Consider the following 140,982-nt stretch of genomic DNA (forward strand, 5'->3'; position numbering starts at 1 on the left):
ATTCAGGTTGAATATATTTCATACTTGATGGGAATTTAAGTATAGAACCAAAATTATAACCCAAAGTTACACGTGGAAGCTATCTCCAATTGATACCGCTTGGCAAATTAAACGTAGTTTTCTTCAACCAAGTTTCACTGGTTATACAAACCAGTCCTAAGGACAGACCCCATACCCAGCAGTGGGTAGCTAGCAGAAAACAAACTCTGTGGTATTTTTGGAGTTTCCTTCTCAATGCTTTGTTTGATCATTATTTTTACAGATCTTTTGCATATATGTTACATGCATATATATTGTGTTTTTATGGCGTTTGTGTCGGTGTGAGCACATGTCTCTGCTTCTATATGTGCTTCCTCTGCTTTATCTTTGGATCTTTTTTTTTCCTGTTTGTTTGGTCCTATATCAATCTGTTTGGTTTTATTTTATCTTATTATTATTTTTGTTTAGACTCTTGTTTGTATCCTAATGAGAGAGAAAAAAGAAAGGGGTGAGGAAGTAGTGAAGACCTGGGAGGAGATGGGGAGGGAAGACTGTAATCAGAATATATTGTATGAGAAAATATATTTTCAATAAACTTTAAATTCAAATTTTAGAAGGTGTCATTCACTTTCACTCCAGATCCAAATGACAATGACTGTGGTGTGCAGACCTGATCCCAATGGCCAATGGTATAAACATGTTTTGTTGTTGATAGCCTTCTAAATTTTATTTTCAAAACTATAATTACAAACAATCTTGCCTAATACTACGAAGAATTTAGATTTTGAAATGAAGAACTTGGGGCTGGGGATTTAGCTCAGTGGTAGAATGCTTGCCTAGGAAGCGCAAGGCCCTGGGTTTGGTCCCCAGCTCCGAAAAAAAGAACCAAAAAAAAAAAAAAGAAAAAAGAAAGAAATGAAGAACTTGTCTCTTACATCTGACCTATAAAATGGTTTAGAAATTACAGTTTGAACTATCTGCTTTGATATGATTAAATATATATTTAGTTGACCATTTAAGTTTTGACAAAGATAAGAATATAAGCAATGGTTGGATGTTTATTTTACCTAAGAATGTTACACACACATTGTGTGTGTGTGTGTGTGTGTGTGTGTGTGTGTGTGTGTGAATGCAATTTTTACAAAGATTATTCCATGGAGAAATATGAAAATAATAAAAGGTGCTATTTTTATCATAGAAGAAAATGGATGTTCAATTTTAAACAGATGCAATATTTATGGGCTCATAACTCTTTATACCAGGAACAATTTGGAGAAGCTAAAATGCAAAAGTCAGACATTTATTTTCTTTATAAAATAATCCATTTTGGGGTTTTTTTGTTTGTTTGTTTTGCTTCTTTGAGACAGCAAAACACTGCTGTCACTGTGTTGCCCTGGCTGTCTTGAAGCTCACTATGTAGACCAGGCTAGCCTGGAGCTCACAAAGATCTGCCTGCCTCTGCTTTCTCAGTGTAGGGACTAAAGGCGTGCACTGCACACCTGGCACCCAAATTAATTTTTTAATTAAACTTTTTGTCTCTATCAAAGTTAGTATCTTTTCATTCTATTTAAAAATTTATCTGCAGCACAAATTTCTTTTGCCACATTTGGATTCAGTTTTCAATTTCTTCTCAGATTGAGATGGAGCAAATAAATGAGGCCAATATATGAAAACCTCCGGCAGGGACCTGCTTACACACACACACACACACGCGCACACACACACACACACACACACACGCATGCACACACACACACACGCATGCACACACATAATGTTTTGCATTTTTAAGAATATTTTCATAGCTGGGCACAGTGCTATGTGCACACAGGTGCATGGATAGTCAGAGCTACATAGTAAGACTTCATCTCAAATTTATATGTTTTATATTTCTACTGAAATTCAACATGCTACTGAAGGCTCAAGACAGCCACTCAATGTACACATTGAAGTATGGTCAAATGCCTCTCATAGATCTTTATTTTTGAGTGTGCCTGCTGAGGATACATTAACCTTATTACCTAACCTGTTATCCCTTTATTGGATGAGACATGGTTGGTGGCGAGACGTGGAGATAACAGGAGTCTGTATGTCTCATGCAAAAGCTCAGAGCTAATAGTACTTAATGCCACCGATCTGATGATCCAGAACTGAGTTACTGGGCCATACTCAGCTGCTGAGAATGCTAAGAAACACAGCCTTGATTTGGGGCAGCTGTATATGTTAACCAAATCAAGCTGTGCCTTGGTTAACCTCAGCTGGACCCTCACCCAGGCTAATGTAGTTTCCAGCTACTCAGTTCTGCAACCTGCAAAGGAGAAATGAGCTGGGGCCAAGGACTGTAAGAGAGAAAGCATACGGTCTCCAAGCAGAAGGTGATAGGGATTTTTACAAGAGGGCGTGGTCACCCCTATATGTTAGAAGTGAAGAAGAGGGTAACAAAAATAGATGTCGCATAGGCAAGTATTTACCGAATACTCAGATCTGATCCTTCCTTCTTGTTTTGTTGTTTTGAGTGGCTCTGGATTCTCTCAATTCTGTGAAGTGTTATGTTAAAGAGGGCCCTGTCCCAAACTCCGCTTTGCTCAGGAGTTCTAAAATGCGGCCCGCTTTTATCCTGTCAGGCATCTCAGGGTGCTTCACAAAAGATGTACAATTCCTTACCAACTGTAATGCAATCTGTAGCCCGAGATAAGGACAGAGAGCAGGAGGAAACAAGTGACTCAACACAGCTAGTGGCTTCTATTTCTGATAAGGGTGTAAGGGAACTGCCTGCCTTCGGTCTACCTACTTCCTATGTGACATACACAAAGAATGTAGGTGTGGCTCAGAAGACAGAGGATGCTATTTTCACCCTTGGCTAACGTTTTGTGTGTGTGTGTGTGTGTGTGTGTGTGTGTGTGTGTGTGTGTATGTGGTGGGGAGGGGTGTGTCTGTGTGTGTAGTGTGTGTGTGTCTGTGTGTGTGTATGTGGAGGGGAGGGGTGTGTGTGTGTGTAGTGTGTGTGTGTCTGTGTATGTGTGTATGTGTGTGTGCATGTGTGTGTGTGTGTATGTGTCGGTATGTGGTGGGGAGGGGGGTGTGTGTAGTGTGTGTGTGTCTGTGTGTGTGTGTGTGTGTGTGTGACAGAAGATTTAAATAATAAAAGGTAATCCTATTCTTGCTACAATTCATTCCTGAGTCTCTAAACTCCTATCTATTGTATCATATGAAGCATGAGTGAGTGCCTTTAAATGAACCCCCCACACTCCTTTAGGAGTGTGAGAAATCAAACCCAGGGCCTTGTGGTACATGGTAGGCAAGTGCTCTATCCCTGAGCCATATCCTTTGCCTCTCTTTCAACATTTACATGGATTTTCCCCTGCCAGGGGCCAGAACACTTAGTCATATAATTTCTAATGTGTTTAGATTTCTGGGCTTTGTGTAGTAGTTAAAGGAGTGTTTTTCCAGAAGTGTAGTCTGGTAGGACTTAACAATGGTTATTCTGATCCCTATCTTGATGGCCCACAGCCTCTCTTTGGAACTCATGGTTTGGGGTTTTAGCTCTTGATGTCTTTCAGGAGCATACATAAAACCTGAAGGTTTTGAAAAGATGACTAATAGAATAATAATGTATCTGGGATTTCCAATGGAAATATCCTGGGATGTTTAATTTTCAAACTATGGGTCTCTAGAAGAACCAAACAAATGAATCTGACAATGAAGTCAATGGAAAGAAATCAGAGGAACTTTACTATTGAGCTGAGTGTTTTGTGTATCTGTGTGTGTGTGTGTGTGTGTGTGTGTGTGTGAGAGAGTATGTGAGTGTGTGTATGTGCATGTGTGTGGGTGTGCGGGGGTGTGAGTGAGTGTGTGTATGTGTTGTGTGTGAGTGTGAGTATGTGAGTGTGTGTAGTAAATGTGTGTGTATGTGTGTGAGTGTGAGTGAGTGTGTGTATGTGCATGTGTGTGGGTGTGTGTGAGTATGTGGGGGTGTGTGTGAGTGAGTGTTGTGAGTGTGTGTGAATGAGTGTGTGCAAGAGTGTATGTATGTGTTTATGTGAGTGTGTGTGAGCATATTATATGAGTGTGTGTATATGTGAGTGTGTGTGTGTGTGTGTGTGTGTGTGTGTGTGTGTATTGTCTCATTCTTCTGAGACAGTATCTTTCTATGTAGCTTTGGCTGGCCTGAAACTTTCCATGTAGATCAGACTAGACTCAAAATTGCATCAATTCTCCTGCCTACTAAGTGATTTAAATTCAGGTATGTGTTACCATGTCAGTGTATTCCGCAGATCTCTGACATTATCAATAATTCCTTCTGCAGTAAGATGATCACATGCACTGCTAATTCAATCTTCAGTGCAGCCTAAAAGACAGAAATATTTTCCCTCGGTTTTAAAAGTAAGGTAACTGGATCCCAAGGAGATGAAGAATTGTTCTATGTCCAACAGGCAGGTTGTAGCTGATAGGCAGTCATAGTCAAGAACCTATGGTCTCATTCATCATACGAACCCATCCTCCTTAGCTCAGGAGCTAAGCCACGGATACAGGCAGAAGGCACATTGGAACCACATGGAAATTCTGTAGCTCTAACTCAGTGGCATTTGTGTTTCTGCTTTCTTTTTCATAGCTACCTTCTTCTCCTAATTTTATGCAGATAGCAGGAAGGCCCATTGAACTGTCCCCTCTAGACAAATCTTTTTCATCTACAATGGGCACCAGACTAGAACCCCTAGACCCTACCCAGGATTAATGAAATAGGTTGAGGTTCTGTCTTTAGCCTGGCTAGCTGTTTGAACACAGGAAGTATAAGTGTAGAAGCTGAGCCCCTTTGTATCACATGGACCAAGTGATAGAGTTGGCCTACAAAGAATGGAGCATAGAGCAAACATTTCCAGATAGGGAGCACTATTTTTTGGGCTGCTGGAATACACAGAAGTCCAGATGCATAGCTGACCTCGGCACTTCCACTCCCTGCCTTCCAGATGTGACTTTACCGCTCTTCTCTCCAAATGGAGAGGTCTGAGCAGCATGGTGGTTCAGAGTTGTAACCTCACTACTTGGGAGGCCGAGGCAGAATTACAATGAATTTCAGGTCAGTTTGGGCTAGAGTGAAAGCTTGTCTCAACAAATTAAAAAGGAACTAAAAAAGGAAAGAAACAAACCCTAATATTCTATTGCTTGAATGTGATCTGTCTGTTGTTTTGTTGCTGTTGTTTTTTTCGTTTTGGCAAAAAGAAGGGTTATATCAAGGGTTGGATCGCAAGAAGAATCTTACATTGGGTTGGTTTTCCAATACTGAACTAAAATAGCATTGTAATCCACTAGATGAGGGAAAATGTTGACTTTGGGCTTTGTCCATCCACCGGTGATTGGCCTATTGTTTGGGGACCTGTGGTGAATTTTGATATGGTAAAAGAGCTAAGCAGTCATCTTATGGTTCCTGGAGAGAAGGGGCGGGGTGGGGGTGGGGGCCAAGCGATCTGGGGACAAACCTTCAACACAGGGGCCTTGGAGGGACTCTAGCACACATGTCTACTTTTTCTCTTTGACCCATCTACTCCCTGAAGTGAGGCGTGCTTGGCGTTAGGAGCACTGCTGCTTCCCTGGGAAAAACTATCTTAACAAGTCAATTCTAGCTGGCCTACTAGTTGGCCAATGAGACTAGAAGGCCAGCTGATATCATCCAAGCCCAACCTGAACAAACAAAACTGCCCATCGAAGCCATAGATTTATGTAAACCAGCGAACCGCTGCGATTACAAGGCTGGGCTTTTAGGCAGCGTGTAGCTAACTGACTCGGGTACCTGAAGTGTTCCCAAGAATACTTCCAAAAGCTCGAAGCAGCTGAAAACACCCATGTGCCCGTCAGTTCATAATGCATCTTCTATTTGCCTTGTGTCCCCTTAGTTCAGTTTCTGGTATTTGCAATCTGAAGACTTCTAAGTGACAATAATTCACAGAGCCTGAGAATAACATGGAGACAGTGTTATCCTTACACAGAGTCCCTTAAGAAAAAGCCAGATCTCTAGGACAAGTGGCAAGAGGGAAGGGGAGGGTATTAGGATATAGTTAAGAAAACTAATGAAGTATTTGGGGAAAACTAATTCAAGGATGTGGTTACAAAATAAAAGCTTGGAGAGAAAACGGAAGGAAGGTTGGTAGACAATGAAAAGCGAATGAGCGCTACTCACCGACCAGCTTCACAAGCCTGTGCCTGCCTCTGTGTGGTAGAGACCGTATTCTGACTTTGTACTCAGAGCACTGTACTCTGCTTTGGATCCCCTGATGCGGAGCTGCCCAAGTAGGGACTGGACTTTGACAAAACAGTTCCAGCAGCAAATGTCGTCTTTGCTCCTCAGAGACACTAAGAAACCGGAAGCTGCGGGTGAATCCCCGTCTCTGTCGCTTTCTGCCGTCCAATACCGTGCCAGTATTTGTTAGCAGCCCTACTCAGAAATCCGCTGGCCGAGGAGTCTGAAGCAAGAAACTCTCAGACTTCCAGCCATCTAAGAATTTAGCAAAGCAAAAGGCAGGCGCAAGCAATTCACACAAGGAAGGAAACCGTGAAAGGCCAAGGATCTCGCAGCCAAGCATAAGGAAGCTGAGTGGCCCGTGTTTGTGAAACCTTGAAGGATTAGACAATGAGTAAGTTAGGAGTGCTCTGTATGACCCAGAAACCAGAAGGCCCACTCCTAGAGGTGTGGAAAAATACTGTCCTGGAGTGGGGAAGTGTAAAAAGGATAAACGATCTCTTTTCTCATCCCGGTTAAAGCTAATTCAGAGATTAAACTTTATCCAGAGAACTAAAAGGATGTAGCTTAAAAAAAATCAAAACAAAACAAAACAACAGAAAAAAGCAGATTACTGGAATGAACATTACATAGCCTAAGGGATGGTGGAGTTTCAAACTGCTACAAAGTAAACGGCCTGAGCAATGGCTGCCCCACGACACACAGCTAAGCACACTGACTTCTAAGTTGACCATCCTACGAGGTCACGCTGCGGTCAGAGCTTTGGTACTGAAACCTCCAACAGGCTGGTGGTGTGGGGTCCGTCATCTGTGTGGCAACATGGGTAGATTCTTTTAAATGGAGAGCCCAGCATTTGAGGGCTTTCCTATTGTAGCAACTTAAAAAAATGTAATATTAATGTGAATATATCAAAAGTATGGGAGGAAAAGTCCCCCTGTGCCATCTTCCCTGTAGCCAAAACCCTCCTTAAAGGAAGTAAAATCCAGAGTCAGGTCTTCAGATCTGAGAAGTTTGAACTTGTGCCGGTATTAAAGCTTAGCCAGCTGGAACCTGGATGGGAAACGTCCCAGCTTACCAAGCTGACAATGAGGGAACTGGTTTTTATTTCCGTGTTGCACCTAATGGGTGTATTTTTACTGAAGATTAGTCTTATGATCTGAAAATCATGATTAGTCCATTTAAAACAGCAGTTCTCGACCTTCCTAATGCTCCAGCCCTTTACCACAGCCCCCTCCTGTTGTAGTGACCTCCACTCAAATCATACAATTATTTCGTTGCTACTTTATAACTGTAATTTTGCTACTGTGATGAATCACAATGTGACTATCAGATAGACGGGGTGCCTGAAATGTGACCTCTGTAAAAGTGTTATTTGACCCCCAAAGGGGTCATGACCCACAGGTTGAGAACCACTGATTAAAAAGGCCCAAGCTGATTCCTTCTGAGTTTAAGGTCGTGAAACAGAGAGCCGCACTACTGGAGTGTTTTAGAGGAAAGGACTCCCCCACAGAGAAGGCTACTGTGTGGATGAGTTCGGGGTTCCTTTTGAATGGCAGGTACTATTGCCTTTTGAGGGAAATGTTTTGTTTTGTATGTTAACTTAAGTTCTCCTTGTTCTGAAGATGCCACTTGCTCTCATGAACACAGGATGTGTTTGCTGGCAGGAGACTGAGAATGGAGACCAGAGCGGCCGAAGGAGCTATTTTCTTTGGAGCCATGGCACAAGACAGCCCTTCCTGGAGACCCATGAGATCCTTGGCAACTTCAACAGCACAGTTGTAATTTATAAAAATATATGTAAGAATCAGAGGACTCACCCCAAAGCCTACATGGGCTATTTTCAAGCGCTAGGAGTCAGTGCTTACAGTTCCCCTGCTGCTGTCCCTTTGCTTCTGTGCATGTTCTGGTTGTTCTGTGGTACACATGTATGCATCGCATACCTTTCTTCATAACTAAAAATTATCCTAGGGCCAGGGGCGTGGCTTGACAGCACAGTGCTTGCCTCACATGTGCAAGACTCGGGTTTGATCTCTAGTGTTTCAAATAAATCTATTAATTAACAGATTAACAGGAGAAAGATGAAGACTATGAACTTCATTTCTCTCAAGATCAACCTATTCCTGCTTTAAATTCGGTTCGCTGTTTTCAGAGTGTGTGGAAACATCCCTTGTTCCCTGGAACCTCATGAGTGACAGCATAATTTCCACTCGCTAATGATCTGACTATATCTGAGCAGCGGCGTCCGGGCCGTGTGCTGGTTGTCTGATTGGCAGTGTCTACTTGTCACTACTGGTGTTTGGCCTCACTCTGCTTAGGGATAAAAGAATAGAGCTGTGACCTAAAAGCTTTTAGGTAGAGACACCTGCAGGCACCGTCGTGGCCTGTTGGGTCCTGTTCATTGTAGTCACCAGCCCTCCCAGTTTCTGGAGCTCTCAGAACATTCCAGAAAGAACAAAGAAGGCACCCCTGTGTCTGCCACTTGCTTTGGAAGAAAATATCTACAGGACATTAATTTGGAATCTCTCATTCAAGTATATTTGGGAGGTCTCCTAATATAGACTTACAAAAAGTTTCAATTTTAGATAGATATTATTAGGCCATTTGTGTCAAAAAACAATAAAGTTACAATACTCTGGATTTCTAGTAGGGTAGTGAAAGTCTGAGAGAAGTTAGACTTATTTCAAGTTAGCCATGATTTTTCTCTGTAATTATGAATGTCCTAGTCTTGAATGCTAGAAATGTTTTTCTTATAATTGTAGAATTTATTATTCCCCCACAAAAAAACAAGATTTTTACATTTAAGTAAGTCTGAATGGATGAGAACAGCTAATAAATTTTAAATCTTTGTTCCATCACAGAAATTTTTAAATTTTATTAAGATTTTGAAAATAGTTGTTTGTCCCTTGCAAAATGGTCAGCCCAGAAAACATACACACAAGTAATATTCTATGGACTTATCAGGTTATATTTAAGAACACATATGTGTATATAGAAATGTATATACACACGTATATAGAAATGTATATACACAAGTATATACAAACGTATACACACACACACACACACACACACACACACACACACATATGTATATAAGTGAACCTTGCAGGAAGGATACATAAGAGGGTTTAGAACAATGGTTCTCAATCTTCCTAATGCTGTGACCCTTTAATACAGTTGGTCATGTATTAAATCATGTTTTGATTACCCCAACCATTAAATTATTTTATAACTTCATAATTGTAGTTTTGATACTATATAATATCACAGTGTAAATATCTGATACATGACCCGTGTGAAGAAGTCATTTGACCCTCAAAAGGATCATGACCCACATGTTCAGAACCACTGTTTGGAGGAAGGAGAGAGAAGGGAGAAATGTTGTGATTAAAGTACAGGTTCCCTTGTAGGGGGTAATTCTGATGCTTTGATTGGGAACTTATGTCTGAGAGAAGAGTTTTTGTTGTTGTTGCTTTGTTTTGTTTTGTTTTGTTTAAATTGGATAGAAAAGGAGATTTACAGGGTGATTCTTGTGCCTGTTAAAGATCTGGTTCCCCAATTGGTTCTTGATCAATCAATAGAGATGCTAGCAGCCAATGGCTGGGCAGAAGAGGCAGGGCTTCCCACAGACTGGAGGAGGAGGAAAGAGGATTTGTCAAGCTTTAGAGGGAGAGTCACCAGTCATGTGAGATCTCAGGTGGAGTGGCCATTGGCTAGTTCTCTGACTGGGCCTGGGGTTGCAGGGGGGAGATTAGAAACACAACTAGCTGAGGGCAGACTTAGGGCACTGAGCAAGGAGAAGATCACTGGCAACGGAGCTGAGGGCAGATTTAGAAGTGTTGAGCTGGGAGTGAAGAGAAGGGCTGGCTAGCAGAGGGAGACTTAGAAGAGCCGACCATTGAGCTAAAAGCGTATTAAAAATAAGCTAATGTGTATGACTGTCTTTCTTCTGCGGACCCAAGGGAACCCGGGCTGGGCCGGTAGCATGGTCTGCCCGGGACTTAAAGCTGAACAATAGAAACTACATCCTACATTCTCTGGGTGTGGCGATGAACATCTTCAATCTCAACACTCAGGAGGGAGAAGCAGATCTATCTCTGTGAGGCCAGCCTGGTCTATATAGTGCGTTCCATGATAGCCAAGGCTATACAGAGACTCTATCTCAAGCACCAAGCAAACAAACAAAAAGTTATATTACACATAACGAAATACCACACACACTCCTTTTAAAAGGAATTTTGACAACAGACACTTTTCCAGCCCAGTTCCCAAGTACACTTTTGGAATAAGGCATCTCCCGTGCAGTTACACACCTCAAACACATGGAACGAAGTTACAGACCAACATCAAGCAAAAATAATTTAGTCTTAGAAATATCATTATTAGGGAAAGAACCAAAACTATTTTTAAGGTTTATTTCTTTTTATTTTATGTCTATGGCTTTTGTCTTCAGGTATGTAAATACACCACGTACCTACTTGATACTCAAGGAGACCAGTAAAGGGTGTTGGATCTCATGGAACTCGAGTTAAAGGTGGTTGTAAACCTCCACGTGGGTGCTGAGAACTGAACCTGGGTCCTCTGCAAACATAGCCAATGATTGTAACTGCTTCTCATCTCTCTAGCCTCAAACATTTCCTTTTACTGGTTTAACAATATTAATTTCTTGCAAATGGATGTGATGTAAAATGAACTCAATGGTTATTTTTGTAAACTTTTTGTTTCATTTTGCTTGCTTTTGGTCTTTTGCTTGTCTATTTTGTTTTGTGGGAGGTTTTTTAGTGTGTTTCATGTTTTTGTTTAAAAGGGAGAAAGGGCTCAGAGTTGGGGTTGGGGCGGGGAGGAAGGTTCTAGGAGAAACTGAAAGAGTAGGAAAGAATGGTCAGCATATACTGTGAAATATTATCAACAATTAAAAATTTAAAAGAGCAAAAAAGAAAGAAACATCTTTAAGGAACTGAAGTGGATGTGATGGATGAGTGACAGTAATGAGGTAGTGCTTACAGGCTGCCCTTCCACTCTCTCCTCTGAACTCCTCACCCTACCATTTAAATGGCGGACCGGGTCAGTGAACAGGAATGGTTCAGAAGATCTGGAGTACTGAGTGGGTGGGGAGGACTGGAACAGACTTAGTTTTTTTTTAGATTTAACCCATACTGACACATAAACTAGCATGCTGAATGTGCTCATATTTTCATAAGGAACAGGGGAAGACTGTTGAGTGGGAAGGGAAACATGGATTGGAAGTGCACAGATGAATGTAGACAGGAATCAGGAGAGTCTTTCAACTCTTTCTTCTTTTGCAGGCTCCTGAAGATCCTCCTCCTCCTCTTCCTCCTTCTCTTCCCCCTCCTCCTCCTTCTCTTCCCCCTCCTCCTCCTCCTCTTCCCCCTCCTCTTCCTCCTCTTCCCCCTCCTCTTCCTCCTCTTCTTCCTCCTCTTCCCCCTCTTCCTCCTCCTCTTCCTCCTCTTCCCCTCCTCCTCTTCCTCCTTCTCTTCTTCTTCCTCCTCCCCTTTCCTTCTCACCTTCTTCTTTATCCTCTTCCTCTTTTTCCTCCTTCTCTTCTATTTCTTCTCGCACTTCTTGTTAAGATCAGAATGGTTTCTGTTGCTGGAAAATAACCAAGAGTTTTAACCAATATAGAAACAATGTAATCATTCACCAGAAAAGGTAAGCAGGAACTGGGAAAGGTTAAGTGTATGGTTATTCACAAGCAGTGGACAATCAGAAATGTTCTACACATTCAGCATGACCAGTATAAATTATGCTGCAGGGAAATACTCAACAAAATTATATGTGTACTGATGTATTTAAATGAAAAAAGTTAGGGAAATGTATGTCCAATTATGATCCCATTTGTGTTTTGCATCATATATTGGCACACAGACATATTGGCAATGTCTGAACAGTAAGTGTCTCTGAATGGCAGAACAGGAAAAAAATTTTATTTCCTCATTTTACAAAGTATTTCTGTTATCAGTAAGGAGACTGCACTTCTCTCACATTCAAAAACAAGGAAATTCACACAAGACAAAAACTAAGAGACTGGGTATGATATTTGTAAATACAGAAGCGGAGTAAGCAGATATACAAAACCGAAATATGTGAAAGGTAACAGGAAAGAATTCAGCAGCAGTTAACATCCAATCAGGCCAGACTGTGATAGTCAGAGAACGTAAAACTAGAAAAGTATCCCCTGAAGACGAATTACAGTTTGACTGTCACCACTATATTATGTGGCTAAACAAGAGGCTTACTTGTCACTAAACAAACAACGTGTGGTTTGTAAGCCTCTTACTCTCTGTGGGCGAATGGTCACTATCTCACAGCTCCCTCAGTGACTCAGTGACAGTGACTTTTTAATCCAGAATGTTAATCCCACAGATGATAAACCTACCCCAGAGGGAAGGTGTGGGCTGAAATCAGAGCTCACTGTGAGGAACTGCCATTTATGTTGAAAGCAGAAATTGAAAGATACAAGGGAGAAAATAATAACACTGCACAGGAAAACATTTTTTTTCTTTGCAAAGACAGGTTATCTAAACTGTGACTAATTCGAATATTTTTTAGAATGCAGATGAAACCTCTCTTTGGCTACCTGCTTGGCACCTTAGCCATGCTAACCTACTTTATAGTAAGCAACGTCAATCACAAGATGGGACTGGCAGCATTTCAGAAATGCTTTTCAACAGTACAAAACCTTTTTTTGGAAACTGGGATTAGCTGGCTACAAATATGGGTATGTAAAAGTAGGCACTCGGTTATGCAATATTTATTCAAGTGAAATTCTTCCAATATTTTCTGGAAGAGAGGTGATATTCAATGATGCCATTCTGTGGGTCAACGTCTTAGAGAAAGTGCATAAGGGTGTTCATCTTTTTTTTTTTAATTGGTGGTTTAAGCATTAAAAATGCATAAAGGTGAAAAGCTAGGATAAATGTCAGATTGTATATGTAGTGAGCCATTAAGTTTAATAAAGTTTATTTGAAAATAAGATGAACTATAATTTTCTCCTTTGATATACTTATTACTAACAAACTTATTACTTAGCAGGAAAACTGTCTCCCATGAGTTATGGATGCTACTGGGTGCCTCTCGTCCTGTCTACTGTTTCCATCTCCAACCTCTTTAGTCTAGCCTCTCGATCAGTGTGGAGCTGAATGGCATGTTCTCCTCCACTTACCTCCCATCCCATGCTTCCCTCCATGTTTCCGCTCACCCAGCATCTTCCGTGTCTTTTCATCTTGACTCCTGGAGCCTGACCATTCTCTGAAATTCGATCTAGAGCACACAATCTCTAAAATACTTTGTTGAACTCATATATACTCTCAAGATTTGAACTTCCACTTGACTACCTTATCTTAGCTACAACTGTTTAACTTATCATTAAGCCACAGCCTTATCTAAGATAAAAACCCCCTCACCTCGTTTTCCAACGCTGTTGTCTTTCTTCATTGTTCAGTTACTAAATTGTATCAATTCTTTTAGAGTTGGTCTTTTAAATTCTCTTTGTCTTAGTCACTGTTCTTTTGCTGTTGAAGAGACACCATGGCCAAGGCAGCTCTTATGAAAGAAAGCAGCGTTTGTTAGGGGCTTGCTTACATGTCAGAGGTTTAGCCCGTAATTATAGCAGAGAGCATAGCAGCACACAGGCAGACATAGTGCTGAAGAAGTAGCAGAGAGCTCTATACCTGGGTCCACAGGTACCAGGAAGAGAGGAGAGAGAGAGAGAGAGAGAGAGAGAGAGAGAGAGAGAGAGAGAGAGAGAGAGAGAGAGAGGTTGGCCATGGGCTTTTGAAACACGCTTCCTCCAACAAGGGAGGTTAGAGAGTGACATTAGTAGGAAGTGTGACCTTGTTGGAGTAGGTGTGTCACTGGGTGTGGCTTTAATACCCTGGTCCTAGCTGCCTGGAAGCCAGTCTTCTACAAGACTTCAGATGAAGATGTAGAACTCTCAGCTGTGCCTGCACCATGCCTGCCTAGATGCTGCCGAGCTCCCCCCTTGATTATAATGGACTAAACCTCTGAACCTGTAAGACAGCCCCAATTACATGTTGTCCTTTATAAGACTTGCCTTAGTCACGGTGTCAGTTCACAGAAGTAAAACCCAAACTAAGGTTGGGGATTTAGCTCAGTGGTAGAATGCTTGCCTAGCAAGCACAAGGCCCTGGGTTCGGTCCCCAGCTCCGAAAAAAAAGAAAAAAGAAAAAAAAAACCCAAACTAAGACACCCTCCCTAGTGACTCAGCATTTAAATATATTTAAAATTTAAATATACATATATGATCCTCTGAGGACTATTCTTATTCAAGCTACCACACTTTTCATTCATTATCTTTATAAATAATATCCTTATACTTTTACATATTAATATCCTTACACTTTCATGTAGGGTCTTTTATGTACAATTTCTCCCTACATTTATTTGACATCAAATCTCTCAAAAGAACTGAAACATAGGATTGTATATTGGTGGTTTTTTTGGAAGAGGATGAGTTCAAAGGTATCTTCTGCAATTGGCTATTGTCGATGGAACTTGGTCTTACCAGGATCATATAATGAAGCTTATAGCCACAAAGCTCACCTAGGGGATAAAAAAGGTAAATATCAACTTATAAGTTCTGCTCCCCCTGTTATGTACCTTTATCTGGAGAGCCACAAATGAACATCTTCTCCTGCCAAGATAACACACCATGAACTTGTTACTCTTCTACATCACCTCAGTCTCCTCATAAGTAGTTGACCGCAGGCACATGTAGTACAGGACTGACCCTTGACTGACTTCTAATCTAAAAGGCACATTCTGTACTTTGTTCTTAAATATCTACTTTGTGTCTCTTGTCTACAATAGGATTCTTCTTACGTGGCTTTTGATTATTTGACATTAGTAAAATACTGGACTAGGGGTTGGGAGAATGAGCTCAGCAGTTAGGAGCATTTGTTCTTGCAAAACACCCAGGTTCAATCCCCAGCTAGTACCCATCTGCAGGAAATCTGATGCCTTCCTCTGACCTCTGAGGGTACCAAGCACTTCTGTAGTGCCCATACACACACACATTCAGAACATTCACACACATAAATTAATAAAATCAATCTTAAAAACTGTGTCAGGCATGGTGGCCCATACCTTTAATCCCAGCACTCAAGAGGCAGAGGCAGGTGGATCTCTGAGTTGAAGGCCAGCCTGGTCTATGGAGAGAGTTCCAGGACATCCAGGGCTACACAAAGAAACCCTGTCTCAAAACAAAACAAAAACAAAAACAAAATGCTAAAATAGGTTAGTCCATCGGTCACATTCAGTTTCCTCTAGATGCTAAAAACGTATTATCTTTCAGCTCTGGCTTCTCAATAAATATTAGTTGCATATGCCCATCTCTCTTCTTCAGTCCTACCCCTTACATGTCTATATCCAAATACTTTCTGCCCACTGTTATTAAAGATTGAACTTGCAGTTGTTTTTATTGTAATAGTTATATTTGCTCATGTTAGATAATGGTCCTATTTTCTGGTATTCCTTAAGAGTATAGCACATCATTCAGAACATCTGCCCAGGTTAGCAATACTATTAACTATACATTAATCCTCTTACTCGGCTATACTAAGATTACACAGATGATTTACTTTTTTAAATTTTTTTATTAGATATTAGATATTCTTTACTTACACTTCAAATGTCATTCCCCTTCCCCATTTCCTGTCCATAAGCCCTCATCCCCTCCCCATCCCCTCATACATCCCCCTTACTGCCCCCCCATATTCCCCTGCACTGAGGGTCCAACCTTGGCAGGACCATGAGCTTCCCTTCCACTGGTGCCCCAACAAGGCTATTCTCTGCTACATATGCAGTTATAGTCCTGGAATAGTCTTTCGGTAGTGGTTTAGTCCCTGGAAGCTCTGGTTGGTTGGCATTGTTGTTTTTATGGGGTTGCAAGCTCCTTCAACTCTTTCAATCCTTCCTCTAATTCCCCCCAAGGGGGTCCTCATCTCAGTTCAGTGGTTTGCTGCTAGCATTGACCTCTGTATTGGACATGCTCCGGATGTGTCTCTCAGGAGAGATCTATATCCGGTCCCTTTCAGCATGCATTTTTTAGCTTCATCAATCTTATCTAGTTTTGGTGGCTGTAGTTATGGGCCACATGTGGGGCAGGCTCTGAATGGCCGTTCCTTTCACTGCTCTAAACTTTGCTTTTATATACCCTCCTATGGATATTTTTTCCCCTTTTAAGAAGGAGTGGGAGCATCCGCATTTTGGTCATCCTTCTTCTTGAACTTCCTGTGGTCTATGAATTGCATCTTGGGTAATTCGAGCTTTTTGGCTAATATTCACTTATCAATGAGTGCATACCAAGTGTGTTTTTCTGTGATTGAGTTACCTCACTCAGGATGATATTTTCTAGTTCATTCTATTTGCCTATAAATTTCGTGAAGTCATTGTTTTTGATAGCTGAGTAGTACTCCATTGTGTAGATGTACCACATTTTTTGAACCCATTCCTCTGTTGAAGGGCATCTGGATTCTTTCCAGCTTCTGGCTATTATATATAAGGCTGATATGAACATAGTGAAGCATGTGTCTTTGTTGTATGTTGGAGCACTTTTTGGGTATATGCCCAGGAGAGGTATAGCTGGGTCCTCAGGTAGTGGAATGTCCAATTTTCTAAGGAACCTCTAGACTGATTTCCAGAGTGGTTGTACCAGTTTGCAATCCCACCAACAATGGAGGATTATTCCTCTTTCTCCACATTCTTACCAGCATCTGCTATCACCTGATTAATCTTAGCCATTCTGACTGGTGTGAGGTGGAATCTCCAGGGCTGTTTTGATTTGCATTTCCCTGATGTTGAACTTTTCTTTAGGTGCTTTTTGGCCATTCGATAATTCTCAGCTGAGAATGTTTTGTTTAACTCTGTACCCCATTTTTTAATAGGGTTATTTGGCTCTCTGAAGTCTAACTTCTTGAGTTTTTACACATGATTTTAAATGCCCCTCCTCCCACCCCCCTTGCCCCTGGTTGTTCTGGAACTTGCTTTGTAGACCAGGCTGGCCTTGAAATCAAAGAGATCTGCCTGTCTCTGCATCCAAGTGCTGGGCTTAAAAGAGAGTACCACCATTGCCTGGTGATTTTAAACTCTTTACTCATAGATTAAAGTCAAATTTCTTCAGTAATTTAGGTCGATCCTTCTTGCATTTACTTATATTTACAATGTAGATGAATTTTTTTTTGAATTTTACTTTGTTCCATCCATGTGATTTGCAGCACTTCAAAAATTCCTACTATGTCCAAATCAGATGAAAACACACTCCATATGAAAACTATGTATATGTCATACATGCAAATGGTGATTATTTGTAGAATATTCTGAAAATGAGACAGAGAAAACAAATTCACTTTCTTTATCCTTTGATTAAAATGTAACAGCCAAAAGAATCCGTCAGGTTCCTTACTCTCACTAGAGCGTTTTGTATGTTAAGATAAAGTTACCAGAAAATGTCTCCTAAAGGAAGAAGTTGAAGTTATTTTGACCATAAGCAAACGCCTGTAATGTTTTTAAAAGAATTAGGACAGAAATTAGTGAGTGTGTTTTCATTCAACAAACATCTACTAAGCATTCTGTGTGAAAATGCACTACCAGACTGTGTTCATCGCTTTCTAGAAAATAGATTGTTTTCCTATTTACACAAAATTTGTTTTGTTTTATTTTGGTTTTGAGACACGTTCTTTCTATGTGTTATCCTGGCTATTCTGGAACTCACTATTTAGACCAGGCTGTGGCCACAAACTCACAGATCTCTCTCTCTCTCTCTCTCTCTCTCTCTCTCTCTCTCTCTCTCTCCTCTCTCCTCTCTCTCTCTCTCTCTCTCTCTCTTCTCTCTCTCTCTCCCTCCCTCTCTCTCTCTCTCTCCTCTCTCTCCTCTCTCTCTCTCTCCTCTCTCTCTCTCCTCTCTCTCTCTCTCTCTCTTTCTCTCTCTCTCTCTCTCTCTCTCTCCTCTCTCTCTCTCTCTCTCTTCTCTCTCTCATGCTCAGATTAAAGACAGAACTCACCACACCTGGCTAGTTACACAAAGTTTAGAACATTCTGTAGAGCAAACAGAAAGCTTTGCAAAGAGAAAAGTCAACCAAGTCAACCTTTGATGGAGATAGCTCCTTGGTGCTTTGGACAGAGGCTCTGAGAAAACGTTCTCATAGGAACAGGTTAGGATTCAAAACTTTTCTCTTGATTCACTTACCTTCCCCACTCTTCACTCATGTTATCTACCCCTAAAGTCAACATGTGATACAAATGTTTTTGTGGAGTAGTTCACCAGGTTCATTAAAATCAAACCAAAATAGATTTCTCTAAGGAGCTCACACCCCCATTATGTCTGCTATGAATATGTCATCATGATCTTTTTTTTATTGCTTCTGCTCATAAGATGTTCACCAGTCTTGAATAGTTATTGTATTTACAAGGTGATAACACTTCTGGTGTCTGGAGATGGAACTTAGTGACCCAGGGGAGAGCAAGGCACACTCGTGCTCACAATTGGAAGTCAAGCATGAGGCATAAAACTTGGGGTACACATGGTAGAAAAATATCAGATTCACCTTTTCAAAGGACAGGATTCCAGCTGCTCAGTTAAGATCTCGGTTGTCTTAGTCTTGAATTCTAAAATCAGGCATAAACTGGAATTGGTCATTTCAAAGGTTTTTTGTTTGCTTTGTTTTTTAATTTGAGCACAAGGGACAAGAACAATATGAAAATACCGATTAGTTGGCATTAAGTTACTTTTCTGTGTGAATAAGGATTCAGATGAAGAACTTGCAAACTGGGCATGGTGGCACACGCCTTTGATCCCAAAAAAGGATCAAAGGAAGCCAAATCTCTAGGAGTTCAAGGTCAGCCTGGTATACAGGAGTTCCAAGTCAGTCAAGGCTACATAGTAAGAACTTATCTAAAAAAAACAAAACAAAACAAAAACAAAACAAAACAAACAAACAAAGGAACAGCAGCACAAAAGAAACTACTTGTGCCAGTTGAAAATGTTCTCTCATGGAAATTTGACCTCTGTGTTCTCTGCTTCTGATTTCTCTGCAGGGCAGAGAAACAGGTTAGTTTCAGCTTGGTGGAACTTTCCAGGGGGTGATTCCTTTAGACTTTTAGCCTCATGGGCTCAAGTCTATTTGGAAAAGCTTAGAACAAAACAATGACCTTCTGTGATTACTACCAGTGTCAACCAAAGCCATAAGAATCCTCCCGTCCATTACTCATTTTCCACAGGACAGAACTAATACAATTCACATTACGTAATTATTAAAACTAGGAAGCAAAAACAAGATCAAAAGGATGGAGTGTGTTGTCTACAGTGGGGGGCGAGATGAGGGGGTAACCTTCAGAAAATGTTCTTTGGCTAGTAATTTATATACTGAATATAAATAATTAGCCCATCTTAATATGAAATTTCACCCATTTTATTTATAGTTTAAAAGGTAAGTTCTAACAAATTTATGGGGAAAATACTATTTTGTCAATTCTATCCTTGTACCTGTAGGAATAGAGATTAAAAAAAATATTTTCTATTCCTTTCAGAGAGTAGAGACTGGCCACGGGTTTCTAAGAGTAAGCTCTTTTTGTGGCTAAAGAAATAAAACCAGATATCAGGCTGCAAATAATTTTTATAACAGTTTTAATATGTAATTAAGTCTTTGTTTGCTTGCTTGTTTGTTTGTCTTACTACTTCTGAGCTGACTGATAATTAATAGGTCTGAAGGACCAGGGCTGTTTGAATAGGAATTGCCTTCATGTATTAGAGGCTTAGGGACTCTGACATGTCAGTGAAATTAATCCTTTGATAGATTTGTGATAAGACAGCACTGTGGACAGCAAACAACAGGTAGTAGGGCCATCTTGAAAGAAGTAGGTCACTAGGTTATGTGTCCTTCGGACTAGGTCAGAGAAGATGCTCTGCTGACACATGTCCCTACAATCGCCATTGTCTGCCCAAATACATGGGCCTGAGCGGCCACAAATCAATCCCTCCTCAACCACAAGAAGAGCAAATCTTTCCTCTCCTTAAGTTGACATTTTTCAGGAATTTATCACAGCAACACAGAGTCTAATGAATAACAAAGGGAGAGAAGGAGACACCATTTACTGAAATAAAGATGACAGAGAGTCAGGTGGGGTTTAAAGAAGCAAGGTTTCAGTGTTACCTGTTATAACAGAATTCAACATTGGCCCGGATCCCAGTGTTGCCTGCCTTGGTCCCAGCTCTCACTCTTTCCAGTAACTCAGGAGAAAAGAGACATGCATTCTTCATTCTCTCAAGTCCATAACATCCTTCTAGACTGAGCCTTTAGGAAGGCAGATTAGAGCCCATCAGTGACTCAGCTATCAACACCTCTTCCTGACATCTCCTCTTGTAAATATTTGTCCCAGAGAGACTGAAAGGACCAGTTGTTCAAGTTGAGAGGGCAAAGTTTACACAGTCTTCATTTAAGAAGAAGAAATAAGGTGCCGGGGGAGAAACGATCATGAGACTGAAGGTAATCTCCAGATTCAAGAGCACGCTGACTGGAGAGAGATATGTCAATTCGTTTCAGTTGATTTTCAAACACTTAGAACTAAGTTCCCTGAGTTTTAAGTAACACAGTCCCAATCTTGACACAGGTTACCTTTTCAACATATGCCTTGAAACTGAAACATGGAGTGAGTCGTCACATTTATTTGAATCCTACCACTAAGCACTGTGATCATTCAATCTAATTGACTCCTTAACACTTCAATTATCTTGGCAGTTGAAAAAAAAAAAAGAAGCTTCCTGTCCTGAATTAATTATAGTTGTATTCCCAGGCTGTTGTCTTCTCATCATTGGATTGGCATTCTCTTTCAATGACATCTTAGGGTTCAACTTCTCTCCTAGGAGATAGAGAAAAGAAAATCTGAAGGAAGATTGCTGGAGCAGGGCATGTGGGGCTCAGTGGGTAGAGCGTTTATTACACAAGTATGAGGATCTAAGTTTGGATCACTGGAACCCAAGAAAAAGCTAGGCATAGTAGTGAGTTGATGGCCCTAGAAGTGGGGAAATGCAGACAGAAGGATCCTGGAAATGAACTCCCCAGCCTGCCTAGCCAAAATGATAAAGTCTAAGTATAGTGAGAGACCTTGCCTCATAAAATGAATACATCTGATGTCAATCTCTGGCCTTTACATATGTACACAGGCAAGTGCACCTGAGCACACATCTACATACCCAACACACACACACACACACACACACACACACACACACACACACACACACACCTACCTTATTTTATAATAGCTTCCAATAAACCAGAAACAAATCCCACATCTATAAGTATAGGATTTAAAAGTGATCTTTGTTCTCATGTGCATAGCCAGAACTCTAGTTCTCTATTATGAAATGACTTTATCAAATGAAGATATGGACTGGAGTTAAAATAATCATCATTCATTTAATTGGAAATTGAGATCACTTATGATAAATGTTTCTTAAGGTTGTCAAACTAGTTCTTTCTCTTGCATTTTGTCAGCTGTTTGGCAAGCTAGCTGGAATGCAGGCTGTGTTTTTTGGGGTTTTTTTTTTTTTTTTTATTCAAGTCTACTGAAGGATCAGAGAGAGGATTGAAGGTTTAGAATTTACTTCCTTGGTGGTCTCACTAATTAGGAATTTATGATTCTTCAGGGAATGGCATTAAATATTTTCTTTGGGCAAATCAAAATGGAATTCTCACCATTTAAAATGAAATGAGATTTCCATATCAAGTGACTAAAGTATTTTTTAAATGATTTTCACGGGTTAAGGACATAGCATGACAAAGTACTTGCTTGGCAGACATGAGGCTGTAGGTTTTATACCCAACCTTGGCATTTTTTTTGTAAGACACATATGTATAACTTTAGAAATTTATAAACAATTTTAATACATTTATACCTTTTGCATAATTGTCTAGCAATTACTACTTTAAAAAAGAAAGAGAATCACATTGTTTGCTTTCATTCACAATCATAAGTCTCAAATGAGTTTTTGTTATAAGTAATTGTTTTCCCAAACACAGTGTCTTAGTATCTTAGTGCTGTGAAGAGATACCATGACCAAGGCAACTCTTATAAAGCAAAACACTTAATTGGGGCTGGTTTGCAATTTCAGAGGTTTAGTCCATCATGACAGGAAACATGGCAACATCCAGGCATACACAGTGCTGGAGAAGGAACTGAGAGTTCTACATCTTGATCCTCAGGCAGCCAGGAAGAGACTTCATTTTCACAATGGGTGGAGCTTGAGCATAGGAAACATCAAAGCCCATCCACACAGTGACACACTTCCTCCAACATGGCCACAGCTCCTAATAGTGCCCATCCTTATGGGCCAAGCATTCAAACACACAAGTCTGTGAGAGCCAAACCTATTCAAACCATAACACATAGTAAATTAATCTGGTTATGTTGGCTCATACATCCAAACTCAGTTTTTCAAGGATGAAACAAGAGGATTGCCACAAGTTCCAGGCCTGTATTGAGTACATGATGGGTTAAAGGCCAGGCTTGAGCTACAGAATGAAACCCTGTGTATCTGGAAAAAAAATCAACCAAATAAAAAACAACAAACCCTACAAAATAAACCAGACATTTATCTGTCGAATTTAGACAAAAGATGGCATAGGCAGTTTACATGCTTCAAGGAATTCCATACTTGTTATAAGCAATACAACCTCATTTCCAGGCTATATAAATCAGTTTGCACCTTTGTCCCAAAGTACCCTAAACTAGGTAGCAAATAAAAAATAGAAAATTATTTCTCAAACTCTGGTTGTTGCAAGTTCAAGATTAGGGTGTCAACGTGGTGAGGGTTATCTTAGGGGTTGCAGACATTTCTTAAATCTTCAAATAGTGGAGTGAGTGCTAGCCAGCTTTCTTGTCTGTTCTTTTGAGATAGGTCACTAAACCGTTCATGAAGAATTTACCTCTCAAAGGCTCTATCTTAAAACACTAAATTATGCTGAAAATTAAAAGTTTTAACATATGACTTGCGCAAGGACACAAATGTGCACTCACACGAATCTTCTGACCCATCTTTACCATAATAATATTTTGCTTATTCGGTTCCTCTACAGAGACATGAAAAAGATCCGGCACTCTCAAATAGCAAAAGCCATGTGTGCTGACAAGACACATTGACCCCTGGTGCTCTCCTGGATGGCAAGCATTTATAAATGACTTGCTGAGGGGATGCCGGTGCAAAGATAGAACTCTGTTTCTTCTCTAAGGGTCAAGGAGTCAAACTAAGGAAAGGTGAAAAGCAACCCTTGAATGACACCTCAGAGTGTCTCTCAGGAGAAGCCAGACAACCCAGGAATAACAACCCGGGGTTTCTAGTTTCTACAGAAACTAGAAAGGTAAAGAGAAATCTTAGCAGATGTTAATTTTCTTGCTTTAATTACTTAGGACAACTACAATGGAGTCTAAACCTAAGAATAGTTTAAGTAAGTTAGTTTGGAAAGTTGGACTGGGACTATAACTGAACATGAGCAAATGGTGATGATTTAGAATCTAAAGAGGAGATGTAGATCCGATAAGAGGCAAACTGACTGAGATCTAGCATGTGGGTTGATGTAGAACAAAAACTTCCCCATAATCTCTCAGTTTCTTCAGTATCAATGAAAAGGCTCAATGTTTGAATATCAGAAGCAAAAGCAAGTATTTATGGGGTGCTGTGCTCAGAGCACAGCTCACTGACCTCAAGTTACCCTCGTAACAGTCCACAAATTTTCTCATGAGATTCCATATGGGCACACAGATTGAACTATAGACACTTGAGATTCAACAGATGCAGGAACTCTTCTTTTCAGACCCTCCCTTATCTGAGTAGAGGCAGAAACTCCTAGAAGTAAGGCTGTCATAAATCTTGTTGGAGGGACTTGTACTAGCCAGACACAGAAAAGACCACTGACACCTGTAAAAACAAACAGATCCAAAATTTTGTCTTTCCTTTGTTCCCTTGGCTACTTGCTTGTTTTTCCCAAAGTAGCCATTTCTCTCTCTTCCTCTTCTCTGAAGTAAAGCACGTAAAGTCTCTATCTTTTGCTCTCTAGAGACTCATATTTTGTTCTGTGTTCCTACACAAGAAAATAAACACCTAAATTGTTATCTTGTCTTTTTTCCATTTAAGTTACAACCTCAGAGATAGGGAGATGGCTGTCAGTAAAGTGGGAATAAAGTCTGTACAAGTGTGAATCCGTCTGCACAGGCGGGAGAACCTGAATTCAGAGCCCTAGCTTCCCAGGGGAAATGGTGTCTGGCTGTCATTCCAGTGCTGAACAAGCGTTTCCTTGACTCCTTGGTGTTCATTGACAAGCTGAGCTAGCTAACTTGATAAGCTGAATGTTTAATGAGAGACCCTGCCTTAAAATATAAGGTGGAAAGCAATAGAAAAGTGTATCTGATATTGACCTCTGGCCTCTACACCGTGCAAACCCATGCACACACCCAAACATGCATGCACATGCACACACAGAGACATGCATGCACATGCACACATATAAACATGCATGCAAATTCCCATCTGAACAATGTCATTCAATAAAAAATAATTAATTAGCAATTCCAAAACAGTGATCCTGGGTGTGGAGGAAACTTAGCATGCAAAAGTTTCTGGGTTCAATACCGGTGCAACACCTCTCACCCCTGGAAACACACACACACACACACACACACACACACACACACACACACCTATAACACAAACAAAACCAAGTAGTTCTTACACCTACCATCAGGCATCTCAATTCTGAATGTTTTGTTACATACTAGGGAGGGACACTATTTATTTGGGTGACTGGAAAATTCACCCAAACTATTTAATTTAGAAAAGCAAAGATAAATGAAGCATTTAACTTTATCTCACTTCCTTCAGAAACCGGTTTCTAAGGTTGACATGTGTTCTCACTGGAAAAAAATTCTTTACATGCAACCGAAAACCTGACTCAAGATGAAAGAATTCAGCATGAGTGAGATTCACAGTTTGTCACAAGTCAGTGATGAGGAAGCTTAGCTGAAGATACAAAACACATAGACTAAACTGAGGCCAGAGCTTCCTGGGTATGACCAGGCATCCTCCAGCCTGGAGCTGACTATTCTTAGCTGCTCTAAGGAGGGAACTAGCCAGGGTCATAGAGAGTCAACTGCAGCAAAGAGAAGGATTAAAGGAGGAAGGTCCTAGGGAGGGGTTGGGGATGGAAAATGAGCTACAGGTTCAAAGTTCTGTCTTAGCCTGTGGCACTCTAGAAGAGAATCCCAGAGCTGACATCAGAAGAAGACAGGATATGAGAATAGCGATGTACGTAAGTGCATGTTTGTGAGAACACAGGGACTACTTTGTTTATAAAAGTCCACAACATAGGGCTGGGGATACAGAACAGGGGTAGAGCACTTGCCTAATATAAGTGAGACCCTGGGTTTCATCCCCAACACTGAAAAAGAAAGTGAAAACATTTTCACAAAATGATATACATATTTCCAAAGAGTAGATATAGATGTCTATTTGTGAGTGTATAGTTTTGAATTTTTTGTGGTTGTTATTTTGTTTTGTTTTGTTTTTAAAGCTGGAGAGATACTGTGCATTCAAGTTTTGTCAACATGACAGGAGCTAGAGGTCATCTGGGAAGAGGGAACTTCCCTTGAGAAAATGCCACCATCAGACTGGCCTGTAGACAAGTCGGGCGACTGGGGGCACTTTCTTGATTAATGATTGATGTTGGAGGGGCCCAACCAGTTGTGGGCAGTACCAACCCCAGGGGCAAGAGAACCTTGGTTGTATAGGAAAGTAAGCTGAGGAAGCCATGGGGAGCAAGTCAAACAGCAGCACTCCTCCATGGCCTCTGCTTTAGATTCTGCCTCCAAGTAGCTGCTAGGGTGCCTGCCCTGACTTCTCTTCACGATGGATGGTAAAGCTGTAAGAATGAATAAACCCTTTCCTCTCCAACTTGCTTTTTTTTTTTTTCTTTTTGGTTCTTTTTTTTCAGAGCTGGGGACCAAACCCAGGGCCTTGTGCTTCCTAGGCAAGCGCTCTACCACTGAGCTAAATCCCCACCCCTCCAACTTGCTTTTGATGGTGGTGTTTCTCCTAGCAACAGAAAGCAAAATAGGACAGAGAGCATGGAAATGAAGACCACAAAATGAGAATAATCGGAGGCTATAAATAATTCCCCCGGGCTCGTCATACAAGGAAATCAGACACCATTTTTTAAATTTATGCCAAGCATAAATTATAATGCAAAAGTAAGCAGAGGAGGGTTCCATGTTAAGGGCATTATAATAATAATTAAAAAAGGAACATCTCAGTACGCTCCTGCTGGAGGAGCTAGGGGCAGTAGGCTCATCAGAAGTGGAACTTTTTCTTGTGAGTGGATGGTGTGGGGGTGGTTCTATTTTTGGCTTTCTCATTTTGGTCCTGGGTTTGAAGACAGCAACCATCAACTGAGCACTGACAAGTCTAGGTCGATGATGGACTTCTTCAGGGTCCCTCACTTAGCTGACCAGACTGGCTGCTACAGAGGCTGTGTCACATTGTATTTGCTTGGGAGAGCTGTGCCTTGTCCATTTGAATATCTCGATATACACCAAAGTGATCTTAATGGTCACCAAGGACCAGGACCGCACATGATCAGCAAAGGCTAAATTCATTACTCTTCATTCCTAATGTTTACTCACATAACCTCGTGAGATCCTGAACGGTATAGCAGGAAAATGGTAGTTGCCTTTTCTACAGTCAATACAGTCACCTTCTTCTTTCACAGTTACAGAAACTGAGGCACTAAGAAGGGGACCTTTCCAGACACCACCGATCAACAGTAGGCAGATCTGAGTTCCAAGAATACTTGATCCTAGTCACTGCTGCTCAATCTGCTATACTATGGCCTACAAAAACATCCTCGACCCGACAATGAAAAAAGAGGATGCCATTTGGCCATTTGGACTGCAGGAAAGGTTGAGCAGAAGTCACACCCGGCTACTAAATACCAACGTCTTCCTGCTGGTAAGTTAGAGTGCAGAACTGGCCGCAGCCCTGGGCAAACTGATTTACTTAAAGTTACATGGAAGTTCTGCAGGAAAGTCTGTGAGTCATAGCTTTTGAATTCCCCACAGGGGAGCTTTGGCTTTTGAAAAGAGAGCCTTTCTTCTTTAACTGGTGTGTGTGTGTGTGTGTGTGTGTGTGTGTGTGTGTGTGTGTATCTCTGAAACCTTGAGAATGCCAGGAATGCAAATCCATCACTGGGTTCTATCTCTCCTGACTCTAAGACACACATGGATACAGCTACAACTGATGACAAAGTAAGAGAGTGGGGGCCTTCAGAGCCTCTTACAGAGGTTTCCTTTCAGGGCATCACCCATGGTGCTGGTGACATGCCGCTTTCAGTTTCAGATCTGGGAGATACTAAAAAGAGCCACTCCCTGGGTATTTGAAGAGGTTATAAACAGGCTGACTCTCTTCATGTGTTCATGCAAGTAGCCTAATTTATTTACCTTGCAGATTAAGAGGCTCTAAAAGTATTGTATTTGTCTATGGCTTATGGAGTACAGAACAATAGGGCTACTCTCTCTTTAAAATAAAAAAACAACTTTAAATGGAGATTAAATGGTCGTGTGGTTCTATTTGTTTGTTCTTGAGTTGGGGGTCTTCTTTGCTTAGCCCAAGCAGATCCAGAGTTCAGAATCCTCTCAAACAGAAGCAATGCTTACGATCACAGCTGTGCAGATCCACACAGCCCTAAATTTGAAAATTTTATCTGAAACTTCTAAGTTGTTGGTGAGCGCTCGCTCTCTCTCTCTCTCTCTCTCTCTCTCTCTCTAAAATGTGCTTGTTCTACCACAGAGATGATATCTTTACACAAATTAATTTTTTCATATTTTGATGCTCTAATAGATCTGATCAAGGCTTAGAATAACCTCCTAAATATGGGAGTTTGGGGCACAATGAGCAATCTGTTATGGAAACAGGGTTGTTCTGCAGTCTCCCTATCTGCACGAAGACTTTCCCATCTCCTTGGGAAATCTCACTGTTTAGCTCCAAATAATCCCCATATCAAGACAATGCCTGTGTCCCAGGTTCAGATTCTAGTCTTTTTACAAACTTCTAATTTCTCTCAGTCTTTCTCTACAGCCCCTCAAACACTCTCTACATTCTCTAGTCACCTTACCTTCTAAAAAAAAGTACATAAGTATTTGATTATATTGGCTACTTGCTAATCACATTTCTGTGATTTTTCCTCCTCCTGTAAACCAATAAATATGCACAGCCCCAGGTGTGGTGGCAAGGAATGAGGCCTTAGATTCCCTGATAGGCACACAGATACAGAGAGACCATGAGTAGGTAATAAAGATAGATGTTGATCTTCCAAGATGGTGTCTTCCTCATCCTCCTGACCTGAGAGAGACAAAAGTGGAGGCTTGGAGCCAAGGCCCTGATGTTGTTTCCCCTCCTGCCTGTCACACCCCTGCTGATGGACAGGCTCACCAAGTTCAAGACCAGATCAGGACCTGTGTTCACAGGAGTTGTGGGCCAGCCAGCCATCCCATCTCTTCAAATTGACAAACCCTGAATTGGGGGAAAAGAATCTTCAAAGGTTTTAGAAAACAAGCAAGAAACAACAGCCACAACAAAAACAACTTTCAAAGAGAGGCCAGTCTTAGACTCCCTGAGTTGCCACTCTGCATTGACGAGGGTCTTTTTAAATCTGTGTATGTGTTTATGAAAAGATAAAGCGGGGAGAATATGTTTTGGTGGATGTGTGGTGAGGTATGGGGGAAGGGGGTGCCTCAGTGGGCCCATGCTGAGGCATCCCTTCCCCATGAGGGACCAGCCACACAATGGTATAGTATAGAATAGAGTTTATTCAGGGCATGGGGAAGGAAATTCAGAGAGAGAGAGAGAGAGAGAGAGAGAGAGAGAGAGAGAGGAGGAATAGAGGAATAGAGGAATAGAGGAATAGAGGAATAGAGGAATAGAGGAATAGAGGAATAGAGGAATAGAGGAATAGAGGAATAGAGGCTGGCTTTAAGCACGTGGAGAAAGGGGGAGAAGGGAATGGGGAGAGAGCAGGAACAAGAAGGTAAGAGCAAGAGAGAGCAAGAGAGTGAGGAGGGGGCAGTCAGGCACACCTGGCTGTTGGCAGGTAAATGTGGGTGGAGCTTGGACAAAATGCTAACACTGTGTTTGCAGACTCTGAGACGGCATAAAGTTAGTAACGTGGCATGAGGATGTGAAGCCTTACATTTCTCCTTTCCTGTAACCCTTGGATCACAGGGTTGGTTCAGTGTTGGACAAGTAGTTCATCATGGTTCTTCACGGACAGGCCCTAGACACCATCTGTCCTTTTAACTATACAGCAGGCAGGAAACCCTGACCCGGCTGGTCCATTTCATTCCCAGGGGAAAAGCAGCCCAGTTTCCCAGATTTTCTGAGTTAACTTTGAGATACCCTCTCACCCTTGTTTTTATCCCTTCAATAGGGCCTCACTATATAGCTTAAAGCTCACTGAAGGCTGACTTCGAATTTAGACATCCATCTGCCTCTGCCTCCTGACTACTAGGATTAGAGGTGTAAGCCACCACCCAGCCAATCTTCAAACTTAAGTGTTTTTAAATGGGAAGTTGGTTAAATAAGTCTAACACAGTGGTTCTCAACCTTCCTAATGCTGCGACCCTTTAATACAGCTCCTCATATTGTGGTGACTCCCCACCATAGAATTATTTTTGTTGTTACTTCATAACAGCTAAATTTTGCTACTGTTATGAATCATAATGTAAATATCTGTGTTTTCTGATAGTCTTAGGTGACCCTTGTGAATAGGTTGTTTGACAATCACCCCCACCCCAAAGGGGTCTGGACCCACATGTCGGATGATGTCATTGTGCAAGTGAAGGCAGGTACAAGATAGAACAAGGCCTGTCATTGGAGGAGAAGGAAGGATGGGCAGGAGGAAAGTTTGAGGGAAGAGGAGAAGACTGGGACGGGGAGGAGAGGAGACCACAGAGAGAACATGGAGGCTGATGTTAAGATTCCACTCTGTGTATTTACAGGTTGTCATGAATATTCTTAAGGGGTGGATGCATACAGGGCTATGTATGTTTAGGTGGGAAATTATATCTTATCAATTATATCTTATTATTGTGTTGTATGTTCATTCCTTCTTGTGGCGAATTGAGTTTAGGAGAATGTGTGGCAGCAGAGACACTGGGCCGCCACAGAGTTGGGATGTATATTCCTGGCTTGGTGGCAGCCCACCTTGGGAACTTGGTTAGAGAGATTGCTACCAGGCTCAGAGAGATGCTATCAGCAATGTTAGATGGGATGGAGCAGAGCGGGTGAGACGCTTTGCTGACTGAGATTAAGATATCTATCAGATATCTTGGGGCACTGCGGTGCCAGACCTAGTGGGGGTAAAAGACAGCATTTTGTTTTTTATAATTTTACAGCAGCACCCATGAGTTAAGAAACACTGTAACACATCAATACTTTTGACCCAACATTTATTGTCTGGGAAAGTTCTGCTCAGACAAACTGTAAGGATCTCAGGGAGGAAAATACGACCTCTTCCTGAGGAAAATACTATACTGAGATAAGCTTTGCAATAAAGCTCCGTGTCAGTTATTGCTGCGAGTGTTATGTGACAGAATGGAAAGCGCAAAGGCTGCCTGAGGCCGGGATCAGAGCTATTTGCCCCACAGTTGATTGATCTTTAGGAGATCTACTCAGGATACCGTTTCACAGAAGAAAACTCGGGAAGACAAGATAGCGTCTGACCATGATCCAGCTCTTAGGTAAGCAGATGTACAGCTGTACAGGGTTCATTTCATTGAGGCTCATGGGAAAATCATATTTGAAAAAGGAAACTAAAGAGGAGCAGATGCGGAACACACTGGGGTGTGTCTGAGAGGAGTGGCTACGGGGGAGGTGAGGTGGATGGGATCAATGTGAACGCGTATGAAGTTGTCAAAGAGTAAATAAAAGATTTTTTTTTAAGAGAGAGGAAGCTGTTGTTGTGTTTTATAAAAAGAAAGGAAGGAAGGAATGTGTTTGGTGGAGGCGCAGTACTGTGTAGGGGAAGAGGGTGCCTCTGTGGGCCCGTGCTGAGGCCCCCTTCCTCCTCTGCGGTACCAGCCACAGGACAGTATAGTATAGAATAGAGTTTATCCGGGTCATGGAGGGGAGTAGGGGAATAGAGGGAGTAGAGACAGAGAGGGATGGGGAAAGAGAGAGACAAGGAGGGAGGGAGGGGAGGGAAGAAAGGGATGGAAAGGGGGAGGGGAGGAGAGGGGAGAGGCCCGCCATGAGCACATGGAAGGGGAGAGGGCAGGGAAAGGAACAGAAGCAAGAGGAGAGAGCAAGGGCAAAAGAGTGAGGAGGAGGCAAGCTGCCCCCTTTATAGTGAGTCAAGCACCCCTGGCTGTTACCAGGTAACTGTGGGGCGGAGCCTAGACGAAATGCCAATCATCTGAGTAATGACTCAGAGCTCTGGGAAATGCTCAGGACAGCAGAGATCTGTTACCAGGGGATCTACAGTGGAGGCCAGAACCAATAGCCTGTGGGCCAACTCTTGCCCCCAAACTGCTATAACCTGTAAAATGGTTTTCACATTGTCAATGGATACAACAAAAATCAAAGATGCTCATAGAAGAAGCCACATGTTATCTGTCTATCTGTCCTCAGAAACGTGTCATGCCTGGTGCCCATGTCTAGTCACAACCAATGAAGGTTCTGAAATTTTGTCTTGCAAGCTAACAAGTTAGGCCACTGCAGAGTCATGGGTCTGGCAAGAGACAGGAGAATCTGGGGTCAGAAAATATGGACTAGTTTATAGCAATAGGAGGATAGAATCTACTGCGGTCACATGGGAGGGAACCAGGTGACAGACACCTGCTTGCACAGTAGGAAAGAAATCCTGAGCTCAGAACTCTGAAGCCTTCATAAAGGACCTTAAAGGCACCTGCTCCTACCCAGCAGGGAGCTATTCTCTCAGTCTTCTGGGGCCTTTTACTATACCTTTAAGAAAAGATAGCTTGGCTTACCAGTCAGTGTCTCTGTTTGTGAGATGGGCAGAACCCCACGTGGACACTGAGATATGTAGCTGTTTTCGTTACTTTTCCTATTGCTGTGATTAAAATACCATGGCACAAGCAACTCAAGGGAGAAAGGTTTAATTCAGTTCACAATTTAAGAGTTTACACTGGGGAAGTCAAGACAGTGGGTGTTTGAGGCAGCCATGTCATCATCAGGAGGAGAGAAAGAACATTTTCCAAAGACTGTGATAAAAGTCAGACAATGTAAGAAGGTTTTGATTTTTCGAGATAGAAAAGAAGACTTCTTAATGCCTTAGAAGTAATTATTACTGGGTGACAGTGATGTAAATCTTCGATTCCAGCACTCAGGAGGTAGAGGCAGGCAGATCTCTGTGAGTTTGAGGACAGCATGGTCTGCAGAGAGAAACTTGTCTCAAAAAGAAAAGAAAAAGGAAAAGAAAAAAGAAAGACAAGCGCAAGGCCCTGGGTTCGGTCCCCAGCTCCGAAAAAAAGAAAAGAAAAGAAAAAAAAAAACAAAAAGAAAAAAGAAAGAAAGGAAGGAAGTAACCATCTAAGTTCTAGAAGCAGACCAGCCTAAGATGTCTCCACAAAGCATTATAAATGGAAGAGTGTAAAACTTAAGATAGTTTTAAAAATTCTATAGTTTTTAAAATTCTACAGTTTTTCAAGTCTATGACCAGCATTCGGTTGCATATTTAACAAGTTGTCTTGTTGAAAACACTAAGCCTTGTAAAAGTAGATCGTCTGTAGACAGAGTATGGGGGGACGGTCATAGTACCGGGCACGGTCAGCAGACTTCTCCCATTCTGATAGGAAAGGATCTCACATGAATGTTCTCATGCCGCTAAAGGAACCCTGGAGAAGACCGGTCACTTCGATGCTCACAGCCGACCAAGTCTGACCTATACTTTTCAGTCCCCAATCTGCTGAAACAAAGCGGCAGAATTGGTTTGATGTTTCGCTAGTTAATCTTACTGGGTCATTTGTGAACCACTTTCCAACAGATAGGAAGCCAGAACATAGTAAAAAACTAAGAAAGACGCGCACAGCTGGTGGCTCTCTCTGACCTCTCAGTGTTACTATGTAGATTTGCCCAGTGGGTTTTGGTGGGTTTACTTGACGTCATTTTGCTGAGAACAAAGCAGGGGCAGGGCTCACACGGACTGTTTCACAGAGACTGTTCTTATATCCTAAAATACCCATGCATATATACACTTAAGTGTTTTGCTCAGATTGTATTTCAAGGATCGTACAAAAAATAACAATATAGGATTGTTTTGTTTGTTTTAAGACAGAGTCCCAATAGGCTGGCCCCAGACTTGCTCCAACCCCCCTGCCTCTGTCTTTCAAATGCTGGGATCACAGGTTTGCGCCATCACACTCAACCCTTATTACCAGTTAAGACAAATAAGCTTAGAAAATGCCCAGATGAATCTGCTTAATGTCATTACTGCAAGCCAGTGGTTCACGGCGAAGTCACCCTGTGATACTGTGGCTTCAGTAAGACGAGGGCTGTTGCTTAGAAGGGAGTTGGAGAGAGGGTATCCTTGTGTTTCACCAGATGAGGTTTTTGTGTAATACAACATATCTACCTGTTGGCTTTTTGGGAGACTAAAGGGGAGAGGCAGAAGTAACTTAAATGTTAAATATATTTGTGTTTTGACAATTCAGACTTACAACACTCAAGCATCTGAAGGGGTTTCTTTCTGTTCTAAGAATGCTCTCACAGACTTCGAAAGAGGTAGGGGACAAATTTATAATTCAGTTTGCGTCATTAGTACCCAACACGCGACAGCTCTTGAAATTGGCTTCTAAGCAATTTGAATGCTGTGTGTAACCCCCCCAAAAAAAACCTTAAAAAGAATATTAAGATATACAAGAAAGTTACAAAACAAAATGCAAAACACACTAATGCCAAAATTGGAAAAGTATTTTCCGTAAAAACTAATTAAAAATGACTTTCTTTAATCTACCAGTTTTACAAATCACTAAGGGAAAAAAAATAGAACAACATAATGTTCTGAAAGAAACAATAAGAATGCAGTATAAATGCATTCACAGTGAGTTTGAGGATCTCCACAGTAAAACTGAGAAAATGACGATCCTCTGGAAGTGAAGGAGGGAGAGATATGAGCTTGAGGGGGCGGACTTGGGGGCTTGGGGGCACTGAAAATATATTTCAACACCAGACAGTGACTTAAATGGGTGTTTATTTTATAATTTTAGTCAAAATGCACATACATGTTCTAAACCCTGCTATACTGGCACACTCCTGTAACCTACACACCACGGAGGTAGGACAAGACAATCCAGAGTTCAAGGCTATCCTTGGCTGCTCCGTGAAACCCTGATGCAAAATATAAACAGAACCAAATAAAAATAAAACAAACTAGGACAGAGACAATGGTTCTGTGGCTGAGTGTGTACCTAACTTGTCCAAGGCCTTGGTTCAGGCCCCAACAACACTAAGCAGCTCCCCCAGTAAATCCAAAACAAAACCCCAACAAAATACAAAGAAAAACAAACAAAAACCAAACTACCCACTCCATGAACATTTTACACCATTCGACATTAAACCAAAGGCTTGTAGACTTCTATTCTACAATTCCAAAACATATCTTGTATTGGTGTGCAGAGTCATGCATTAGCTTGTAGGAAGAATGCCAAGGTTTACACATTAATAATCCAAAAATAAAGCATAGAGCGGCTAAATATGGAACTGCGTCTAAATCACCACAGAGAAGACACAGTCCGGTCCCAAGCATAAGTGTTATATTTAGATTAGAAGATAGAATTTCTAATTCCTCTTTCAGGATATACTTTTAATATTCATTCCTAAATTAGATACAAAGCAATCTTTTTCAAGGATATTACATTTCGTGATAAATTTATCTCATAAATTGCCGGGTTCTCTTATTAATCTTCTATTGTGATAATTGTGTTGAACATGGATCGGAACATGTGTTCATAACTGTAAAGTGAAATTATGCAGCTAACATTTTACACCGTGTTGCCCTTATAAAATGAGAACGTGAGTCTGTCAATTTTAAACTTTTCTTCCTTCTCCTTTTCTACCACCAGTACCATATATCTAGCCTGTACCGAAAGGACCTGAAAGCTGAAATGTATGAACAGATGGATCTGGTCCTAGAATCTTCTTAAGAGTCCCAAATTGGAAAAATCATAAATCATAAATTCAAAGTCATTTGCTCTATTTGAGAAGTTCAAGGCCAGCCTAGACAATACAGAGACCCTATCTGAAACTAAAAACCGGCAAACAAAGGACTGGGGACTTAGCAGAACCCTTCCTCACTAGCATGCCTGAGGTCATAGGCTCAACCTGGAGAACACAGAAGAAAAACACACCTATAAAACTGTCTCCTTCTGCAAATACATAAGGTACTGTATATAGTACTCCTGGTCACAAAGGCATGCATGCTCCCATGCACACACTCACTTGCACTCACACACACATACACACACAAACATTTTCCAAAATTTGGGAAATGCGCTCTCTGCTCTCGCTTTACAGTTGTAAGCAGATTTTCAGTTCCACATTCGTCATAATTATCATTTTTAATAGTAAACATTTAAATAATAAAGAAATGTCTCCTAACCCTTTAAAATAGGTTTATACTTACTGGCAGGACTCATCAATATGGGGAATTCCAGAAACCTGTGAGCTTTGCTGCCCTGGGATTGCCAGGTAAGAAGCTTTTGCTCACACAAACACCTCGACAACAACAACAACAACAACCAAAAGACAAAAATCCTACCTTCTATGTAAAGTGCAGAGAGAGAGATTGTTCTCTATTCTCCAGTCCCCCCTCCCCCTTCCCCAGGATTGGAAAACAGCAACAAATGAAGGCTTTCCTTTCTGAGATCCGAGTCTCCTGGTGAAAAGGAGAGGCTTGTTGGGGACAAGGTAAACATGCACCTTTTCTACACATTGAAATCTAAGCTGGAATGACTGTTAGACCAACACATAAAAGCCTGAATACTCAAAATATGTCCCGTGGATTGCTACAGCATTGGCGTGCACTAAAAAAAAGATCACTGTGGTAACAGGGAAAAAATGAGAGCCAACGCATGCTTCAGGTTTTATTTATCTGATCTTGTGACTCGTTTTATTTGTACGATTTTTGACAGCAAAGGATTCTCTAAGCATTCTATTAAAGATAAGAGTCACAGAAAAACACCAAAACACTACTGGGCTCACTAACTACAGGAGGTTAACGGCACGATAGGCAGAAACTACAATGCAAGGCATGACCTAGAGAAAAGGAATTTAAAGTTTGTAGCCACAGTACATTAAGATATATGTGTGAGAGAGAGAGAAGTGGGACGGGGTTGGGGTATGGGAGAGGGAGGGGGATGGAGAGAGGGAGAGGGAGGCATAGATGCTCATTCTTGGTTGCATGCCAGCTCTGCTTAATTCAAAGCAGGGTAAATTGCTGGATGGGAATTGCTACAGGAAAGCCAGGTGCAATGAGGTTGACAAGAGAAGAACTTCCAGAAGGTCTTGTGAGGACAACTGTGAAATCTTCTGAATGCTGTCACCGGAACCAGATGGGTGGTCCCTGGTTGCAGACTGAGATGGAGAGGGAAGGAGAGAGGGAGGGAGAGGGGCTTCTGGGTCTCAGGAGATCTATCTCAAAAGAGAGCGAGGCAGGACTTGCAGAGGGTTAGTCTAAACACAGGAGGATGCTGAAGCCTCAGCCACTCCCACTGGGTGCTCACTGCTGTATCCTTTCACAGTGGCCCAGGCAGCTGAGGCCTTTGTAATCTCTCTCAGCCAGCAGCCCACATTGGACCAGCCCAGGCACAGCAGTTCCCTATCGAGAAGTCGTGAGTTAGGATGAGGTAACAATTACAGCAAATTGACTTCGTGTCTAAGTTTTCAAACTACCACCCAGACTTCAAAACATGACAGAGGCTGGTTGGCACACTTCGGTGATGTGCTCACAATTTGGTTGGGGCTGGCAGGGTTTTAATTTCTTTAATTTAGTTCTTCCAAAACTATACACAGTGGTATCATCCACCCAACCGAATAAGTGGGGAACAAAGCAACTAAACAAGAATAAGAACTAAAAAAGCATTTATAGGTTTGCATCAAAACAGGATGGAAGCCAGACTCTCAGGACATAGCAAATGTCTACTACAGGCATCAGCAGGCACTTCAGAATGTACATACATAACTGCTAAAGGCTGTTCTTTGTGGGAGGCGGGCATAGTTCTGAGGCCTCTGTTGTCCTGAATGGCCTTGAACTCTGAGGATCCCACCTCACCTGAGTAGCTGGGACTGCAGATGCGTACTAGAAAGCACATCCTTAGACCGTTAGTTCTAAAATCTGAAAATTAAAATATCTTCTGCTGATCAAGTCATCACAGGACGAGGAGGGGTTCATCTTCAAAGCTGCAAGGTTAGAAGGAATCAGGAGTCAGACACAATACCAACAGAATCACTTTTCTGAAAAACAGTTTTGCAATGTATGTCAAGTTTTAAAATACACACATTCTGTCACTTTATTTCTAGGGATTTATTTTTAGGAAAAATCAATCAGGGAGAAAGCCATGAAAGCTCAAAGTGGTGTCTGCCTATAGTCAGGATAGTTAGGAGTCTGAGGCAGAAGAATCACTTGAGCCCAGGAGTTTGACACCTGCCTGGCCAACAGAGGCAGGCGTGAAGAAAGGGGCAGCCAGGACATGCACACAAAGACATTAAACGCAACATGACAGATTTAGTGAGTTGTGGTAAATCTAAATGATACAATGTTATGAAGCCAATAGAAAGTGTGGAATTGTAGGCCACCCAGTTTTACTTTATGTGGAAAATGATCATATCATTAATAAGTTTTTAAAACCACAAAACATACAAGAGGTTATTTTTATATCAAAACCAAAAGGTGTTATTTTTAGGTGACACCGTTGCAAGCATCACTTTCCTCTTGTTTTTCTCTATGGCTTTTTAACATCAGTATTGTGAACTAAAGAAATGGTTCAGGGGTAGAGTGATTGCTTACCATGCATGAATTCAGGGGTTCGGTTCCTGCTACTGCAAAACATAAAATGCCTCCCTGTATCTCTTTGATAAGATGATAAGTAATAAGTGCTTAATTACTTGGGATCTTAAATGAAATGTTTGGTATAAAGTCTATAATTTCATATTTTTAGAAACTAACTATAATAAAGGTAGATATTTTTAATGAGGGGTATGAGTCACTCTATATCGCTCAGTGTCTTAGTCCCTGTCCTATTACTATGAAAAGCCACCATGACCAAGGCAAATCTTAGGAAAGAAATCACTTAATTGGGGCTTGCTTATAGTTTCAGAGGCTTAGTGCATTATCATCATGGCAGGGAGCAGACAGTGTGCACCGTACTAGAGCAGCAGTAGCTGAGAGCTACATCCTGGTCTGCAGGCTGAGAGAGAATCAACCTTGGCCTTGGTTTAAGCTCTTAAAACCTCCAAGTCCACTCCCAGTGATAACACATTTCTTCTAGAAGGCCTTGCCTGCGAATCGAATTGTCAAACAATTTTATTTCTTGGTGACTAAGCATTCAAATATCTCATCCTGTGGGGGCCATTCTTATTCAAATTTCTACCCTCAGGCTCATCTAAATGTTACACTCCTTCAGGGTCAGGCTTCCGAAGAACTAGGATTATGCCTGTGTGCCAACACTCCACACACAGCTTGAGTTGGTTATTTTTGTTGTTTTGTTTGAGACAGGCTCTCACACCACAACTAGCTGAGTCTGACCTGGAGCTACATAGTCCAGGCTGGTCTGGTACCTTTGGTAATTCTCCGGTCTTTACTCCCCCAAGTGCTAGAATTATATGTGATTCTTTACGGTCAACTTGCAAAGGGCCTACCAATTGAACGCATTTATACTCAGGGACATATTGGAAGTTAGCTCAGTATAATTTAAAAATTCTGTTTCTTTGTTTTTGCCTTTTGTTTTTATTTTCGTCCACAGAGAAGACTGAACCCAGAGCCTGTGTGTGCTGGGCAAGCCCTTTACCATCAAGCTACAATGTTAACCTAAGAGCCTACTAAAAGAACTTTTGTGTGTGTGTGTGTGTGTGTGTGTGTGTGTGTGTGTTCGAGCACGAGTCATGCCCACACACATGCTGAAGTGAACATATGTAGGTCAGAGAACAAATTGCAAAAGTCAGTGTTCTGTTTCCACTTTATGCAACCTAAGACTTGATCAAGCCATCAGGTTTGGTGGCAAGTGCCCCTGTGAACTATGTCATCTCTCTGTCCATGATAGCTCAATTTTAAAGGAAAACATTACTTGAACTATAAAAGCTTGTTTTTACCCTCATAATCATTAGTGGGATTTGTTTCCTTAATTTTCTTTAAAAAAAACTGTAATATCAAACCTAATAGTTTTGGCTTACATTTAATGAAACATCAAATTACTTGGAAAATACAGAAGAAAGTGATAAAAACCATATGCTTAGAAACTGGGTTCCATAATGACACACTAGGAGAAATAATCCAGAAAATAAAAGTGGAAATTATACTTTTTTGCCATAATCTTTGGTCGGGATAAGAAACAAAAATATGAATTGTTTGTTTATAATAACTTGAGTTGGCTAAAATACTGAAGTGACTTACATATTCGATAATTATGTAAAATTATTTAGTGTGTTACTAAAGAAAAAAATGTCATCTTTACAATGTGTTAAATAGAATTTTTATTTTGTTTTAAGACCAGGTCTTACTATGTAGGTGTCCTGAAACTCACTGTGTAAACCAGGCTGGCCTGGAACTCATAGAGATCTGCTTGTCTCTGCCTCCTGAGTGCTGGGATTAAAGTGTATCCAGCTTAAATCTTTTTGTTTTATATATTGTTTTCGGACATTTTATTTATTGACTATTTTTATGTGTATGGGTGTTTTGCCTGCATACACGTGTGTACCACATCCATGCACAGCGTATACCAGAAGACTGAAGACACAGACAGCTATGAGCTGCCATATTGGTGCTGGGAATTGAGCCTTGGTCCAGTAGAAGAATATTCACGTGCTCTTAACACACTTCTAACACTGCTGAGCCATCTCTCCAGTTTAAATTTTTTTCTTATTTTATTTGTTTGTTTGTTTGTTTGTTTATTTAGGCAGGGTCTCTCTACATAGCCCTGGCTGCCTTGGAACCCCCCATGTATAGAGGGCTGAACCTCTAACTCAACAGAAACCTGTCTGCCTCTGCCTCCCAGCGCTGGGATTAAAGCCTTGTGCCACCACACTCAGCCTTTCCTTTGTTTCTTTTTTAAAGTGCTTACTCACACCCATTTAAGATTCTCTCCCAGGCCTGGAGGTATAGCTCTGTGGTGGAATGCTTGTCTAGCACGGGTCGGGACCTGTGCTTGAGCCCCAGTGGTAAAAAGAAGATACTTTCCTCGTTCATGGCTTTTTGGATTTCAGGCATCTTAAAACATTTATAAAAATACATCTGAATTGTGTTTGTGACTTTTTTTTTTTTGAGGTAAGAAGAGAATCATTGAAGAGTGCACTGGAAGATTCAATCGTTAAAGATTTTTCTTATTCATGGTGAAGGAAACGTGAGTGTGCAGCTTAGTGAGGGATTGCATTAGTGCATTATTGAATATCGCATTGTTCAGCCCGTAAAGCATGGGGGAGGGGCAGAGCCATTATGAAGGGGTGTGTGTTTTAGGGAAGTCGAGGCTTTACCTCTACTGCCTAGTTTTCACAGCACCTCACTCTGCACGCTACTAGAGGAGGATGGTAAGCCCCCTACAACTGCTGTGACCTTCAACTGTGGCTTGCCCGTGAGGTCTCCACGGTGGAAGGAACCAACGACTCTGACTGGATTTAAGGCCCACTCCATGTGGAATCCAGGCCCGACACTGCTAGCGCAGACAAGACTCTGAGACTGGAGCCCAGGGGAAACCCCCAAACGATTCTGCCCCAGGAACCTAGTGTGTGATACAAGGACTCCTAATGACATTGGCTATCCCCATAGATGCGCCTCCCTCAGCCATCATCAGAGAAGCTTGTTCTTGGAGTAGAGGGGAACTATGCAGAGGCCTGCAACTGACAGTGTACAGACAAGAGACCTTGGGGGAGGTCTCCATCAAATCCCTTCCCTCAGGGCTCAACCGAGAGTGAGGAGGCAGAAAGATGGAAAAAGCCAATGGTGGAGCACACCAAGGAAACAGTGCCTTCCAGACACAACAGGACTGAGACCCACATGAAGTCATAGATAGGTAGGTAGGTAAACAGACAGACAGAAAGACAGACAGTTGGTAGCTTTGGGTTGTTTGTTTCAAAAGGGATAACTTATAAGCATGAGTTTAAATATTGTGCAGTGAAAAGGGCTAATAAGGTTTGGATTGATGTTTAGTGCTGACTTGAAAATATTTACAATGTTTTTAATGAAAGGAGAGCATGAATGGGACTTAGGAAAGAAAACAAAATAAGGTTCACGACACGAGAGAGCCAGCTTCTCCAGGGCGACTGTTTTCTTTTTCCCAGGAAAGGATAATCGCTTCATTTCCCAAGGGAAACACCGGTTGACTACATCTGCCTGCCTCATGCCAGTCAGTGAAAACACAAAACCACAGCCAGCTAGGCGGTCAGTCTGTCTAACTGAACTCACTGGCTCAGGGTCGCATGCACGTGTGTTAATTTTAAAGGTTCCACAGGAAGCCAGGCGGAGACTCGTGCTTGTAGCCCTAGCGTTTAGGAGGCAGAGGCAGGAGGATTGCTGCAACTTTGAGGACAGCCTGTCCTATACAGTGAGCTCTAGGCCAGCAGGGGCTATGCTGGTTTCAAAAGCACTGAAGGGTTCTATGCGGGTTTTGTACTTATATACTAATTCTATAGATAGAGAGAAGAGCCCAACCAGCACTTATGCCTCCATGAGGTACCTTCGTGTTCCGGCTTCCTTTCTTCACCAAAAGCAACTTAGGGAGGAAATGGGGTCATTTGATTTGCACTTCCAGGTCACGGTCCACAGAGAGAGGTCAGGGCAGGAACTCAAGGCAGGATTTCAAAAGCAGGGCTGCTTGCTATTGGGGTAGCATTGCCTCCCACCAGGGAAGGAACCTATGGCCAAAAGAAAGTCCTACAGGAACCGCAGAGGATGCTACTTGGTGGCTGACTCATGTAGGCTCATGCTCAGCTAGGATTTCACCTAAGATTTTACAGCCTAGGACTACCCTCCTTGGGATGCTGCTGCTCCCAGTGGGCGGGGCCCTCTTACATCAATCAGGCATCAAGCAATGCCCCACAGACAGGCAGGCCCATAGGCTAATCTGATGTAGGCAGTTCGTCAGGTTCTTTCCCAGGTGACTCTAGGTTGTAAGAAGTGGACAATAAAAGTGACCAGACACATCATTTGTGGTGTGAGAAGTCTGAAATAATAACCTAAGAACCTTCTAGCTCCCCATCTCGGTACAAATTGCTGAGATTGCCCAGAGTGCATTGTGCAGGGCTGGGGCTATGAGCAGAAGGTGGAAACGTAAACAGGTGGGGCAAGGGGCCTCCTCTATTTCACTGAAGAGGAGTCTGTTTTCATGAGGCCCTCAGCTGGCACCTGGCCAACAGGAGGGCCACATGACTGACCGCTACCCAAAGGAGACCTCCTGACAGCAATTCTGCATGTTTCACGTGTGTGTTCTGATTGTTTCTCCTGGAAATACATCCACTCCCATTCCCCTACCCAATACCTCTATGTAATTCAATATATTCAACTCACCTTGGTCCTGCTTCCGAACGGCTTCAGCTGGTTTTCTTCTCATCTTTTGGGTCCCTTCCTCCCCCTCCCCTTTCTGTCTTTTGTCACTGAGTTTTGGAATTACTCATTTTCGTAACTTAAGTTTTTCACATGCAACACGGGTTATGCTGCTCTATTCTTCACAGTACTGTACAATTAGACTGTGATGTAGAGGCTTTAGGCCATTGTCCCAGACATAGATCCTTCTAAAGTGGCCACTACTAATGTTTTCACCCTGGAGTAGACTGACAAAGTCTCAGATCCCATTGTTGACTCTCCCTCTTCCAGCCTTCTAAAGAGGCTGGTCACATGCCCTTCTATATCAGCAGGGATGTAGACAAAAAGGAACATCTCAACTGTCCACTGCTCTTACCTGTCTCTTATGCTTCTAACAAGACTTCAAGGTCACTGGGTCATGTTCTCTCCAGGAAGGCTTTAGTCTACACTGCGTCCCTCCCTGAAATCCATCATGTCTGCAGACACCAAACCCAACACTATTGCTGTGGTCAAGAGGTGCTTGCTGACAGGAACCCTGGTATGGCAGGTCCTGAGGAAGTCCCGCCAGCAATGCAGATGTGGATGCTTGGAGCCAACCATCAGACTGAGCTCAGGGAACCTGGTGAGGGAGTTGGCAGAAGGACTGGAGAAATGGAGGGGGATTACAACCCCATTAGAAGAACAACATAGGCTGGCCTGACTACCCAGTTTCTCCCACAGTCTAGACCACCAACCAAGGAGTGTACCTGGAGGGATCCATGGCTCCAGATACATATGTAGCAGAGAACAGTCTTACCTGATAGCAACAGGAGGGGAGGCCCTCGGTCTCGAGGAGGCTTGATGCTCCAGCGTAGGGAGATGCTGAAGCAGTGGGCGGGAGAGTGTGGGTGGGTGGGGAGCAGTCTCATATAGGTAAAGGGGAGGGCAGATGTGGGATGGGGGGCTGGTGGAGGGGTAACCGGAAAGTGGGATATCATTTGAGATGTAAATGAATGGAATGATTAATAAAAAAGAAATGCTCTGTGAGTTAGTATATTTCTAGGCGTGTTTCAGATGTCTGCTGAAATGTCACTTCCTTCCAAGTGTGACGTCTCTACTTCGTATCCTCTCTTGGAACTTCCGTTTGCAATCATAAGCTTATGCAGGTGATGATTTGCTACTCCTATATGTTTATGTTTAGTTTTGATGTCTCTAAGCTCCTGTTGTTATCTCATTCAAGCCTACTCTTTCCCTCTCACTTCAGAAGCTTCACTATTTATCAATTGCCCGGGCCAGCACCCTTGGGTTTTCACTCTGTATCCGTCTGCAAATGCTACTCTCTCCCTTACCATGACTCATCTAACCACCTACCCCCCTTTCTACTACGCACTACCATGGCCAAAGCCACACTGTCCGATGAGGGCCTGATCTAATACACCTTTACACATTGCTCTTTCTTTGTCTCTGCCACCTCTTTGTCTACAGAAGGTCCATTGGTCCTCTATGTTGGTAACGTAGGGGGACAAATCTGCTGTTTGGTAATACTGAGGGATCACTGTAGGATGTAGGTGCTCAAACCTAAATGGTTCACACCATACCATCCATGGGTTATACTCAGCCTATTTATCCTAGGCAACAAAAATGCACAACATGTCAATGAACAGAACGCCCCAGGCTTAATATAAGGTTGTGTGTGGATCCAAACAGAAAAAGTACAATAAAACAGGGATATAAATTTCTTTCAGCTCCATCATTGACCTTGCATGACAGCTTTCCTGAAGCATCACTAAGTTGGACACACTTTTGTTTTTTTTGGGTTTGGAGACAGGTTTCTCTGTGTAGTCATGGCCATCCTGGATCTTCTACAGACCAGTCTGGCCTTGAACTCACAGAGATCTGCCTGCCTCTGCCTCTTGAATGCAGGGATCAAAGGCATGTGCCGCCATCTGCCAGTCACTGAGCATAATTCTACATGGAAGATGCTCTTCCTGCGGAAGGATCCTGGACTCTTCAATGATTTGACAGCTGCTACGGACCGAATTATGTAGTGTAAACACTCACAGTTTAAGTCGCCTACCTCTGTTTGATTGAATTAGAAAGAAGGTTTTTCAACGGTCACTTCAAGGCCAAGTGAGCTCATAGGGATAAAACAGGGGTCAGCTCAACCGTGCCTTTATGAGGAGTCAAAGAAGCAGCAGAGTGGTGGCGCCCCTGTGGAAGGCCACACTGGTAAGGAAGCTGTCTGTAAGCAGAGTCCTCACCTGCGCCTAAGCCTTCCAGTGCCCTGGATTCAGAGATGCGGAACTGTTATTTTCTGTTGCCTAAGTCATCTGGTCTATACTAGTTTACCGAGGAAGCCTGAACTATCATTCCACACAAAGTAAAAGCCCCAGCAAGAGACTTGACACATCTCCCACATCCTCAAACTCTGACTTTCTGGCCCTCGACTCTTTTCATGTCTTGAGAAGAACCAGTCCAAATGCCTTGCATGCACTTCCACACCAGGCCTGCTCCCATGATGGTGCTTCTGCTTTCTCTACTTACAATAGATTGTTTCAACATATTTGCATAATGTACTCTCTCGCTCAACGGTTGGTCACCTCAGTGATGCCATCCTAAGGAAGATCTACCATTCCAGTCTCACACAACCCCACCCCCACCCTTAGCATCTGCTTCTGACAGATCTCTTTAGTTTATCCATTCTCAGGACACAGGGGAGCTCATAGCAGGTGTTCCGACATTTGCTAGGTAAATTAATGTTGAATTCTCACAGCCACAGATGAGCTGTATGCTGAAAGGCACACAATACAGAGATCTGTGACTAACACAGCAGTTCCCTAGTAGAAAAGCACACAGCTTTAAAAGCACACATCCTTTTTTCCCCTGGCTTCTCCTGATTTTCTGTTAATATTGGGAAAGTTCAAGGTGGGGAAGAGTCAGGGAGGGGTGTATTAGAAGCCTTGGCTGAATGACCCAATATCTGTTCTTTTCCATCTCCATCTTTAAAATACAGAAAATATAGCTGATAAATTATCAAGGGTGATTAAGATCTCCGGTGAACTGGCTGCCCCGCCTCCCCCCAACACCTTTTATTTCTGCAATTCCAGGCTCTTTGATCTTGCTTAAAGTAGTCAACAACAAGTGGTGTTTATTCCAACTATTCTTTAAACATAGAGTGAACGCAGGCATAACAGGCAATGATCAGAGGAAACTACTTGGGGTCACTCACTTTCACTTAGGTTTGGTGAGGCTGATAAAGGGGGATACTGATACTAAGTTGGAAAACAGGTGTTCCTCTATTTCCAGCGAAAACAAGCCCGCAGAGCAGGAGTGGCTTTTTGTGTTAAAATCTGAGGGAGTTCTTCAGGACCACAGCAAAAAGGAAAACTAGCAATTGTTAACACTGGCTGCTGCGGTCCCTGTATTCTAAGAACTGCGTTTCCTAACACTGAAGTTAAAAATGTCATCAAACGTCGAAATGAGGTTCCCTCCTCACCGTTTTTTTTTTTTTTTACCAGCTTTTGAAATAAAGGTGTCACCCAAGTGTTGACACACCCACCGGCATCGCGGCTGGAATTACTCTTTGGTTATGGAAATCTAAAACGCGGGCACGGAGCGGTAGAGCTGGGCGCCCGGTCAGGGTGCGCGCCGGGCTCGCCGGGAGCGAGCGTGGCCAGCGCCTCCGGAAGCGCGCGCGGGCCCAACAGGAAAGCCCCCAGCATCACCCGCAGCCAGAGCGCCGCGGGCCTGGGTACCACGCGCCCTAAGGGAAACCGCCCACAGGCCCCGCAGCATCTCGCGAGATCTCGCCGGCTCGCCCCAAGTACTGCGAGTTTAGAACTTAAAAAAAAAGGGGGAAAGGAAAAAAAAAAAGAAGCGAGAGGAGTCCACAGGGTCCGTGCAGCCGGGAGAGCATCCGCGACAGCCGGTGCGGGAGCCGGGGCTGCCGGCGGGCGGGAGGACGGAGGGAGGACGCGGAGCGGACCGCGGCGGCGGAAGGGGCGGCGGCGCGCAGGTCTGCGCGGAGACGCGTGCGGCCGCGCCTGCTCGCTGCGGTGCGGAGGCCGGCGCTCTCCAGGGTCGGCGCGCGAGGCTGGCCAGCGCAGGGCTCGGGGCGGGCTGAGGGGCGGGCTGAGCGGCCCCGCCTCCCGCGTGCTGCACCGAGCGCCGCGGCCCCGCCGCGCCTTTAAACCGCGGGGCCGGCCGCGCTCGCGGGCACTTGGCGGCTGGCGGCGAGCGTGCCGCGGGTGTGAGGCAGCGGCGCTGCGACTCTCTCTCCCCCGGCTCCTTAGTGGGAGCGCCGGCCAGGGACCCGAGCCGCGCTGTACGCAGCGTCCACCCGCCCGCTCCGCAGGTCCCCGAGCGTCGGGCGGCGATGGAGCCCGGGCCCGCGGCGCCCTCGTCTGGCGCCCCGCGGCCCGCCCGGGATGGGGACGCGCCGCTGACTGCCGCCGGGGTGGACCTGCCCGGCACGGCCGTACTCTCCGGTCGAGAGGATGCTACCGCTGGGAGCCAGGCCGGCGGCGGGGTGCGCGGAGAGGGAACCCCGGCCGCTGGCGATGGGCTGGGCAAACCTCTGGGGCCCACCCCCAGCCAGAGCCGCTTCCAGGTGGACCCGGTTTCCGAGAACGCCGGGCGGGCCGCGGCTGCTGCAGCTGCAGCGGCGGCTGCGGCGGCTGCCGGGGCAGCGGGCAAGGAGACCCCCGCGGCTGGGAAAGCCGGCACTGAGAGCGGCGTGGCCAAGGGCAGCGAGGAAGCCAAGGGCCGCTTCCGCGTGAACTTCGTGGACCCGGCTGCCTCCTCGTCGGCGGACGACAGCCTGTCGGATGCGGCGGGGGTCGGTGGCGACGGGCCCAACGTGAGCTTCCAGAACGGCGGGGACACGGTGCTGAGCGAGGGCAGCAGCCTGCACTCGGGTGGTGGCAGTGGACACCACCAGCAGTACTACTATGACACCCACACCAACACCTACTACCTGCGCACCTTCGGCCACAACACCATGGACGCGGTGCCCAGGATCGACCACTACCGGCACACGGCCGCGCAGCTGGGCGAGAAGCTGCTCCGGCCCAGCCTGGCAGAGCTCCACGATGAGCTGGAAAAGGTGAGCTCGCCCAGACCTTCCTCCCTCCCCATGCCCTGGCGCGTGCTGGCCTCAGGATGCAGCCGCTGACTCTCCCTTGGTGAGGTGGCAGCGCAAGACCCAAGGAACGACTCGCTGGCATCTCTGGATTCAGCTGTCAAGTGTGGAATTGCAGCGGAATGTAACTTAATCCTTCAAAAGTTTGCAGCGGGTTTGGCCGGTTATGTGATACAGCGGAGGCAGCACTTAGCGGCCTCTCCCAATCAGTTATATATCTTGTATACACTGTCTTTTGCACCCAGTGCCACCTCGCTGGGTTACACATGTTAGGGACCAGCGAAGAGAGTGTGGAAGAAGTTTAGAAAAGGCTCTGTTGAGACAGGGTGGAGAGAACCTACTGCCTACCATCTGGGTCCTTTTTAGATTGTAGTGTATGGCTTCTGTATATCCATTAGAGGTCCTGAGTGGAAAGGTTGGTGTTTGAAGGAAAGCTCTAATAGCATGTGTTTGTAGTCTATTAATTATTAAAGCTCAGTTTTTGCAATCCTAAATATGCAGAGGGCTATAGAAATCTTTCTTTGAAGACAGGGTCTTCCTATGTAGCCCAGGCTGTCCTAGAACTTGCTGTGTAGACCAGGCTGGGAACTCACAGAGATCCATCAGCTTCTGCTTCCCAGCCCTGGGGTGGGAAATCCCAAATCTTGTTGTTTTTGTTTGTTTGTAAACTTTTTGCAAAGAGGCATGTATGGAGGGTGGGGGTTGTAGAAAGATGTTTCAGAAGAGCACTTGTTGCGTAGGGGACCAGGAGGGTTCTGTTCCCAGCCCTCACAAGGAGGCTCACGACCACCATCTGTAACTCCGCTTGCAGTTTGACAGGCACGAAGCATGCATGCATATGGTATATACATCCAGGAGGAATGCAGGCAAAACATTCATACACATAAAATAAATCTTTGAAAGAGGGCCGAATTTAAAAAAACAAAACATAACAAAAACTGACAGTGGTGAATCTTTGAGTCTAGAGAAAAAATGAAACACAGGGATTTTATTTTACCCCTCAGGGATGTCCAGAGACATAATCTGGGGTCCCTGTAAAAGCCCTTCTACTTTGTAAATAGAGAACCGTTCTCATGTACTCTTATTGACTTTACTAATTCTGTTTTTTTATGGCCTCATAAGGCTTTTATTTCCTCCGGGTTCAGATAATTATTTGAAGATAACATTGATGCTTTTGAGATCTGATTAATATTTAACTTTTATGAGCTGAATTACTTGACATCTGCCTCAGCGAGTCCATAATGGAATTCTGTGACTTCAGAGTCGGTACCACAGGTTGAGATGATCACTGTGAAGAAGTTTCTGTGATTGGTTTTGGCTGATGTTATGATTTCATAGGGTCATGTCTCATGAGACTGCATTTGTCCCTGTGTTTGACAAAGTAACAGTCATGGTTTGAAGTAAGTGCACAAGTCCTAGCTCTCACAAGCTTAGGGAGTGTAAAAATTGACATCGTTTAGCCTTAGATAATGCTACCATTCTATTGTTGTCCTTTGTCGTATCAGGAGCCAAATACTTCCTGAATCATTTATTTTATTCGTATGTAGTTTTTCACATAGTAATAGAGTTGATAAATGATTCGGGAGCATCTTTAGTATTGGGAATTTCTGTACAGTGCATTTCACTCAGATTTATTTCAGTAAAGCCAAAGTTAGCAGTATGCCTATAAGTTGTAGGATTTAAATAGAAAGGTGTCATCTCAAACCCTTGAAAGTAAGTTTTCGCTATTTTACGTTTTGTCAGTAACAGTGCACTTCAAATCTTGGTTTGTGATTTGGGTTGTGGTTTTGTTCAGTTTTGCACATCTGAAAAATAGGCACATTATTAGTTATTTCTTAGTTGAAAAAGTCACCTGAGTCCTCAAACTCAGCTTCCCCAATTTTCCAGGATTATTTATGGTGAAGATTAAAGAAAATATGCAGTGTAAATAATGGGCCCTGGCCATCCTGAGTGCATGGAATATTATTGCTAAATGTGATTCTTATTTTGATTTTCTTAACATTGGCTCCTCAGAGTATAAGTCTAAACTCTTAAGATTTCAATTTTAGATTCTTTTCATTATATCACTAGATGGAAACAGTTTATCAAATGCTCAATTCAGAGTTCTGTTTGAGCAGTGAGCAGCATCATGAAACCTTCAGCTTTTCCTTACCTTTTCACAGCACATGGTAGATAGGTGCTGTTCCTATAGGTGGACCCCAGCCTCTACCCAGATTCCACATAGCAACCAGAAGGTGCTGGTGTTAGCTAACTCATAAGCAAACTTGAGGATTATTGCAGCAAACGGGTTAAAAACCTGTCGTGTTACATACTACAAACACCGCTAAACACTGCTCAGTGTGGTGGAAGGGTGGGCAGTGGCGGCACACATGGCCATAGTCTCTTGATTGGCATTCCCGAAGTTGTTCCTTATCCATACAGATTGACAGACACTTTTCTAGTACTTTAGCCCTTGTGAAATAATGATACTTAGAATGTCTTTGATTGTCATGTCACTGGACTCCAGTGCCTGAGCGCTTTCCCATCCTCGAGCTAAGTAACAGGTGCAGAGAATGGGAAATCAGAGGCCGTAAAAGGCAAATATGCTCCACAGACTTGTTAGGAAAAGACTAGTGTTGCCTTCTTGTCACCGGCCTTGTCAAGTCTTTCCCTAATGCCTGACTGCAGCAGGGTCAGATTCTTTCTGTGTTCTGCAGCCATTCCAGGAAGAAGGCCGAGATGGCTTTCTAGTTAGCTGTTGACTGGGGAAGGGGCGACTGTGTTGTAACTGTAGGATGATGGGTGATGCAGTGAGTGGCAAGACAGATACCATGCCTGCCTACACAGACACACAGCAAATAATAGTTATTAACATAACAAATAAAGGCAGTGAAAGGAAACATCGGGATATGATGAACCCTCGTTTTGGCTGGGCTTTGGGAAGGGATAAGTGCTGTATTGTGGCTGAGACCTGAAAGATAAGTTGATGGTGAATCAACATTCCAGAACAAAACTGTATTTATAAAGGTAGTGAGGACAGCTCTGTTCAATGGCCAGTTTGTTGTACTGTAAAAGTAGTGGGAAGCCTTCAGCGGTTCTGTGTGACAGAGAACATGATCTATTTTATTTGAACGGCATTGCTGGCCAGACAGGGCTTCTAAGGTGTGGCTGGAAATGCAATCTTAAACTGTTGGTCTGACTTAGACACCGTAAGGATTTCTGCAAAAACAGATTAGATAGATGTGAGAGAGGCTGACTCCCAGGATTTAAACATGAGTAACTGAATAGTTGGATTCTCCTACCAGACTTGGAAAACAACGTAGAGTGAATTTGGAGTGCCAAAGAGCGTTCTAGCTGTATTTTGTGTAAGACACCAAAGAGTCGTGGAGCAGGGCGTATCAGAAAGTAAGTGTGGTCGGGGGCTGGAGACCTCCTACACTTGTGTTGGGGACTTCTAATAGCCTTGAAAGCAGCACCCTAGGAAGACAGGAGTTTTAAAGATGGCAGACAATATGCAGGTATGGGAGGCTGAGGTGGCAGCACCGTTTGGTACTGGGCTAGTCGTGGCTGTTTACATGGTTCCAGGCCAGACTAAGTTATGTAGTGAAACTCTCAAAAGGGTAGACACTCTAAAATTGATGCTTGGAATTGATTTTTTTTTTTAAGTTGCTATGCGCCCCTCTACTTCTCCCCTCAGTCAAAGCAGCAGTTTCTCCTACAGGAAGAAATAGAAAGGGTTGGGGATTTAGCTCAGTGGTAGAGTGCTTGCCTACCAAGTGCAAGGCCCTGGGTTCGGTCCCCAGCTCCGAAAAAAAAAATAAATAAATAAAGAAAAAAAATAGAAAGCAGAGAGTACCAGAAAAGTAAGTATTAACAACTTAAACACTTGTGATTGTGGGCATAATTATTAAATGTGAGGTGGTAAGCAGTCTGCTGCTGCTGGACTTAAAGCACCACCACCACCACCACCACCACCACCACCACTACCACCACCACCACCAGTGACTGTATTTGCTGACTGCAGTTAGAACCACTGTGCTGAAACATTTTCACGTTTGCAGGTACGTGTTGACCTCAGGTGTGCTGTTCATTGGAAACCTTTTACCTTGACTGACCTAGGGTTAGGCTCCCAGATCAGGCTGTGGGCCAGCTCTGGGATTATAAGCATGGGCTAGCACATCCAGCTTTTGTGCTTTACTAAACCATCTCTTCACCCCACCTCTCTTCTTTCAGTGGAGATATACTTCATATCACCTTTGCAGTTGTTCTTAGACCACGACTTAGAATCCTTTTGAAGATGTTATGTTACCAAAGCATTGAATGCCACCTCTCTTTTTTTTTTTTTTTTTTTGGTTCTTTTTTTCGGAGCTGGGGACCGAACCCAGGGCCTTGCGCTTCCTAGGCAAGCGCTCTACCACTGAGCTAAATCCCCAACCCCAAATGCCACCTCTCTTTGTCTTTCTCATTAACAAAAGGGGAAGGGAGTAAAGGAGGCAACAGTATTGTATTGTTTTTTTTTTCTTTTAATTTCTAGGAAGTCAGTCTTTTACCCACTTTACTAGTACTAAAATGATCTTATAGAAACTAAAAATGGCTTACTAGCCATTTTCATTGAAAACTACAGAACTAGAATTCAGACTTGCTTTTCTGTCTGATGCTAGAATATTTTTTCGGGGTCTTTCTCTTATCACGTATTTCTGGCTGTCGCTCAGACCTGCTGTAAGATGCTTGAGCTGCTGAAAGGGAGATTCGCCATCCTCACTTCAGCGTGTTGACATCCTGAGGATAATGAGGAGGAGGATACTTGAGATGATGCAATTGTTAATTAATCCCTCACTAGAATCAGCTTTTGTCTCATTAATTTCCATACAGAGATTAGGTACTTAGTACAGAGCTGTTCACTGAATGTATCAGGGCTGGCAGTTCCTGTCACTTAACAAGGGCTTTAAGTAAAACACTGAACAGTCGCCTCTAACACTGAGCTACTTCTATGCCCTGCTAACAATTATTTCAAGATATAGTTTGGTTCCTTGAAAGTCACCCTGGAAGGACAAGAACAGCTCCCGACTTGGGTGGTATCTGGGAAGTTTCCAGATCAAGTGGGAGCATGAAAAGTAGTTGCATGTAGCAAAGACAAATTGCAGTTTTGCTGGGGCCCCAACCTGCTAAATTCATGTCATTGGCTACTGTAGTCTGGCTTTTGGTTTCTTTATTAATTCTCCAAGGAGATGTAGCAACTGACTACCTGGGTAAAAAGAAGATAAACTTGGGGATCTAAAATGAGGCAAAGGAAAAGATTTGTACATACTAGTCACACTTGTCTCCATATCTCCAGATGTTTATGTTCATGCCTGTCCTGTGAAACTAGAAGCTAAAAGATGTAAGTTGAATCAGTTCTTCGTGGCTAGCATCTTTGTCACAGTGATTTCCCAGTGTTTGGGAAGTCTATAATACCAGTTGAATTAGTTCCTTGCTGAGGGAACTGGGTGTAAATTCAGTTATTCATCAAGTTCTTCCTGAACGTCAACAGCAGCACTATTCTAAGTGTGGCAGATACAGATAGCAGTGAGCACAAAAGCCAGGAGACTTCTAGTAGCAGACAACAGGCAGATGTACCTACTGTGAAGAAGCTAAAACAGGATGAGAAAATGGCAGCTAGGCCACCTAGGAGTAGTTGAAAACTGTCTCAATAAAAGACAGTAGCAGAGAAAGGGCTCACCCCATGCAAATACCAGGATGGATACTCTGGTCTCAGAAGTAGGCAGAATGTCAGGTGGCGGGCAGAACAGAGGTTCAGATCAAGGTGTTTTTAAAGGGAGAATTATGGGTATTTTGCTCTAGTATGGATGAAGTGTGTCTAAGTTAGGGTTTTCCTGCTTCAAATAGACACCATGACCAAGGCAACTCTCAGAAAGACATTTAACTGGGGCTGCCTACAGGTTCAGAGATTGAGTCATTATCATCGAGGTGGGAACATGGCAGTTTCCAGGCAGACGCCGGGCTGGAGGAGCTTGTTCCACCCCTTATTCAGAAGACTGGCTTCCAGGCAACTAGGAGGAAAGTATTTTTATGGAATTCTTTTTTTTTTTTTTTTTTTTCGGAGCTGGGGACCGAACCCAGGGCCTTCTGCTTGCTAGGCAAGCGCTCTACCACTGAGCTAAATCCCCAACCCTTTAGGAGGAAAGTATTAAAGCCCATGCCCACAGTGACACACCTACTCCAACAAGGCCACACCTCCTAATAGAGCCATTCCCTTGGCCAAGCATAGGCAAACCATCACAAAATGTATGGAATAGAAATGTAATGGTTCTTTAGAATGGCATTGCTATTTGTGGAGGTAGGCAGGACCTGGGAAGGGCATGGTTAGGTGGAGTCGGTGGGATATAATTCTGTAAATCAGTTTTACAGTGAGGCAAACCCTAGAAGATTGCAGCTACTAATTAATGAGAACTTGAACAGTTTCACATTGTAGCAGTTTGTAAGACTCTTCCTTTGTAGGATAGGTGATTGAAACAAGATCTTACAAAGTAACTAAGGTTCTAGGATTTTTACTGTGAGTATGGCTAGTGGTACCTGCTCTATCTACTAGGTACATTGAATTTATTCAGTTAAAATACTGTAATCTTAAGACAGAATACCTCCTTAGTGCCTTTGCCATTGTCATGTACTGTAAACTCAATAGTACATTGCAGTACTGTTCTTAACAGTCACACAGCTTTATTAAAATTAAGACCAGAATAATGTCTATTGTTTTTCAACTTTTAGAAATGTATTCTTCCACCTAATGTTGCTTTCCTTCCTTAAGAACATCTTGCAATAGAAGCAAGGTACCGTGACATACTGTTTTTATAAGATGTCCTTATTTCAGACTTGACAGTTCTGCAGGTTCTCTTTTAGCCCTTTGAGTACACTGTCCCAGGGTCTGACCTCAGTTGCTGCTGAAAGTCCGGATGGGTAACTCCTCTAGGACTGCAGATTTTCTCATGTTCGCTTCCAGGCGTTTGTAGCTACAGGTGCTTTCCTTTGTGTCTTGCCTGGGAGTTTGATTTCTTGCAACTGTAAATTAGTTATTTTATCTACTGCTTTTCTGTCATTTCCAGTCTGAACTGAAATCCTTTCAGTGACTTTATCATTCTAAATATTGTGCTTTTCTTTAAAATCTTGTACCAAAGTCTCAAATTTCTGAAGTTTAAAATGCAGCCTTCATTTCTTTATCAGATTCCTGTTGGTACTCAGACTTACTGTTAACTTCCTTAATAGTCCTTAATATTTTCCTAATATTCTTTAATAGTTTTAAATATTTGCATCCTGACGAGAACATTAAGTCCCTACCACAAACATTTGAATGAGAAATATTTTCTCATCTATTTATACATTTATTAGTATGAGGAGGGGAGAAATCAATATGTAGATAATACATGTAGTGACCCTGAATTTTTATTTTTAATATTCTGCAATGTATTTTCCTTTCTTATTTGAGACAGTGCCTTACTATATATTTTACCCTGACCTGGAATGCACTGTGTGACTCAGGCTAGGATTACAGCCGTGTGCCACCTTGCTAGGCTCAGGCATCACAGAATGTCTCTGTTCTGTGCCTGTCTCTGCCGACACCCACTGCTGGGCTCCCAGAACGCTCTTCTACTGTTCTTCATTTGGGGCCAGGTGATGTATGGGGATTTACTCTTACTCCTATTCTCCTTTTTCTCGAAAAATCAAATGAATTTTCTATTTCCACTGATCATTTTGAGGTCTGTTCCGTTATTTCAGACTGATCTGGCTTCTCAACTTTGTTTGCCACAAACTTCTAGAAGACTTTGAAAAAGCAGCAAACTCATGCTCTCAGGTACAGGAATCTGTTTCCCCTCTGTTCTGTGCCTCCCCCCATCCCCCAACACACTCACACACACACTTTCCCTGGGTTCTTTTCCATGCGCAAATAGTTGGGCTGTCAGTTGACAATTCTCGAGCATTAAATGGTCATTTAAATTCTAGACCATTCCATTTAATGCATTTTCCAAAGAAGGATATGGCATCTTTGATTCTGATGAACTGAAAATGAGAAAGACGACAGAAGATAGCATCTGTTGCTGTAAGAATCACATGAAGCATCCAGTGCTGTGACAGCCATGGGGTTCCCTACATAGTGCTTTCCAGGGCTGGCTTAGTTTTGATACTGCCTGTCCGTTGTTTCCTAACTTTTAGTCTTCCTTGTAAACAATTAGAGATAAAAGTTACACATGCCACTGCTTCTCGTTTCAGAAGGTGTATGCTTCCTGCGAATTCTGTTTAATGTTTTAAGCTCCTAGTTGACATTAGCAAGTTGTGTGGGATTGAAGTGATGCTTGTGTTATTATTTGTGAAACAGTCTTTTGTAGCTCAGTCTTGAAGTTTTGGTAAAGAACATGCAGAGCAGTTCCAGTACTGAATTCTTTGACTTGGATCAGCAGTTCTGACTTGGTTCATTGTGAAGTCACATGGTCACACTGTCCACTTTTATCTGTGGCACTTGAGTTTTGAGCTTTGCATTAATGCCACTGGATATTAATAGAGCATTGTTAACCAAAGCAAGTTGGATTTGTGTAAAACAATACTCTGTTTTGAAAGCATAGTCTGTATGGGGAACATTACACTGAATACACCAATCACCGACAGCTCGGACAGGAAGTGTTGGTAGCTTTGGGATGATATAATTAGCTAGTACTTGCTAAAAAATCAGGACAGTTATTAGAATAAGCCCCCGACTTTGACATCTAAATTTGCATGTGTGTCCATATGTTTTAACTGCTAAGTAAGCTATTTTATTAACATTTTGGCTTAGACTAAAACAGATGCTGTTAAATTGTATGAGTAATTTTGATGTTTTAAGGATTTTTATCAGTATTGTAACCCCCAAAATATTTTAAGATGTAAATAGTTTTTTGATGTATGAACCTTTACATTTTTGATGTATTATTTTGGATTTATTTAAAGTAATAATAACCAGTACTCGGAGACTGAGTTCAAGGCTAGCCCAAGCTTTTATGATGAAATTCTGAGACATACAACTTAAAATGCCAACTTTTCTCTCTTGAAACTCTTTAATAGCTGGTATGAGAAACTTTGTTATATAAAACTATCATTTTTTTTAAATTTTGTCTTCTCAAACAGTATGTGAAAGTACCCCATCTCACAGTGTTCAAAGTCAGCTTTTAGGGGCTGAGTTCTACAGACAGTGAGTGTTAGGACTGGGATCTGAGGAGAACTGACGTGGGAGCTGACGCTTTTCACCATGTCGTTTCAGAGTATTATTTAGAAAACAGGCTAATCATAAAGCTCAGTGTTAATTCACTGTATTTTAGTACAACTGACAGGAAACGTCTCTATTTCAGACATTCTGTTTTAATTCAGTCTGGACAAGTCGAGGTGAGCGCTTGAACTATAAAACCTGAGTACTGTCTACAAAAAGGGCCACAGCATGTGATGTGTGCTACAAAGGAACTACGAGAGCATTAGAAAGTTATGTGACCACCCAGTTACGGAGGCGAGGTTCAAGCTGGGATTTGGTTGAGGTGGTGCTACGTCCCTTTAAGAGAAAGGCAGAAGGAGCTCAAGCTGAAGGTCCCCAGGAGAAAATAGTTTAAAACCAATTTTTAGGTTGAGAGTGGCATATGCCTTTGATCCCTGCACTCCAGGTACAGATGAGCCTGGTCTACAAAGTGAGAGTTTATCTTAGTTACCAAAACAAAAATTCAGCTTTTCAGCTAAAGTCAAATTGCACCAGTTAAATACTTGATTTGAACTTGTAGTAATTTCTCAATTGGAAGCATAAGAATTGGAGGGGAGGAGTTTCAAAGAAAGTTAGTAGATAGAGAAGTCTCTTTAAAAAGTTATAGAAACTTTCTTGGCTCTGTAAGTGTCATGTATATGTCATATTTCATGTACATTTCTGCTTGTCTCATTGAGCAGTAAACTCCTCTAAGACACTGGAAAAATATAAAGTCATGATTTTGTAGATTTGACTAGAGAAGTCTCAACGTTAGAATTTCTTTCATTCCTAAAAAGGAAGTATGCTTTTCTTTAGAAAAAGTGTGAGAATTTCCCTTCTGTTAACTGTCTAATGTTTATCTTTAAACATGTCAGATACTATTTATTTAAAAAAATTGATGACAAATTCAAGGAATAATTTATTGAAAGAAAAAAAACTTGCATTTTCCCAGCCTTCTTGAAAAAGCATGGACACTTTGGGCCTGGGGGCAGGCTTACGATGGGAAAGTGTACAAGGGAGTGTGAAAGCTGCGTAGGACTGGGAGCATTGATGAAAAGGAGACTCAAGTGTGAGGGGCTCCCTTACAACACAGATACTGAGTGACTGGCCAGTTAGACTGATATCTACCTGTCAAAATGGCCTCCAAAGTTAACACACATCTGTTTCCTGTTACACATTTATATGCCTTTCTGGAGGGATTATATCTATGGATAGCGATTCCTTCTCTGAAAGTGGTGTGGCTCGATCTATAGTTATTCTGTCTTCTTTCCTGTTAGTAAAAACCTATGTCTTGCCGTGTTGGCACAGAAGAATCTGGGGATTACTGCAGTAAACCTGGGTTGATTTGGAATGGAGTCTCTGCCAGGATCCCCTTCCACAATTTTGAAAAGCCAGGTTATTCCCCAGTCTAGAGACCAGTTCTTGTGGCTATTAACGTTTTTGTAGCAGTAATGGGGAGAAGAGCTCTTTCCTGTTGCATTTTCAAAGGACTTGAGTTGAAGGCAGCTGTGGAGGCCCCCAGCAACTGTGGTGGGTGTGAGCCTCTGGAAGGCGGCTTGAGTCACTACTTTGGCTTTTCCATTTTGTTTTTCCGTAGTGTACATGTTGTAATTTGTGTTATTATTTAAAACTCAACTTGGGCTGGAGAGGTCGCTCAGCAGTTAAGATCACTGACTTCCAGAGGTCCTGAGTTCAATTCCCAGCAACCACATGGTGGCTCACAACCATCTGTCATGGGATCCGATGCCCTCTTCTGGTGTGTCTGATGTTAGCAACAGTGTACTCATGTACATAAAATAAATAAATCTTTAAACAACAACAACAAAACAACTCAACTCAGAAAAGGGTTGTTTTATTTATGTGTATTCCTCTTTTTTAGATTTTTGTCTCTTTTGGTGACTTGCAGTTGTCTGAAGTGATTAGAATTTACACAGAATAATTTGCAAAGGGATAACCTGAATAAAAGTCTGGCTCTGACTGCTAAATTTCCTGTTTTCCTCTAATGTAGCTATTATCCTGTATTCACCCCATCTTCTGAGTATTCTCTTCACCATTTTTGTCCTGTTCAAGTTTCTTTGCTGTCCCTTTAGGTTATTATTTATAAGATTTGATATACCATATAAAAGATACAACAATAAAATTGTGACCAGAATCAAGACTTTTATTTCACAGATAAAGTATGAGAAAGGCTTTCAGTGTAATAATCCTTTGCTGCCTTTTATCATGGAAAGGAGTATTGAGCCTATCTTGCCATGTCAGGAGAGTATACTATATGCTTTCCAGGACATATAATCTGACTACTGAAACCAAAAAGCTTTTATTTGCAACTCTCCGATTATTGTTCTTTAGTAAATAGCAATCCTCGTGTATTCATTAGATGAATGCCTTTTATTGTCTTCTATTCATGTGTAAGGTATATTAGTCCACAATTCAGGGTTTTTTTAAATAGGTGATGCTGAAAGGAAAATGTATTCTTTTAAATATCTCCTTGCCCAAAAGCAGGATTGTTCTTTGTCCACACAACCCATGGAGAGTTGATCCATGTATATTCAGCTGTGATCATTTGCAAGAGGAGTTAAGAGTAGTGAGGGGTCTGCTCTTAATCTACCCTTACTGGGATAGGTCAGAGCTTCTAAGCAGGCACAGCAGGAGCAGAATTGACCAGGATCAATACATGTTATAGTTCAGGGAAGCTGCTACCCTTACTCACATAGGATCAGCTGGATGAATTTTTCTCTTCCTGAAGAGTAGCCAGGAATTAAAAAGCCAAGTCACCTAAGGACTACTGTCCTGTTAAAATGCTGATCTCAAAATCATTGAAATGCCTAGCTATAGATTTGACTGTCACAATTGAACTGTGGCATTACTTAAATTTCATAATTATGGTATGTCAGTTCAATAACCCAAAGCTGGACATCTCACCCACTTCATATATGTCTGTTGTATTATGTAAAGAGCCTAATTAATGCCTTCCAGGATGTGGTATTGGTGGATAGGGATTATTACCTCCATTTAGATGAGGAAACCAGATGCTTTAATATAAAAAGGAAATCAAAAGTTGTATAGCCTTTGATAGGGCTAACTATTTACCGGAGGCTGCATTGAATATGGAGGAGCTCTCCAGTGATGGTAAAGACTTGCCTTCTCCCCTCAACTCTAGTTGGGAAGGAAAAAAAAAATCACCCTGTAAGAGGGTGGGGAAGTCCCAGCACGGTGGCCGATAGCATTGCTACCTCTGTGTCTAAAGAATGAGTGAAAGGGTATGGTTGTCATTTATGCCCAGAAACCACAAAAGCGGGGATGACGGTCAGCACCACTTTGGACTCTTGCTGCATATTGGCACCATTAAGGGGTTGGCCCATTTCCCTACTTAAAAGGTATTGATATTTGGATGGCCGTAAATTACTCTAAAGACTGTGTCCTGAACCCTAAAGAGACTCTTTACTACAGCTTTGCCCCACTGATCTTTAAAATGAAAGACAACCCAAGCATCTTCCTTCCTCCCAGGTTGAAAATGGTACGTCTTCATTATGCCTAAAGTCACCGAGTAAAGATTCTTTTTACAAAAAGCAGGATGACGTTTCCACTAAAACTGAATTTATGTTAGTAAGCATTGCCCAAAGTCTACTTTAATAGTGTTTCTGCCGTTCCTTGGGGCTGCACTCCTTAGTCTTAATGCCTTTCCTGGTGGGTGATAGGGACATGTGATAAAATCATTTTGGTAGGTGAATACGGTGGTTCATCTCTATAATCCAGCATATCCAGCATGTGAGAGGCTGTGTAGTAAAAGGATGGTTGAGTGTGAGACCAGCTGGGACCACATGGCCAGACCCTATCACAAGAAACCAAAAGCATCCCTGGTGTCTGCACTGTCATCATTGCTTGGTATTAATCTCTTTGTCCAGAGTTGACTAATTCTTTCGTGTACTTGAGGAGAAAACTCTTTGGACTTTATAACTGGGAGGCCCACAGAAGAGCTGCAAGCATAAGAAGAAGTAGCATCAGCATGGGGGGATAGGCCTGTGATTCCTGCTCTCCAGAGGCTGGGGAGAAGGAACAGGAGGTCAAGGCTACCTAACATGTAGGACACCTCCACTCAAAAGTACGAAAGGAGCTCTGTGGTGTGTAGATGAGTGTGCATGCATTAGCAACAGCATACATGGAAGACAGCCTTCCCTTTGTTGTATGTTACAGCTCTAATTAAAGTGCCATTAAGGTTTTTCATTGTAATTAAGGGGGAAAAAACCCTTGGGAAAATATTTGTCCTTAGGTACAGTTTTATTCATGATTTTTTTTTTAATCTGGCTTCATTGTAGACTGTCTAAAGTACATAATGCTACTTTAGTGTTAGGAAGAATTAGCTCAATTTGTAGGAACTTTTTGCTATGTATTTTGTGAATACTGTGTGATAAATTGTATACTATATATAGATTGGAGCATTTTCTGTTATATGATGGGAAAAAAATCACTAAGTCTAGTTGGTGCCTTAATAAGGAATATTTTCTTTCAGAGCCAACAGAATCAAAATATACATTGGTAAAACAAGTGACAAGTTGGTATTAGTAGAGTTTTTGTTTCTAAGATGTATATATCCAAGAATAAGTCTAAAATGTATTTATATCTCAGGCATTTTAAAAATTTCAATTTGGGGGCTAAGAAGCTGGCTCTGTGGGTAGCTCACCTTTGACCTTGAAGACGCGAGTCCCCATACAAAACAGGCATGTTAACGTGTGTCTGTGATGCCAGTGTTCCTTACTTCGATGAGATGAGAGGCAGAGACAGAATCCCTGCAGCCTGTGAGCCAGCTAGCCTGTCCTGTGAAGCAGCAAACAAAAAGACCCCGCCTCAAACAAGGTGAAAGGCAAAGATACGGACCCATCTACATACCCCATTTTGGCTTGGTTGAAGGAGACCTTTGAATGGACAAGAAACAAACCAACAAAAAAACAAACACACAATCCCCAAAACCAAAACCCATCTAGTCTAAACAAACAAAAGCTTTTTCAAATTCCTGCAAAGAAATAATAACCATGAAAGCTAGGGTTCTTCCATTCTTGTAATTTCTATATGCTTAGAAGAACACTCATCTGCCCATGCTTTCTCTCTGTATGTTCCTCTCATTCTGTTCCCATGTATACATTCATCTACTGGCTCTTCTGGCCCCTCTTCTACATTCCATTCATGAATTTTTAAGGTGCCTGATAGACTTTTGTCTCCTGGTCTACACACTCCACTTTTGTCTTTTTCTAACTTTCTTTTAAATAGTCCAGGCTGACTGTAGACTAATAATCCTCTTGTAATCCGAGTGCTAGAACTATAAGCATGCCTGCATATTCTTTTTTAGTTTAATATGCATATACTTTGATGTGAAATTCTGATAAGCACCCACAGCAAACATTTTGGGATGCCTGCATACTTAGACATTGTTCAAGACACCCACATTGCTACTTAGCTTTGGGAAGAGTAGCTGATTAGGGATGCACATATTCAGTTTTCTATGGCAGAGATGGAAAGAGATGCCTTCTTTGTGTATATTACAGACTTTATATTCCAGAGTGAAAACTGGAAGAAAAAAAGTTACTAAATTTCCAGGAAGCACTGTGTTTTGTGGTTTTATTTGAATAATTGAGCAGCTGAGGGGGTTGGTGAAGTTGAGTAATCAGCATTGACCCTCTGCTGTCTGGGAAGCATTTGACAGCGGTGTAAAGCCCAGCTGGGATTGTGACTCTGATGCACTAACATCTGGTCGCCTTACAGAAAAGGTATTTCTATCATTTCTGTTAGGGTTAATGGTGACTACCTGGCTGCCACGTTCACCCCAGATTCTGTGTAAGGAGAAGGACAGTAAGACTAATGCAAGGGAAATTCACTTAGTGATGTTGAAGCACTAAAGTCAGTTTCACAAATCGGATTCTGTACATACAAAGCATCGATGTTGAAGGTAACAGCTGTGCTTTGTTATCTGGTGTTGAATTAAGAACCACAGTGATGGTGAGAAGGTTGTAACTTTAGACTAGCGCCTGTGTTCCAAACCGTTTCCCGTTTCCCACCATGTTCTCATGAGTCTTTGTAATAATAGTTTGGAGATGTCAGGCCTGCGCCCCACTAAGGACTGAACAGATAGAACACCGAGAGGGGAGGTAGACTAAGAAACTAAGAGCTACAGAATTAGAAGAAAAGTGAGACTGTACTCTGATTTGTAGAAAGTGTATAGAACTGATGATGACTTAGAGCAGGTAGGGTCAGCTCAGCGTGAGGTGGCTCTGAATAGATCTGTGAATCTTAGAATCTTCTGTATTGGTGGAAGAATTTTATTCAGGGAGGTGGATGCACTTGCCTTTAATCCCATGACTTGGGGGGAGGGGAGCACAGGCAGACGGGTCTCTGAGTTCAAGGCCAGTTTGCTCTAGAGCAAGTTCCAGGACAGCCAGGGCTACACAGAGACCCTATCTTGAAAAACAAAAACAAACAAGCATATATACCCAAAAACAAAACAAAAACCCCAAACAAAAAGAACTTTACATTGTTAATGTTGATATTTCAGATGCGGGAAAGGGTATGACAGCTAGGTGAAAGAAGTTTGTGGTAAAGAGTCAAGGCCTGACTCTGTTTACCATCTGTCCATCTGTGTGTCTATCTGTATGTCCATTTGTCTGTCTGTCTATGTTGAGTTCTTACTGCATAGTCCAAGATTACCTAGAACTGGGACAGGCTGTCCTTGGAGTGTTGGGGTTCAGGACAACCCCACCGTGACCCCTAGCAGCAAGCAGGCAGCCACTGCACTCTAGACACCAAGTGTAAGACATTCATTTTGTTATTTTCATTATTAAGTCAGACTGGACCATGCATGTTGCCTAAGGTGATACCCGGATTTTGAGCTCAAACAGTCATCCAGTTTCTGCTTTCTGAGTGCTAGGATATGGTTTCTACCACTAGGCCCATTTTAAAAGCTGGAGTCATTAAAGTAGGCTTACTTCATAGGAACGCTTAAATTTTATGTTTCCTTTTACTTTGTTGCTTTGGTCTTTCTCAGGTAAAGTATTGTCTTTATACATGGAAATGCCTGAGCCAGGCTATTTAGGAAGGAAAGTTTATTTGACTCACAGTTGTGATTGCTGAAAGCCCAGACAGCATGTTGTAGGCTTTGGAAAGAGCTTCCCCTTGACTATGACACCTTATAGTGCGGTACAACAGCAGGCGCATGTGCAAACGTGAGCATTACATCACCCACATCCAGGAACATACACATATACATGTTATATATGTTTTTGTCAAGTGATTCAATGTTACATCTAATTCGTTTTAAAAATTGTTTATGTGAGCTGGTGTGAGGGTGTAAGGGTGTCCGCTCCCTTGGACCTGGAGTTATAGGGTTGTGAGCCGCCGTGTGGGTGCTGGGAACTGAACTGGGTCCTTTGAAGACAGACAGTGCTCTTAACCACGGAGCCACTTCCCCAGTCCCTATATCTAATTCTTATTCTGCATTCTTATTTCTTTCTGTCACCAGGAACCTTTTGAGGATGGCTTTGCGAATGGAGAAGAAAGTACTCCAACCAGAGATGCTGTGGTCACATACACTGCCGAAAGTAAAGGAGTTGTAAAGTTTGGCTGGATCAAGGGTGTATTAGTATGTATGCACACATTCAGTTTGCTTACAGTCCTTCTGTTGATATCCTCAAGAGAATTATGTTTTACTGCTTTAACAATTTGCTTGTGAGTACTATGGAAGGCCCAGTTAATACCTCGTGTGTTTCTTTTGTTTTAAGGAGAGAAATGTTAATTAATTATACACATCATCTGGATGAAAATTGTAAAGTCACAAATTTTATTTTTGGTGGAATGAGTCTTGCTATATAGCCCCAATTGGTCTAGAATTTGCAAAGTACACTGGACAGGCCTTGAACTTTGTGATCAGTGTTTTATCTCTGCTTCCTAAGTGTTGAACCAGTTGTAACAATACACAAACAGGAACTCAGAATAAAAAATTAACATATTCCAAATTGTGCGAGTATCATACTCAATTTAAAGTTTTCAAAAACGATGTGACCCATTGACGTTTGTGTTGGTGTGTATGCAGTATTAACTCTGCCTTAACTGTTTATGACAGATATTATGAATACACATGCAAAATTTACACAACAAAGGAAGATTACTGAGGTCTTATCTCATCCTGGTGGCATAGGCCTTTAATCCCAGCAGTTGGAAGCAGAGGCAGAGGGATGTCAGAGTTTAAGGCTAATCTGGTCTCTGTAGTGAATTTCAGGACAGCCAGGCTACACAGAAAAATCCTGTCTGGAAAATAAAAATAAAGTGTTGAAACCTTAAACAGTTGTGCTTCTGACACTTCTGGTGGGCACATTTATTTGTAAACATGTTTACATTGCACTTTCTTACATCAGCTGACAGACAGTGAGCTTTCAGTGAGCCCCTTGGACAGACTTGAAGATATTAGATTTCAAAGCTTCCACGGTTTCAAGTGCATTCTAGTTTTTGGCTTGTTTTCTCTTTATTGTTGTATCATGTTTTAGTTGCATTGTTTATCTGTGGTGTGACCTCTCTTCTCTCCCAGGTACGATGTATGTTGAACATTTGGGGTGTGATGCTCTTTATTCGATTGTCATGGATTGTGGGTCAGGCTGGAATAGGTGAGTGAAGCTTTATACTACTTGGTCTTTGTGTTAAAATAGCTGTGTGCCTTTCTACAATTGCTGACTGAACTATGGTGCTCTTTAGGTAGATTGCTGTCTTAATTGACTTCTATAATTTTGATTTTCTCAAAACTGAGATGAAAATTAGGTAATTTATGGCCTGTGCCTTAGTTACTTATCTATTTCTGTAAAAAAATATATCATGACCAAGGCAGCTAATAAAAGAAAGCATTTAATTGAGGGCTCGCTTTATAGTATCAGAAGGTGAGCCTTTATGGTGGGCTTTATGATCTACTGGTGGGGATACATGGCCGCAGGCATGACCCTGGAGCAGTAGCCGAGCTTACATGATTCTCATGCAGAATGCAGAGAGGGTGAGAAAGCCTGCTGTAGGCTTTTAAGACCTCAAAGCCCACCCCCAGTGACACACTTCCTCCAACAGTCTTCCCGCATGGTCCACCAACTAGAAAGCAAACATTCAGATATGCGAGCCTATGGGGGCTTTTCTCATCCAAAACACCAGTCCATGTTATTTCAGTGTTTAGCCCAGCCAGTTCTCGGAAATGACAAGCCTAAGAGGATAAGGTTCTTAGTTGTTTTTGCTTTTTCTCCTTTAAAGGTCTCTCCGTTCTTGTAATAGCAATGGCCACTGTTGTGACAACCATCACAGGATTGTCTACTTCAGCAATAGCTACCAATGGATTCGTGAGAGGAGGTGAGACTATCTGGCACAGGCCCTACCTGAAAGACGTGTTCATGCCTTTTAAGTTACTGCATCTTCCTTAGTGCCCAGAACCTTGTCCTGTTCTGTAAATCCCATCTGTGTTCTCGAGAGCTTGTGCTTGGCAGACTTTGCTGGGGTCCTGAGGATTCTGCCCTTGAATAATACTGCTTCTCAGTCCCATCACTCAGACCTGCATTCTTGCATTGCACAGACCAGCCTCTTCCTGTCTTCAGCTGAGTCCAGACTACAAAAGTAGCTGACATCCACAGGCACCCTTTAAAGATGACCACTGTAAATTCTAGCACTTGGCCATTCTGTGAGGCAGATGAAATGTGTTGTACTTATACTTCAGCCAGTCAGGAAATTGTTGAGCCCCTTTTGGCACATGCTGGATTTGCACAGGGTCAAGCAGGGTTCAGTATTGTAAGGACGTACAGTCATGTAGCAATAGTAGCCACTGTTGAGACATAAAGGCTGGGAGTGGTACCGTGGTTTTGACATACGTGGTCTTAATCCATCATTGCTACTTACTTTCATTATTTATATGACTAATGAGACCAGAAAGGAAACAGTCACATTCCTATCCTAGCAGAATTTAATCTGGAAGAAGATTGTGCTGCTTGGTCTCAAATGTCTAAAAGAAAAAAAAATTTTTTTTCTGAAATAATTGGAAGCCTCTTCATTTGGGTATCAGCAAAGCCAAAACACAGAAATTGAGGAAAAGTAAACATTTGGCTACGTGTGACAAAGTACTGCATTAGTAAAGTCAGTTTGGTCTTTAACTCCATTGTTTAGCTGTGGATTACTAGTGTTACCAGGCGAAGAGTGCCAGAGTTCTTTTCTATGATAGGGAAGTTCCTTCTCAGGGTAGCTGTCAGGTCAACGCAAGCTTTGTGTAAGTTACGGAAGGCAGGTCTCACGTTCTGCTTTATTAAGGCAGTTTTCCCTGCAATGCTTCCTGCAAACACAGCATCTCAGGAACCAGGCTTCTGGTGCATTTCTTTCTGAAAATACATTCACCTAACTTGGTGAATCTGTCTTGTGAACTCCTTGGTACAATTAAAAGAGTTATTGGCATTAAAACCCTAACTTGTTTTCAATCTTTTTCTTAGGAGGAGCATACTATTTAATCTCTAGAAGTCTAGGGCCAGAATTTGGCGGTGCGATTGGCTTGATCTTCGCTTTTGCCAATGCAGTGGCAGTTGCTATGTATGTTGTTGGATTCGCAGAGACTGTAGTGGAGCTGCTTAAGGTAATCTGGCCATTTGCCAAATCCTCACTGGGATGGTACACACATGCACACACCTAAGCCTGTATGTGAGCTTTAAAACATGCTGTCTAGGGCTGGGGATTTAGCTCAGTGGTAGAGCGCTTGCCTAGCAAGCGCAAGGCCCTGGGTTCGGTCCCCAGCTCCGAAAAAAAGAAAAAAGAAAAAGAAAAAGAAAAGAAAAAAAAAAAACATGCTGTCTACATTGTTACCTCTTAAAAGTAATTTTGCTTATGGAGTAGGAACTGTGGGGTTTTGACAATAGCATGAGGATTTATTCTTTATCCCTATCCCTCTTGTAGGGATCATTAAAGCATGAGTTCATTAATTATACCAAACATAGAATGCATTTGTGGTAATGCCACTTCCTAAAACCTAACAGAATCAGTCAGACTATAATTTTTTTGGTTAGTAATTCCTTTTCTGATTAATTGGTTTCATATTAGATATACCAGTAATAGTAATTTATTAAGACATTAGATATCTAAGATATTAGTTGAATGAAACTAGTAGTAATTAGTATTCTTTTCTTTTTTTTCTCTTGTTTTTGAGAGAGGATCTTGCAATGGGGCTGGCTAGGAACTTGTGGTATAAACCAGGCTAGCCCTGCCTCTCACTTCTAAGTCCTGGGAATGCAAGCATCATCACCTACCTCTGTCCATGGCTTTAATAAGCACTGCTGTGGTGTCTGTATGTAAGGAGCTGTGCATTGTGTCTCTCCTCTGTAGGAACATTCCATACTTATGATAGATGAAATCAATGACATCCGAATTATTGGAGCCATTACAGTGGTGGTTCTTCTGGGCATCTCAGTGGCCGGAATGGAGTGGGAAGCAAAGGTGAGCTGAGACAGAGATAGATCTGTCATCATTTAGTCCACACAGCAGTGTTCTAGGAAACTCAGACTGATGTGTTCAGACTCTAGTGGAAACGTGGCCATTTTTATAGAAGTTTACGATATGTAAGAGTTGGCATTTACAATGATAGATTTGAGGATGACACATTTAAAGCTCAGACAGAGGCTGCTTTCCTCTTTGTACTCTTGGTTTTGAGTGCTTGAGAGCCCACGGCCCCTTGTGTGCTAGGTGTGATGTCTACCATCGAGTGTATCCCAGTCTTTCATTTATTTATAACTGTAAGAATTGAATTTATTGAAAAAGGTTATAATTTCATCCCTCTTGGGCCATAATTAATGTGTAAGAAAGAAGTTCCTTCTGGACTAGCAAGACATATCAGCGGATAAAGTGCTTGCTATAGAGGGAAACCCTGTGGTCTGAGCTCTAGCTGACTTCCTAGATTGTCCTCTGAGCTCCACACATGCTATGGCACGTGGTTCCCTTTCCGTAATAATCATATTTTTAAGTGCTGTTTAAAAATGTTATTTGCACAGATGACAGTATTTACCCAGACTTTGAGAAGCCAAAGTTGTTGATGATAAGTTTCAGGCTGTCTCCTCTCTGGTGCCTTTACCTGAGGTCCTCATTGACATTACTTTCTCCTTTTCCTTCTTTCTTAGAACAGTTGCAGACAGATACAGCATTATGTTTGAACCTGATACAAATCTTGTGTTGGCAACAAACATAGTCTTTACCATCCCACGATGATAGTCAGGGCAGGGAGGTGGGAAGAGTTGTATAGAATGGGAAGCCTGTGGCTTAGGTGTCTTTGCCTGTCTTTAGGCCTTGTTTTAGAAATGGGTGACATTATTCTATCTGTAATTGAATGTTCTCAGTTTTCCCTGAGGCAGGGTCTCACTAATAATTCAGAGCTGGGACTAGTCACAGACTCATGACCCTTCTGTCTGCATATTATCTGACAAGGGGAAGCTTCAGGCTCACGACACTGCATCTAGCTTTAATACAGTTCTTTAGGAGCTGTTATTCATGTAACAGCATTTATTGAGTACCTACTGAATACTTTGCATTCTTTAAGACATTTGGCAGAAAGACAAAATAAGACAAATTATCTGTGTAATGGAAGTGAGGACAAGAGACAAGGTTGTGATTTTCAGTGTGTAAAACCACAGGCTCAGATCGTCCTTCTGGTGATTCTTCTTCTGGCCATCGCTGACTTCGTCATAGGAACATTTATCTCACTGGACAGCAAGAAGCCCAAGGGTTTCTTTGGCTATAAATGTAAGTAAAAAGATTGAATACTTTCTTCAGTGCAAATTACAGCATTCTGCTGATAACTAAATTTAGTACATTTTAGGTAATTTATCCTGTAATTATGTTTGGTCTGCTGATTCACACTAATTAATGACTCAGGTTTTGCCCTCTTTATATAGTCTGTACAATTAGAGTAAAATCACTTTCATTTTTATCTTTTGTGTTTGAATATTAACAGCAGCAGGTGGTAGAGAGTAGAGAAGCCAGTTTTACTGAGGAGAAGGTGCCAGCATGTCTCCCATGTGTCCAGTTTGTGTTTCTTGTAATGGGACTATGAAACATGTATCTTTAGGTGATCTTATTGTTGCATACATGCTAGGGTTTACTTACTCTAAAATGTCGGTGATGCTGTCAGACTGGATAAAGTTACAGAACCTGTTACTTATCTGTCATTAACCAGAATTTTACTTGGCATGTGACTTTTTAAACATAAGAGTTTAAAAGTGCTCTGGATTGTAAAAGCAGACAGGAGTTGTAAAAATCATGACTTTTAGTCTCTAAATTCGTCACCTCCTATCTACTAAGGAAAATGGCAGTTTAGGAAATGTACCTTTGGTCAGATGCATGGATGATGCACAAGTGTTTCTCAGTCTTCATGGGCCTCCAGGGTCAGTTGCATTGAGTTGGTTGCCTTTTTCACAACAAAGCCAAAGCATGACTCACTATGTGATCTTCGGTCTCATTAAACTTGGTCTTCCAAATGATGACAGTTCTTGTTTATCTGTGCGGTCATTTCTCCAGGTGTTTTGTTTATATTAGCTTGTAAGTGATGTGTCCTCAGCACCCAGAATAAGGTCCTGATCTGGTCTCCCCACTGCTATGTTAATTTTTATCCTTTTGTTGATGTGATGACTGAGAGGCTTCCCTTTTGGGAAGTTGCCATTTAATACGTGATACTTTGAGACAGTGCATAGCCTTGTCTCCATCTGACTATAATCAGATAGTGTGATTAGTAATCCTTGAGCGGGCTTCCGTTAAGCCACACTGACATAGAACAGCATAGATGGTTGTCTCCTCCTTTCTGAGTCGCATCCTTCTCCTCTGTGAAAGGCTTTCCTCGGCTGTGAGCCTGCTGCTCTGCTCTCAGCGGTGGTTGCCGAGTCCATCACCTCTCTCACCCTGTCCTAGTTAGGATTACTGCTGCTATGGGCAAGCACCATGACCAGAAAGCAAGCTGGACAGGAAAGGGTTTCTGGCTTAAACTTTTATATGCTGTAAGTGGACAGAACGACATGTGTACTGTAAATAGAGGGAAAGATGGAGATGTCATTTAGTAGTAGGAGGAGTCTGAGACTGAGAAGAGAGGAGAGAAGGATGGTAAGCAGAGATGCGGGCCAGGAGCTCTGCTACAGGCACATCCAGGATGGTCTTCTGGAAACCAGAAAACCATTAGGTGATTAGGCCTTAGGGTTACAGCTGCTGGGATGAAATACCATGACCAAATGTAGCTTGGGGAGGAGAGGCTTTATTTGGCTCCATATTCCTGTTCATCATCCTAGGAGGTCAGAACAAGGCAGGAACCTGGAGGCAGAGCTGATTCAGAGGCCATGGAGGGGTGCTGATTACTGATACAACCCAGGACCACCAGCTTAGTGATGCACTACCCACAATGCACTGGGGCCTCCCCAATGAATCAGCAATTAAGAAACTGTCCTACGGGCTTGCATGCAGCTGGGTCTTGTGGAGGAGGCAGTGTCTTAATTAGGGTTCCCTTCTCTGGCGTGAGCATAGCTTTCGTCAAGGTGACGAGATAACTACCCACCACACTCTTCCTTCCTTTCAGGGCACACTTGCATTTGTCTTGGTCCTGGCCTGCCAACTGTATTTTCTCTCTTGGTGTCTTCATAGTTCAAACTAACTTCAGGAGATTGTTGTATTTTAATTTTTAATTGCTCCTGTAGACTGTTTATTTTAGTTTTTAGCCAAAAATATCTGGTCAGGAAATAGGGAAAGCTATGTTAAAAATAGTTGGGAGTGGCAGTGGGCAGTGGAGAGTGGGGCAGACTGGCTACAGGTATCCCCCGCCTCCTTTCTTGGGAGATGCTTGTGGTTCTGGTTTTGTTTGTTTTGTTTGGTGGAGAGTGGGTTAGTGATCTATACTTGTGATTTCTGTTTGAGTTAGTGTTAACAATTAAGTTTAGAATTTCTTTAAATTACTGGTAAGAGGTAGCCAAAAAGTAGGATATAACAAAGATTAGGTCAGCTTTTGATTTCCTTCACACCAGAAAACAGGAGCACTGATAACTGAATTATCATTAACTAAGGATGAGCAGTTGTGTGGAGACCATATATACGGATTACTCTTAACCTAAATTATTTTGGTCTTATTTGCTGTCTAGTAATTTCCAAAATATTTTATCTTCTGTAGCTGAAATATTTAGTGAGAACTTTGGACCGGATTTTCGAGAAGAAGAGACTTTCTTTTCTGTATTCGCCATCTTTTTTCCTGCTGCAACTGGTATTCTAGCTGGGGCGAACATCTCGGGTGACCTTGCAGTAAGTGTTGTGAAGAACTGTATCATTACTGATGTGAAACAGAATGACATGTGTGCATTTACTTTTAGAGATAGACTAAAAATGTCTTCTTGTCTTTCAGGATCCTCAGTCAGCCATACCCAAAGGAACGCTCTTAGCCATTTTGATTACGACAGTGGTTTACATAGGAATCGCAGTGTCTGTAGGTAAATAGCCTTGGTTTATTTATCTCAGGAATTGACCGAGTTTCTAGCGTAAGTGGTACTACATCATTTTCCACCTTTGCTATTCCAGTAGTGTTGGTGAAAAGTCAGAGAGTTCGTTGCTTTGTTAAATTAGTTATTGTTCTTAATCTTTAATATTAAATACAGTCTTCAAGGATCGGGACCCTGTTCTACATGCATCTATTCATTCTCAAACAAAATTATAAGCTCTGGATTTATTAATTTCATGGTAAGAGGTTTCCATGTATAATTAGTAAGAATAATGTAATTTTACCACATTTAAAAGTTATTTTGTTCAAAAGTAGCAACAGAACTCTATTTTCAAATCTCATAGCTATCTCTTAGTGTAATTTTGAAATTTAACTGAACAAAAGTTAGAAATGCTAACTGATGGGCCAAATTGCCTTTTAAAAATGATTTTGGATATAATATATTCTTAATACATAATTCTGAAGTTTGTTTGGGAAAACAACTATACGTTTAAGCATACTCATTTAACACAATTTATGCTTCCCTAAAACTTGCAAAAGTGCTTATATTATGTAGTTGAGCTAAATTAAATTTGTTTTTAATTTAATTGAGGGAGTAACTGCTTACGTTCCAACCTTTAAAGTAATGAGTTGCCAAGGACACATCTCCGACATGTCTGTCCCTCCTCGGTTGCTGGACCTCATGGTCACTTCATTCCATCTGTGCTACGTAAGCAGTGGCCGCCCCTGGGTGCTCAGGAGGGGCCAGTGACTAGTTCAGAGCAACAGAACCTTCCTTTATCACCCAAAATGTCAGGTGTGGTGTAATGGCACTGTGGGATCCATCCTCTTGCTCAGGACACAGAGGCAGGGCTCTCCCTTCAGTGTGCCTAGCCTAGCATAGACAGTGACTGTCTTCCAAAGAAACAGGCACAGGACATGGAAGCATGACTGCTTGCAAGCTGATTGGAGATACAGGGCTCTTGTCTGTCCTGTATCCTGTAAGGTCTCAAGTGTATGTAGAGGGAAAGGTGCTTTTGCCAACATGGTTGAAAGGTAGAGGGAAACAGAAGCAGCCAAGTGCTCTGTAGTCCATCTAGGGATTGAAATATTTATATAAGGGTTTCCTGCATTTGTGGAAACACACTTTTTTTTTTTTTTAAATAGAAGGCTCAGTTCATTACTTAGATTTTAGTCACCCCAAAACTTGTCTGACTTCATTCAGAGTCAAGCTGTGTGTAAATGCAGTAATGCTGTTATAAGTGTCGCCTATACAGCACTGCAATCTCTTCGGGAGTGGAGGGGTAGTTTTAGGAGGAATGCAGACGTGACTGACTCTCACTGTCACTTGTGCTTTAGGTTCTTGTGTTGTCCGGGATGCCACTGGGAACGTTAATGACACCATTACAACAGAGCTAACTAACTGTACTTCTGCAGCCTGCAAATTAAACTTTGACTTTTCCTACTGTGAAAGCAACACCTGTTCTTATGGGCTAATGAACAACTTTCAGGTGAGCATTGAGCTAATATGATGTAGACATTCTGTATTTATCTAGGGTTTAGACCACCTGAAATCTGGCCATTCAGAATGTCCCTGTCCATTAGGGAAGACGGTTGTTACTTTCTGCCTTCTACTTACTGTAATTTCTGCCCTTACTACTAAACCCTGTCATCATTAACCAGGCAAAAGGGGAAAGTAAACTCTAGTGTACAGTGTGTATACCTGTAGCACATGGGTATCCTATTTTATACTATTTCAGAAGACCATGAAACAAGCATCTTTCATAAAAGTCATTTCGTCTCGTCTGTTTCTGGTTTCTGTCTGCTCTGTTCCATTGAGCTTTGGGTGTATTTGTTCATCGGTGTCAGTCCTGATTCACGTTGTGTGTGTGTGTGTGTGTGTGTGTGTGTGTGTGTGTGTGTGTGTGTATGTGTGAATGTATGTATATATATATAGTAAGTCTTGAAGTCAGATTAACTTCTTCCAAAATAGTTCTAGCAATTTTAGCTTCTTAGTAATTAGTAGTACCTTTATTGTTTATGTATAAATAAACTATTAAGATATACTGATCAATAGAGCTGGGCATGTAGCTTGTTGGGAGGTGCTTGTCTAGCCTTCACAAAGCCCTGGTCTCAGTCCTTAGCACCACACAAACTGGGTGAAATGTCACATGCTTGTAATCCCAGCGTTTGGGAAGTAGAATGGGTCATTGTCATTGTGGTGAAGATCTGGGTGGCACGCAGGCAGGCATGTTGCTAGAGAAGTAGCTGAGAGATTTAATTCCTGATCTTCAGGTAGCAGGCAGAGAGAGACAGACACTGGGCCTAGGGTAGACTTTTGAAACCTAAAAGCCCACCCCAACAACTCATGGCTTCCAACAAGGACACACTTCCTAATCCTTCCAAACATTCTGTAAGTCAAAGCTCCTAACACCTGAGCTCTTACACTTCTGTCTGTCCTGGACTTGGTCCTGTGTTTACGCACGTTTCGGCAGTCAGGCTAGCGTTCCTTACTTCCGTTCAGCGCTTCATTTGGACAGCTGTCTTGCCTGTCATCTTTGCTGCTGTATGTGGTGGACAACAGTGATGGAGCCCCTATTTTCAGTCAGTGTCACTACGTCCTTTCTACTCCTATTCACCATTAAATTTTAGAAGTGCTGAGGGAAAACATAAACTGGAAAGTCAGAAGTCCTACTTGACTTTTCCTACAGTATTTTCTGATACTAAGCATAGGATACTGATGTGTTTGTGCAAAGGACAGTGCTTCTGAGAATTGAGCCTGAAGTTTTCATGTCTAACTCTTGAGTGTGGGAGGAGTGCACATGCATGTGCAGAAATGTTTGGGCACAATGCACAGGGGAAGCAATATACTGCATGTACATGTAACCTTCGTCACTTATCAGGGTGTGACTAATTGTCTTTTGCTTGTAACTTCCTGTATCCCAGGTATTTAGAAGCAGAATAGAATTTGTATCATAATCTTTTTGGCTTGGCATTTTTACCTTTAACTGTTATGTACTTAAAAAACTTCATACCTACATTACTTTTACAGCCCGTACAAATAAACCCTCTTGATGTATGAGTACACTTTCATAAGAGCTTACCTCAGTCTGACTTACTGGCTAGATCTAACCATCAGTGTTCTAGAACCTAGATGAGAGAAATGAGTTACATAATAGAGAGATAGAGTCAGCACATCACAGGATATAGGATAGGAGCTCCAGAGTGTGGCAGGAAAAACAATTAGAAAAATTCAACAGTATGACCATATATTACAAATATTGAAAACCACATTACCCAAATAACAGCAGACATTTTTGAGAGCTGTTTAAAACAAACAAACCTGTCTTGAAATGACCAAGAAAATGGGGTAGTTGGGGTAGTTTGATTGCTGACAACATAGGGATACTGTGAAGAAAAGTTCAGATAACTAAGCTGACTAATGGCTGTAGTTAGACTTTTCAAAAAGTCTTCGCCTCTTAAGAGATACAGACTGATCCTTCATGCATTAAAAAGCCAGGAGTCTTTGGAACGTGGTGTGGGATTGGCCCACGTTGTGTTTGGTTGAGACCTGGTGTTGTGTAGTTGGTAGTTCGTTACCCACAGTTTCCGTCATTTGTGCATTTGAAAATTTATGAGGAAAGGGTTTTTAAGTCAGAGACCTATTTTAATAATTTGTAATTTACTTCTCATTGCTATTACCAGATTCCTATCAGATTATTTCTAGTATTAGTTTTCTTTATTAGAAACCTCAAGTTGTGAGTATTTACTCTGTTCTGTCATTTATTCAAGGTGATGAGCATGGTGTCAGGATTTGCACCCCTGATCTCTGCGGGTATCTTTTCAGCCACACTCTCATCAGCACTGGCATCTCTTGTGAGTGCTCCCAAAATATTTCAGGTAAATATTTTCATATTATTGTTATTGAAGATGTTAAAATAATATTTCAAATTCAGATAAATTACCTTATCAATCTCATGTGTTTGTTTGCATATACATATATCAAGATTGGTGTAAATTTTATTTACATAAATGCTGTGTAGATCCCTAAAAACATTTGTGCATTTTCCTACTGTCAAGGTACAGCCTTGAAATGTCTTTAGGAAGGATGATTGGAGGGTCTGGAGAGATGGCTCAGCAGTACAGGTTCACACAGAGAATCCAGATTCAGTTTCCAGTATGTGCACTGGGTGTACATAATCAGCTGTAACTCCAGACACATAGATAATTGAAAATGATAAAATAAATATTTTAGGGATTAAAAATATTTTAGGGATTAGGTGGGTTTTGTTTTTGGCATACTTAGCATTAAAGTTTAGGATGGTTGTCAAGTTAGGAGTGCAGCGTAAGACTCTAAATCAGAACTGTAAATAGTGGTTTCAGTTAACATGATGCCAACTTGACTATCTTATGTGGCTCATAGTGCAGCGACTGTAGTAGAGGCCGTGATAGCTAGGATGAGTGTTGCTTCCTATGGTGGTCATTAAGCATCTGACAGTGATAAGTGTTGACTTTCTAGCCTTGCTCTTAATACTGTATTTGTAGCAAGAAGTATAGCAGTGTTGTCTAATAGGACTTTTAAGACAATATCTGTTAGGATTGGGAGAAAAGTAGTTCAACTTTATACTTCGGGTTTTTAATCATTTTCATTTCAGATTTGGAGTTGGTTTTCTTAAAGCCTTAGGTACACTGTATCATAATGCCAACTTTTAGGGTTTTTCATTGTACTTTGTTTGAATGACTGCTTCTCCGATTCTTCATAAATAGAGTTTTAACATGGGATGGAGCAAGACAAACAAAATCTTTAGCAGTGTTAGGAACCATCTAGCCTTCAGCTGTCTGAACTGTTCACTTGTCCTTTATAGTCTGTCGGTGCAGCACCGAGAGACAGGAAACATAGTATCGGAAAGGAGAGACTTGGACTTCATTCTTGGTTAACATACTTTAACTGTTTGCAGATTTGCACATCGTAAGTTTTATGTGTTTTGTTTTAATGTTTGTATTTTTTTTCCCTTGGGTTAGGCTCTATGTAAGGACAATATCTACCCAGCTTTCCAGATGTTTGCGAAAGGTTATGGAAAAAATAATGAACCTCTTCGTGGTTACATCTTAACATTCTTAATTGCACTTGGATTCATCTTAATTGGTTAGTTCTATGAATGGTATATTATGTAGGTTTTGGTATGTTTTGATATAGTGTTATCTGTAATCATGAATATTAAGTTATTAATGTATATTAATTAGTTTCTAATCAAAGTAAAATATTGCAAATAGTAGTACCTGATATTACTTATTAAACTTAATTCCATTGTGCAAAATTAGGGTAAAAGGAATATTATATTCTTTCTTTTTTTGTCCCTATTCTTTCTTTCCTGCCTCCCCCCCACCCCTTTTTTTTAAGATTCACGTAGCCCAGCCTGGCTATTGCAGCCATAGATAATCTTGAATTCCTGATGGTCCTGCCTCTATTTTGTAAGGACTAGGGTTATGGGCATGCACCTTTTCCTGAAATCCATGCAATGACAGTGTAAAGGAGAGGTTGCTGGTGTCCCCAAGAACGATAATGCCTCTGACATACGTACAGCTATGGACCCCTCACTGCTAACACAGCATGGACTCTAAAGAGTTTTGTGTAGCCAGGCAGATTAGTTGACTGAAAGTCCAATTATGCCATCAGTTGTGATACAAGATCTAAGTTTCAATTTGTGGTAGATTTAAGGGTGCTTATGATGCTGTTTAAAAACTAGAAATATTTCAAAATTTGAAGTCTTCAATACCATTAAATTTCTTCTTTTTCTTTTTTTGCAGCTGAATTGAATGTCATTGCTCCAATTATCTCTAATTTCTTTCTCGCATCATACGCCTTAATCAACTTTTCTGTATTCCATGCGTCACTTGCAAAGTCTCCAGGTGATTTTACATTTTAAGAATTTGAATGTATTAGTAGCTTTTATTTCAGAGGAAACAATTTTCACAATTCTAAAACTTGGTTTGTGTGAGTTTAGTTCATTAAAGTGTTTTCTTTTTGTCACATCAAATTCAAGGTCTCTACCCTGAAGTGCACTGATGACAAGCTCCTCCTTCCTTCACTGTTACTTCCTTCAGAACATTGACAACGGCATTTGTCATACTAAATAATTATTCCCTATTTTTAAAATGTCTTTACTATTTGTGTACCTGATTCAGTTCTTAGAGCATTGTCCTTATTTAATAACCCTCTAAAATTTTTTCCGCCTGGTGCTTCATGCCTGATAAGCACATAGTTTACCACTGAACCCTAAGTGCCAGCCTCCAATGTATTTTTAACAATGAGTTCTGTGGAATTCTCACATAAGGGTCTTTATTAACTTAAAAAGGACCATGCGGGGGCCTTTGTTACGAACAGACAAGGGTTGAAAATCAGTGAATGTGTGGAAAGTACCGAAGCACTTAAGTTTATCAGAACAGGCTAAATCACGTGGGGTTCTTAGAAGAAGGAAGTGTGAACATACATGCTTGAGCCTCAGCTTTACTTTCAAAATAAAAATTTATTGATGTAATTAAAAATATTTTTAGCTGTTAGTGACAAGTTAGAACATCATCTTTTAACATCTTACGAGTAGTTTAAGTTCATTAACACCAATGGACAGGTATGAGTGAGCTCACATCTAGAGTTGGTTCGATGGGTAGGTTTCTTGAAATGTTTCATCGAGCTATTAGAGCGCGAGTGTGTCATGCTGAGGGTCAGAGAGGGTCAGGGTGAGGCCTTTCCTGTGTACACCATTTCTCTAGTTTTCACTGTGGTAGGTTGATTTACATTTTAAAAGATTGTTTTGACTAAAGGACTGAGAAGATGTAGTAATAGGAAAATATTGCCTTGTCGTTAAAAATTATCAAAACCAATTGTGATCGATAACAGTCGTTGACTTTACTGTTTAGGGATTATGCTTGCATTTAATACTTGAGGTCATCTGAGTGTGGCAGCCATAAAGAAAGCTATTTTTTTTTTTTTTTTGTGGTTCTTTTTTTCGGAGCTGGGGACCGAACCCAGGGCCTTGTGCTTCCTAGGCAAGCGCTCTACCACTGAGCTAAATCCCCAGCCCCAAAGAAAGCTATTTTATACACAATTACGCACCACTGTATAAAGCAGAGAGAGATCTGAGCGATGTCTTCTTCCTGTCCTCGTTAGGGTGGCGTCCTGCGTTCAAGTACTACAACATGTGGATCTCCCTTACTGGAGCGATTCTCTGCTGCATAGTGATGTTCGTCATTAACTGGTGGGCTGCACTGCTCACGTATGTGATAGTTCTTGGACTGTACATTTATGTCACTTACAAAAAGCCAGGTCAGTAGACTTTGGTTTTAGTATTTTAAACTAGAAAATGTTGACAAGTTTTTATGTAACTTTTCTTATTCAAGCATCTTTCGTATATTTGAAAAAGTGTCACATGTAAAATTTAAAATACCCCCTTTCTAAGTAAGGATTTTTTTTTTCTTTTTGAACTACATTTAGTGTCAACAAACTATTTTAAGATGTTTTATTCCTATAGAATTTCATTCTCACCCATTAATTATGACTAACCTTATTTTAAGAAAAAATACACTAACATTCTGTTGCACTTAGCATGTTCTAAAATTGTTCTTTGAAAGTTCCAGATTCGCAGCACTGTTGTGGCTACTAGCTGTGTGTGTGTGTGTGTGTGTGTGTGTGTGTGTATGTTGCCTCTTTTTGTTTTAGAACTGCTATGTAGCATGGAATTCAAATGTTGGAAAGATATACAGATAGATATTTTCCAAAATATGTAAATATAATTGTTCTTAAACTGAGAGTCAGCGATTACCATTTTCTACATTTATGAGGGTTGAGTGCTATTAGGATTGGTTCAGAACACCAAAAAAAGATCTGTCAGAAAAAGTTAGGGAAGTTTGGTCCACCGGTTAAAGCGGAAGATGAACAGTTAAAGCACGGTCGTTTTAAACAGTGGTGAAGCTATTTAACCTGCATGTGAAATGAGGAGCTTCTGGGTTCAAATGGAGGCTCCAGAAATGGATGGGCAAAGGCGCTGTTTCTAACTCTTAGAGTCAGACATTTCCTCTGAAATGTCCCAGGAGCACACTTCCAGTGTTTAAAGTCATTTAAGGCCCAAGCCTTTTATTCAACGGGAAAGGACATCGTCATGTTCAAGTAGCTTGACCATGTTTACTGTACTTAAAGCCGCCCTCCCTTCAGGCTGCAGTTGTTAAGGGATTGTTTGGAGTTGTGCTCCTTTGCAGTGCTGTCCTCAAGCCTTTCGTACGTTAAGCCTTTCCTCAAGTGTAACAGCAGGCATGACGATAGCCTTACTGTGCTGTGTCCCGGAACTGTGTGAGGTTCTAGAGGAGTAGTTCATTTTACATTTTTAACATGAAAATTTGCTGTCAGTCTCCTGGGTTTGAATCCTTTGCCTTTGGTGTTACTCTATATGATGCTGTTTCCCCACAGATGTGAACTGGGGATCCTCCACACAAGCGCTGACTTACCTCAGCGCACTGCAGCATTCAATCCGTCTTTCCGGGGTGGAGGACCATGTGAAAAACTTCAGGTAGGTGCTGGGTACCATTCTCTGCCCGCTAAGTCAGCCATCCTTACACCCTTCATTCTTCAGTAATGTTCTGTGTGGAGGAGTACACAATACTCTGGGTGGTCTTGAGCAGTTAATTACTCAAAACCAAATTACATAAAGGTTACCTTCTTTTGAAAAAGATTTTGTAAGTTTTGGAACTGTCATTTGAAGACAGTTTTTTCTCTTTGTGACCGTTCATATTGTATATCTATTTATAAGTTTCTGTAAGAGTGTTTATGTGTAGATGTTGGCCTGCATGTGTGTCTGTGCAGCATGTGCGTGCCTGGTGCCTGCAGGGGCCAGAGGAAGAGGTTTGTTTGTTTGTGACAGGGTTTCGCTGTATAACTCTGACTGACTGGGAACTCCCTTTGCGTAGACCAGGCTAACTCAGATCTGTCTGCCTCTGTTACCTGAGTGCTGGGATGCCTAGGATAGGACTGTTTTGGTGTGTCTGTTCTTGTAGTTTTATTAAGACTAAAGATCGGTTGCTCCCGGTGCTGCTGTGTGGGCGCCTGCTCACCTATGGTGCCTTTGTCTAGAGTGAAGAGTCCCTAGACTTCACAGCTTTGCCTGTGACGGGCTGGGGAGGAAGAAGTGCAAACCCTGTCAGCAGTCTTTAATGTTAGCATATTCTGGGCAGTTGATGTCAAGTATGACAAAAAATAGAAATTACTCTCTTGTAAGTTGTGTAACATAAATGAAGATATGAACGAAAGTCACAATTAATTTTAAACCAGCAAAAACTCATGTGTACTTATAAATGGATTTTTTGAAGTTCTTTTTTTATTCCCAGTTTGCTTTTTGCAGTTTACTTATTTGTCTATGCAGCCCAACTGTCCCATAACTCAAGGACTCTGGCTATACCCACCCCCAAGTCCTGAGGTTATAGGCGTGTGAACTTTAGTTCTTATTGAAGTTTTAATAACATAGCACAGAGAGGAGATCTGGGAGACTTCATAGAGCTGTGTTTTTTGCCGTGTGTTCCCATGCTTGTTTAGCTGTCATTGTCCCTCTCTCTGGTCATAGCACATGGGTATGCTCTTTTTATACTTCCAATATATTTTATGGTGTTACTGTGATATAATTCATATGTAACATTTATGTTTTTATGACTTTAAACAAGGTGGACACAGTGTAAATTTCTTGCTTTTTTTTTGGCTTTTTTGTTTTATTAGAACTAATCACCCTCTGCCTTTTTGTTTTGTTTTGGTTTTTGGTTTTTGGTTTTGGCTTTTGAATCTACCTCTGCCCTCATCAGTATTCCCAAACATAGGTTACTTGAAGTTTCTTTCTCACTGTCCCTTTTTCTCTAGCTTGGTTCTTGGATTCATCTGAAGTGCAGCTCTTCGCTTCCTCGTCTGGGCATTGGTGCTGAGGTCTGCCAGTCAGGTCCTTAACACAGATTAATGTGGCTTTGCTCATTCCTTGGGGAATTTAAGATATCTTAAAGGCTTTCTTTTTGATCTGATTAGATTTCTCAGAAATGAATATTTTAAGCTGTTTGTGTGTCCTTGTTACCAGAATTCTGAGAGCCAGGTAGGGGAAGGAGGTGCAGGTCTCAGAGTTTTTGCCCATGAACAACTTTCTGAGTCCTCTCCTTTTAGACCGCCGAGCCTGCCCTTCTACCTCAGGGTCTGGCCCACAGAGGCCTCTTTAGCTGAGGAGACGCAGGCAGCTGTCACAGAGTGATGGAGGGGCCTGGGCACTGCCCGCTTGCTTCTTCTGTGCACACGAGACCAGGGCTCTTGGTTTCGGTGTCTCTGATTCAGCTTCAATACAGTTGGCAGAGATATTTGGAGACGCCCGGCTGCTGGCAATTCATGCTGCCGCCTTTGAGGGTTAGAATCAGTAGCTTCACAGTGTTAGGTTTTCATTTAGTGTCTCAGTTTGTTCCTTCACCATTCTGCTTCTTTATTATAGCTTTCAGTGTTTTGGTGCTGTATTCTCTGGTGTTTATTTCATGAGTTTTGTGATTTTATAACTTTAACAGAATCGTTAAGAGGAGACTCTAAATCACCCCACTAGGAAGCTTTTTAAAACGCAACAGTTGAGTAAGAAAGGCACTGGTAGATGTCCAGGCATGGATGGTTCATGGCAGGCAGGCAGGCAGATTGACTACATCCGTGATCTAGCTTATGAGGAAGAATACAGGAAGAACTACTTTTAAGTAGTGAGGCCTGGAAAAGGAGCACCTTTCAGGTTGTAAGTTACTCACAGTTATTTTATTCTAGGAAGGTGTGTGTGTGTGTGTGTATGTGTGTGTGTGGGTGTGGGTGTGCGCGCGCGTGTGTTGGGGGGGTGTTACCCTCTAGAAAATCACGCCACCCGCAGAAGCTGCAAAGCTAAACAGATAGAAGAGGGCACTGAGCAGTCTGGGCCATGATGTTACATTTGATTACTCCAAAACAACCTTCTCAGACAGACTTGATATGTAACCTACTTTACTAAAATGCCAAATAAGTCAGTATTTTTTTTTTTTTTTCGTAGCTGGGGACCGAACCCAGGGCCTTGTGCTTGCTAGGCAAGCACTCTACCACTGAGCTAAATCCCCAACCCTATAAGTCAGTATTTTTAAAAGTCTTCGTTAATGTTTTTATTATTAGGGACTACTATAAAAGTTAGTATCTAAGTTAGAATTAATTTTAAAAAGACTTATTTAGTTTTATTTTATGTATATGTATATTTTTTTACGTATATGTCTATCTGTGAATCAGAAGAGGGCATCAAATCCTCTAAAATGATGAACTGTGTTTAATCACCTATTTTATTTTATTTTATTTTATTTTTATTTTTTTTTTCGGAGCTGGGGACCGAACCCAGGGCCTTGCGCTTCCTAGGCAAGAGCTCTACCGCTGAGCTAAATCCCCAACCTTACCAATTTTAAATTTACAGTCTGAAAGGTTTTTCCTTTTCCAAGCCTTGGTGCTGGAAACCCTGCATGGTTCTCTGTAAGAAAAGGAAGTGCTCCTACCTGCTGAGCTTTTCTCCAAGCTCTTACCATCGGAGCTCTAGTCGTTCTTTGCTTTTGTCTGATTATAGAGGTGGCAAATTTAAGGAACTTCACTAGTCATATTTGGTGGATAAAGTGGATACTGACTATTATATAAACAAGATTGATTTCCTCTAGTTAGTAAAATCTATTTTTTTTCAAGTCAGGGTTTCCTTCTCTAGTCCTGACTGTCTTGGAATTTGGTATCTAGACAAGGTTGGCCTCAAAGTCAGAGATCTGCCTGCCTGTGCCTCCTGTGTGCTGAGATGAAAGGCGTGCACCACCACGCCCAACCAAAAAGACAATGGTTTAAGACATAAATATCTTGTCAACTTTCATGTTTATATAGATAATTGAGTGCAGTTTTGGCATTTGCCATTCATTATTAGCTAGAATTAAAAGATTTTAGCCCAGTAGAACTAACTGAACTAGACAGATCAAACTGCTGTATTTGATTTTACTTGTCCAACACTCTGAAGAGGAAGCTTGACTAGATGGATGGTTGATTTTTAAGTCTATGTCATCATGGAACTTACCTGTTACTATTATGGGTTAGTTGTGCTCAGTAAGTTTTGCAGGATCTATGAAGTGACTGGGACAGTTTGTTATTCCATTTAAACACGGTAATGTCTATAGTATTCCCAGAGACACAGTAGAATTGCTTGTTATTGTAGAGGTATATATCTGGTAACATATTTGTTGTAAGGCTTCTTTGTTGTTGTTTATTTTTATTTTGAGAGACCATCTTAGCAGAACCATTTGGGTGGTTTGCATTTTCTAAACCTTTGCTTATATGTATGTGTATTTGTGCATGTGCCCCTCTGTGGGGCCCTTAATGGCCAGCTGGAGTTATAAGCAGTTGTAGCCCCTGACTTGGCTTCTAAGAACTGAACTTGGGTTCTTTGGAAGGATTAAAGATGAATTTTTAAAGTTCTTGTGTAGCCTTAGATCTTAGAGAAACTACATAAAAATTTCAAACTGTTCTAATTTTTTTTTTTAATTTTAAATTAGGCCACAGTGTCTTGTAATGACAGGTTCTCCAAACTCACGGCCTGCTTTACTGCATCTTGTTCATGACTTCACGAAAAATGTTGGTTTAATGATCTGTGGCCATGTGCATATGGTATGTATCAGTCTTGTTTTTTATAGTGAAACGCCTTTGACTCCTCAATCGGACTGTGATTAATAGACCTTCTAGATTAGAAATCATTAGGAAAATCTGTAGGATTTTTCCTTCTCTTTTTCTTTCTTTCTTTCTTTCTTTCTTTCTTTCTTTCTTTCTTTCTTTCTTTTTTTTGAGATGTTTTCTTCAAAACTCCCTTTTCTTTAAACAGTTACAAAATAACATTTTTAAAAAGACCTGGATATTTTGAACTATAGTTATTTTAACGAGGAGTAAGTAAAATGTCTAAAATAATATGTTTTCACCCCAAAGGGGTAGTGCATTTTTTCTCTTAAATCATTCTCAATATTGAAAATAATTGTGAATCTATGACACACCTGTTCTGCATAAGAAACTAAGGTGACTCTTTTGCGGCACCTCCTGATCAGTTGTGTTCAGTTGAAGCTGACCATCTCCTTCCTGATTGGCTGTTGGGGATTCGCTGATGCGAGCTACAGACTTGGTGCTCTGTGTGAGGAGCACATGGTTATGAGGTAGCTGCCAGTGCTGTGGCAGGGTTTTGTGGTGCGGCTCATTGGTGGGAAGCCAGGAGTCTTGATGCACAGCAGGGGGTGCCTGCTGCTGAGTAGGCAGCACTCCTGTGACAGGCCACGGAGAGCTTCGAAGGGCTCACGCCTGTTGGAGAGACTTTGTTGGATGCCAGTCTGAGCGCTCTCAACTTGGTTACAAGATGGAGGCAGGGGGATTCCTAGAGGAGAACTACTCAGAACCGGAAGACATTTGGGTTTCTAAAGATGATGGCATCTGCCAGTGTCTTAGCAGAAACCACCAAACAAAGATGGAGGGAAGCCCAGGCCAGCGCACCCAAGATTCAGCATGTTACTGCTCCCGTCCTGTGACACAAGGGCCCATGTGCTGCTTTGAAGAAACAACACTAAGAAAATGAGGAGGCTGCAGAATTTATTAAATAACCATTTGGCCAAGAGAATGAAGGGAAGCCAAAGAAAAATGTGAGGAACAGATTGCCAGGAAATGTCGACTGTCTTCACTGTTTCTAAATCTGAGCCCAATTAAAAATACACCTTTAAGAGTAACAAATAAATGATAGGCCATGGGCAGGGGATGAGGGGGTGTACAAAAAAGAAAAACTAGAGCGCCATTTTCCTCAGATTCTGCCCACTCATTTAGGTGCCAGGAATGTGTTGTGCACTGTTTTGCACCACCTGCGACAGTTGCTCTTATTGCATAGCCCAGGCCACAAGCATCGGTGCGCACACGGGCTTGTGTAGAGAGCCCTTGGTTAGATGTATGGTTAGGGTGTGTAGAGTTTTCCAGTCTGTCTCTAGCTCATTCCTTGAAGCTAGTGCTTGAGCCCAAGATGTTATAAAAAAGGCAACATACTTAGGAAAGATTGTATTTTTCTCTACGTAGTTATTTTGAAGATAAATACTTTTAAGTACTTTGAAAAATTTGTATTAATATTTGTGCCTAACAAGTTTTATATGTTGCATAAAAGGATGAAAATGGAATCCTTGGTTAGCAAAGCTCATTTGCTTCAGCTAGAATATGTTTTCCTTCGATTTTCAATGATATTCTCATGTCACTGTGATTTAGTAACCCAGACACTTAGACCAAAGAAGAAGCAAACTAGTAAACTTTCTATAGAGGAATAGAAGGCCTTTTATTTTGCTTTGTGTAATCTTTTCCATTTTTGTAATTGCAGATTTCTCTCATTAATTTAGGATTGAGATACTTGCTTTAAAATCTTGTTTGCGGCCTCTCTTCCCCGGCAGCAGCAGTGCTGTATAACCTTCCGTATTAGAGTCCCTTCCCGGGAGACCATGAGGCGCTACTGCTCCTCATCCCAGCACTTAACAGCACATTCCTGCACACTGCTGTGAGAGGGTGGCCTCTGTACGTGGATTTGGATAAAATGGATTGTATTTTAAATAAAAATCTTGATAATTTAATTTAAAGGGTCCCCGAAGACAAGCTATGAAAGAGATGTCCATTGATCAAGCCAAATATCAGCGATGGCTCATTAAAAACAAAATGAAGGCTTTCTACGCTCCGGTTCACGCAGATGACTTGCGGGAAGGTGCACAGTACCTGATGCAGGTGATGGTCTTTGATGGGCGCATGTGACTAAAGCTCCTACGTTCTCTCTAGTTCTTTTTTTTTTTTTTTCTTTTTTTCTTTTTTTCGGAGCTGGGGACCGAACCCAGGGCCTTGCACTTGCTAGGCAAGCGCTCTACCACTGAGCTAAATCCCCAACCCCTCCCCTTCGTGGTAATGTAAATGTAGATCATTTGAAGATAGCTCTCAATCGCTATTTTTGTTTTATAGTTTAGAAATCTCCAGAAATTTTGTGTTGTAGGGTGACACAAAGAGCCTATCTGGAAGTCACCTGAGCCAAAAGTCTCTTTCTGTTAGCTTTTCTCACCTCCTCTGCCCACTAGGGTTGTTTTTAAAATGTTGGGCCATAGCTATCTTTATTTGACTTTTCAGAAAATCCCTGTCCTTCATATTTCTGTTTACTCGCTAGCTCTTAAGTTTAGACTTCTCTTTCACTGTATGGATTTTATAGGCACCACGATGGGAAATTTAGGATAAGTGCCAGCTGTGAGTGTTAGTGCTGTTGCTTTATTTTTTTGTTTTTTTGTTTTGTTTTGTTTTGTTTTTTCTTTTCTTTTCTTTTTTTTTGGAGCTGGGGTCTGAACCCAGGGCCTTGCGCTTCCTAGGCAAGCGCTCTACCACTGAGCTAAATCCCCAACCCCAAGTGCTGTTGCTTTCTTATTTTGGATTTTGGACCAAACTATTTACCTAACTTCTGAGCTGTAGGTCCTGAAGAGAGTATAAATTGAGACGGGGCAGCAGTGGTCCTCGTGGACATGGGCGCAGACAGAGATGCTGTTAGTTCTGCCTCTAGCCGTCCTCCCTGATTCTCTGCACTCCTTTCTGTTTTGCAGCTGTGGAAGGCTTCCTTATACCATGTATTCCAGGATGACCTTGACTAATAAAGTGTTTACCACTTTAACCTTAAAAACCAACCAACCAAACAGTAAAAGCAGAAGCACCTGTGACCATGGAGCTCTGTTAAATGTGGAGTGAGGCTTCCAGCCCTGTCCTCAGCTCATCCTGTTGCACATCTTAGAATTTAGTTTAGACTGATCAATAGTCTTTAAGGATAGGCACCGGGCAGGGTTGCTAAGTATATGGAAACTACTGTAACTTAATAATGGCAAAATAGAAGAGAGACCCATTTACACAGAAAATTCACTGTGTGATACATGTGGTTTGAAAGGGTTATCTGTAATAATTGTTGGTCTATGAAAAAGATGTGAAATAAATCCTTACAAAGACTGTTAAAAAGCCATATTGAACCAAGGTTTGGTGTATGCCTTTGTAATCCCAGAGTGTGGGATGCTGAGGATTACCATTAGTCAAGGTCATCCTGGAATACATGGTATAAGGAAGCCTTCCACAGCTGCAAAACAGAAAGGAGTGCAGAGAATCAGGGAGGACGGCTAGAGGCAGAACTAACAGCATCTCTGTCTGCGCCCATGTCCACGAGGACCACTGCTGCCCCGTACAAAGAAGTTGGGTGTTTTGAACGGTTATGGAAATTCATGTCACAGTCACTAGTGGACAAGAGCCTGGCAACCTAAAGGACTCTTTCCGTCTCTAGAGAACAAAACTAGGTTTTGTGTACACACCTCTTTACATGTAAAGAAAACTGAAATTTATGATCCGGGCACAAGAAACTTCCTTTGAGTGGTTGATCAGTGTAATTTTTATGAAGGAATTTGTTCCTTAAAGAAAACTCATTAGCACACAAATTTCTGTTTCTCTGTCACAGTCAAACAGATTTGTGGTAAGGTTCAAGGCACAAGCAGGTGGATCTGTAAGTTCGAGAACAGCCTGGTCTACAGATTTCTAAGATAGCCAGTGCTTCAGAGAAACCCTGTCTCAAAAAACCCCCAAAATGAAAAACAACAAAAAAGACAAATAAATCAACCCCCAAACAAATAGGTCATATATTTACTTTCTCCATGATTTTGAATCTAATGAATTTCCCTTGCTGTTATTTAATTTATGTAGCTAGCCATAATATTTGCAAATACTTTTACTTAGTAGTTGAAGGCAAAATTGAAAACCCCTACAGCCTGTTCTTCCTTCTGCTATGGTTGTGATAACACATAGAAATTGACACAACACATGTACTTCTGGTCACTGAGTTCTGGCACAAGGTGCACAGAGAACTGTGCTGAAGATCTAAAGATAGCACTGTGGGAGGGAAGGCTGGTGTGTGTGAGGGAAGGCTGGTGTGTGTGAGGGAAGGCTGGTGTGTGTGAGGAAAGGCTGGTGTGTGTAAGAAGCTGTGGGTGCCTGCACAGCGTCAGTGGTGCGAGCTTCGTGGTTCTGGAAATGCTACCCTGAGTAAAGGATTGAGGGCGAGAGAGATGCATGTGGGAATGATAAAAATTGAACAATCCTAGGGGAGTTATTGTAGCAATGCCATTGAAAGCCTTAAGTACTTCGAGTATCTTACAAGGTGTTTATGCCTAGTTTTATAAAATTAGAGCTTTAAGGGACTACAGCTTAGTGGTAGCATGCATTTCTAGTTTATGTGCGACCCAGAATTCAATCCCTAGCACCAACACCAAACAAGCCGTTTTAATTATATTAGGATTATAACATGATAGTTTTTCTTTTTTGCAAGAACATGACCTTGATAGTGTCATCAGTAAGTTACTGGCCATCTTGGGACTTGGTGCTGGTAAACAGCTGTCATTCTTGAAAGTAATGCTCGGCTCAGTTCAGCACTCTTGACTACCACCACTCTGCAGGGAAAAGTATTTGATGTCATGGTTAAGCCACCTGGCAGATAGTTTTGCTTTTAGAAAAAGGCGAGGTAGTCCTTATTAACCCTTAAGAGAAGGATGTTATAAACACTGAGCAAAGTCTTAGTCTCCTAAAGAAAGATATTTGTACATGAGAACAAATTAAGATGAATGTAAGCTTGCAGGATAGCTTTACTTCCTGTTCCTAATTATCCCAAATGCATAGGGCAGTGGCACATGGCCAGGCCTTTGATAAATATTTGAATTCATTTAATGTTTTGCAAAAGAAAAAAACTGATTTAAAGATGTCGCTTTAAAGCACAGACAAAACAACTTAATGTATCTCGAACATAAACGTGAACTAAATCTTAAAACTTAAAACAGAGCTTAAATCTTTGTGACGTTGGACCTGGCAGTAGACCCAGTTATGACATCAAAAGAATGAGGCTTAAAACAGAAATAAATTGCACATTTCCAGAATTAAGATGTTTTCTGCAGAAGACATTGTAAGGAAAGTGAAGACAACTTACTGAAAGGGAGAATCTTTCCCTTTGATAGTTTTGTCTTAGTAGCAAAGTAACTTAGTAACTGTTGAGACTCCATGACCAGGGTAACTTACAGAAGAAGCAGTTTATTGTGGGCTTAGTGGATGAGTCCATGACTATGTGACAGTGAGCATAGAAGCAGGCAGGCATGGGAATGTGGCAGTGGCTGAGAACTTATCCTGACTCGGAAGCATAAGGTGGAGACAGGGCTAACTGGGCCTGATGTGGCCCCTGAAACCTTGAAGCCCACCCGCAGTGGCACACCGCAGCAAAGCCATCTCTTCTAATCCCTTCCGAAAGGGTCACCTACTGAGGACAAAGCATTTGTATGTATGAGCTTATATGGAGGCCATTCTCATTCAAACCACAGGGTTTGATATCTGTAATATGTTAAAAATTAAAAAAAAACTTATAAAAATAGCAAAAACAAGAGAATTTAAAAATTGTTAAGAGTTAGGTAAAGAAAATATATATCATCAGTACACATATGAAAAGATGTTCAACATCGTTAGTTATAAAGGCGTAAATCAAAACCACAGTGAGATACTAGGTCAATATACTAGGATAGCTGTCATTTTAAAAATATAAAGTCTTAAGTTAGTGGGATTGTAGAAAAGTGAGACCCTGTGCTTTTCTGATTGTGAATATAAAGTGATATAGACGTTTAAGAAATTAGGTTGATTGTTTCTCAGAAAGGCGAACTCGAAGTGGCTTTAGTGCTGTGTCCCTTGGCATTTACAAAGCTGAAGTAACTCAGGCAGATTGTTTTTAAATTCGGGTAATTCACTGCGCCATCATGCACGGAAGGCAAAGGGTACAGACTGGAAAGCATCGAAATGCCCATCATCAAATACAGCAAAGTGTGACATGTACATGTGTGCACAACAGCATTTGTCTGTGAAAGGAGTTAAGTTAGAATTGTAACTTTAACCTAGGAGGCAGCCTGCTGGGTGCAGACCCCAAAGTTGTAGTATTTCATTCATGAACTGTCCAAGGGGCCACAAGCAAAAGCCCGAGTAGTGATTGTAGAAAGAGCTCTGGAAATGGCGGTAGACGACCTGGCAGTACCGTGCACGTGATGAGCACTGCTTTCAGTGTTAAGCTTGTTAACTTCCTACCACAGCTCACGTGTGTGTGGACTTGGAGGTAAACCAGAGGTCAGTCGCAAGTCCATTTGTAGATGTTATCCCCTCGTGTTTTGTTATTGTTGTTATTTTTGTTTGAAGATGGGTCTTCCACTCTTTCCCTGGAACTTGCCAATTTGTGTAGCTCGACTGGCCCATGAGTCCCAGAGAAATGCCTATCTTTACTGCCCACCATTGGTATTTTAACGTGGGTTCTGAGGATTGGAATAAGGTCTTCATGGTCAGACTACAATCCCTTTCTGACCAAACTGTTTCCTCAGCCCTTACCACATTTTTAAAAATGCTGTAATTCCTGAAACTCAAGTGTTACTGCAGTCCCCGGATACAGTTCTCACTGTACTTAGAGCAAAAGAAAATGCATAGGGAAGCGATTTTAGTGGACTTTGAGGGATTCCTGTTAATCATGTTGAATTACAGCTCTTTGGTTTTGTATGAGTGTCTGCATTAATGTGCTCTTTAAGACAGGATCTTCTATAGTCTCTGATAATCTGCAGCCCCCAGCACTCCCTCTCTGTACACCAGGTTAGCTTCAGACTCACGGATGGCAGTGGGTCTCTGCCTCCGGAGTGTTTCGATTACAGGCAGGCCCCATTATGCTTGGCTTGTGCTGCAGCTTTTGGTGAGATTGAAAATTACTTAAACTATTATGGGAGGGAACCAAAGAGATTTCAGAAGGAATATTTGCATGATTAAAAGAACTCAAAGTTTCTTACTGGTAGAATTCAGAACTTCAGACATTAGACTTACATCTAGGCCCTAGTGGCTGTTGTTAAAATATATCATGGAGGTGAATACACTTTTTTTTTAATTAAATATGTTATTTTGGTTAGCAAAGGTACAATTTTTTATGTCCTCAAGATTATAAAAAGGAATTTTCAAGAGTTTCATTGTAACATCTATTTTTAGTGTTTATTGTAATGTGAGTTAATTTCATATTGTAATTTATAAGAAAAACTGTCAACATAAAAATACTTCATCTTTTAAAAATTATTTTGTTAAATAACTTGTATTTGAAGTTGTGTTTATATATTTTAGGCTGCTGGACTTGGTCGTATGAAACCAAACACACTTGTCCTCGGATTTAAGAAAGATTGGTTACAAGCAGATATGAGGGATGTGGATATGTATATAAACTTATTTCAGTAAGTATGTTCTAAATTGTTATGTACTTGGCAGAGAAAACTGCTAATTCTGAAAGCATTCACTCCTTTTTTAAAAACTCTGTTTTTATATAGTCTTTTCTTAATTGGTGCAGAAAAATGAAAGAACCCATGAACTGTCTGGGCTTTAAAATGATGATCTGTTAACAAAATGAAGCTCTCTCTTACACAAAGCATAGACAAATATGTACAGGTACTTACGTAAATGTACAATTTCAGATAAATCTACAGAACAGCTTCTTTTTCTATAAAATAGTTTGTCAGCCTTTCCCTTTTCATTTTATTTTTAAAGATTTGGGGCTGGAGAGATGGCTCAGCGGTTAAGAGCACTGACTGCTCTTCCAGAGGTCCTGAGTTCAATTCCCAGCAACCACATGGTGGGTCACAACCATCTGTAATGGGATTGGATACCCTCTTCCGGTGTGTCTGAAGACAGCGACAGTGTACAGTATATGAAATAAATAGAACTTAAAATATAAAAAAAAAAAAATAAAAAAAAAAAAGATTTATTTATTTATATATAAGTACACTGTAGCTGTCTTCAGACACACCAGAAGAGGGCATCGGATCCCATTATAGATGGTTGTGAGCCACCATGTGGTTGCTGGGATTTGAACTCAGGACCTCTGGAAGAGCAGTCAGTGCTCTTAACCACTGAGCCATCTCTACAGCCCTTCATTTTATTTTTAATTAGTTCTTTAATAATTCTAATGCATTTGAAACATATTCATCTCCTTCAACTCTTCTCTTTCTACCAGCATCTCCCATCCAATTTTCAGATTACTTCTTTTTCCCCCCTTTTCTAGCTGAGCCCAATTTTGGTTGCCCAGCTAGTGAGTTCAGTCTACCAGAGGCGGGCAGCACTAAAAAAACCCCCTAACTTGCTCTCCCAGCCACTAGCTTGGGATTCCCTATCTTGGGATTTTTCTGGCTGGAGCTTGTGCATGTTATCCCAATCACTGCCCTGTTGTGTCTTAAAAAAGTGTTTCCTTGAAGTTGTCCCCCACTGTTCGCTCTTACAGTCCTTAGTCCTTTCTTTGGCAAAGATTGAGCCTTGGGGTGAAGAGCGTGATGTGTCCAACTTAGGGCTAAGCATTCCAGTCTTGGTTTGTTGCACACTCATTGGTTAGGGTCTCTTAATTAGCATCTCCTGCAGGGAGAGGATTCTGATGTAGGATAAAAGATGCTCTAGTCTGTGGGTACAGCAATAAGACATTAGAAACAGTTTTAATACTCAGTACTCTGTCCATTAAACAAACTGTGTTTGATCCTCTCCTGGAGTCTATGTCCTATTAAGCCAATGGTTCCTTGTCCTTTTAATAGTGTCAGTTATTGGTTCTTTCTCATAGACAAGACCTCAAAGTTTTGAGACTTAAGTTGTGACTTAAATCCCGTCAGAAAGTAGTTGGTTACTCTCATAACGTTTGCCACTCTTGTGCAAGTGGGCATCATCCTGTAAGGCCAGTCATTGTTGAAGCTTGCAGGTTTCATAGCTGGGTGAGAGTGAGGCTTGCTTTTCTCCTTTAGCGGTGTGCACAGAACCTTCCAACACTGTGAACACTGGCCAGCAATGATGGAAAGCTTACGGGCGAACACCAGCTTGATGTTCCCATGATCTGTGATCCAGCTGTGTGCTCTCTTAGCAATAGGCTTCAGCATCAAGTTCTCAAGACTTGGAGGACCCCATTGACTAACAGCTCAAAAAATGCTAACCCTTTCTTGGTACCAGGATTATTTGTTACAATGGGGTATCTAGTTGGGATATTGTTCCCACATTGTAAAGTACTCATCATACCTCTTTATATGTGTGTATCTATTTTAGGAAGCTTCTACAGCAGTGGGTTGCCAAATGATTAAAAAAAAAAAAAAAAAAAAAAAAAAAAAAAAACTCCTGTAACCAGGCATTCCTCCCCATATTCCCCCCTCTACCTTGCCTCCCATCTTCCGTCCCAGTTTAACCCATTTTATTCCGTTGTCTCCTTTAGTATTTTATACTACTGTGCACTGTTCCCCTACTCTTTGAAGACCACTCCTCCCCAGTGCCCTATTACTAAATTCCTGCCTTCTAGGATATTACAAATAGAACGCACATATCTGACTATTTAAAGGTAGTATTCAGAAGGGAGAGAACGCGCACTATGTTTATCCTCATGGATTTGGTTGCCTTATTCAGAATGAGTGTTTCCAGCTCCATCAGTTTACTTGTGAATTTCACAGTTTTATTTTTCATAACAGCTGAATAATGTTTCGTAGATATTAGATGTGACTATTCAATGGTGTGCATAGACCCTGCTTTCTCTATAACCATGTATACTTCTTCTATGCTGTAGCTTTAACTGAGCAGTTAGCTGTCAGAATGTTGCCTTATAAGGTTATTATGTTCTGTTCTACACTGAGAAGCTACAAAGGTTTGATTTTGTTTCCACTTAGACTAATTCTGCTGCTGGTCCCTGGCTCATCCCTTGAGTTATTTCCCTTGTTGAGTTACACGTGGGTGCTGGTCTTTTCCATTTGAAGTGTCTTGAGTTTACATTTGTTATTTCCTCTGCAGCGTGTACGTGCCCTTAGCTTGTTCACATCACTGTAACTTCCGTCTCACAGCTTGTCTAGTGCATTCTTTTTATTTTTTGGTTACTTTGCCTCTCTGGTCCATAGACTTTCATGTATGCATTTAATCTTAGTGCTTTTGAAGAACTGAATCCTTTAATAAGAGGTTCTTTGGTTTTGCCAGATAGAATTGTTAAAACGTGAGAAGGACTTCCTTTTCCTAGTATTCTAGGATTTGCTTAATAAATTTTACATTGAGAATTCTCATTGTGCCATTAGCATCAGACAATATTACTTGTTTTTAAAAAATAAACATCAGGGAGAAAATCTTGTCTTTAGCAAAGTGGTTTTAATATGGAATTCAGATGCCAGTTTTACTTGTAACTCACTGGAGTTCTCTCAGTGAATTCATGCCATGTCTTTAGATTTTTTTCATAACTTATTTGAAAATTCTTTCAAGAAATGATCAGAGGTCATGCAGTAGGTGGCAAACGTGAGTCCTTGAATTGTTAGGTGATTTTGTGGACTTTGTGCCCTCTGGTTAGATGATGAGGAGAATCTCCTTGTAGCTACGTAAGTTCTGTACTTTGCACGTTGTATATGGTAACTCAGAAAAGAAAGACAGTAGAAATAAAGATTAAATCATAAGCTATCTAAGTCTGTGTGCCGTGCCACGCTGTTTCCCTCAAGGCTCAGAGCAGTGAGATGAACTAATTACCCTAGAAAACAGAGAAGCGCCATTTTGGAAGATGGTTTCTATACTTCACCTGCCTTAGTTGTAGCTGTAGTGGATCACAGTAGCCCTGGAGGGGTCTGAGTGCCTTGGTACAAGTGTGGAGGCCTGAGGGCAGCTTCCAGGAATCCGTTCTCTTCTTGTCCTAGTGAGTTCTAGGGGATAAAATGGGGTTGTCGGGTTTGGTAGCAGGTGCCTGTGTCTACTGACATGGCTCCTATGGCTACTTCTATGGTTTTTGGGTGGTGTGGAGAGTGAACCAAGGGACTTTGCACATGCCTAGGTATGTACTACACCAGTGAGCTGATGAAGGTCATATTCTCCTCCCTACAAGTCCATCCAGACAGGTTTCAAGCTCACTATGTGATAAGGCTGGCCATCAATTCTGTGATCTGTCTGTCCTCACCACCCAAATGTTGGAATTACAAATGGTGGTTACTACTACAGCTGGCTATGGTGAAAGGTGTTTTTATTTTGAGAAAGAGCCTTTCATTATTTTGCCCAGGCTCCTCTTGAACTTGATGAGTAACCCATTCTCACCTTGAATCTGATACTCTCCTGACTCAGACTTTGCCGTGAACCATCCCCTAATGATTTACTGGCAGTTTTAAATATTGTGTGTAATTGAGGTATGCTTTATATGTCTTTATTAGCAACATATGGGTTCTGAAATCACAAATCATTTTCTCTAATTTCTAGCAAAAATGTTCAAGTGTTATATTCACAGTAAACTCCAAATTTATTTCCTGACAGTCTCTGTAGAAAATTGGTAATTGATTTCTGTTGATTCACTGTCTACGTCACAAGGTAGTTATTTCTTTAATTAGATCCTTCAAGAAGTTGACAGTAATATCTACTGATCTTCTTCTACAATGGCTCTGTAACCTTAGTTAGATAATATCTACTAACCTTCTTCTACAATGGCTCTTTAACCTCAGTTAACTAACTATAGGGACAAGACCAGATCATCTCTGTCCCACTCTAGATGGATGGATGGACAGATGGACAGATTTTGTTATACTGTATACATTCTGTATTTTTTATTTGTCAGAGCAGCGATTGTCCTCAGCAGCTGAGCTCTCTTTAGCACCAGTTTTTGGTTTTCAAAGAGTGGGCTTAGAGGGGCCTTCAAGGTTTTGCTGTATCTAAACTCTTGCAACACCTTTACAATTTTTTGAAAAATTTTGATCCTATTCTTTCACCCCCTCCAATTCTTCCCAAGTCCTCCTGCCTTCCTTCTCACCCAACTTCATGTTGGATAATTTTATGTCAGCTTGACAGTAGCTAAAGTCATCTGAGAGGAAGGAACCTCAATTAAGAAAACGCCTGCACAAGATCAGGCTATACACTAGAGTGTAGGGCGTTGATGGGGGAAGGTCAGGCTCATTGTAGGCAGCACCACCCCTGGGATGCTGGACCTAAGCAAGCAGGCCGAGCAGGTCAAGGGGGACAAGCGAGTAAACAGCACTCCTCCATGTTTCTGCCCTGTTTGAGTTTTGGCTTGACTTCCAAAGTCACATTCACACACATCACATTCAGTGATGGATGGTCACCTGGAGTCTAAGCTAAAATAAACCTCCCTTCCCTCAAGTTGCCTTGGTCTTTGTGTTTCATCACGGCATAATGTCCCTAACTCTCAAATAGAAAGACAGTTTCTCTTCCTCAAAAGAAAAAAAAAAAAGAAAAAGAAACAAAAACGAAAAGGAAACAAAGCAAGCAACAATAAAAACCTCAATCAGACGGAGAGTGCACAGAGAACATGGGATTCTTTGTGTTGGTCAGTCACTCCTAGTCATGAGGCCTGCCCTGGAGCTTGGTTGAAAACCGGAGACTGGATAGGTCCTGGTCCTAGGGGAAAATGTACTATCGTTGTTCTGCAAAGGAAGGATAGCCATCAAATGACTCCTAATGGCATTACTATTCCAGAGCTCACCTCTCCTTAGAAAGGTTCGTCTTGCAGTATGTGGTGATCAGCAAAGTCTCCTGACTGGACAGCTGCTCAGACAGAGACTCTGGAGCACTCAGCCCTGAGTGCCTAGACTCTCAGACCCTCCCCTCAAGGCTCAGGACCCCTGTGGCAGCAGAGGTCGGAGGGGTGTAAGGAGAGCATCAGCATCCAGACACCGCAGGATTGGTGCAGAGATTGACGCACACTTGGAACCTGCACAGGCTCAAACCAGACGATTGCTTTTCTAAGCTAACCTAGAAAAAGCAAAAAAAAACTGTTCTTAAAATACTATCTGCTAGGGATGGCTCAGGTGGTAATGTGCTTGGTTATGAAACCATGAGGACCTGAGTTTGACCTCTAGCATTCATATAAGAAAACTGGGCATGGCAGCATGACTACAGAATCTCAGCTTTGGGGACATGGGGATAGCAGAGTCCTTGGGGCGTGTGGGCCAGCCACTCTTGCTGAATTGACTAGCTCCAGCTTCCTTGGAAGACCCTGACTCAATCAATTGTACCTTCTGGATTCTACAGACATGACACAAGTACCCATGTACACATATATTCACACTCATAGATATGATCCTTTTAGAAATGTTTGCATATGTGACATGACACAAGTACCTGTGTACACATATATTCACACTCAGATACAATCCTTTTAGAAATGTTTGCATGTGTAAAACTATTCTCATTCCCAGTAGAACCCATTTCTTCATCTTCAATTTTTTTTTCGTCTTTATCTTAAATTCAAAGGGAATATGCCTAAGTGTAATTGTAGTAGGATTACTGTGATAGCTATTTTCTGTTATATTTCCTTACAAGATAAAAATCTGTTGGAGGGGGCTAGGTGGTGCAGTGGTTAAGACCTCGGCTCTTCAACAGGACCCAAGTTTGGTTGGTTCCCAGCACACACCTCAGGTGGCTTCTAACTGCAATCTTTCTGGCTTCTGTGCTCACAGACACTCAAATGCACATGCCTACAAACAGACACATAATGAAAAACAAAAGCCAAAAACAAAAAAAAAAAACAACCAAAAACAAAATCTAAAAACAAAAAAACCAAACAAGCCTATTTCTACTCTAAAAAGCTGCTACACGAGTCAGTCACCATAGCTTATGGTGGTTACACCTCATGGGAAGTGAGTTGTGAGGTGGCTTTGTTTACAGTAGGTACAGAAAGCTAGACCACACCTGGGCTCTGTGGCACGTGAGATCATGTATGCATAGGTTCCTGGCCAGAGCGTCATGTGACACGGCACTCTGATGCACACTTAAGAGTTTTCAAGGGTACTACAGAAGAAAGGTGTGGGGTTAGGAACTAACGTGATTGATCTCTCACTGACTAATTTTATATTAAAGAAAAGAGACATTGAGCTGAAAGTCATTTTAGAATCTCTGATTCCCTTCATTTTTTTTTACAAAACATAAATAATTACTGTGATTCTTCCCTCCATTATAGTGATGCTTTTGACATACAGTATGGAGTTGTGGTCATTCGCCTAAAGGAAGGACTGGATATATCACACCTCCAAGGACAAGGTAAGTACGGGTTAGCCTGAGCTTATTTTAGCAGCACAGTTACTTTGTTAGGAAGTTGTGCCTCATTGCTATAAGTTCGTCACCCTCTTCCTGAGATGCCGTCCTCTTCATGTCAAATGCTCACCATCTTAAGAGCAGATGTGCTTGGAAACAGCTATGTCTGCATCTTCTCTTTGTACAGCTCATGTGATAGCTTTATTTTCCATTAATTAATATTAATGGAGAGTGTAAAATTTAGTATAAATCATAGCCTTAAGAGAGGCAGACATTAGTTATGATTGTAAATTGGCTAAATTTGTTTTTTAAAAAATAAGGATGAGAAAAATATTTAGATTAGTATTAAAACATTTAAATTACTACTTAGGCTGTAAAAGTATTAAAAACACAGTATATAATCTTTAAAATATTTTAAAATGAAGGTTAATACCTAATTCTTTCCATATCCTTCAAAAAATTCTACTGATTTAAAAAAAAATTGAATACCTACCATTTTCTCTTATCAGTTAATGAAATCATCAGATTAGCTGCATTTAGATAGACAAGAAACATAAGCTTTTGTAATTTGTTCATGAACTTAAATTCCTTAACCATATACTTTCCTTTAAGAGTAGTCGACAACTTTGAAGAAACACTTTTGAGTTCTCTGTGAAACAAAGCAGCTTGTCTTGTTGTAAACATGCTTTCTTTTTCTGGAATAAACCTGGCAAGATCTCATTTGAAGTCTTATAACAGTGACTAAGTTTAGAGAATGTCACTCAGACCCATTCACACTGCACAGTTAAGAGGTGATGCTCCCTTTCCCTCAAAAGAATAGCGTATTATTCAGTTGTGTCATTTACTGGGAATTGAATGTGACTGAAACTGTCTTCTACCAGGTGTGGTGGCATACTCCCTTTAATCCCAGGACTTGGGAGGCAGGCAGAGCTCTGTCTGACTACAAATCAAGTTCAGGACAGCCAGGGCTATTAATTCAGAAAAACCCTGTCTCAAAGAAAAAAGGAAAACAAACTATACATTTATGATTAATCCTTTTTTGAAAGCCTTGCCCATTGCTAAGATCTGGTGTTGGGCCCACGTAGATGTTTTCTGAAACCCCCAGCCTTTTTCCAGAGTTCTGTAACCCAGGCAGCTTTGGTGACTTGTCATCAGTGCCCAGTGACATCCCTCATGGGCTTGTCATGAACAGTAAAGAGGGAAGTCCTCTTCACCCTTAGTTTAATGCTGGCTCCCAGCTCCTATAGCTTCTATTTCTCTCCATCCATACACATCGGTGATGGAAATTATAGACAGATTACTAATTTCTTATCATAGTTTTCTTCATGTTTCACAGTAGAAGTTATATATTTACTTATTATTTACCAAAATCTCAAAATGCTTTTAGAGGAATTGTTCCCTCCATTTGCGATTATTACAAAAAGGCTGTTCCTCAGACATTGACTTTGTAGTCATAGAATAATTCCTCTATGGGCATATAAAAATTTGTTACATCTACATTTTTTATATTATAATTCCTTTTGAGAGTAGAGTTTTGTTTTTTTTTTTTTTGAAAGCCTACATATCATCCTTTTGCTTGCTACATTCTACTTTTATCTGAATTTCTCAGTCATGACATAACTCCCCAGAATTCAGCTTAGCCACTCGTGGTTGACATGTTTAAATGGATAGTCATTTTAAACATTGTAGGTGTTTCTTCGGGAATCAGTCATCACAAGGAATACTGGTTACCTTTTAATTATTAAATCATGAATAGTTAAAACATGGTTTTGATACTGTTTTAAATACCTTCTTATCTATAGAAGAATTATTGTCATCACAAGAAAAGTCACCTGGTACCAAGGATGTGGTAGTAAATGTGGACTACAGTAAGAAGTCAGATCAAGATGCTTTCAAAGCATCTGGTGAAAAACCTATTACACAGAAAGGTAAGTTTCATTCAAACTAGATTTTATTAACAGTTCTATTTAATATGGAGGCTATTGGCTTTCGTGTATAATGTGTACGACAAAATCCCTTTTCTTAAGCCAGCATTGTTCCTAGTAGGCCAGGTACAATTGCACCTCAAAACTGACTACAGAGTGAGTAGCAGTTTTACAGTATCTGTTTGCCTTAGTGAGTGAAAGAGAAGTCATGCCAATTGATCAGTTACTAACATGATCTTTAGTTGTTTGCTTTCAATATTTTTGTTTTAAAGTGTGAGGAACACATTCTTTTCCATGAGGCTTACAGATAATTTCATCTCAAACTGTGTATCATGTTGTAAGAAGGAAGAGGGATGACTTCCAAATCTTACTCTCCCACCCTCACTCTCCAACCTCTGTTGAGACTCGTATCTCCATCTGTCCTGTTCCAGCTGATCCGCAACAAGAAAGAAATCTGCACTGTAAATCATCAAGCCATAGTGTACTTTTGATTTCTCGAAGATGACTGCTATCCTCTTCATGAAATTGATAGCCTTGGACAAACCATGTCTCTGTGCAATTTATCTTTTAGATTATTTGAAAGCATTAATGTTGCTTTTTATTCTTTTCTTTCCTGTGTAACTTGCCTAGTGTGTAGTAGAAAGTGTAGCCCGCACATATTGCTTCTTTCAGCCCTTGGTGGCTTTAGTATTCTTTGCTGTATTGTCTCTACATTTCATAAGCTTTTTCTGTTCATTTTTTGCATTTATTTTAATTTATATGTACATTCTTTTACCCTTCTCCATTTTATTGCCTGAGACAGACCCTTCTGTATAGTCTGTGAGGAATCAATGTATGCAGTCACATTGATCATTTCCTAGAAGATATTCTGCATCACATCTAGATAGATGTTAGCATGTACATCAGCTTGTGAACGTGTGCTACAACTTCATATTTTATCAATAGGAAGCTAGGTTAGTGCATTTCTACTCTGTTTTAAACATTTAGATGCATTACCCCAATTTAAAGGGTCATTTTGGAAGTGGGTAAGAAAGCTCACTTGGAAAAATGCTGCTAAGTCTTATGACTTGAATTTGCTCCCTGGGACCCTCAGAGTGGAAGGAGAGAATTGACCCCTACAGGTTGTCCCTCTAACTTTCATCCACCCACATAAATAAGTAATATAAATAATTCTAAATGCCACCGGGTCTTCGACATTTAAATTCCTTTAAATGACTATAAACTACTTATCACTATATTTTCAAAAGCAGATATCGTATTACTTTGTAACAGTGATATTTATAGCTTAGTTATTTTCCTATAACATACATAAAAATTGTTATAAAGTTTGATTTTCTGTTTTGCATTTGACAATTTCTCAAAATCAGCATACATAAGAAGGGTGGATACTATGTAAAAACTTCAGTATTTGGAACATTATAATAAAGTTATATAGGCACAGTATTTAGTTTTATCTGTCTTGCTTACTGAGGCGTATAATTAATATACAAGGACACACAGACAGACAGACAGACACACACACACACACACACACACACACAGCAATACCCTTTTAAGTGCTTGGCTTGTGCCAGTCCTAATCTCATTTAATCTGTATCTGAAATTTTACAGCCTTAGGAGGTAGGTACGTTTTCTACCAGTGAGAAAGCAAGGCATTCGCTCACCAGCTCTGCTCATACTAGGAGATACCATTGGAAGCCAGGGAGTCTGACTCAGGACCCCACTGCAGAATGGTCTTTCTTTTTTAAGTCTTGAGTTCTGCTTTCCTTAAACAAACAGACAAACAGTAATTACATTTGGGGAAAAGGAATTATGAAAACCACTTACCCCAGAAAACCAACTGGTGAATATTTAAACATAAACTGGTAAATGTATGCATACATGCATATGTACATGAACTTAATTTAAAGAAAATGATTCCTTTATAAACAGACATTTACATACTAGACTTCTGTCTCTGATTAAATTCTTTACTATTTCAAGTACAGTTTGACTTGTACAAATATCAGGTGCTTTGCTCTTGTGTAGGGACACAGTGACATGATTACGGCTGTGTACTATCTGCAAGGGCAATAGCTCAGTCATGCTTTCATCCTACACACTGTAGTTTGACATTGTCAGCTGATTTCAGGAATGAGAGCTTAAATTTTACAAAATCTCCTGGCTTTTTTGAATAATTTTTCAGAAATAAAATTTCAGGGTGGGTGTTAATCATTCACTCTGTATGGTATATAGAAAATATGTTTTAACATATTAAACACTCAGTATAAAAAATAACTTAATTTTCAGTCATAGTCATTTCTTCTCATGGACTGTTACTTCACACTGTCTTGTTTATAATGTGCTCTATTTACATCTCCAAACTTTATGATTATACAGGCAATTAACCTCCTATTTTGTGTTTTTAAACATAATCTAGATGAGGAAGAGGATGGCAAGACTTCAACTCAGCCACTGTTGAAAAAAGGCAGGCATTGTTCATCATTTTATTTTATTCCCTCTCATATTGTTAACTCTTTGATTCCAACCCTATTATTTTCCTTTTATTTTCATTTAGTTTTAATTTCCATGGTGAGGTGATATTACAGTTATCTATTAAATGCAGATTAGCAAAATTAATATTGTTCCAACTAAAGCATTCCATCTCACTGGGACAAGCTGTTACTTCACAGTCTTTTGAACCATCATAGTGTTTCTGAAATACTCAAACCTGGAGTGGCAGGGCTCGGTTTTGTTTTTTCTGAGTTCCGCTGCATGGTTGAGAGGATAAGCAGACACTGAAGGAAGTTTATGCCAGTGTCACTTACGTTCTTCACCAGCAGCTGTGCCCCGCCAAATTCTCGATTTTGATACTAATATATTTTTTGTTTCAAAAATTGTGAATTTCTCACAGTCATGCTGCGTTTGGGAGATACAGTCATGTCAGCGTACATGAATTTTATGAGAAGGAGAGAGAGGTGAGAGTTATGGAGCAGTGTGGTTTGGTAGCCATATTTCATCGTGCAGAATCATTTGTCATGTTTGCTTTACATCATGGCAGCATGGAAAGTGAATGATGGACCTTCTGGGAAATGACCAGAGGTCCTTCTGTGGATTTGTTTTCAAAGTTGTACTGGAGTTTCGTAAAAGCCATTTGCTTGCTCAGAGTCCATGCTGATTTTTTTTTTTTTTTTAATTCCTAGAAATGTAACTGGGAACTTCTTTCAGACATGCAGCAAGCTTGTATCCTTTCCAAGGAGTTCCCACCATCTTTCTGTTCCTCAGAGAAAGATGTAGTTATATGGCTTTAAAATTGGGCATTTCATATTGAGGGACAGATGATAAACGAACACATTTCCCTGATAATTATAAGAGTGATTGGTGTTTCTCCAATCATCTTGCAAATACATCTTTTATTTAATACTTTTGAACTCATTGAGATACCAGATAATAAAGAAATATTAAGGAACAAGTGTAAAGCTTGATTGGTTAGCCTAAAATAGCTTTCCAAAAGAAAAAAATTAAGCTTTGTTAGTGATTGTTTGGTATTTAGAATTCCTGTGTATTTGCCAAAATATTAGACACTAGTATAATTTGGATGAGTTTGCCTATTGTTAAATAAAAGGAACGTTTTTGTACTCAAAGTATCTGTTATAAGCTCCCTCAGGCTTATGATGGAAGCCATATACAGCTATCTGCATATAAATCTCTAAATTTACAAATGCTAGGAAGTTCTAGGAATATGGTAAAAAGAGATTTAGCATTTACTTCCCTTATGTCATAATTTTTTGCTTAATCCTTCAGAATCCAAGGGCCCCGTGGCACCTTTAAATGTAGCTGACCAAAAGCTTCTTGAAGCTAGCACACAGTTTCAGAAAAAACAAGGGAAGAATACTATAGATGTCTGGTGGCTTTTTGATGATGGAGGTAAGGCTCTTAATGTATTTCTTTTACAAAGAATTACCGAAGTTGTAAAAATGAAGTGGCACACATTTTTCATGTGTTTACCCCATTAATTAAGGTTTTACGAGCATTCTCAAACAGCAAAAGGATCAGTGTGAGAATTATGTCTCTTCAGGGTCCTTCATGGAGCAGATGTTTTAGCTCTTCCTTGAACATTTGACTATGCCATTTTATTAATCATCATAGTTCCAGTTTATGGAATGTCACTGAATTTGGAATGCACAAATCACAGATCAGTCACAGTTTCAAGTTATGAATCTGTGATAGAAATAGCAGAGAAGTGGTACTGTGCTTTTTCTGTCTGTCTCACCAAGAGTGTCATGTTGAGTAAAGCGTATTTTTTCAGGCATATCCACTGAAAAGTTGCTTACCCCTCTTTATGATTACAGATGTGCTGGTAGGGCTTCTGGAGGTTCTGCAAATAGACCGTTCTTCAGTCATGTCTCGTGACTCTTACATTGTCACTCCCATCAATCCTTCCTCATCACCTGGCTGGTTCATTGTAACGAAGAGCCTGCCTCTTCATTTTCAGTCATTGATTCTTACGTTATCCAGAAGGATGTGACGTGTTGTCATCATTCATTTGGTTCAGATTGTCCACATCTAGCCAGCAGGATCTTCCCTTGCTTCTCTAGAATGACTTAATGTGTTCACTTGTCAAAAGGCACACAGTTTGGGAGTCCCTTCCTGAAACAAGATGGCATACTGAGCTTGTCCCTTCCTTGTCCTGGAAAAGTCCTTTTATCCAAGAACTCTTGGTTCCTTCTAGTCAAGAGTAGTGTTTAGAAGAAGCTATGCTGGCTTCTTGGATGATACTTTGTTACCAGGATCCTCAGTGGACAGAGCTGGGAGAATTTCTAATGTGTGTACTGTATAGACCTTTAAAGCCAGCTCCAATCTCCCTGTTCTCTTTCCTCTCTCATTTCAGTGTGAAGCGTGCTCCTTCTAGGCTGTGTCCATTCCCTTTCCCTTTCCATATGCAGCTTCCTTTCTGACTGCCTAGGCCATCCTCTGACTTAATCACTTACGTATAGAACTGCAACTCTTGGACTGGACCTCAACTCTTAGACCTCCCTCCCTCACAGAATTGTCAAGGGAAGACAGAAGAAGAATTTTACTTTGAATTGTAGTTTTTTGAGACCAAGTTGAAACTAAATTCTTTTGTTTTCAGCGTTAGCATTTAAAAAAGGACTTAACTATATTTTTATTATTCAGGTTTGACCTTGTTGATACCCTATCTTCTGACAACCAAGAAAAAGTGGAAAGATTGTAAGATCCGAGTATTCATTGGTGGAAAGATAAACAGAATAGACCATGACCGGAGAGCGTAAGTTTGTTTTAAGTTGGAGAACATTATTCAGCTAGCCCTATCATAATAGAGATTTGATAAAATAAAAACTACATGGGCCCTGAAGTATTAACCATACTGCAAAAGTCTCATTAAATAGAACCTCATTCTCTTTAATTTCACCTCCATGTTTAAGTTATAAATACATACTCTTCCATATGTTATATTTTAAACACTGCATTTTAGAAAGTCTTTACTAATACCTAAGAGAGTGCGTGGGCATTGCCTTTTTATATATGGAGTGATTGTGTGGACTTGGAGACGCCAGGAGTTCACATGTGCGTCTTGGTCTGCACTGCCATGAGTGGCTTCCAGCGTGTCTCTCCTTACTTTGTTCCACAGGGTACTGCCCGTGTTGCTCCCAGTCTTATGTAGAAAGTCTGAGGGTTTTGACTGATCTTTCCACAGCTCAGTAAACATTCTAGACAGCGTGAGTGCTGCAGCGTGACAGTGGGGTTCTGATGGTCTCGTCCTTTTCCATCTTGTCCCCACTCGAAATACGTCCTTCACGCTGTCCTCAATTTGGGGATTTTGGGCATTTTGGTCTACTTGTTTTATCTCTTGTGTACATATCTCTTCATTTGCCTCATTCATCTATGCAAATGTGTTGTACAACAAGACTTTTCCTGGGAGATACAACATCACATACTCCAGATAAGGAGGGAGCATGTTACATGACCGTAGAGACACTACCAAAGTCCAACTTGGTGAACCGATGGGTTTTATTGGAGTTACTTACAGGATTAGAGATGAGAGGTTACTTGCAGGAGCAGAAGTGATTCAGAGACAGCTGCATTCAGAGCCCACCCCAGCGTGGGTGACAGATTACAGAAGCTGTGACACCTAGAGCACTACACAGCCTGCAGGCAGCTCAGCAGGTTGGAGTGGCCTTGTGCCTTTTGCAGGAAACTCTGGTCTAAACCTCATTCATCCGAGCAGCTTGGCTGGTTCCTGCTTCCAAACAGCTCAGAGTCTTTGCAGTTTGGCTTGTCTGAGAGTGACTCTCAGCAGCTCTGTTGTTTCCTCTGGGTAGGACAAACCCAGTGAATATAATATGTCAGTTTCAGGAACTTCCTGAAGCTATTTTGGGTTCCCTTCCTGCTTAAGGTAACCCTTCTCTGCAAGATAGAGTGTATCAAGCTGGGAGGAAACTGTTACCCAATAAAGTGCTTCCTTGTTTTAAACCCAGCTCAGTCCTCAGCACGGGGTCTGACTCTCTCCCCCTTCTCTCTCCAGCACATTTCTTTCCTGAATTAACTAACAGTTGAGACCACTTATATCACTTTTCTTAAATTCTAGTCCTGTAGTCCTGTAGTTCTGTAACACTTAGCAGACTGTAGTTAGGATGTACTAGAACCCAGTTAGGAATTTGCACGTCAGCAGTGAATCGTGTGGGGAACACTTGTCACACCTCCCTTTGTGATGCTTGTTACACACTGGGTCTCGTTTTGTTGACTGCTTTTCTTGGGTGCTTCAGGTTTCTGTTATGACGCCTGGTATTTCATGGCTCCTGACCCAGACCTGGGTCTTTATTTACCAAATGTTGGCAGGATTGGTATACTTTCCCTGACCATCACCAAAGACAAATCCATCCATGAGCTTTTTTTCCCCTTTTATGAACTGAATCTTCAACATGACTTTGAAAGTTTTATTTGTGCCTTAAGCTATTTTAAGATAAATCTAAAAAGTAATAACCCAAAAGTAACTTAAAAGAGGCTTTCTTGTTATTAAATATATGTTTCTAGTATGCTTTGACTTAAATTCATTTTTAAGCTGTCTCATTTCATTACAGACAGCCTTTGCTCATGCACAGCAGGCGCTATATTAGTTACTTTCTCATTGCCATGAGGTGCCTCAAAGACACCTTGAGAAGAGGGAGGGCTCACAGTTCGAGGATATAGTTCATAGTAGAATGGTGTGCTGGCTGGTCAAATGTGTCTAAAGCCAGGAAACAGAAGCATAGCTGCTCAGCTTTTCTGGAAACTTACTTAGCGGCACAGCCAAAAGTTTGTCTCCTAAGTGATTCCAAACGCAGTGAAGATTGACCGCCACATACAGTAAGCAGGAAGATAGACAGACTACAGTTGTCTCTACTTGGGCAATTTCAATGGTTTCTTTTTTAATGGAGAGTAGGAGCTAGTTCAGGAAATGCGTGTAGCAGCTGATAGACTTTCTGTCCGAGTCATCTTCCCAAATATGCAGGGAGTGAGAATGCCAGTGAGCATCCTCTCCCGTCTGACGCTCTTCTTCTTCTCATAGGATGGCTACTTTACTCAGTAAATTCCGAATAGACTTCTCCGATATCATGGTCCTAGGAGACATCAACACCAAACCAAAAAAGGAAAAGTAAGTTGCTGGATAAATTATTCTGTACAAATTTCCAGGTCCTGTGGCCTGTGCAGTTACAGATATTGACTTGAAGTGATCACCTGGGCCTTTTCCCTGTCCCGAGTTACACTGAAACCGTGTGGTGATCTGTTTGCCAGTGAGACTGGAGGAAGCTTTCAGGACAAAGCTTTCAGGAGTGATTGGTTTTCAGAGGGGATTGCATTTCTCCATGCTTTCTGAAAATTGTTAGTGCCACAGAAGTTCCAATAGGTTTAAGTTTCAGGTATTCCTGTGCACAGTCTGTGAAAGTGTTTGATCCCAGCTTGTCATGTGATTGCTTCCATCCGTTACGTCACTGTGAAGGTCTGAGTGGTTCCCTGTAATCACTGTTGTCAGAGTCTTTTATTCAGAGTTCCTACTCGCCGGATTCTCTTCCTATAAAGTGGCACAGAGAGACAGTTACTGTCTGCATATTTTGTTAGATATAATTGTAGTTTTTTTTAGTCATATGTTAAAAAGGTACAGGACTGGGGTAAGAATTATGTTTTCCATTTATAGGGAAATGATTCACTGTTTGAGTAAAGTTGTATTTGACATCAATCAGGAATCATTCTGGCCAATGTGACGCTGTCTAGGTTGAGGGACTGACACAGGCAAGAGCTAAGTCCGCTCAGTGAGAGAGTGGGGGTTGCTGTTTCTACCTCAATTATAAAGATTGTTACAAGTTATCGTTTACTATGTAGTATGTCCTTGATACATAATTGAAAATAAGCTTGTTGGCATCTCTGTACTCTTTAAAGCATCGTCGCTTTTGATGACATGATTGAGCCATACAGACTTCACGAGGATGATAAAGAGCAGGATATTGCAGACAAAATGAAAGAGGATGAGCCCTGGCGCATCACAGACAACGAGCTGGAGCTCTACAAGACCAAGGCACGCGTCCTTCACTCCCACCTGAACCTAGTACACTTGCTGATGCTGTAAACACCAAGCACTGAGACTTAGCACAGCTACGTAAAGTCAGCTTCCATTAAGGCCATTTATATATGAATGTGGGAAGCAGCACCCAATACGTTTCTAAATGTTATTTTATCACACAAACTTTATTTTGTTTGTGCTGTTTGTTTTTACAAACCATGGTAGCACCTGCTGCTGCTGCTTTCCTCCTCTTCCTCTTCCTCTTCCTCTTCCTCCTCCTCCTCCGATGCTGCCGCCTCTTCTGCCTCTGCTTCTTCCTCCTCTTTTTCTTCTTTCTCTGTCTCCCTCTTTGGCAGTGCTAAAGGTCTCGTCCAAAGCTACATGGACACGCACACTGTACACTGTTATAGTCTGCCTTATACTTACACTGTTCACAATTCTAATTGCAGGGTATTTAGGAATGATTCTGTCATTTTTCATTTCAGACATATCGGCAGATCAGGTTAAATGAATTATTAAAGGAGCATTCAAGCACAGCTAATATTATTGTCATGTAAGTATTATCGGAACAAGCTGTAGGCTATTTATGAAAGTGCATTTGTGTATCTGTCTCTCTGTTTTTGCTATGATTAATTACTTAATGGTTTTTAGAAGGTTCTTAGATTTTCATATGTTGAGTATTGTATTTATACCATTCTGGATGGAGAGTAGAGGGCACACGTGTGATAAAAGATAACATTTATGCCTGAGAACTCAGTCACTCACTAGGCACTTTGATAAATTGTGAGTCTGCATTAGCCACTGGCCTCTACAAAGACGGGTGACCAAGGCGGAGGCCAGCACCAACTGTGAGTGTAAACATACTTAGAAGGCAGTTTGACTGCATTAGAAGCAGGTTACCCACTAGGGCCACTGACATCCCGAGCCTTGAGCGCTGACCCTGTTCACAGCACCAGGCACGATTTCCCTCTTGTAGCCCAGGCCTTAGATCCGCTCAGTGTGCTGGTTCCCGATGGTCCGAGCACTGTTGGTTTGTGTGTTTCCGTTATGGTTGCTTTTATTCTATAGTTCAGCCTGATCTTGCTCCTGAGTCTTTGCCTCTCAAGTGCTGCCTTTGCTTTTCAGTCGACAAGGCCTGGCTACTGAGTACTTGGAGTTGATCAGAAGGACATTATCTATAAAAGGGAAACCTCAAACTTTCAAATGTGGTTGTTTCACGATAGGGATCTAGCAGTTTAATGGGCAAGAGATGCACTATACCTTTGTATTAATCGAAGTACATTTTTGATGTTTTCTGAACTTGTATGTCTATTTGATTTCCTGGCAGAGCCACAGGCGTGAGTGGCACAGGAAAGGCTCTCACAGTAGAATTTGAATCCCAGACAAGTTTCTCGTAAAGATAGTTATTTCGATGGTTAACTTGGGATGGCAGTTCATGTCTGAACCTGCCCCATGTTTCCCTCGCAGCTGTGTTCTGCACAGGCAGGCCGTCTTTGAATTAGATATAAGTGTCGGTGCCTACTTGAGCCTCTGTTTCCTCTACTGAACTGTGTTAAGTAGAGATGACTTAAACCTGGATTTCTTCAGCTCTAAATCCTGTGTTCCTTAATAGAAAAGAGAAAGTTGGGCACCTAGAAACCAAGACAAATGATAAAACTTTATGACACTAAACTGTTACGGTAACCTAGCACATTTTCAATTTGTGCTGTTGGTAGGTAGATTTCCATAATGAAAGATAGTAAACCATAGAAATTTAGAATGAATTCTTATTGGTCAAAAAGTCACTTCCATACTCTATAAATAGAAATTAAGATTCACAAGAAAAGGTAAATTCACCTTTCATCTTAATTTTCATTTTCTGAGTTATATATTTTTCTTCTAAGAATCCTTAGTCAAGGCAAAGTTTGAAATTCATACTAAATATGAATTATAGGTATTGAAGTTCAAATAATTCCTAATCTTATAGACAGATGTTTGAAAATCTTTTGAAACCTGGGGACAGTGAAATGAGAATATGTAAGAAGTCACTGATATATTTATACAGAAATCCCTTCAGTCAGAAATATCTTACCACAGGGATGGGACCTAATTAATAATTGCATTCCTCAGTGTCTCTCTCATTCTGATCCTAGGAGTCTTCCAGTTGCCCGGAAGGGTGCTGTGTCCAGCGCGCTGTACATGGCTTGGTTAGAAGCTCTGTCTAAGGACCTGCCACCAATCCTGCTGGTTCGTGGGAATCATCAGAGCGTCCTTACCTTCTACTCTTAATTGTCCTGCCCCATGGACTCCCTCTAAGAATGGTACTTCAGTGCCTAGTCAGAGTGACTGGATCGTCAGCAACACCGCAGCATCACAGTGGCGAACTGGGTCTTTGTTTCACTACTTCATTCTTTGAAAGCACATGGACACGTTGCTCCACTGATAGATCTGTGGAGACTTCGGTTTTAGTCTACTCCAGATCTCAGTCTTATGACTGCTGATTCTTCCTTGTTGGACTGAAGTTCTTGAGAGTAAAGTTTTCCTTTGCTACTTGACAGCAATAAGAGTGAGTTATTTTTGATTGCTGAAAGGAGTACATAAGCCTTTAGCCTTGAGGTGCCTTCTGAAATTAACCAAATTTCATCCATAGATCTATCGTCTTTTGTACATTTATAGAATGTTAAACTCTGCCTTCAGACATTATTTTTACTTCTAATCTCTGTCATCCTAAGTGGACACTGCTTGTCTCCTCCCATTGACCAGTTAGTGTTGAGAGCTGTGTGTTTCGTATTACTTTTGTAAAAGCGTTTGTTGGATACTGAAGAGGGTAGGACAAGCTAATAAAATATGTGGAGAAAGTATCCAAAAATGGAGCCCAAGGTTAGGTTTATATGAATAGATACTTAGAGCTAGGGAAGAGAGGCCCGAACACCGTTTCTATCTCTCAATTAGAGTTATCTATTATTTCTTTTAAATCATAGAGATGACTGACGATCTACCCAGTACTTCATTTATAACATAAAAAAAAAAATCACATTTTTTAAAAGCAAAACCTTGAGGTCATTTGTATTGTTTTTAAAAGATCTCTTTTAATTTAGAATTTCCTCTCAAATGGGAGGGACTTTTAAGACATGCTAACTGGTATTTTTCGAGGAAATTTAGACAAAGCATTGCCATTTACTAGAGCATTTCAATAAAAACTATGGGGATTTCACTATCCTATGCCATCCTTTATTTAAAAAGAAAGATGACAATGTTATCAATGGTTAAATGGACCACTGTTTTCTTAGTGAAATGGTTTTAGGCTTAATTTATTCAAGTATCAAGTACATTTAGTCTTAATACACTCAGGTTTGAACAGATTATTCCGAACATTGAAATTTAATCCATTCTTAATACTTTAAAACTTGCGTTAAAGAAAACTGCCAGTTTGTGCATTTGACCTTGTCGTCTGCAAGTGCACTTGACAGTGAGCGTGCACACCTGCGCTGTCCTGAACGCTTTATACACAGTCGTTAATGTGAAGTGTCTAAGTTCAAGGAAGGATCTTCTAAACATTTCAAGGGATTCATGTCCACATGTCTGTCTGTGTGTATGTTTTGCATACACAGGTGCATATGTGTATATGTAATGAAATTTATGTTGCCAGTGTTTCAGATTTTAAAGCGATCATGATTTGGTAGGTTACAGATTTTGTTGTTGTTGTTGTTTTAGTTTTTTCTTTTCTTTTTTAAGTAAGCATTCAAGTCAGATCAAGACATTACAGATTTCATGGAGGACAAAGACAATTGAAAGAACATCGTGTAGCTTTGTACAGTTATCCAGTTATGTAAAGTAGATGATCTGTAAGTTTCAGTGGAGAACATAGCGCAGACTTTCATCATCTTAAGGGAAATGTCAGAAAAGCATTTCAGTAGTGTAGTACTTGTGCTCCATGAAAACAGACTGCGTTAATACCAGCTGGATATCTTCTCGTTTCCACTCAGAATATTAAAGAAAACAAGGTTAAGTGATTTTTTCCAAGTTCTTCTTACATTATAATATAATATTGTTCCATTTATTGTAAATTTTGCAGAGTTTAGGGCAGTATAGAAGAATCATATTAGCAAACCATATCATGTGTGGATCTTCTGAATGGATACTAGGGCATGGGCTGAATGCTGCTATCTTGAAATGTACACAGCTAGACTTGCCTTTTATTTTTAAAGGTTTTCCCTCATTCAGGAAACTTCATTGTGATCTGTACTACAGAAACTAAATGTCATACATCATACGTGTGTGTTCAAAGTACATAAAATGGATCTCAACGCACCTAACAGGGAGGGTGGCGACACTGTGAAGTGATGCCAGCAGCAGCTCTCTACTCTTGAAAACCGCCTTCCGTCGTCAGCTAACACGAGCTGCCAGGCCAGACGTTCTCAAGGTTGCAGTAGTACTCTAAAACGAAACTTCTCAACGGTTAATTCTTAGACATCTAGCTAGTATTAGAGCTGTTTTCATTTTACGCTGTTTTGATTATTTTGATGCCAAATTATGTTTTAGTCCTAATCATTGATAATAACTTAAAAATACGCAGTGGCATTTGAGCTCATTCTTGGGATAAGTTAAAAACTTGAGTGCGTTCAAAGAGAACGTCGTTGATGATTAACGGTTCACTAAATCAGATATTCATTTGTCTCATCTTTTCCTTCCTGCTTTGTTTTCCTTCACTCTTCTCATATGGCTCTCCTGACGTGTGTGTGGTTTGTTTTGTTTTGTTTTTTTAAGACTATGGAAATAATTTAATGAGTTGAGCTCCGGTGATGATCTGCTAAGTTTGAAAATGTAATATTTTGATAATACTGTACTGTACCTGTCCCAAATGCTTTTGTAATGTTTTAACCCCGAGTATTGCAGTTGCTGCTCCGTACAGAGGTTACTGCAATAAAGGAAGTGGAATCATTAAAACTTTAATATCTACTCTTGCTTTTACCTGTCTTTGCCAGCCCTGTGATTTCATGTCACTCAGGTGACTAACACTCCCTCGGTGTCTGTGTCTGAGGTGGCCTTGGGGAAGTGGAGTGAGTCGTTTCCCACCTCTAGTCTTCTGACATTTTACTGAAGAGTTCAGAGCACAGCACAGCATGGCTGCTCTTACACTGCTGTAGCTTTTCTAATCCCCAGTTTGGGGCCAGACTCCTTGGGAAACTAAACGATTAAAGGGAGTCATGCTCCTTGAGTTTAAGTTGATGTTTTTTGCTCCAGGGATTTTTTTGTTTATTTTGGTAAGCTGATTTGCAGTTTTAGAAAGCCGTTTCCCTTGCTCATGTGGACCCTTCAGTGTGTCGCACGTGCCTTTACTCTCGAGCAGTTCCAAAGGTTGCTAAGGTGATGGAGGTTGCTAAGGACATTGGCCAAAAGCGGGCTTTGTGCCTTCACTGCTCTTCAGTGAGACATCTGAAGACAGAGCAGGCCTTGCAAACTCTCGTCCCCCTCTGCCCTTCAAGGCTGCCTAACATTCCAGCTGCAGACAGATGCCTGTTCCAGGTCGCATCAAAGAGCTGAGACCAAGTAGGAGCATCCACTCGATCTTTGTTTATTTCCAAGTACGCTCCTGTCTGTGTCCCTTTACCCAGATCTTTAAGAGTCTAATAAGGATTCAAAAGTCGCTATGATATTTTAATTTTAAACAGAAACCAGTAGGGCTACTCTTTTCTGCTGAGGGGAAGTTACAGTTGATACGCACTTGTTAATTTATACCAGGAGGACATTAGAGCCTGGAGCAACCCGTGGTGAAGGCCGTGTGGTCCTCAAATGCACTAATTCTGACTTGTTCAGGTAGTTTAGACAGTAGATTGACAAGATATGCTACCGGTGGCTTATGAGTCAGTCTAATTGTTTTTATAAATCTGGTGGCAAAATAAGACTTCAGAATCTTCGTTCTAGAGAAGATGGGGATTTTCCGCCTCCTTGGCATATAGGTTTACCTCAGCCTGCTGTCCTTTTGGACCAGGGTCCCATTTCCCAGCTATCCATGAAATAGGGTGAGTGATCCTTGAATTAAAAGCCTGACCCATTTCTCAGTAAAATCCTATCAAAATATTGCTAAAGCTTTTGTTAGAAAATTGTCAAGATTTTGATGTGGAAGAAGACGTAAGTTAGCCTAAAGAAAAACATTTCATAGGCTAGTGTAGATTCAACTTTCTCATCTCTGATAACAGACATATGCAGAGATAATGTTAAAGTTAAAAAGGCGGTGTTTTCATATTTACCGAGCTGCGTGGAGGACGATAGGAGGTGTGCTTGCTTTTTCACATTTTAAACCCAGTGACACCAATTGTAAAAGCAGTAACCCAGTTGAGCAATGTTTAGGGGAGCAGTTTTCAGCCTGTGGGTTGCAACCCCTTTGGGTCCTGTGTGTTGGACAGTTACAACTCATAATAGTAGCAAAATTATCCTGCTGAAGTAGTGATGGAAATGTTTTTATGGTTGGGGTCAGCACAACACAAGGAACTGTATTAAAGCGTCACAGCATTAAAAAGGTTGAAAACCACTGTTAAATAACCAATAAGACCCTGGTTCTTTGTTCTTTTTAGTATTTTGTTTTTTGCTCTCTTTCCCAACATTATTTTCTTTCAAAACAAAAATATCCATTAAAAATAAACATCAAAACAAGCAACAGACCAGCAAGACAAATAACAAGTAAATTGAAACAAAAAGTACACACACACACACACACACCCATATACACAGACACAGGCACACATGCACTCACACAGACAGACAGATACACACACATATGCGCACACACACACACACACACACACACACACACACACACACACACACTCCAGAGTTTGCTTTCTGTTGGGCAGCTGTTGGGCTGGGGCCTGCTCTGGAGTGTGGCTAGAATACCGTGATCTATTGGAGGAAACTGTTTCTCCCTTTGTCCAGGTATCAGTTGCAAATAACTTCTTTGTTAGGGATGGGACCTCGTGTCTACTTTTCCTTCTCAGTTCTGGGACCCCATCTGGCTTGAACCTACACAGAGTTTGTGCGTGCCAGCACCGTCTCTCTAAATTCATTTGTGCACCAGTTGTATTTGCAAGACTCTGCTTCTTTGGACTCACCCATCACCTCTGGCTCTTAAAATCTCCCTGCTCCATTCTGCATAGATTCCTGAGCCCTGAGGGGTAGGGTTTGATGAAGGCATTCATTTAGGGCCGAGTATTCCAAAGTCTTTCATACTCTGCCCTTTGTCCCAGTAGTGGGTCTCTGTGACTTAGCATTCATGGTAAGAAGTTTCTCTGTTATTTCCCATCTATTGCAAAACAGGACACTTAACTGATGAGGGTTGAGGGAGACATATGTCATTAGTCACTGTATTGCTGTGTTCCTTTAGCAAAGTAATGTATTAGGTTTTCCCCTAGGCTCCTGACCTATCTAATCTCGGGTTTGTGGCCGCTTTAGGAGTGTCAGGGTCTAGATTTCACCTCACTGAGTGGGCCTAAAATCCAGCCAACCAAAAGCGATCGATCACTCCCATAATGCTTTTGCCATTATTACACCAGTGCATCTTGCAGGCAGGTTGCTGATGTGGGTCTCAGTGTTTGCTAGCTGGGCGGTATTGATTAGCATTGGTCGATATCGATAACACACACAGATAGGTGTTTCACTTACCATTCAGGTTCTGGAGAGCAGTTAATAGTTTGGAGAATAGCATGTGGTTTGGGGGTTCCTTGGGACTCCTTTGGCCACCTACTTAACAAGATGTAACTCATTCCTTACACCGTAGATGTTACTTCATGGCATAAATATACTCCAACAATTCTTCTGTGGGGAAGTAGACTGTGAAAGGTAGCCTGGTATTCGGTTGAGCTAAGACTTGAAGCTCCAGAGACCCTGAAGGGATGATAGGAGCTGTGTCTGCTCCTAGGCACCAGGCCCTGTCACTAGCCACAGCAGCCCGCAGCAGTGCCCCCATAGATTTGTGGCCATCAGTGTTTCTAGCCCAGCAACAGTAGTGAGAGGGCAAGTAAGGATCTAGCTTTTTGGCCCTTGGGGGACCCTGGGTTGGGCCTGGGCTGGCAGGCAGGGGAAGCAGAGAGCTCAGGGCAGGCACTGCTTTCTGAAAGGCAGCTCTGTTAGCTCTCGCTGTGACATGGGGGAGGGGCAGAGAGTGGAGGCTAGTCTAGTCGCCACAGTGGCAGAACAAGTCCAAAATAAGATTTGGAAAGTGTAGCTAAGAGTCAAAAGTGGGTGGGGGGAAACTGGCCAGGAGCATGTATGGGGGAGAGAGTTGGGGGTAGAAAATGAGGAAAGCCTCAGTCTTTTGAACTAGGTCAGGGGTTGGTTACTCACGGTCCATGAGTTCATGTGGAATTCCAATGTGTGTGGGTCAACAGCTGAGGGTACGTTCTTTTATTATTCAAGATTGCTTTAGCTATCCTGTATGTGCTACCATATAAAGTTAAAGATTTTTACTTTTTTTTTTTTTGTAAAGAATTTTGTTGTAATTTCGATGGTAATTGGTTTCTTTCCTATTCTTAGCCCCTTGAACTTCAGTTGTCTTCTTCCTCTAGTTAAAACTTCAAGCACTGTATCAAATGGGTGTGGGGAGAGTAGGCAGCCTTGTCTTGTTTCTAATTTTAGTGGAATTGCTTTGAGGTTCTCTTTTTTGGTTGATGTTGGTTGTAAGCTGGCTAGAAATTACTTTTATTATATTGAGGAATGTTCTTTGTGTCCTTAGTTTCTCTGGGACTTTTATCATATAGGTATGTCATTGGGTTTTGTCAAATGTTTTTTCTGTATTTAATGAGATGATCATATGGTTTCTCTCTTTCAGTTTATATGGTGGATAATGTTTATTGATTTACGTATATTGAACCATACCTGCATCTCAGAGATGAAACCAACTTGATCTTGGTAGATAATTATTTATGTGTTCTTGGATTTAATTTTTCATGTATTTTATTGAGAATTTTTGCTTCTATGTTTATAAGGAAAATTGGTTATGTTTATAAGGAAAATTGGTCTGTAATTTTCCTATTAATCTGGCTTTTGTGTGGTTTTGGCATCATGATAATAGTGGGTTTATAAAAAGAGTTAGGAAGTATCCTGCCAGTTGTTTTCATAGAGTAATTTAAGGTGCATTGACATTAATACTTCTTTGAATAATGTCTGGTAGAATCCTTCTGGCCCTGCGCTTTTTTTTTTTTTCTTTTTTTTCTAGTTGAGAGATATTTTGTCATCATTTAACTTTGGAAGATCATTTTTATAAAAAGGTTCTCTGGTTTAGAACACAGAGTTTTAAAGCATGTCCTTATGATTCTCTGAATGTCCTTCATTGTTAATATTGCTCTATTCATTTCAAATGTTGCTTATTTAGATTTCTTTCTTCATCTTTTGGTTAGTTGGGAGAGGGTTTGACAATCTTCTTGGTTTTTCCAAAAAACCAGTTTGTTGTTTCATTAATTTTTTTTCTATTTTGTGGTTCTCATTTGTATTTCATTGATTCTGTTGCTGAGTTTGGTTATTTCTTCCTGTCTACAAGTTTTATGTTTCTTTTTATTCTAGAGCTGTCTGGAATGCTGTCAAATTATTAATAGAAGGTCACTCGTTTTCTGATGTAGACAGTTAATGCTATGAACTTGCCTTAACTCTGTCCCAACGGTTTTCTGTGTTTTCATTTCCATCCAATTCTAAAATGTTTTCAACTTTCTTCTTGACTTCTGTCTTGACCCGGTTTTCATTTTACAGTGACTTCTTTGGTTTCCATGATTTCTATACTTCTTTATAGCTTGATTGTCATTGATATCCAGCTTTAATCCGTAGTGGTTTCTGGGTGTTATGCTCTCTTACATCTGTTGGGAGTTGTTTTATGCCCTAATATGTGCTCAATTCCTTAAGTCTCTGAGGAGAAAGTATATTCTTTAGTATTTGGTGGAATGTTCTGTAGCTAACTTTAGGTCCACTTGATTTATGGGTTTATTTAACTCCATCATTTTTGTTTAGTTTTTGTCTGATGACCTGTTTATTGATAAGCGTGAGGTATTGAATTCATCCACTATCACTATGTGAGGGTCAATTAGTGGTTTTAACTATAGTAGTCTTTCTTTTATGAGCTTTGGTGCCCTTGTGTTTGGTGTATAAGTGCTTAGAGTTGTAATGTCCTCTTGGATTTTTTTCCTTCTGGTCTCTTCTGACAAAATTTAGTTTAAAGTCTATTTTGCCACATTTAAAAGTAGCTATACCTGCTTGCTTCTTGGGTCCATTTGTTTGGAATACCTCTTTCTTGGTTATCCTGAGGTGATGTGTATCCTTGTTGGTGAAGTGTGTTTCTTAGGTGTGTTTCTTCAAGAAGAGAGTTGGATCCTGCTTTCTAATCAAATCTGTTAGTCTATATTTTCCTTAGAAAATTGAAGCAATTAACATTGAAAGCCATTAACAAAGAGCGTTTATTGATTTCTGTTTACTGTTTACAAAGCTCTAGTTTTTTTCATCTATTTCCACCTGACAGCTTCAGTGTTCAGCTGAGTACAGTGTTTAGCTGCCCATCTCTCTTTGTAGTTAGATGTAGTCATGTGATCATATTTGAACCAAGTTCAGCACCAAAGCCATATTTGCTAATATTTTAGTCAGATTCCTGCTATTTTATTGGTGCAGTATGGGTATTTTTTTCCCTCTTGATTTTCTGTTTCTAGGTTATTTACTCCTCTTGTCCTTTTAGGTGTAGCTAACCTCTTTAGACTGGAGTTTTCCTTCTAGTGCCTTCTGTGGAACGAGGTTAATATTATGTAAATTTGGTTTTATTGTAGGATATTTTTATTTCCCTTTGATTATGACAGATAGTTTTGCTGGGTATAGTTTGAGTTACCTACCATCTGTGGTCCATTAGCTCACAGAAGATCCACTCCCTTCTGGCTTTCAAAGTGTCCTATGAGAAGCCAGGTATTATCTAGTGGGCCTGCTTTTATGTTACTTGGTCTTTATCCCCTTGCAGCTTTGAAGTATCCTTTTGCTGTTGTTCTGTATATTTAGTATTTGGGTTATTGTGTCTTATGTCTCATAGGGAGTTTCTTTCAGTTCTGTTCTCTGTGCTTCTTGTAACACACTAAACATCTCTTTCTTTAGACTGGAGAAATTTTTCTCTATGATTTTGTTAAAAATATTTTTGTGCCTTTTTGTGTATGGGTTTCTTCTCCTTCCACTCTACCTGTTATTTGTGGGTTTGGTCTTTGCATTGTGTTCTAGATTTCCTGGATATTATTGTGACTGGATTTTTTTTTTTTTTAAGATTTAACATTTTCTTTGAGTTAGCTATCCATTTCTTCAAGTCTTTAAGACCAGAGTTTCTCTTTTCCATGCTTTTTAATCTGTTGGTGAGACCTACTTCGGAGGTTTTTGTTTGACATCCTAAGTTTTTCATTTCTAGTTTATTTCAGTGTTGGTTTACTTCTGTAATTATATTTCTTTGTTAAATTACCCTTTCATGTCTTGAATTGTTTCCTTATTTCACTCAACTGTGTTTCTATGGTTTTCATTAAGGCATTTATTCATATCCTCTTTAAGGTTCTTGGACATACTAATAATCATCTATTTTGAAGTCCCTGTCTTGCGCTTCAGCTGAGTTACTTTTCTCTGGGTCAATTATTACAATAAAGTTTCTGACTTCCGGGTGATGCACATGTTTTGGCGGGTTCTTGTTTGTGTTTTGCACTGGGATCTAGGCATCTGGACTTGTGCTGTTTGGATTACTTCTCAGTGTGGCTATCCCAGCTTCTCGTTAATATGGGCAAATCTTCTGTTGGCTTGCTGCTGCCCACTCTGGATTCTAGGCAAGTGTGGTGGCTGTGAAGTCCCTGGTAGAAAGTGTGTTTGTGACTCCACAGGTGACACAAAGGAATGGAGATGGAGGACTTGGAGGAATGGCTGAGGGGGACAGGGAAACGGATAGGGAGAACTTAGGTCTGCACCAAGAGGCAAAGTCCCCAGGGAATAAGGGTGAGGTGAGAGGAGGGGCTCCTGCAAGCAGGCTGCAGAGTCCTACTACCTGTCTGGATAGACCAGAATGGAGGTCAGGAAGGATAGTGTAAATCATCACTTGCTCCCCAGCCAAGTATATGTACGAGGGAGGTCCCTGGTAGGAAGTGTTCCTGAAGTTGAGCGGGTGAAATGAGGAAATGGGGACGGGATGGAAGGAAAGGGCTAAGAGAGACAGCTAGAAAGAGCTCACAGGACTAATTATTTTTCAGTCTACAATTGTTCTGCTTAAACTGTGAATACTGAGTCCCTAACATGTTCTTCCTAGGTATCTAGACGATGACAAGGATAATTTGAGAACGGGGAAGGGCACTGGTGGAAATAGAATGGAAAGCCACACTCACTCCAAGAAGCTTACAGAGTCAAAGATTTGCCTTTTCTTTTAAATTTAAGCTTTCAAAATTACATTTTCCTCCAGAAAATAGAGAATTGTAAAGAATGGAGGTCATTTCACTCCTGATTTCTCTCTCTCTCTCTCTCTCTCTCTCTCTCTCTCTTTCTCTCTCTCTCTTTCTTTCTTTCTTTCTTTCTTTCTTTCTTTCTTTCTTTCTTTCTTTCTTTCTTTCTTTCTTTCTTTCTTTCTTTCAGAAAGGCTGATTCAATCAGCATCTCCTGTTAGCTACTCGACCCCAGGCTCAGCACCACAGCCTACCTTCTGCCTGTGGCCTGCTTCCTGGATGCATCCACAGCGGTTACCTTTGTTTGGGTTCTCACACCTGGGATTTTAGTCGTATTAACATAAACTTCACAGTTGATTCCCCACCCAGGCCAGAAAACACACAGCACAGATGTGTTATGTATTGATACACTGAGGCCAACAAAGGTTCTCAAGCTGTCACCTTCTAGCTTTCACCAGAATCTACCAGTAAAGCTTACTTAAGCTGCTACCCTGGCACGGGCAAAGTTGTTTATGCCCAGCACCACACATAATCATACTTCAATCCTGGTGTATCCCAGCTCTTTAAAATGAAGGCCTACACATCATTCCTTCATACACCTCTCTCCCCGTGCAGTCATTTTCATTAGGCTTTCTAGGGGTTCATACATTCCTAATCCCCCCAATAACAGCTATGGATTAAATTGTTAAAGCTTTGATTAGTTCTTTGTTTGTGGCTGGATCAGAATCTAAAAGTTGCTGGTAGTGAAGGGAGTTAGGCACACCTGTGGTAAGAGGGGCCTCATCCTTGTCGTCCCGAGAAGAGATAAGGAAGAGTATCAGCGAACCCTGCTTAGCAGGTGTGGTCCCTCTGATTTGGTCACGGCATTGGTTGGGCATGAATCATTTGCCCGCCTGACCTGCAGGGGGCGCTCTAAAAGGGAGGAAGAAGAAGACCAGAAAGGAATAGATCTTGCAATCTGTTACCATTAGGGCTGCTTTAAATAAGAATGGTCCTTGTTGGGTTGGGGATTTAGCTCAGTGGTAGAGCGCTTGCCTAGGAAGTGCAAGGCCCTGGGTTCGGTCCCCAGCTCCGGAAAAAAAAGAAAAAAAAAATATGAGAGAGAAGCTGAGTCATCTACTGTTTTGGAGTCTAGCAACCAGGACTTACCTGAAGGCAGAGGTTTTAGGATGTTTACTTCTGAGTGTGGCTCTTTAGAAGCAGGCAAACTAGGATGACTAAATGCTTTCTCCTATTATAGTGGCTGATGTGAATGTCTCTATTTGATGTTTTGTCTCACCTAGACTTTAACAGATTTGATCTGGATTCTGAGTTCTTGCCACAGTTCAAAGCTAGGCTCCCAATACAGGTGGTGTGACCGAACCACCCAGCCACCCGGCTTACATATTGAAATAACAACAACTTACAAACAAGAGAAAAAACTGCTGTTCAAGTGAGTGCGCCGTTGGCTGTGCCAGTCTGTTTCACCCTCTCATTATTATCTTCCATATCTGTGTGAGCCTGGGTTCCCCCTTGGCTACTCCCGTGAGACTAGGGTCAGAGGAGTGCTCTTAAGGAAGTTCTTGCCTCTTAATCATAGACTGGTCTTTTTCTGGTAAGCAATGCTCTCAACTTTTCCAGATGCTGACCTTTGGGAATTCCAAGGCAACTCTATTATCTGAAGTCAGATCTTTTAAAAAAAATTATAATTTTTAATTGTGTGTGTGTACGGGGACACAGGGTTGGGTGGGGATGTGTGGGTGTCGTGGGTATGTGCATGCGTGGGCTCGTGCCTGTGCAGACCAGAAGAGTTGGCTACCCTGGAAGTGGAGTTCCAGGTGCTTGTGAGCCACCTGGTGTGGGTGCTGGGAGTCGAACTCTGGTCTTCTGGATCTTTAACTATTGAGCCCTGTGTCTGGCCTGAGAAGTCAGGTTCTTGATTTAATACTTCTTTAACATCTAATGAGGTTGGAGCCCAATGTGTATGAATCTGTGAGCTGGCCACAAAAAACAGGAGAACAAAAGACATAGTTTAACAACTATGCCTTGAAAGGTCAACAGTGGCAATGCTGGCCACAGTCAATGCTGGCCAGTGCCACCGGCCAGCAGATGACCAGAGTCAACAGCTAAGGCAGAGATGGGCAGGGTGAGCAGGGAGCTCATGGCACACCGTCAGCTCCATGGATGGTCCAGAAGAATCTGCACAGACTCTCTAATTGGCACACCCTGGGATAAGCCCAGTCTCAATAGAAATTACCTCAATATTTGACCAGTTTTTGCCTTAAAAACATTTAAAAAAAAAAAGGCTGATGGACATGCAATTTAGGTCCTTCCTCTTGGGTTAAGCTTGTCTGATCCTTGGTTTCTCACTTTTCCTTTGAGTGCTTTGCATTCACTTAGCATTCTCCCTCAAGTTCCTGTGTTTAATCATCATTGGCATGGGACAGCAGACTCCAGAGTCACACACAGGCACCCGGTGTCATTTGGTCACAGCTGGGCAAATCTCAAAGGTCTGCCAGTCCATATCGCCAACAGGACTTAACAATGTTTGTCCCAGCCCTCTACTCACCTCATGTACTAATCACAACGAGAAAGTATACACGTCGTAGTAAGAACAGTAGTCGGTCTTAACCTCTAGACTGTGTGTATATATATAACATATATCTCACATATATGAGATATACAGTACATATATCTCACATATATGATATATACAGTACATGTGTATATAATATATATATAGTTTAAATAAGGCTTAACTTATGTAGACTAACTCTAACAGAAGCTTAACATTTCTTATACTGTTCTTAAAGTATGTAACAGCTGATAATTAATGTTTCCATATACATCAATCTGTCCTTTTCTTTCTAATTCTTAAAGGTTAGGGACATCCATTGGGCTTAGGAACCCAAAACTTAGCAGCACCCTAAGTAAAAATAATAAACATTCTTCTGCCCTCCTGTTTATCCTAACATGGCATCACTTAACAATCCCTATCCTCACTGCCTAAGGCCCTCCTTCCATCAAATATATTTCTGTCTTTACTCTGATTTTAATCTAATCCTTAGTCAGGTTGGGAAATTGTTATTTCTAACTGGCAGTGACTTGCCACCCAAACCCAGTCTAACTCTGTTTCAAGCCTGCCTGGTTTTCAGTAATGGTTATACCCATCGTTCTGCCCTTCCTGTGATCCACCCTAGTTTTCTGTGGTATGCACACTTCAAGATTAATCAACCATTGTTTTTTGTTGTATTTATTTTTGTTCTCTTTATACTGATCCTAGTTCCTGTTGGTAAACTACTTCAAAAGGTATCGATTGGTTGACAATGTGGGCACACTCACGGCAAACGGATGCTGTTACAGCAATTTAGATATTCACACTGTAGACACTGATGAGGTCATGGACCAAGAGGAGAACCTGCTACCTCTACTTTCCTGAAGCAGCACAATTTCTAAGTGCATCCTCAACACCCATTCGACCCACAAATACATCTAGCCCTCACTCTTCAACCAAAAGAGCTAATTTTTTTTTTTTTGCAACAGACAGAGACCATTACAGAATTCCATAATGGGTCAAAATGCACAGAGCAACTGATCATGGGGTACCCAACTCCAAAGGATAAATGTACACCTAAGGCTAAGTTACCACAGAAAAGGGGAGCAAAAAACCATAACAACCAGAGGACCAGGATGTTTGTTGTGTGGTAGTATCTGACAGGGAAGCTATAGCCAGGAAATCTCAAAACTGTGGTTGCCTAAAGCAGACCAACACAGTGGGTCTGTGGAGTGTAGGGTGGGTATCCTGTACTTTATGGCTAATATCTACTTATCAGTGAGTACATACCATGCATGTCCTTTTGGATCTGGGTTACCTCACTCAGGATGATATTTTCTAGTCCCATCTATTTGCCTGCAAAATTCATGATGTCCTTGTTTTTAACAGCTGAATAGTGCTCTGTTGTGTAAATGGACTTTATGTGTAAGTGGATAATTTTCTGTATCCATTCTTTGGTTGAGGGGTATCTGGGTTGTTTCCAGTTTCGGGCTCTTACAAATAAAACTGCTATGAGCATAGTGGACCAAGTGTCCTTGTGGGTGTGGTGGAGTATCTTTCAAGAATATGCCCAAGAGTGGTATAGCTGGGTCTTGAGGTAGAACTATTTCCAATTTTCTGAGAAACTGCCTGACTGATTTCCACAGTGATTGTACAAGTTTCCACTCCCAGCAGCAATGGAGGAGTGTTCCCTGCTCTACATCCTCGCCAGCACGTGCTGTCTTTTGAGTTTGTTTGTTTGATCTTAGCCATTCTGATGGAGTAAAATGGAATAGCAGGGCTGGAAAAAGGTTTTCCGAGCAAATGGACCCAAGGAACAAGCTGGAGTAGCCATTCTAATACCTAGTAAAATAGACTTTTAACCAAAAGTAATCAAAAGAGATGGGGAAGGACACTTCATTCTCATCAAAGGAAAAGTCCACTAAGATGACATTTCAACTCTGAACATCTATTCCCCAAAGGCAAGGGCATCACATTCTTAAAAGAAACATTGCTAGAGCTTAAATCACACATTGACCCCCACATATTAGTATTGGGGAGCTTCAACACTGTACTTTCACCAATGGACGGGTCATGGAAACATGCATAGTTATCAAGGCTTTGATTTTGTCAGTTACCCTGAAGCTGAACTTCATGAATATTCAGGAAATCACATATAAACCACCAGGTGCTGCTTCATCCATGTTTGATAGACAGCACAGTTTCATGATGCACATTTGCACAAATATTACATGTGTGTAACAGGCATACACTCAAACACACATCTTCATGCCCAGATGCCTTTGTTTTACAAACCATCTCTTCACACCCTCCCATCCCCTCACATCTCTAAAAGTATCACCAATAAACTCACATATTACTGTAAACACCTAGGCTTTTATTCTTGCCAAACCCCCTGAAACCAGAAAACACTATATACTCATTAGTTGAGGATAATTCCGTAAATAAGAAATTGATTTACAAGCTCAATCAGTAACCGGTTTTAGCCCAACTCTTAATTACCCCGACTCGGAAACCTCAAAAGCTTTACTTCCACTTATCAGTCTTTCATTCTTCCTTTGTGGAGTCACTTAAAAGACCCCCAACACTAATGTAGTACCCGAAAAGCATCTTTATTTTCCCTCCAAGGGGTGTTTTTCTAGGATGTGATTTTTCTAAAACTTAAATTAACAACTTCAACTAGAAGCAGGTTTTAGCTCAACTCCCACAACATACATTTAACTTTTCGCCACATAGTTAACATTGCTTAGTAAATAAAACTAGACACAGAAAAGGCCAAGGTGTTTTTGTTTTAAAAAAAATAATTCCATCCACATATAGATTTGGTCCTGGCCATTCGACTAATTTCTAAAACATTTACACATACAGGCCACCACATGCCAGCAAGACTGCCTCCCAGCTCGTGAAGGTCAGAAAGAGGAAGTCGCCACCAGACAGCTCAACCTCTCACCAGCAGTGACAAGAAAGAGGCAGGAAGGGGAAGCCGACTTAGTGTATGCCACAGTTGAGATGGGCAGATAGAATTAACCCATGTCAGTCAAACCCAGCATAAAGTGTCTTTGAGAATGAGGGCAAACGGTGGGCGGCACACACCTTCAATCCCAACACTCAGGAAGCAGAGGCAGGCAGTTCTAGGTGAGTTCAAGACCTGTTCTACTCAGTAAATTGCAGGGCCACGGGAGCCAGGTAGTGAGATCCTGTCACAAAAAACACAGAACCAACCAAACCAACCAAACAAACAAACAAACAAACAAAACCACCAAATGCTAAGAGAAAACTGTACAAATTTACAGAGAATGTGGAAATGAACCACCAAAGTAACTGTGATAGGTCCGACAATACAATGCCTAAAGCCAAACGCCTATGCTAGCTGCGAAGTAAATGTCTAACGGAATTGCTCGGTCAAGTGCACACAGCAGCGGCTCAGAGCTCAGAGGACTTAACTGTGTTCCCTGTCCCCTCAAAGGATGGGTTCTGCCATACCTGTCCCCTGAAGTTGCAATCCTAGTGACCAAGTGTCACACAATATCAGGGAAATTTGGCAACGTTAGAAGATTTCTGGGCACGCAAGCACCAAAGATTAACTCCTCACGCACACACTGCCTCTAAGGTCTCCAGTTATAGTGTTGTATCTCACTGCCCCATGCAGCCTTGCTCCTGAACACACAGCATACTACAGAGCACCAAGAGGAGCTGCCCGAAGCCCTGCACTTCAGATTCAAGACTACTGAAGCTTTTAAAGTCAGCATTTTTTAGTTTACGTACAAAGTTTTTTTTGTTCTGGTATAAAATGGTGGTTGTGTCACGGGAAAAGAGGAGTTTTAAAATTTTCTAATCATCATACCCCCCCCCACATACAAATAATTTAAAAATAAAGCATTGTATGTGGGTGCGTGGGTGGCTGTGTGTGCATGACAGTGTGGGTATCCAGAGAGGCCAGAGGAAAGTGTCAGATGCCCTGGATCCCTCACGTGCCTGCTGAGAACTGAGTCTACGTTCCAGCCCTGGCCATTCATGTTTGGCTCTAGAATTAACTATCTGTTATTCCTCTTGAGATGGGAGAGGTGCTTTGGCCAGGATGCTCACTTTGGAAATCCTATTGTTCAAATGATACATAAACCCTAAGTCTCCACAGTGAGGAATCCCACATCCCTGGTGTATCTGAAGGCCTGAAGTCTTCAAGTCTCCCTTCAGGGCAATTGGATCCCTAGAGAGATCACCCACACCGCCATTGCCTTCCAGCAGAACATCTAAGCTCCCATACAGTTCCCACCAGCTACGACCAGATTGTTCTGCTTTGGTTAGAGGGGCTTGCAGAGCAGGCTACCCAGAGGGAGAGACAGCCAGAAGTCCCAGGTCTCAGGCACCTCCTGATTCTGCCCACATTTGGAGTTTCCACCTTTACTTCTTTGGATCGCAACTCACCACTGGGATTTTGAACACTGAGAAGTGTTTGTTTGACATCATCCGGTTCCGTTTGCTCGATGGGGAGCTCTTGGCAAAACCACCCCCTGTCCTTTGTACTACACAAAACCCAACCTTCACCTGTGCTTACACAAAACTGGCAGGATCTCGGGACAGCCAAATGGATGCTGTCACCATGGAAAGGGAAGTTTTACCCACCACACAGTAGAGGGAGGCCACATGCCCAAGCTGCCACAGTAGAGATAGCTTTCTCATTAAGAGCAGGTCACTGAAGGAAGTCTAGTGCAAACAGGGCCACCTCTCCCGAGCTGAATCCAAAGTGGCTTGTTGTGCAGGACAGGGGTGATTGTGGCCTGCTTTGCATTTCTTCACGGGCAGAGGTTTGTGACCAAATGATGCATCTCAGCCCAGGGCCACTCTTGACGCTGGAGAGTTTTCTCCTGCAGTTCCTGACATCACACACACACACACACACACACACACACACACACACACACACACACACATAGGTGACAGGGATATTGGGCCAGAGGCCCTCATGTTGATCACCAAACGTTAGATAATGAAAGAAAACAGGATTAGTGCTAGAGGAGACCGGTGGGGTGGGGGAACTGGCAAGAGAAGAAAGAGAAAACATCTTCTGATGATTGTTGGGTGGTGGAAGTCGATGTCTGGTTGGGTTGTTCAGGGTGTGAGGAGAGCAGGAGAGATGGTTTCACTGCTTATCTTCAGTGTCAAAACGGAAAGTTTCCAAAAGTTAAAACACGAAGCAATCGGGTAGAGCACGCAGCCTTAGACACTGTGGTTTCATGGTCACGAATTCCTGGTGCGCATTCTTTATTTTACCCTCTATTGGTTAGATCCGTTTCTGTTTTCTGAAGGAGATAACTTTTGTACCGATCCCTGCTTTTCTCAGGGATGACAGATGAGATCATCACCATCTTTCTACTGTGGTTCCTCACTTTTTTGAAATTACGCAAGCTACATGGGATATGTTGGTTCAACTCGATCCCGGAGAAAGTCCACAACTACATATGACAATGGGACTCTGGAGACAACCATTGCTTTCCCAGAATCCCCACCATCTTGCATATCATGCAAGGGTAAACCTTCCATCTTGAATAGGCTTAGCTATTTCAAAACATCAAAGCAAGTCTACTTCTAAAAGGATGACACAAGTTAGCCACTTGGCAGCAGGCTGTGAGCGAATCAGGCTCAGATCACGCTGAGAGTGCCCATGTTCTGTTGGATGTATTTGACCCTGACCAGCTAATTATCAGAGTTTGCTCCTAAGCTTTTAAGACTGAGGGGATAAAACGGACCGACCTAGATCTGTGTAAGAATGCAATGTTGCGATGTTGGGGCTTTAGCTCAATGGTAGAGCGCTTGCCTAGCAAGCGCAAGGCCCTGGGTTCGGTCCCCAGCTCTGAAAAAATAAAATAAAATAAAAGAATGCAATGTTGCTTTCCCAAGGCCATCCATTCTTCCTCGGAAGGCAGTAAGAGGTGGGGCATTAGAATACTCCAGAACCCACTGAGAGAGAAGGTAGAGTCTGGGCTAGCCTTGCAGGAAGTCACCCTATTAGTCTCATGCTGTCCTCACTGGTCCCTAATGACCAGGGCACGCTCCTTGGCCTTTGTACACTTTGCTCTTCAATCCTAGCATGAGGACGCCATCTCCCCTTCAGAGGGCTCTTAGGGGGTTTCAATAGGTTGAAATAGGCCAATTCGGCCAACGTAGTCAGTGATGATTGCTGTTAGCTTCTCCTCTTAGCCCATTCCCATGTCTCTTGACCACACTGGGTCCTCTGTGGACTCTGGCTTCTAGTTTACAGCCAGGCGTGGCGCCTCACCGGATCCTGCTATTTTTTCTCCTTCTTTCTTTATCCGTCCTTTGAGCCACGCCTTCATATCAGGTATCAAGCCCATGCCATTTGGAACATTAATCTGGCCCCTCTCTCCCTAGAACCTTCCAACCTGTTGCACACTGAAGTAAACCAGAGACTCCAGAGCTGTGGCTGCCAACCCTGAGTCACACCAGGGCCCCCCCACAGTGTCCCTCTGCCAGTTTCTCGGCGAGCACAAGCACAGGTCTAAGAAACCAAGCATAAATCATTTTAGCTCTCCAGTTCTGCAGGGGCCTTCTAGGCTGACCACTTTCAATATTTTTCTCATGTGAGTATAAATGGCTTTTAATGAATCTGCTGCTGTCCTCTCCCTCCCATTTTGAACTCTTTCAACACTAAAGCAGGGTGGGGCTTCCAGACAAATGAGTTTTTTGTTTGTTTGTTTTCTTTGTTGTTTTTGTTTGTTTTGCCAGAATGGAAGCTAGGTACCTGCATGGACTCTCTGAGTTCAAGCTCTGGATCTCCCTTGTTTCGAGTGAAGGTCCATTTTTTTTTTATTCTGATCTGGTTAATTAAGGATCCAAATGTGATAAATGCCTTTATTGGCCTGCTTTCAAATTATTTGGTTTAAGGTATCTAAGACAGCATGTGCCTCTTACATTAGCCTTAAATAGGACACTGCTATTCCAAGAAGGGGTTATCTGATAAACCACGATCTAATGAATACTCACTGGTTTCGTATCCCTAACACTCACGACAGCACACAGTAGGCACTCTATAAACGTGTTTTTGTTTGTTTTTTGTTTTGTTTTGTTTTGTTGAGTAATGAACAAAATTAACTTATTTAAAAAATCGGGGGCTGGAGAGATGGCTCAGGAGTAAAGAACACTGGCTGCTCTTCCAGAGGACCTGGGTTCAAATCCCAGCACCCACATGGCAGCTCACAACTGTCTGTTGCTTCAGCTCCAGGAGTTCTGACACCTTCACACAGATACACATGCAGCCAAAATGCTAATGCACATAAGATAAATAGAGCATGTTCTCCTACTGTGTACACATGAGTCTGAACAAGAGCTGTGAACTGCCAGGGTCGGAAGCATCTCATGGCCATCATTTCCCAGTAGTTGTTAGCTTTCGGACAAGGAGCTCAAAAGGTGGCGCATCGGCTGGGCACTGGCTGGCTGTCAGAGTTCATCGTGCTCCATTTGTAGCTTCGCTTTCTGCTTATAGGGTAATTAATTATGTCTATGACCTATATAAATAACCAGTTCAATTAATATTGCAAATATTTACAGAACTGCCACATCACAAATGCCATGTCAATGGTCAGAGCAGGGAAGGGAGCAGAGAGGGCACTGTCCTATCTCTGAGGAAGTCACCACCTCCTGTTATAAGCGATGTCAACGTCCAGGCACAGCATGGCAAGGTTTTGGTTGAAAAACACTTGGAGGAAAAGGTCAGAACTCTTAGCTTTGAGAAGCACAGAAGGAGCTCAGGAATTCAGGTTAACCTTCCTGTTTGCCAGGTTCAGAAGCCAGAGACAGAAAGCCCCATCGACTGCTGGACATGGGGACTCGGGAACAGCCGGCTACCGCCTTCATGTATTATTTCCTGGAAGTCCCTGACCTCCAAGTTACTATCACTGTGTGACTTCCTGGTTTCACATAGAGAAAGCAGCTTCCAGAATTGGTGATGCCCCTTATTTCTATCTCAGGAAAGAAATGAGAGTCAGATGCAGCCAGGTGCTTCCCCATTCTGGTGCCCTGGGCTTGGGAACGCCTCCTGCAAGAAAGTGCTTGAGGATGTAGGCTTGAAGACAACAGGCTGGGCTGTCTGGGCCTGAGACCAGCTGGGCCAAGGCAAGTTCTTAAGTTTTGATTTCTGTGAGGTCAAGGCTGGCTTTGTCTACATAGCAGATGTGGGGGGGACAAACAGCTAGAGTTACATAGTGAGACATTATCTTTATATCTATCTATATCTCATAAAAAATCAAAACAAATCAAAAGATAGGGGTGTTCTTGAACCCCTTCCCTTGTCTGGTCCAGGTCCCAAAGTCTAGAAGAGAGCTAAAGCAGAGACATGGAGAGGTGAGTAGAATTAGGGAGAATGGGAAAGGAACTATATGCGTAGTTGAAAGGAGATAGGAATTGGTGGAGAGGAGCTGCTGGAGGGAACACAGGGGAGCGGTAGTGGCCACAGGATCTGGGTTGGGGGGGTGGACAGAAAAGAGGCTAAGAGAATTGGGAAGATATGGCTGCGTCAGGGAGATCTGGGACAGACCCAGGCCACAGCTTCTGTAAAGCCAATGTCTGTGGAGTTAAGTGTTCCCAGGTGTTCCCAGAATGTCAAGGACCCCATTGAGTAAAGGTGCAGGTGCAACCACTCACACGGGAGAGTCGACATTCTAAAGAGACGCTCAAGCCTCTCTTCAGTCACCAGGCTATTAAAACAATGGACCCTGGATGACTCAACATTCCCCAGAAGTCCCCTTTAGTGGATAGGCAGCCTGAAGGCTTCAGCCACAGGAAGAACTGTTTCCAGGGAAAGACTTAACACAGTTCTGACAGCTTAGGCCATTTTGCAGGAGAGCCTGGAACTGAGACAGTGACCGCCCAGTGATTGGTAAGAGCACAGCTGCTGGGACATGCAAACCCTCCTGCCCCCAAGTTTAGCATAAATTTCATGTTGATACCCCAAAAAGACTTGGCGGGCACTGGACCTCCTTGTTTCCCTTCCCAGTGTGTCCTCTCTGAGTGTGTCTCTTTCCCACGCTGTTCAATATGTCTTGTCTTTTTAGTTGGTGTCTTAGGGACTGGTACAAGGACCTCACCTGGCTTGTTGGGGCAGAGTTTTGACTTTCGGAACTCCAGTAACACTGGGACCTGATTTGAAACGCCTTAAGTCAAGAAGGAAGGGAGGTAGCATTTAGCAAGGCCCCTGAGTGTTTGCTTAAGGAATTAGCTACCTGCTTGTCCAGGTTTGAGCACCTTCAAAGACTTCTTGGTGGCTTTTGTTCTTTGAGGATTATTGGATAAGCCAGCCCTAAAAGTCCTTACTGTTCTGAGACAACTCTGTGTTAAAAGGCAAACAAGCACAGGAACGGAAGCAAACCCTCCGTTACCGTTCAACCTGGCTTCTTTTCTTTTCTAGTTGAAAATAGATTCGTCTTTCATACAATATATCCAGACTATGGGCCCCCTCTCCCTCTACTCCTCTCCATTTCCCCTCTCCCTCAGATCCACTCTTTCTCCTCCAATTCGTCTCCAGAAAAGAGCAGGCCTCCAAGAAACCACAGCACAACAGAACAAAACCAGACGCAGTAAGGCAAGGCAGCTGACTCAAGCTTGACACAATCCCAGGGTTCCAAACAGAACTGGGACATTTTTCTAAATCTGCAGCCCCTGACTCAGGTTCACATCAGCAAAATGCTCCTTCTCCTCCCTCCCTTCCTTCCCCTTCTTTTCCTCCGTCCCTTCTTCTCTCCCTCCCTCCTTCTCTTCCTTGATTTTTCCCTTTTCACACCCGTTCACATTGCTATTTTCGGTTTACTGTAGCTGCAATTATAACTTATTCCCTCTGCCTTCTCTGTGATATTTCTTAACTTTCATGGTTTGGGGCACACTGTTTTGGGGGCGTGTGCATGACTTGAAAAATGTTTTCAATTCTTAATTACTTTTAAATTTTAATATATTTTTTGGATATAAGTGTGTTTGCATGTGGGTATGTGCACGTGGGTACTGATGCCTGCAGAATCCAGATGTGCAGTTGCGACCTGCCAGATGTGGACTCTGAACTTTATTCCAGTCCTCTAGAAGAGCATTACTCACTACTAACCACTGACACATCTCTTCATCCCCTTGTTTTAAAAATTTAAAAGGACATTTCTTTCCTATTTTGTCTTTAGTTTGACTGAATGGAGCTTGCAGAGTGCTGACTTAAACGCAAATCTCCACATCAGCTTAGAAGATCAAGAGCTCAGAATTGCTGCTAAGGGCGCCCCCGTGTGGCGCCAAAAGATGTTGAAAGTTGACCAGGGGACCAAGGACTTACCTCAGTATAAACAGAAGACTTTCTGGTTCAATTTCTCCCCTCCGTGGTGTCCCTCCCTCCCTCTCTCCTGCTTCTCTCCTTCCCTTTGTTCCTCTGTCCCTCCAGCCTGTCTCTCAAATACTTCTCCCTTCTCCTTTCCCTCATTCGTTTCCTTCCTCTCACTTCTTTCTCTTTTTTCATTTCTTTCTGTCCTTCTTTTCTCTCTCTTCTTCTTTTCATTCCTTCCTTCACCCCCTCTCTCCTTTACCCCTCCACCTCTCTGTTCCCCATCTCTCTTTTCCCTCTCCCTCTTCCTTCCCATTATACATCCTGATTGTTGTCCTCCTTTACACAGTCCCTTTCCCATCCTCCTCCCTTTTGCCTATAAGAGGGTGCCCCCCCTGGGTTTCCCCGCACCTTGGTACATCAAGTCTCTGCAGGTTTAGGCGCATCCTCCCTCAACTGAGGCCAGACAAGGCAGCCCAGTTAGGGGAACAGATTCCACAGACAGACAACAGCTTCAGGAACAGCCATTGCTCCAGTTGTTGGGGAGCCCCATGAAGATGGAGCTGCACGTCTGCTACATATGTGCTGGGGTGGGGTGTTGTGGAGCGGCGCTCAGTCCAGCCCATGTATGCTCTTTGTTTGGTGGCTCAGTCTTTGAGAGCCTGGGAGGGTCCAGATTAGTTGACACCGTTGGTCTTCCTGTGGAGTTCCTATCCCCTTCAGGGCCCTCAATCCTCCCAGCCCTTCCATAAGAGTTCCCCAGCTCGTCCAATGTTTGGCTATGGGTCTCCATATCTGTTTCAGTCAGCTGCTTTTCAGTTTTGTAAGATCCCGTTGATCAATTGTTTGTCTTAGAGCTATTGGTGTTCTGTTCAGGAAGTTACCTCCTGTACCAATGTGTCGAAGGCTCTTCCCTACTTTCTCTTCTATTGGATTTTGTGAATCCGGTTTTACATTGACATTTTTGATTCATTTGGACATGACTTTTGTGCACGGTGATAAATAAGGATTTATTTTCGTTCGTCTATATGTAGACATCCAGTTAGACCAGCACCATTTGTTGAAGACGCTTTCTTCTTTTCCATTGTATGTTTTTGGTTTCTCTGTCAAAGATCAAGTATCCATAGGTGTGTAGGTTTATTTCTGGGTCTTTGATTCAATTCCATTGATCAGCCTGTCTGTGCCAATTGGCTATACCAATCCTGTGCAGGTTTTACTATTGCTTTGAAGGGCAGCTTGAGGTCAGGGATGGAGAGTCCTCCAGAGGTTCTTTTATTGTTCAGGACTGTTATAGCTATCCTGAGATTTTTGTTTTTCCATATGAAGTTGAGAATTGTTCTTGCAAGGTCTATAAAATATTGCGTTGGAATTTTGATGAGAATTGCATTGAATGTGTATATTGTTTTTGGTAAGATGGCCATTTTTACTAGGTTTATCCCATGATTCCATGAGCAGGGGAGATCTTTTCATTTTCTGACATCTTTTTCAATCTCATTCTTCAGAGACTTGGAGTTCTTGACATAGTTCTTTCACTTGCTTGATTAGAATTACACCAAGACAGTTTAAATTATTTGTGACTGCTGTGAAGGGCGTTGCTTCCCTAATTTCTTTCTCAGCCCATTTATCATTTGTATAAAGGATAGCTACTGATTTCTTTGACTTAATTTTGTATCTAGCCACTTTGCTGAAGATGTTTGCAAGCTGTAGAGTTCTCTGATATAATTTTGGGGGCCACTTATGTATACTGTCATATCATCTATAAATTGTGATACTTTGCCTTCTTCATTTTTAATTTGTGTACCCTTGGTCTCCTTTTGTTGTCTTATTGTTCTAACTAAAATTTTAAATGCTATATTGACTAGATAGGGAGAAAGTGGGCAGCCTTGTCTTGTCTCTGATTTTAGTGAAATTCCTTTAAGTTTCTCTCCATTTAATTTGATGTTGGCTATTGGCTTGTTGTGTATTCCTTTTATTATGTTTAGGTATGTGCCTTGTATCTTTGATCTCTCTAAGACATTTAGTGTGAAAGGGTTTGTCAAAGGCTTTTCAGCATCTGTGAGATGATCGTGTGATTTTGTTCTTTCAGTTTGTTTATATGGTGGATTATGTTGATGGATTTTCATATATTGAACCATTTCTGCATCCCTGGGATGAAGCCTACTTGATCATGATGGATGATGTTTTTGATATATTATTGTATTTTATTATTTTTGAATCGATGCTCATAAGAGAAAATGCTTTGAAATGCTCTCATTCTTTGTTCAGTCTTTGTGTAGTTTAGATATCACGGTGACTCTGACCTCATAGAATGAGTTTGGCAGTGTTCCTTCTGTTTCTATTTTGTGGAATAGTTTGAGGAGTATTGGTATTAGTTCTTCTTTGAAAATCTGGTAGAATTCTGTGCTAAAACCATCTGTCCCTGGGATTTTTTTGGGGGGGGAGGGGTTGGAAGACTTCTATTAACTGTTTCTGTTTCTCTAAGGGTTATAGGACTATTTAGATAGTTTACCAGATCTTGGTAAGTGTTATCTGGGTAGCAAATCATCCATTTCATTTAATTTTTCCAAATTTGTGGAGTACAGTCTTTTGAAGTAAATGAACTTTTAAAATTTCCTGTTTATGTTGTTATGTCTTCTTTTTCATTTCTGATTTTGTTAATTTTGATACTGTCTCTCTGCCCTTTAGTTAGTTTGGCTAAAGTTTTATCTATGTTGTTGATTTTCTCAAGGGACCAGCCCTTGGTTTTATTGATTCCTGGTATTGTGCTCTTGGTTTCTAATTGATTGATTTCAGCCCTGAGTTTGAGTATTTCCTGAACTCTGCTCCTCTTAGGTACGTTTGCTTCTTTTTGTTTCAGAGCTTTCAAGGGTGCTATAAGTCCTTAGTATGACCTCTCTCTAATTTCTATATGAAGGCACTTAGTGTTATGAACTTTCCTCTTAGCATTACTTCCATAAAGTCGCATGAGTATAGGTATGTAGTGCTTTCATTTTCATTGAATTTTAGAATGTGTTTAATTACTTTCTTTATTTCTTCTATGATCCAGCGATCACTGAGTAGGGAGTTGTTCAGTTTCCATGCGATCGTAGGCTTTATATTGTTCCTGTTCTTGTTGAAGTCCAACTTTAATCCATGGCGGTCTGATAAGATGCAAGGGGTTATTTCAAGCTTCTTCAGTCTGCAAGACGTCTGTCCAGGGCCTTTTGGCTTTTAGCGTTTCTACTGAGAAGTGAGGCACAATTCTGGTAGATCTGCATTTCTATGTTACTTGGCCTTTTCCCCTTGCAGTTTTTGTCTTTTTTCTTTTTTTTTTTTTCTTTTTTCCAGAGCTGGGGACCGAACCCAGGGCCTTGCCCCCTTGCAGTTTTTAATATTCCTTTTTTGTCCTGTACATTTGGTGTTGTGATTATTATGTGGTGGGTGGATTCTTATATGTTTATGTCCATCTCTTTCTTTAGACTAGTGAAAATTTTGTATATGATTTTGTTGAAGATATTTTCTGGGCCTTTGACCTGGGAATCTTCTTCCTCTTCTGTCTCTATTATTCTTAGGTTTGGTCCTTTCATTGGTCCCAATTTTCCTGGATGTTTTGTGTTAGAAACTTTTTAGATTTCGCATTTTCTTTGACCAGTGTATCAATTTACTTTATTGTATCTTCTATGATTGAGATTCTCTTTTCCATTTCCTGTATTCAGTTAGCGATGCTTGCATCTGTAGTTCCTGTTTTAGCTCCTAGGTTCTCCATCTCTAGGGCTGCCTCCATTCACATTTTCTTAATTGCTTCTATTTCCATTTTTAGGTATCGAACAGTTTATTGCTTTCTTTTACTTGTTTGCATTCTCCTGTAATCCTTTAAGGGATTTACTCATTTTCCCTTTAAAGGCCTCTATCATCTTCATGAGGTGAGATTTAAGGTCATAGTCTTGCTCTTCATGTATGTCAGGATATCTAGGGCTTTCTGTAGTAGAACTAGGTTCTGATGGTGCCATATTGCACTGACTTCTGTTGGTTATGTTTTTGCAGTTGCCTTTAACCATCTGGTTGTTTCTGGTGTTGGCTGGCCAGGTAGTCCCTGGGAGTAGCAGGCCTCTGGGGACTATTCCCTTCCCCACTCCCTGAGAGCAGGCCTCCCTGGAGGTGTGCAGAGCTGTAGCCCGGGGAGTGAAATACAGATCTTTAATTGCAGGTAGAAATTTGGATTGGAAGATGGAGCACAGAGAGCATGGGGCAGACTTCACAGCCGCTGGAGACTGGGGGTTGAGGTGTGGGTGTCTCACCTGGTTGCCCCAGGTGGGAACAGATTTCCCAGGAGGTAGGCAGAGCTGTGGGCTGAGGAGTGGGGTGTAGATCCGTGACTGCGGGTAGAGTGTGGACCAGAAGAGCTTCCTTCCCTTCTTATACTCCTTCTTGTCACTTCCATTCTTCCCTGATCCTTACCCATCTGTCTTCCTTAGGGTAGAGACCGTCTTTCTGGATTTCAGTGTCACCTAACTCTAAGAGACATCCTTCTGCTTAAAAGACCACTTGGGGCAAATTACCATTGGATGCCTGGCTACTCCTTACCCTTCAAGTGAATGGAGAGGAAGAGATATGGATGTGTGGATGCACACTAGGTGCCAGCCTTTACTGGCATTGTAGTCTTACAATCTAACTCGACCCCAGGAGGTGCCAACTTTGCAGAAGGTGAAATATTCTGAGAGGCCAGGGTTCAGATTGCCACTTGCTGCCTCCAGAGGCCATGGGCCTAGGACTGACAGAGTCTGCAGATGGAGGGGAGAGTTTCCCACACAGTCCCCTTCTCTCCCTGCAGTGGTCAAAACCTCAAGTGTGGATGCCACTTTGGAGTTAAATCAGTGTGTCCCTCTGGTCTCTGCTACATTTTCACATTTATCTAGCTGTGAGTCCTACGGGATTATTTCTCATTGATAATTTCCTCATGAAACAAGTCTGAGGGAGATGACATCACATGCTAAAAACTGTGGAACTGACAAATGGGTCTTTCCAGGCCACTTGTGGGAATCCTTTTTCCTTTTCATCTCAAGTTGTTGTGTATATATCTCTAAAAATCACTTTTTTAGAGATTTGTCAAATGATCCAGGTGATCTATTCCACCACTTCCCCCTTCTAAACACCAAAGTCTAAGGAAATTTTGGTTCTGAACAGTGTTTCCACTCACACCCCATCTCGTATTCTCAATACCCTGTCGTGGGGAGCCAGGGCTCATGGGAAGAAGCTTTGGGATCAGGAACTGTGAGTGCCTACTTGGCTTGTT

General features: G+C 41.5%; 1 protein-coding gene across 2 annotated transcripts; it reads left to right on the plus strand.

Moving 5' to 3' along the window:
- Positions 1-47,195: 47,195 nt before the first annotated feature.
- Slc12a2 (solute carrier family 12 member 2) lies at positions 47,196-115,411 on the plus strand. 2 transcript variants are annotated; one of them, NM_031798.2, is made up of 27 exons: positions 47,266-48,121; positions 64,891-65,010; positions 65,953-66,028; positions 66,651-66,746; positions 67,868-68,007; positions 68,751-68,861; positions 70,049-70,157; positions 72,559-72,686; positions 72,787-72,871; positions 74,218-74,369; positions 76,651-76,758; positions 77,881-78,004; positions 78,667-78,768; positions 80,027-80,182; positions 81,320-81,419; positions 85,441-85,552; positions 87,530-87,670; positions 93,122-93,228; positions 99,936-100,015; positions 101,812-101,937; positions 104,354-104,401; positions 105,718-105,840; positions 107,092-107,203; positions 109,484-109,570; positions 110,353-110,488; positions 110,959-111,026; positions 112,606-115,403. In NM_031798.2, the coding sequence occupies exons 1-27, from the start codon at positions 47,393-47,395 to the stop codon at positions 112,739-112,741; spliced, it is 3,612 nt and encodes a 1,203-aa protein (NP_113986.2). In that variant the 5' UTR covers positions 47,266-47,392; the 3' UTR covers positions 112,742-115,403. The 2 variants fall into 2 exon arrangements, with proteins under 2 accessions (XP_006254814.1, NP_113986.2); XM_006254752.5 differs by lacking the exon at positions 104,354-104,401 and having other exon boundaries at positions 47,196-48,121; positions 112,606-115,411.
- The last annotated feature ends 25,571 nt before the right edge of the window (positions 115,412-140,982 follow it).

This window comes from Rattus norvegicus, chromosome 18 (assembly GCF_036323735.1).
Source record: "Rattus norvegicus strain BN/NHsdMcwi chromosome 18, GRCr8, whole genome shotgun sequence".
Classification (NCBI taxonomy): domain Eukaryota; kingdom Metazoa; phylum Chordata; class Mammalia; order Rodentia; family Muridae; genus Rattus; species Rattus norvegicus.

Excerpts from the sequence above, each read along its gene's own strand:
- Slc12a2 (NM_031798.2), top strand. The coding sequence starts at position 47,393 with ATGGAGCCCGGGCCCGCGGCGCCCTCGTCTGGCGCCCCGCGGCCCGCC. Across the intron at positions 78,769-80,026 it reads GTCACTTGCAAAGTCTCCAG|GGTGGCGTCCTGCGTTCAAG; the intron begins GTGATTTTACAT and ends TGTCCTCGTTAG. Across the intron at positions 100,016-101,811 it reads ATCACACCTCCAAGGACAAG|AAGAATTATTGTCATCACAA; the intron begins GTAAGTACGGGT and ends TCTTATCTATAG.